Genomic DNA, 123,762 nt, shown 5'->3' on the forward strand with positions numbered 1-123,762 from the left:
CCATCCTGCCCCCTGGTTGGCTGCAAGAGCAGCCCAAGTGCCCTCCTGGCTTCTGGTCCATCCCCCTCAGTTTGTCCTCAGCCTGGTAGTCACAGGGATCCTATTCTTATTTTCTCCATTTCTTATTGGAGTGTTGTCTTTTCCTTATTGCTCTTGAGCAGTTCTTTACAGGGCTGCGTTATACACACATTGCAAATAGTCTTCTCAAAGGCTGTGGCTTGTCTTCCGTGGAAGTCCGTTAGCAACCTTCCAGCGGCTCTACAATTCCCTAGAGCATACGCCAACATCCTGAGCTACAAGGTGGTGCACGATTACCTTCTCTTCTCTCTCTAACATCAAGTCTTAAAACCCCCTCCATTTGTTCACTGTTGTCCTGGGACTGTGATTGACGTACTTACCTAATGGCCTTTGCACTAGCTGTTTCCTCTGCTGGAATATTTTTTCCAGAGAGCCACTAACTTAATCTCTTGCTTCCTTCACATCTTTCATTATTATTATTATTATTATTATTATTATTATTATTATTATTTTAAGATGCTCTTTATTTGAGAGAGTGAACAGAGAAGCGGGGGGAGGAGCAGAGAGGGAGTGACAAGCAGACTCCTCGTTGAGTGGGGAGCCCAACATGGGGCTCCATCCCCACATCTTGACTCATACCTCCCCCATTAGATCTTCTTTCTATCATATGCATAATTTTCAGAAGGCCTTCTGGCTCACAAGCACATATACTATCCTCTTTGCCTGACTTAGTTTTTCCCTTTCGCTCTTAGAGTTATCTAGCTTACTATATACTTAATTTACACGATTTTTATCTCCATCACTAGAATATAAGCCCCAAATGGGTAGTATTTTTGTTCATTTTGTTTCTTGATGAATCTCCACTACCTGGAACAGTACCTGCCACATAACCATGTAATAGATGTCCAGGATACATTGCCCAAATGAGTTTTAAAAAAATAGAAGTTAGGTACATTTATGTGCGAAGAAATCCTGTTTATGACTTTATAACCAACTAGAACTAAAGCTAAAGTTAACTTTATTTAAATTTTAGATCACAAAATCAATAAAATTGAGATTCTTGATACCACATTTATATGGGCAAATATGTAAATAATGTGTGTGTGTTAGCTCTGCACGTGCGTATGGACATGTCTGTGTGTGGTGTGTGTATGTGTGTGTGAAAAAGAAAGAGAATCTTGGGGTGCCTGAGTGGCTCAGTGGGTTAAGCTGCTGCCTTCAGCTCAGGTCATGATCCCAGGGTCCTGGGATAGAGTCCCACATCCGGCTCCTTGCTCAGCGGGAAGCTTGCTTCTCTCTGCCTCTCCCTGCCACTCTGCCTGCTTGTGCGTGCTCTCTCTCTCTCTGATAAATAAACAAATAAAATCTTAAAAAAAGAAAGAAAGAAAGAATCTTCCCCTGTGTTTAGTAGCTATCTTGGCTTTTTATAATCAAGGAGCTTTTCAGAGCCTTTAATATGCTAGTATATTTATCAAACCCCAAGAAAGAAATTTACAGATCAATTTCCATTATCCCAGCTTATTTACCAAATGAATTCATTGTTCTCAGAATATCAATTTTGGAGGAAAAAATGAGAGTTTGAGAGTTTCTCAAGAACTATCATCCTGAATATATACAGCTCCCCTTTTTCAAAATCATTTGACTCCCTATTGACTAGAATAAAGATTTCAAATACTAGACAAATGTAGAAACAGAATATCAGACATTGTTAATAATCATAGTCATCTTTCTTGCTTACTCTCAGATTTGGCCTCAGAATCCTGTACAACAGTAGTAGAACTTGATTAGACTTGGTAGGGAGATGAAACCAATTTGACATACCCCAAGACTTTCCCCACATATACACACCACAATGTCGCCTCAGTCTACATTTAGAACTTAATAACTTTATGTAACTAAACCACACTAATCAGGTTTTACCATATATATCCTGTTATTCTGAACCAACACACCATCAGGATACCGTATTGTGATTTCCAACCCAAATGCCCTTTCACACATCTCAGCATATGTAAATGGCTCCCATTCTTTGTAGATCATCCCAAGGGCCATAGTCAGCTATAACCAATGAGCTGAGTGTGATCTCTTTAGACTCTACATACTCGCTACTATATCCCTTATCCTATGTCTCATTTTGCAATCTTCCCAGAGTCCTGCACAATGCCTAGCATATTGAAGGTGCTTAATATTTCCTAAGTGGCTGTCAACTTAAAGTTTAACAAATAACTTCCTATTTGAATATTATATTTTAAATCCTTCCTTCTTTGAATTCCTATTACAAATCTGCAAAGCCATTCAAAACCAGTTCCCCGGAATACAAAGAGAGTTCCCAATGTGTACTTCAATGGGCCACTTTTATCATTTGCAATTTCTATGCTGTGCAGTTGAGAGTTCTGATTATAAAACATGCAATTTCCTTTTTCATCATTTTCTGCCCTACCTCCTGGAAGGAAAAAATAATACCACATTATCTCAAGTGTTCTCATTGATTTCTTCTGGTTACTTCATGTATGTAAAGCCTATCTCAGTTCAATTATAAATTCATGTCAAGGACAGGAACATTATTTTCCATGGAATTTCTATTTCCCACAATAGGAGGACAGATACTTCTTAAGAGCTCTTTGAGTGAGTGGGCGAATGAATTAATGGACAGATAAGACTGGATGGGCAATCATGCACAGAATTAGGCAAATTCTACTAAAATTCAAATGTGAAGACAGGTGAGACTATGAAAAACTTGAGCATACTACTTTAACATAGTCACACTGTGAAACCAGTTCTCAAGAAATCAAGAAACCACAGGACCTTTAGCAAAACTTTGACAATGTGGATATAGAATTTCTGATTTGCAAATTAAGGATATTGCAACATGGAACTCAAACATTAGTCGCCAGGGCCTTCTAGATCATACACACAGTACACATAGACATGAAGAGAGTTATTAACTTTATGCATCTCTGAACTTGCTCTGCCATAAACCAAAACATAGTAAAGATGTGAGAAACCACCGAGAAATCAGATCACTGCTTCTCTCTACCTTACTTCCATCAAACCCAGGAGGTAGGTCATACAAAGCAAATGTCTGCTCCACAATCCAGCTACTATCATCTAGAAGCCTTCAAAAAGGGCGCTTGGGTGACTCGGTTGGTTAAAGCCTCTGCCTTCACCTCAGGTCATGATCTCAGGGTCCGAAGATTGAGTCTGGCATTGGGCTCTCTGCTCAGCAGGGAGCCTGTTTTCCCCTCTCTCTGCCTGCCTCTCTGCCTCCTTGTGATCTCTGCCTGTCTGTCAAAAAAAAAAAAAAAAAAAAAAAAAGAAGCCTTCAAAAATCTCAATATAACATCGACCACTAAATTCTGAAATATTTCTCCATCCACAAAGAATCAGACTATAATAATTGAACATCATTATGTTCTCTAGTTGAGATAAACATTTTGCTATTTCTCCATGGAGAAGCAGAGTATTATCATCCAACCTTATTGACCAAACAGAATGTGAATATGCATAGTCCATCAGATGAGCACTTTTATAAAGTACTTGGGGTGACTGAGACCCAAGTGGTTCTTGTCAAGCCACTGCAGGAATTTATGTACAAAACTGAGCATAACTGATAAAAAAAAATCACATAAAGTTCTTTATATCTGCTTCCATGGATTCATCCAATTACGTTGAAGTATAAATGCACTAATGCCTTTCTAACAGAATAATATTGAGCCTTTTAAGTTTAATATTGGTAAGTTAAACAATTAAAGAAACATTAATAACTCATGATTTATAAAAACATACATATAAAATGTGAAACTCTAATTATATCTCATTTTATCTGGGAATCAGACTGTTTCCATCTAAATCAGATCCCTGAAAAGAATCTGTCTCTATGGTTTGATTAAAACCGATTGAAGAAACATGGAAAGTTCTGTTTACCAAGAGTAAAGAAAAATGTGTGTTTAAGCAGTCATATTTTAACTATTTTTCTGGCTCCAGCCCGGAGAAGTTTGCCTAGACAGAGGAGTCAGGATTTTCTAGAGTGAAGCAAATTTCCTCCTTTTCCCTCTGCTTTTTTTTTTCTTTTTTTCTTTTTTTAAGATTTTATTTATTTATTTGAGAGTGATAGAGCACAAGTAAGCAGAGCAGCAGGCAGAGGGAGAGGGAGAATCAGGTTCTCCACTGAGCAGGGAGCCCAATGTGGGGCTCAATCCCAGGACCCTGGGTTCATGACTTGAACCAAAGGCAGATGCTAAACTGACTGAGCCACCCAGGTGCCCCCCTCTGCTTTTCAAAGGTAAAATAATTGCTTTTTTAAAAAATGAGCATTTTGGAAAAGAGAAAATGAAACATAAAGATGCTACATAATTTCTTCCTGAAATAACCTCCAACGTTAACAGACTCACTGAGGTAGACTTTGGGTCTCCTAATGATGAAAAAGAACCATAATTATGAGTAAGTGTACTGTAAACATTTTGATGTTCTGTCCTTTTCCAATATTTTCTGTCTGTAAATATCTTGCTTACAAATCTCCTGTCTGCCTTACTATGAAGTCATTATGCCAAAATCTGCTGTTGTATCCAGACTCTACTTGAAAAATGCATTCGTAATGGTATGGAAATGATCATGATCAAACACTGATTTTCATAGTTACCTCACAGCTGCTTGATAATGATAAGCCGAAGGAGCTCCAAAATTCTGTGCAAAGAGAAGGCATCTCCATGGCTAAAATGAACTGAAATCCATTTCTGACTCATATATAATAATTTTGTATAACATTTACATTTTTTGCAAAAAACTTGAAGACATAATTCCAGGCATATGGTAGACATTAATAAAGTTTATTGAATTGACTTATTTACCAAGCCACTATTTGGTGCATTGCTGTTGTAGATATTTCCTAAGACCCAGATGTACACATAGATCACATGTAATCAAACTCAATGAGGTGAAGGTCATTATAACTGTGGTCACTTCCACCCATCTCTTCAATACTCAATGTAGGCAATACATCCAGTTCCGACAACATTGTCAATGAAGATTCTAGTTAATGCATAAAGGATTTCACAACAAATTATAACTGTGAAAGAAAGTCATCAGGAAGTTGCATTTGACTTCAGCAAGTAAATCATGGACAGGATATCCAAACTGTCATAGGTGCAAAACACTGCCCATGTTTCTATTATTGTAGTTTAGAGAAGTTCATGGAAGTAAAAGATCTCTTTTTTGCTGATGATGCTTGTCATAAAGTTAGTTCTAGCAATACAACCCTGGATTCTAGTTTAAATGTGTGACATTGCTGGGCACCTGGGTGGCTCAGTCAGTTAAGTGTCTGCCTTCTGTTCAGGTCATGATCCCAGCATCCTGGGATGGAATTCTGTATTCAAATCCCTGCTCAGTGGGAAGTCTGCTTCTCCCTCTACCCTTCCTCCCTGGTCATGGGCTCTCTGTCACTGTCTCTCCCTTTTTTTTTTTTTAAGATTTTTATATTTATTTATTTGACAGACAGAGATCACAAGTAGGCAAAGAGGCAGGCAGAGAGAGAGGAAGGGAAACAGGCTCCCTGCTGCAGAGGGCCGGATATGGGGCTTGATCCCAGGACCCTGGGACCATGACCTGAGCTGAAGGCAGAGATTTTCACCCACTGAGCCACCCAAACACCCCTACTATCTCTCTCTCTTTCAAATAAATAAATAAAATCTTTTTTAAAATTTAAAAAATTAAAAAATAAATGTGTGGCATTGCAAGGAGCCATCTTTGATAGAGTGGGCAGAGGAAACATGGAGTCTATTTGCATTCTTCTGGGACACAACAGATTCTGATATGCAGCAATGAGGGCCCAGGAAGAAGAAGCATCAGAAAAAATAAAGAATGCTTAAAAAAATAATGTTTTTTCTAATTGTGTTATTTATTCATTCAATCACAAATTCACCCGCTAAATCCTGAGTATATATGGAGGGCCAAATCTTGTTCGGAGCACTAGAGATAAAACAGGGTAAAGTCCAGGCAAAGCTCTCAAGATACTTTATTCAAGAAGGGGAGAAGGAGATAATAAACAAGTAAACAAATGCAAGTTGACTCAGATAGGGAAAAGTATATGGAAGAAAATAAAGCAAGGTGATGCAAGACAGAAGAACTCTGAGGAAGGTTACATTGAGTGGTTAGGTAAAGCCTGAGTAGGTGATGCCCTAACAGAGACCTGTAAGATATGAAGGAGCCTATTCTAAAGATCTGGGGGCAGAGGACTCCAGGCAGAGGACTCAAGTACTGTAAGCTAGACTTATTCAAGAAAGTAAAAGACATAGGCTAATATGGCAACACTACACATAGCTATGGTCTATGGGAGCATAGTATAAGACACGTAGGCTGGGACAAGATTATGTAGAACCTTCTGGGCAATGGTAAGGATTAGAGGTTGCATTTAAAGTAGAATGAAAACTTGGGGTGCCTGGGTAACTCCATTGTTAAGCATGTGTCTTCGGTTCAGGTCATGATTCCAGCATCCTGGGTTTGAGCCCTGCATCGAGCTCCACAGGAAGCCTGCTTCTCCCTCTCCCACTTCCCCAGCTTGTATTCCCTCTCTCACTGTCTCTCTCTCTCCTCAAATAACTAAATAAGATCTAAAAAAAAAAAAAAAAATTACAATGAAAACTCACTGGAGAGTTTTAAGCAGGCACATGACATGATGTGATTATGTTTTTAATTTTTTTTTTAAAGTGTATTCCACACTCAGCCTGGAGCCCAACACAGGGCTTGATCTCACAACCCTGAGATGGACACCTGAGCTGAAATCTAGAGTCGGACACCCAATGACTGAGCCACCCAGGCCCGCTGATGTAATTATGTTTTTTAAAAGATCACTCACCTGTCATTTAGAGAATGTGTTGTTTTGGGGTTGTGGAAGAGAGACTGACTGGTAGCTCTTAGGATAGTTCTTGCGAGAAGAGGTAGCTTAGGCTATGGTTATAGCAGTGGAGAGGGAAAGATATGGATGAACTAGGGATACATTGTGGAGGTTGAGACAAGGGGTCTTGCTAATTAATTAGATGTAGAGTTAAAAAAAAAGGAGACAAAACAAAGGTAACTTCTAAATTTTGACTAGAGTAGCTGGGTGGAACAACTGAAAGAGGAACAGGTTTGGAGGGGGTGGATATCTGCAGTTCTCTTTTGAGATGTCTGTTAAACATAATAATAGCATATACCTTGTAGAGAAAATAAGAAACATATGTAAAACATTTGGATTAGGACCTAACACTCAGTAATGACTCAATAAATATTAACCAGTATAATTATTCTTCAAATGGAGCCATAAAGGTTGTAGAAAACATAAAAGTGTTCCGTGAGATCAAAACTGAAGATATAAATCTGGGAGTGACACACAGTTTGAGGTTGGCCAAACCATAAAACCTAATTTCTTCAACATTTCTTTGCTTAAAAAAAAAAAAATAATAATAATTTTTTTTTTTTGGTATCATGGACCAATACTTCTATAAAATCCAACAAAAATGAATTACTTTACAAATAAAATGAGACATACAAGTGCAACTGACTAATGTGCTTGGATAGCAAGGCATGCTAGGGAAGTTTCTAAATGTTGCTCTCAATTTCTGTCCTTATCTCTCATTACAGACCTGGACGGAACAATTTACAGACCAACACCAGCCCAGGGGATAGGCGTTGAAGAACACTGGTACCCAAAGCCATGCCACAGCTAGAGAAAGAAGGCCCTGGAGCAAATTCTGAAACATCTATTTAACTCAAATAGAGAGGGGGCGGGGTGGGGGGAGGCCAGGAGGGTGTTCAGTCAGGGAGCCTGGCATAAGAGTAACACTGTTTGAAAGTAGGGGCGCACACAAGCTATGGAAAATCATATATATTTACAAGTAAACAATTTTAAGTACGTATAAGAAAAAAGCCTAATCATTCCAGCCAGGAACTCACTCCTCTTCCCACAGATGTCACATCTGAAGAGAGACACCAGCTTCCCTAATTCGCCCTCACAAACACTTCAATTTAATCACGGGAGATGCAATCTAGCGCTCATGATGCATTAAGCATCCAAAGCTTCTTCACCATCAAGCTGGGCTCCGCTAGCGAATGGAACAATTATCAGTCCTGAAAGCTACCGAGCTGTCCCCAAAGGATGCTCCAGGCCCCCAGCATCAACACCTCGGTTAGTAATTCACGGCTCTTGCCTTGTCGTCGACTTTTCTCGCTCAGAACTCTGGTCCCAGCGGTCCAGACGCCTGGGACGGAATACATGCCCCCAGACCTGATCCGAAATAATTCTTTAGGGTAAAGGGTCAGATTTCTGGGAGAGGACGTCAATAAAGTTAAGAACTCCTCCTACGGTCGAGTCCTTCGGGGAGCAAAACTTGCTCGAGTCCACAGTGTCCCGAAGCCCCACGCAGGGACGGCTTCCCCGGGGACCCCGCTTCTGCAGCTCCTCCCTCTCTAGGACGAGCCCCGGGTTTCCAGCCGCCTCCGCCGGAGCACGAGAAACCGCGCGGACTGCGGGCGGACGGGAAGTTGAAGGCGCCCAGGAGCCAGAGCCGCTCCGATCGGGGAAGGCTCCCGGGTCCCCGCGGCTCCCGCGGAGCTCCGCCGAGCCCCCCGCTCCGTGGGCGCCGAGCCGAGGCGGGCGCGCGGGGGCCCGGCCGCCGGGAGGGGCGGGGCCGTGACTCACGCGGCCGCGCGCCGGGGGCAGCCGCGGCACCTCGGGCCGAGCCGGGCGAGGGGCTGCGCCCGCCGCGGGGCGCATGCGCGCTGCCGAGCGGCTCCCGCTCGCTCCCCGCCCACCCTCCCTCCTCCCCTTCCCCTCTCCCCTCCATCCTCGCCTCTCTCGGTCTCTCCTCGCCCGCCGGGTGCTGAAGTTGGGCGGATGGCAGCAGACCCGCTCCGCTAGAGGACCGAGCAGCCGAGCCTCGCGCCCCCGGACCCCTCGGTGCGCTGCCCACACCTCCAGGCGACTGGGTAAGATGCTGCCTCTGAAACCGAGCGGTGCTAAGTAAATGACACCAAAATGTCTGCTTTGCACCGATGCATGAATTTTGAAAAGGTGGCGGCTGGGGGAGGTGAAGGAAAGAGGGGGCGGAGAGTGCCACTGCCGGAGCCCGAGCGAGGGCGGCTGCGGGCGCGGGGGGTCTCGGCGCCGGCGGGAGGGAGCGGGGTCCGCGCCGCAGGTTTGGGAAGTTGAATCCCGCGTTGCTGCCACCGCGCGGTCCGCTCGCCGCCCTCCAGCTACCGCGGAGGGGCTGGGCGAGTGTCCTGCCCGCCCGGGGAGCCCTCGGTCGGGTCCGCGGCGGCGAGCTGGGCGCCTTCGCGGAACCCGCAGAGAGGGCCGGGGGGCGGCGGGGGACCCCGCGGGGGCGCGAGGTCCTGCGGGGTTTTCGTGGTGGTTTGTTAGGAAACCGAATGTGAAATTCACGGTGCCCCGTCGACCGATCCCCTCGGGGTGGTGTTTTTTTTTTTTTTTTTTTTTTTTTTCTTTCTTTATCTTCAGGTGAATGCACTGAGCAGGTGGGGAAGGTGTAAGGCACAGGGGTTGCCGAAATGCACACCTAGAGCGTCGGTGAGCCGAGTGTGCGAGCGTGTGTGTGTGTGTGTGTGTGTGTGTGGATGTAGGGCGTGCGGGTCTCTTTTGTTCCTCCCCTCCCGCTAGTCGTTGGAAAGGGAGTTCTCGGGTGCTGGGTTTCGGGTAGATTCACAGCCTCGGGGGCACCAGCAGGAGGAACGCCCACCAAGCCCCCGAGCCGCTGCCCGGGTGGGTGTATCCGAGCCTCCCCGGCCGGGGGTGCCGAGGATTCTGCTGATGGTCGATGGAATCGGTTGAATCGCCGCCTCTTCGCTAGCCTCCTTCCTCCTCTTCGCTGCTCGTGCTGCGGCAGAGTCTGCCTGCAGACGTTCGGTCGTTTCCCCTTCTCCCTACCTCCCTGTCTCCGTGAAAAATGTCGGAGGACTGGAGGATGGCGGAGGGACCGAGCCGGCCTCGGAAGCCGCGGCCGGGGAGATGCTCCTCGCGAGCGGGAGGCTGTGGGCAGCGCGTCCCGGGCAGCCCGCGCCAGCCTCGGGTGTCGGGGGCTTCTGGAGACGGAGAGGGGGTCGCCTGGCCAAAAGGATGCCCGCCGTTCGGGGACCCGCCCTGCGTGCTCAGCCTCCATCCCGAGCCCGGGACGCTGCTCACCTGGGACAATCTCGGTCGCTCCGGGGAAGACGGACCCTGGCTCCTGGCATAGTTTTCCTAACCTCCCTGACCCTTCGATAAATGCCTCCTTCTTTAAAAGAGTCTCCGGAAGGTTTGTCCAGAGAACTTTGCAGGCTTCCCATAGTTTCTTCTTTCTTTCTTCCTTGTTAGATTATGTCACAGGGAGATTATTTCCACCATGGGAAGGCTATCGTCAATAATAGAGAGAAACCTTACAGTTTGGTTCCCATTTCGAATAAACATTTCTGAGCCTGGATGTCATCTGAATTTCTGGCGTTCATACATACTGGTTTTCGGAGTAATGAATCCTTCTGAAATCATTTAATTGGAGATACAAGAAACAGTTCTTATTGTTGTAGTGGAAAATAAAGTTTTCCTGCTAGTCGTCTATCTCCTAGACATTATGTATATTAAATAATTTTGAAAACTGAAACACTTTAAATTGTATTTGTTTCTAAAGCCTTTTGTAGCAATAATAGCAGGTACCCGTGAAATGTACATTATAGCCTTAATATTAAGTGCAAAGGTGATTTGTACTCATTACTTTAAATGAATGAGCAGTTTGACCTCCTCCAGTTCAGTTACTGTTATTAAGCCATTTCTTCTGTTAGCATGAACTAAAACAGTAATTAGCACACTCACAGGAGAGTAGATTTACTGAGTATTTTTATAATCTTAAAAAACTATTTAGAGAAACCATGGGAGGGTAGTATATGATTTTTGAAGATGACAAAACAAGTGTTCATTACTATGAAAAGATTGGATGGTATCGTTTATTAAATAAGATGAATCTCTGTGGCAGTGACGTCTGATCCCAGAACTAAGGGCACTCATCCTTCCTCCCAGATTTGTAGTCTGAAAGATAAAGAAAAGCACCTAGTTTACAAACAACTTAAGGTATCTGTTGTACATACTTAGATCTTTTTGGCTCTGGTTTCTCAGTGATTCCTTGGTGTTTAGTTCCCCTGGAAGTGAATTAACAAGGAGAGTTAATTTGCTGTCCATGTTCAATTCTAAGGCATCTCAGCTTTTCCTTCTCAAATAGGTAACCCTTTACTTTTAGGGATCTCCCTGCAAGATCCAAATTTATTTGAACTCAATATTGAAAGTCTAAGTCATTGTCATTCATATGGACTTCTTACAATTTTTCTTAAAAAGAATATTCTTAACATTTTTCTATCACTAGGGCCTGGGACTTTGTAGACAAGGAAAAATGTATACTTATTTATAATATATGTATTCTCACTTAGTTGATCTTATTAAAACAGCCAAGTAAAAGTAAATGATCTAGGTCTAAATTGATAAAAATTTTGGTTGACTCGTAAGTTAAAAAGTAAGAAAGCATTTACCTGTTAATCTATAGCTGTGAAGACAATAGCCTTCACGTTAGAAGACATTTGCTGAAAGACATGAGGTTTTCTGGAAAAGTGGAAGGTGGGCACAGACAAAGAGGTATGGAGCCAAGAAGAATGGAATTCCATCCAACTGCATTTTTGTTAAGAATCCTTGTTCTGATAGTCCAGTTCTGCTTACTTAACAATAAAAATATTGTACCACCCAGGAAGGCAAACATACAGCCTGTGCTGAGTGTAATACTATATGATGTGTAAAAAAGCATTTGAGTTCATCTGACTAGTATAATTAGAGTAAAATATGAATGCATTGTAGAGGCTTCAAATTGTATGACACTTACAGGGGGGTGTCCTGGATCCTCAGAAATATTATAAGTTTTTACGGAAATTAAAAAAAAAATTCCTTAGATGTATGTAGCCAGGACTTTCAGTGTTAGTCTGACAGTCTCATCTTCCCTCTCCACTTAACCCCCAAAGACTTTCCTAATATCCAAAGAAAGTATTTTAGACTGGTTCTCCTGCTGTTGTGCCAACACCTAGTACAATAGCTGGCAAAAGGCAGCTAAATAAGTATTTCCTAAATGAATAAATGTTGCAGAATTGACGTGGCTCATGAAAGCCTTTGGGATGACATTTATTAAAAGGAGTGCTCGTGCTCATTGCTAAGTACACTAGTGTAAGATCATAAAGATTCTGTTCATGGTCCAACATCATTGAAGAAAGCAATTTTTAGAATCATCACTTTGTGAATATGCTTACTTTAATATAACATTTATATTCTTGATTTGTTTACAAATTATAAAGGTACTAAATGTTTATTTTAGAACCTCTAGAGCCCATAAAAATATATGAAATGGAAAATTTTAAATTGCATGGGCAGACATGGATATGATAAATAGAAACTTTAGGTCAAGCTGACCTTAGCTTATGTCCTCGCTTTTCCATGAAAGAGCTTTCTCCGCGTGGTCAATTTACTTACCTGTTCTGTGTCTCGGTTTCTTCCACAAGGATAAAGACCCACCTCCTAAGATGTTTATAAGCATAACTGTAAGGCAGTGTATATAAGGTGCTGAACATGTGCTTGGCCTAGGCTAAGAACTTAGAATTATTTCAATGCCTAAGGAATTGCTATTGAAGTTACACATAACGCATACTATTTTTTAAAGAATTAGAATTATATTGTAGAATTTCATACTTGCTTTTTAAAAAAATAGCATTACTTTCTTGGTGTGTCCCAAAAAATTAAAACTGATATTTAATGCCAGTTTTGGTAGGTTTAATACAATTAGTGATTGGAAAATAATTCAATGTATGGATGTCTTAATTTACGTAGCCATTGTTTTATTTTTAGATTTTTATGTTATTCCCCATATTTTACTATTGTAACTGATGTACATTCTTATGCCTGGCTTTTGTCTGTATATCTGTTTAGCATGTGTGTGTGTGTGTGTGTGTGTGTGTGTGTGTGTAGGCTTGATGCTTGGCCAGAACCCCTGGTTCTCACCAACATAAGATCATCTTTTGAAAAATCTTCGCTAATTTGATAGACGAAAATGGTATTTTTCAAACTTTTATTTCTTTTGTTACTAAAAATGGTAATAACTTTTTTGACATGTACTTTTTGTTTTCCTTTTCCTCTTTAAGGAAGGATTATTCAAGTCTTTTGCCTATTTTTTTCTATTGGTATTCTGGTGTATTTTTCTTATTTATTTAAGGGCTAACGTGAATTTTTAAAAATGGCAGGAGCAAACAAAGAAAGGAAATGCTTAGTGACAGAGAGGACATGTGGCAGAGACTTCAGAGATCCTTGTGGCTCAACCAGACTCCAACTCAGCTGGAGAGAAGCAAACAGCAAAGTCTGGAGATGGATCAGCCACAGGATTAGGGCTGCTGTGCTGTCCAGAACATAGTGCCACCTCCTACTGTACCTGGGCTTTCCAAAGTGTCCAGTTCCTTCCAGAAGCCCAGGGTCACTTAATAGTTAGGGTCTGCTGTTTTTTTCTTTTGACACTGTGCACACATACAGTTACACCTTTCTATATGATCAGTTCCTGGGTTTTCATGGATGATTTCTGTCATTGCCAGTGCTGTAGGAGAATCTTTGGGTTTTCCTGAGATTTAAAAGGAAATATAGGAGTAGCTGGAGGACCTGCAGGGCATTCATTGCAGTTTCTCATCCGAATGCAATCAGTGAAGTTGAATTATAAAACCGTATCAGATTGGAATTGTGTCTTATCTGAAATTTTCAGCTGGATGTAAAATTAAATGGTAAAAATCTAATCTCTTAATGAATTCTATATCTATAGTGTTTCATGGGATTCAGCATTCTTATAAGCGCCTGGCTTTAACTTTTTAAATTCTATAACTTTTGACAAATTTGGTTTCAAAAGTTTGAATACTTAGCTGAAAAAAATTCTGCAGAGTCTCTTAGATAAGAAACTACCCAGAAAGGGTAAATTGTTATATGACTGCTGGTTCTGATTTATCAAATATAGTAAAACCTCAGTAATTCAGCATCAGTGAATTTGGAATTTATAATGAACAGAAGGCCCCAATAGGAAAAGCAGTAAGTTGTAGTGGAACAGGAAATCTTGTTTCAAAGAGAATCGGACTTGAATTCTTGCTCTACTCTTTACTAGATATGTGGGCTTTTTCTTTATATAAATGTTTCATACTTGAAATTCTGGCTTAAGTAATAAATATCTAAAAGCTCTTTGAATTTCATAAACTTTGTGCTTGAGATTGTTTTAAATCTGTGTCAAAAATATAATTTTATTATAGACAATGAGTGTGGTTCGCAAAGCAAATATTTACTTCCTTGTATTAGGTCACAGGCTTTTCATGTACTGCTGATTGTCTATTGAAATACAAAGGTTATAATTCAAGAGCTATGACATTACAATAAAACAGACACAACCCAAGGGAAATTATGACATAAATGAAATGAGCAGGTAAGTGTTTATTTCATTTCTTCAATTATCTCAGGTCTTCCCAATGGTATAGTGAGTTAAATCCAGTGGAAATTCTTTGTTAAAGTTGACAACACCATCTCTATTTACTTCTAGTCTCAGTGAAAGGCAGGGGCTCATTTTAGTGTATTATGAAAGGCTATCTAATCTAGCGATTTTCTGAGTCAGTTTTAGTTCTAGGAAGACAAACCCATGTCTCTACCCGATTTCTCTCACCTCTTCTACTTACTTATTCAGGCTTCAGCTAATCAAAATCAACAAATATTTGAAAGTCCACTATGTAAAAAGTGGCAATCTGTGTGATTTAATAAGAAAATGTGAAAAAAAAAGCATGTGGAAAATCACCCTTGAGAGAAAGGCGCTTTTTTAGGAGGACAAAAAAAATAAATCAATAAATCCTTTTAAAAATATGTTAAAATAAAAGGAAAGTTGGACCATCAATTTACATCTGATATATAAGGCTGAAGTATCTGGAGAACTTAATTAAATAAATATTGTGGAAAAGTAAAATTCAGATTTTCCACTTTTTCATGACAAAATATGTAAAGAAATCATTAACTATTGTTTTGAGCAAGTAAGTAAATGGAAATCTTGGGTAGCTGAGAAAAATGGGTGATGAGACATTTCTCTGTGGATTGTGGATATTTCTACATAATTTTTCACAAAATAAATATTTTGGCTCTGTGGGAAAAGATAATTGTACGGTAGCATCGGAAATCATGTACTTTGCTTCTTAGCCTAAAAGGCCTCCACCTAAAAACAAAAAAAAAGGAAGAAAGAAAGACACATTTTTAAAGCAAGGAATGTAATTCCATAGAATGAGCCCAGATTTGGGATTCAAATAACCAGAGATTTAGCCTTAACCTTGTTGAGACTTGGTATCATCATCTATAGAACTGAAGACTTGATAGTGTATACCTCAAAAATATACAAGGATTAAATGAAATTATGTCTGCAAAAATGCTTCAAATACTGACAGTCACTATGCAAGTGTTAGACACTTTATTAGGGTCAAGTAATTTAAATTAATCCAAGAAACATCATGTAGATGGTAGGTGCTTGAAGGGATTTTAATTTCTTGCCAGTATTTGTCTTCAATAGTGGTCTTTATTAATGTTGAAGTTATTTTCTGTGTGTTTGCTATCGTATCCTTTCCTGACCAGTTTGTGGAACCCACCAGTGAACCAAATATCCATTTACTCATAAACACTCCTGAGCACCTACTGCTTGTCAGACTCTCTGATAAGATTTTTGAATGCAAGAATTAAGTCAACATGGCCCCTTTGTGCAAGGACTTCACATTTAAATTCTTCAGTGTATTGTTTTGTTTCCATCTAGTGAGCACTGATCATCTGTTTATAAATCGTAACTAAATACCAGGGGAATGTCATGAGTAAGGATCTCTTTCGGATTTAGCAGTCTTCGGCAGATTGACCACAAAGTGTAGACTTCACTCCCCCAAATGAGAGCAGCCAAGCGGAGACTCAGATAAGGGGAAGGGACAGCAGGAAGGGGCTCCCCCTGGCAGATGACTTCACCACCCACCTCCACAGGCCCACAACAAAAGACTGGAGGCTTCCTGTTCTTTGGGAATCCATCCCAGCTCCCATGTCTCTCCTTAAAGTAAAGAAAATGCCTGTACACATCTGTACTGTGCCCTTTCCCCCACCCCTCACTTAAAAATGATCCTGGATGATCATTACAATGTAATTTAAGGTACATTAAAGTGTTGGGGGAGGAGTGAGCAATGGGAATCCGAGACAGGGATAGCTCCCACTTTCCTTAGGATTCACATTTCCTGTGTCACAAAAATATAAAATTTCATCCTGATTCTATTATAGTTCCTTCTTTGTTAGTACTTTTTTGTAATGTAGTATATTGACCAGAAATCCAGAATGCCCTTTTCAGATTTAAAAAAATAAAATTACATTTGATTTTGGAGAAAGAAAACCGTCTTGAGTACCTACTTGTTGAAATCATTAGGCTATTCTAGATGTATCCTGATCTAGGAAGATTTGAGACCATTTATAAAATCGGGGTAAAGACTTCAAATCCTCCCTAGAAAAATGCGAATGGATAGTTAATTTACCTACATGTAGTAATGAAAGACATTGACATTTTGAATGAAGTAACTTGAAGGTGAGCTACACCCTCATGTCAGCCACTAAATTTAACTTGCTTGTCATTAAGCCTTTAACTGGGCTGTTAATAAGTAACCATAGGTGATAATCTGAGATTTGAACTTATTTTTTTCTCAGTTTATTTCTACTCAGCACTACCAGACCATCCAGCATTTTCCTATGCCCTGTGAGTTTAGTACAATCAAGACTTACATGTGGGGCGCCTGGGTGGCTCAGTGGTTTAAGCCTCTGCCTTCGGCTCAGGTCATGATCTCAGGATCCTGGGATCGAGTCCTACATCGGGCTCTCTGCTCAGAGGGGAGCCTGCTTCCTTTCTCTCTCTCTGCCTGCCTCTCTGCCTACTTGTGATCCCTCTCTCTCTGTCAAATAAATACATTAAAAAAAAAAAAAAAGACTTACATGAAAACAACGGAGAAAGCAGTATCTTTTATGGGGGCACTAAGGCATAGACGTACTATAAAGCAATATAGTGACCTAGATAACTTACTTATGACTAACTGAATGCTGTAATTGGAGTATTAAAAACTCTAAATTAGAGTATTAAATATTCCATTGTGAATTGCAGTCTTCACCTACTGTGTGGGTGAAACTTGACGTTTGACCTTTTATCTCTTTGTATTATTATTAGTATGATTGGTAATATAAGTATTATTTCTAAATAGATAAATTGAAAAGGAAGGAGTAGCAATTCTTTTTGTATCTTTAACGTTTTACAGAAAATAGGTGTTTGTTATTTTATATAATTTTTAGAGTAGTTACGTAATTTTTGCCTGAAAATTAAAACATATCAAGACCTCAAATATTAAATCTATCAGGAAAAGAAAAGAAAACAAAACAACCCAGCTGTTTTATTCTCTTCTGGTAGTCAGGAATAAACGGACTTGATTTTCATATCTCTGTTAGTTCACGAGTAAATAGTATTGGCCATTTTGATTCAAGCTCTCAGAGTCCGTATTTCCCTAGTTTGCTCATGTCCAGTCTTCAGTTTTTGCTGTTGAAGAAGTATTTTCGACTAAATTATCTATAGTAAGATAATGCCTGTGCTTCATGACCCACCCATATTTATATAATATGGGTGGAATTATATAATATATATAGATATATAATATATAATTATATATAATATTATATAATATTTGGTGGAAGGATATATTTATGTATCATGTTTAATGCTAAAAACCAAAAGATAGAGAATCCTTATTCACTGGTATTGTCTTCAAAGTTTAATATTTTGAACAGGTAATTTTATGGGTCAATGCCTGAGAGTATGGGTGCATTTCCCCTTTTTGTTCATTGGTTGATAGTGAGAAACAGACCTGCCCCTGTGTAATCGTAGCCAAAGATGCATGCATTAGCGTACAAGAAGAAAAACCAATGAGATAAGAAGGAAAGTAAGTAAAAGGAAGACAGGGTCAGCAAACAAGACCATTAGCTAAAAACTCATTATATCTTCAAGTACAATATCATTCAATACATTATTATATAATTCTGCTATATTATGTAACCACTTCCAATTTCATGAATTCATGTGACCTAATCTTAAGAAGGTGATTTTTTTTCATTAATTCCGTAATTTCATTGACTGAACATCTGAGTAATGCAAGTGGTGTTTTATGATGTAGAATTTCATTAAAGAAATGTTAATTCCAGGAAGCAAAAAATGGGAAGCACTTTTCTTGACCTGGCATAAGTTAAGTTGAATAGTTAAAAATACTTATAGGTAATACCAAAATTTACTCACATCTATTAAAAATCTGCTCCAAATTTTTCTTTTTAAATATAACTACTCCAAAGTCCATCTTACATAAAATCACTGTTATTTTCATGATATAAAGAGACCTTTACTTTTTTTTGAGACCTTTACATTTTGACTTAAAATACCAGCAATGAATAAATGCATATGCTAAGATTTGTTTATTGAGCAGTGGGCAGTGCAGTGGCTTGGCGGTGAAACTGTTTATTAAGATTTTGGTTGGGGTGTGGGGAGTGACAAGTGTGCTCGGAGAAGATTATGTGCTCATTGTCATTGAGCTTGTTTTTAAGAAAATGTGCATTTATGGCTTAGTAGGATCTCTGAACAGAGTTACTCAGTGATGCTGCTGGTTACAACCAGAATCAGCTTTGGCATTTGGTGTGCTGACCTCTGACCCATAGCCCTGGGAGTTCTAGCCTGGTGGATTTCAGGGAAGAAGAAAGAGTTCATGTGCTGGAGGTAGAGCCCACAACCCAAAACATGAAATCAGAGGCAGGCAGAAATAAGAGAGAGAGAGAAATAACAGAGAGAGTGATCTTTTGGTGCATCTATAAATACTTTCTGATTTTCCAAGGATTTACATTAGACTGCCAAGTTTTCTTCAGGTTTAGCTTGTCATCAGTTTCACCTTTTTTGTTTCCTGGCTCCTTACTTGTAATTAATGCAACTAATTAGAGCCCTACTCTAGCTGGGAATAGTAAAATTAAATAAGCCAAAGCTAAGACGTAAGGGCCTAGAGACCCGCTGAAGAAAGAAATACGTATGTAGCTTGCTATCGCTCTTCTGTTCTAAGAGGGACACAAAGTGCTGTGAAAAGTCAGGCACTTTTAATTAATTTTTGATGGCCAAACCCAGGATCCGGCAAAAGTCTCATAGAGGTTGTGACATTTTTCTCAAGTTATTGAAAGGTAGATTTTTGACAGGCAAACAGGCAAACAAAGGCCTTCTCGGCTCAAAGACAATGTAAATAAAGGTGCAGAACCAGGAGCATTCGAAAAATGCTTTGTGGCACAGCTTTCCAGAAGCGTATAGTACATGCAGGGAGTCACAAGATGGTAAGGCCGGAAAGGAGGCAGGCTCTGGTGGGCGATGAGATCCGGGTGAGGAGCCAGCCAGGCACAGCGCGCCCGCCCGTAGCACCATGCAAGGAGCGAGTGCAGCCGTAGGACCTGTTTTCATCAGGCCTGTCCACGGTGGGGAGCTGGAGGGAAGCAGGAACAGGATTTTAGCTGTCCAGGTGAGAGAAGCGGAGTCCCCCGACTGGGAAACGGAGAAGGGGCTCAACCCACGGTCGCGGGCAATGACATTGTGGGACCACGTTCAACTCCGAGCCTAAGGACTTGGTCACCAATGAGATGTAGAAGATGGGAAAGGCACCTCAGAGCCGAGCTGGAGGGTCTGAGCCTGTGTCTGGGTAATTCAGACCCCACCGAGATGTGAAAACAACATGTTGAAGAAGCTGGGGAGGATGTAAGCTGAGTTTACTTCGAGAAATAATCTCACGTTCGCATCAGAGTTAAAAACCTTGCTGATGGCGTCGGAAGCAACAGGTCCGCCCTTGGGCTGTGTCCACAGAGGCACACGGTGTCTAGAGTGAAGCTGGGGACAGATCTGTTCTGCATATTCAAACCACAGCTGGACTGTTGTTATTTTGAATTTCTTTCCTCCTGAACAAGGTGGTTGAAGGTTTGCAATACACGTGGTAAAACTAACAGAATCCAGTAGCTCATGGAAGAAGTGATTGGAGGACTTTCTCCTTTCTGAACCTGGGATAGAGTGGTTCCTCTTAGAGAATACGTGTATTTCACCGTTTGGAGACGAGTCATGTGAATAATTAGATCAATTAAAAATTGCCCCAGTGATAGAAGGGGAATAATATAACCACCTGGCAGACTTGTAAAGACATAATTTGTGAAGAGGCCCTGGCACACGTTGGCATTCAGTGCATCTTAGCTCTTAATGTTACTCTTAAGAACAGCATTGGGGGCGCCCGGGTGGCTCCATTGATTAAGCGTCTGACTTGATTTCAGCTCAGGTCGTGATCTCAGGAGCTGAGATTGAGGCCTGCTTTGGGCTCCCTGCTCAGAGAGGCGTCTGCTTGAGATTCTGTCCCTCTGCCCCCTTCCTGTGCTCAAATAAATAAAGCTTTTTTTTTTTAAAAAAAAATAGCATTAGAGGGGCACCTAGGTAGCTCAGTGGGTTAAAGCCTCTGCCTTTGGCTCAGGTCATGATCCCAGGGTCCTGGGATCAAGCCCTGCATCGGGCTCTCTGCTCAGCAGGGAGCCTGCTTCCTCCTCTCTCTCTCTGCCTGCCTCTCTGCCTGCTTGTGGTCTCTGTCTGTCAGATAAATAAATAAAATCTTGGGGAAAAAATAACATTAGAACCGGGAGGCATGTGTCATAGAGATGGATTTTGCCATCCTATTGGAAAGAACTTTTTTAACAGTCAAAACCGGCTACTTAGATGGGCTGCTTTGAAAGGCAGTTTGCTATTGAATGCGTGGTGGACACGCACTTGGCAAAGACGTTATACAGAGGAGATTTAAGGATTGGGCGGGTCAGAGAACTGCAGGACTTCATTCTGACTCTGGTTCAAATGTTCCAGGGGATTTGGAACGTGAACTCGGGAGAGACGCCGCGGCTGGAAGTACAGTTCAAAAATCCTTTACTTAAAAGTGACCGTAGTAGGTGATCGCCAAGAACAGCAGTGTAGAGAGCGGTGAGAGCTGGGAGTAGAATCCTAAAGTCTGCCTGCATTGAACGGGCCAGAGGGGAAAGAAGGAAACTGAAACACACACGCGTGCACACTCGCACACTCACACGTAAGATGGTCAGGATGAAAAAAATAACATGTGAAAAGGAGAGCAAAGACACTGTAGTTGGCCATGAAACCAGGGAAGTGGAGTTGATTTTAACCAACTTGATTTGTATTTATAGTAGTCTTCCCAAAAGGTGTGGAAAAGGGAGACAGGTTGATGAAGGAGGAGCAGCTGAGTTATGTCATGGGGCCGAGAGGGTAAGACTGGGACCGAGGTAGCACGTGGGACTTTGCATGGAGGAAGTTGTTTGTGACTGTGCGGAAGGCACTTGTGATTAATGATTTATCCATCATCTATTTCCAAAAGGTCTGAGGCGGCTTAAATAAAAGCACTTTCACACAGGGCAACGAAAGCGAAACAAAATAGAGATAAGGGGTCGCAAAGAGAAATAAATGTGGGAGAAGGTAGACATCCCATAAAACATGGACAGGCTATTGTAACGGGAGCACTAGGTTTTACCTCTGGGGTTCCAGCAGCCAAAATGAAAGGGTTGCAGGACAGGTTACCTATAACTCATTGCTTAATGAAAGAAAAACAGTTTTCCAGAAGTTTTATCTCCTGGAGCTAAATTCCATGAAGAGTATATCCCATTGACTCTTTTTTTTTTTTTTTTTAAGATTTTATTTATTTACTTGACAAAGAAAGAGAGAGAGAGAGAGAGAAAAAGCAGGAAAGCACAGCAGGGGGGATCAGCAGGCAGAGGGAGAAGCAGGCTCCCCGCTGAGCAGGGAGCCCAGATGCAGGGCTCAATCCCAGGACCCTGGGATCATGACCTGAGCTGAAGGCAGTTGCTTAACCAACTGAGTCACCCAGGCACCCCACATTGATTCTTAAGGAAGGAAAAGTGACATATTAGACAATGAGATCAACGATGTTTCCGCTTGAAGATGCAGATTTGATTTGAATTGCTGTTTCTTTTTTAAACCCTTGAAGGTCAAGTATGTGGCATTAAGTCTGTGAAAGACTAGCTGGGCATCAGAAGACTCCTGAGTCTGAAAAATCAGCATTTAGGACCGCATTAAAGAGGAGGTCATCCGAGAAGGGAGAAAGCAGAGTAGTTCAGGGAACAGGAACATGAGGGAGGAAAGGCTCTAAGTGCCTTACAGCCTCCCTGCTCTCCGCATTTGCTACTTCCTCTGCCTAAGAAACTCCCCCCTGATCCTTCTCATCATTCAGATTTCAGTTCAAATGTCACTTCTTCCAAGAGACCCTTTCTGGACTCTCTGCCTCGTGTTGTTCCTAACAGCAATCTGCTTTGTCAAATTCATAGCGTTTACTGCTCTCTTAAATTCTGATCAGTCTCCTTCGTCCCGTAGGGCAGAATGTACACTAGCACAAGGAGCAATGCCAAGGGCAGAATAGGTGTGCAGTGCGTGAAAGGGATGGGTGCTTTGTGGATGGGGAACAGCTCAGCTCGCCTCGATGCCGTCGCTAAACGGAGGTAGTGCTGGAACAGTAAGTTCTCCCTAAAGCGGTAGCTGAGAAGAGAATACGGATTGTAATAATGACATAGTTGTACTGGGAATTTTAAGGACCCGGAGGTTTAAAAGAAGAGCACAGATGCTCGCTACATTTTCCTTTCTACTCACAAGCAGCCTTGGCACTAATAGGAATGGGAAGTTCATGAATAGTCGTTGATCATGTTTCTAAGGGGCAGAGTCTAGGAAAAGCACAAAGGACCCTACATGGCGGCAAATTCCCTTTCTCTCTCCTTCATTAAGATTATTTAATATCACCCATTTACATTTTGAAGAGTATCTTTCAAAAGTATCTTATGCTGTTTAAGCATAAATAATTTAGCAGGACTCTTTGTAAGACTGATTAGCTATGAGGTACATTTTCTTTTAGGATCCCTCCTGACAGCGAACAATAAAACCCCTACAGAGTTTAATGTGTGTGTGAGCACATGTGGGTAAGGAGTGCATGGTGTGTGTGGCAGAAAAGAATGCATCAAAACTGGGGCGCCAGGGTGGCTCATTGGGTTAAACCTCTGCCTTCCGCTCAGGTCATGATCTCAGGGTGCTGGGATTGAGCCCTGCATGGGGCTCTCTGCTCAGCAGGGAGCCTGCTTCCCCCTCTCTCTCTGCCTGCCTACTTGTGATGTGTCAAATAAATAAATAATCTTTTTAAAAAAAAAAAAAAAGGAATGCATCAAAATTGCCTAAAATGTAAATCAAGTCACTGACATACAAAGAGAAAAGCAGAGGTGCCAGATGAGGGAAGACCCTTAGTAATGAAGGACTAGGAAGCCGTTGAGAGACTGGACCCAGAATGGGAACCCAGCAGCAGAGATGAACTTTTTGAAAGAACTAAGGAGAGGACTTGACTGGAGAAGGGTAACAGCAGCCTCAGGTGGGGAGTAGAGTCGAGGAGGACCTTTTTTAAACATTTATTTTGGGTGTAGAGAGGACAACATTTTTTGGCAGTGAGAAGCAAAATTTATCAATGGAGAAGTTTTGGGGAAAATGCCATAGATTTATCCGGAGAACTCATTTTATTCATTCTTGAAAATTTTAAAATGTTTCTGTATCAAAATAAAAACAAATATATAATATTACTCATTCATTCATTCAAGGTCAGTCCTGGTACTTGGAAGAAATTTTGATTATTTAGCCCTATTTTGAGCTTTGCCTCCGGACTCCGGGGTAAAGTGAGCAGTTCCAAGGGAGTGGAATTTCCCCAAGGTTGTGGGCAGGCGAGGGATTTAGAACCATGGAGCATAATAAACTCAGAAGGCACCTTGAAACCATCTGAGTCCACGGAAATAATGGGTTCTTTTTCCCCTCCTCTCCTCATCACTAATATTTTAACTCATAGCCAGAAGAAAGATTCCTGGGACAACTATTACAAATTGGGTTTTCCCTAATGGCTTTACTGGAGGCCTCCAAAATGACAAGACGCATTTGCAGCTTCGAAGACAGAATAAATTCTCATTCTAGTTTTCCTTGCATGCTGAATGAGAAGCTTTAATCATAATATTAACTGTATTACTTAGTCAATTTTTTGATGAAGTGTTTGGTTGTTAAAACAAAGTAAACAGACTTTCCTAATTATAATTTGTTAAATCATTCCACATAGGGATGTCCGACCTAATGTTGCCTGTGTTTAATGAGCATAAGTAAATTACCATAGAGTCAACTGAGTAAGAATACAAGTTTAAAAAATGGAAATTAGCGTTAAAAAGAAAAGCAGTCACCTCACAGACTCACTGGGAAGGCAGTCTTTTGAATGCAAAGTGAAGTAAGGACCATTTTCATACGTGTTCATTCTTCTATTTGAAGACAGAACGGTGACCTGTCATTCAAACATAGGGGAATAAACAGGAAACTGAAGCTCGGATAATAACAATGAAAGGAAGAAATCAGTGTTTAACTGCAAATCTTGCAAGCTACGAAGCAGAAGTTATATTCATAATCTGTGATATTTTGTTGTTTCTAACACTGCACTGCATTTGGCTTTTATAGGAATAATCTGAGAATGAAGAATAAGTGATTTGGGGGAAAAGTTGTAAGTAAAATGGATTGTGATTGATCGAGAGACAGAATTTCTGTGCATCACTCATGCAGTAAAGTTTCTCTTTTAACAAATATGCAGGGTCCTGGGATGAGCCCCGCATCGGGCTCCTGGCTCAGCGGGAAGCCTGCTTCTCCCTCTCCCACTCCCCCTGCTTGTGTTCCCTCTCTCCATGTGTCTCTCTTTGTCAAATAAATAAATAAATTTTTAAAAAGTACTTATTGAGCATTTACTATGTTCCAGGCACTGTTCTGAGAGATTCAGATTTATTAGAGAACAAAATGCACAAAAATGCCTGCCTCCTTGAGCCATACTGTTAGATCTTTGATTTTTTTTTAGTAGATTCCTAGAGGGAATCATTTGTAAAACGCTTGGGATCCTTATAAAGCAGGACTATAAAAAAATGTATATTCTTTATATGTACGTTCTTTCACTCCTATACTAGGTGGGCAAGTAAGTGATGCTGAGTAGGCATGTACCAAAGACATGGTAGCTGTATCAGATTGGAATGTAATGGGAATTTTCTAGACCTTAATTCTTTTTTTAGAATTATTTATTTATTTGACAGAGAGAGAGAGAAAGGTAGCGAGAGAGGGAATCCAAGAGGGTACATAAGGGAAGTGGAAGGGGGAGAAGCTGGCTCCCCATTGAGCAGGACCCTGGGATCATGGCCTGAGCCAAAGGCAGAGACTTATTGACTGAGCCCCCCAGGCTCCTCTAGACCTTAATTATTTTAAAAATTGGCATGACCTGTATCCGTTCATTTCAAACCAATATGTTGAACTACTACTAATGTATTAATTGCAAGTCAGAAAATACTGGAACGCGAGGTCAGAGGAAGGAGACTGCATTCCCCTACCTTCTTTCATTCAAAGAAATATAAAGTTTTGGACACAAGGGGGAGAAGTGAGCTCATTTTTCTTAGGCTACAAATCTGACTTCCCTCCAGGATTTTCCCAGGAAGGAGCTTCCTGTTTTATCTTCATCCCTTAGCTGTTTCTTGCATTTGGCTGCCAAACTTGCTTAATAGTGTTCTGTGCTCTGAGGTACATTTCAGAGAATTTAGAGCATAATTAACTGAAGTAGAAGAATTCCGAGGTATATCAGAAAATACAGATCACATTTAACAGAGGTAGAAAACCGAAAGGAATAAGTTCCTGAAATGCGTATTTAGACGGTAAGATAGGAATGTGGTTTTATTGTGTCTCAGCTCTGGAAAAATTATGTATGGAAGTTGTGTAATGTGCAGAGCCAGCATGGGAGTGAAATGAATAAAAATGAATAAAGCTATAAAAGAGAAGAAGCAGAGGCAGCTTAAAAGTTACAAGGAAGGATATGGTGCTCCCCACTCCCCCCACTCCTTTGGACAGATGATTAGCAAATTGCCTTGTAACTGACATGTACTCATGTACATGAGTTTCCAATTATATTACAGGAGAAGCAATATTTCCTGGAAGAGCTGGTTTGGGGCAATCCGAGTGCCCCTTTTACCTGTGATTTGTCTCAGTTCGTAATGGCACATACAGAATCACAGGATGGCTTTGTTTTCAAGGATGGCACTGAAGCAAGAAATGACGAGTTATCAAGCGCTGTTAGGGATTTGATTGTTGCCAAGGGGAAATGAAGGAGAGACATCTGAATGTGTTCCTGGAAAAATAAGTAAGGGTAGCTATGCTTTGGTTGCTACTTTATTTGTGTTTCAATAATGGACTTAAGAACACATTACGAGTATTCTGCTACCACTTGCAGTAATTTAAGGCTAAACAGAGCAAGTGATATTTTTATAGCTGGGACTTTAACGTGTTTTTTTTTTTTCAAGTGATGTGTTGCTCAGGTGGAATTAAAATTTGATTATCCCCATGCGTATTGATAGAAAAGATAGTATAGACTTTAAGAGGCTTATTATGTAATTGTTGTATACAAATAGCATGAAAAATTCATCATGGAATTTATTTAGTTTAACTTTCAAGATCAATTAAAGGCTTCATGGAGAGATGAGATCAGCTCAAGTGAAGTGTTACATGTGTTTTTGACACTTCAGACATAACTATTATATTAGGTATTGGGAAAAAAACATGGCACCTGGGGCTAGGCTTACTGAACTGCCGAAATGTCTGTTTAATCTTGACGGATTCAGGAGGGTCAAGTTCTCACTCTAGCTGCAAAGAGGTCCAGTGAGCTCGTGAATCTTAGCAGGACAAAGAATTGTGATACTCAGATAGCATCACCATCAGTCTCACCAGGACATTTCTGGTGGCTTCCATTCATCATTTAGGATTGCTGATCCACAGTGGACCACGATGCCTCACTCAGCAGTGAATCCTCTCCCCGAGAAGGAAGATTCTGAAAGCAGACTCCATGTCAGTTGAGGACCAGCCTCTTCCTCCCTTTTCTTCTACCACTCTTCTTACCTGCAAAGACCAATCTTCCTGACCTGCAGAAAATGGTTTCTCTGCTGCTGCTTCCAAGCCTTTGCTCAGACTTTTTTCTGTCTGGAATGCTATACATGCTTGCCTTCACTTTTCTAAATCCTGACCATCTTTTAAGGTCTAAGCAAAAGTCCTAAGACCTTCATGACTTCCTGTTTGGGCGCCTCAGAGAGACCTGTCCCTCCACTGAAACTGCCTGCATCGCACAATGACACTTGCATTCTTGTCTTCTCCATGCGCAAACCCTTCTCCTTCCCACGTTCTTATGAGAGGTTGGCATCTATGCAGTCACTCATGCTGGAACACCAGGAGTTGACCTTGAGCTTCCTCTCACTCACATCCGGCTCCTAACTAATCGATCCCTAACCTAGGCTTTAATTTACCTCTCAAGTACTTCTTACCTCTGTCCCATTTCTCCATTTCTGTTCTCCCCAGTCACCATCATCATCTTGCCCGGACCACTGCAGTAGCCTCCTGCCCATGTTATCACATTGTTCCACCTGTTCGGCCCACTGGTGCCAGCATGACCAACATGTGACGTCTGTTGCTACTTTACACTCAGAAAACGTGCCATACCTCTCCATCACCTACAGATGAAATCCAAATGCTCTGCAGGGCCCTCTCCATGATTCCTCCCTGCCTAATTTTCTCCAGTTGCTGTTACTTTTCAGGTACCTTATGCCCCAGTCACACTGAATGAATGAATGGGTAGACGAATGGATGAATGAATGAATGAATCCTTAAGAAAATAAGCCATGCTGGTATAAGCCGCCTTGTTTTTCCTCATGCCGTTGCCTCTGGATGAAAGGTTTTAACCTGCCTTTATCCACTTAGAAAACCTCACCTTCCATATTACTTTCAATAAAACCGTCTCTCGCTACTCCTAGCCTAATTCCATGCTTGCTCTTTCACAAGCGAACACTCAGTACAGACTTTTGTGAACCCACCGCTAAGTGATAAGCTGATCAAAAGTGGGGACTGATTTGTGTTGGGGTTGGGGTGGCGGAGGTGAGGAGAACTTTTTTTTTTAAATGCCCAGCATAGATAATAGGTGTCTAATAAATATCTATTTATTAGCTATCCATACAGCTGAAATCTTGCCTGTCAGCATTCTCTGGAATAGGCAGTGCTTTATAACGTAAGGTAGAGACAGAGTGCCCTCTGCTTGCCAAGTAACCTGAGATTGAGTTGGACTGATGGAGTCGGATACCTCAGACAGATTCACTGAGGTTGACCAGATTTCAAATTCCTTGAGGCTCTTCTGCCTAAGGTTAATCATTTGCTCTGAGTAGAACCCCAAGTCCTTAAAATGCCCTACAGTATGCCCACGACCTCCACTCCACCTTCTCTCCTCCATACCCTTCGGAAGTCATCACCTCCACCCTCCCCTTGCTACTCTGCCCCAGCCACACAGCCTCTTAGCTGTTCGTGCAGTGGGCCAGAACATGCCTCACTCAAACCCTTTGTTCCTCCTGCCTGGAATGGTCTTCCCACAGATATCCACGTGGCTCACTCCCTTATCTCCTTTCTCTTTGTTCGGATGTCTTTTCTGGGACTCCTTCCTTGACCACTGTTTAAAATTGCAGGCTCCCCCAACCTTACTACCCTCCACCTTGCTTCTCTTTGTAGCACCTAGAAGTCCTATGTGATTTTTATGTCTTTTATTCATTTCTGTATTCCAGGTCCTAAAACAGAGCCTAGCTCAAAGTAGCCATTCAATAGATATTTGCTGAATAAATCAATACATCCATCTGACGTAGGCAACAACTCTTCTTGGATATTTCTCTTTGAATAATCTTTATGTCCATGAACTAATTTCAGGTCCGGCCGTTGGTTAATGTCTGATCTTAGTCAAACATGTTCTGGCTTAAGAGTCATTTATCTTAGGTTTCACTCTTGGCTCTGCCACTTACTAATTCTGTGACCTTGAGCGAGTCATTGCATCTTTCTGGGTCTGGTTGTTCTCATTGATAAAACAGGGCTAAGGATACCTAGTGAATTACCTAGTGAGTTAGTATGACAAATACTTCAACAAGCAAACATGCTGGTTGGTAACTATTTTTATTTATTATCTGTGCGAGGAACCAGAGAGAAAACATGGCATAATGAATAGTCAAATGGATGTGAATTTGATGTCTGTCTCCACTGCTTATTAGCTATGTGATTCTGAGAAACTTTACCTCCTTTCCTTGAAAAAAGATATTTTATCTCAGAATTGCTTAAAATACCAAAATAAGCAATATACCATGTTTCAACAATTCTATATACAGGTGGGTTTTTTTTTTTTCATATTTTAACATTTTCAGAACTCAGTTTGTACTTTTACTTTACAATCAGTGATGTCTTAGGTTCAGTGAAATGTGGCATCTGCTTCAAAACTTATATGTTAAACAGGATGGTAATTATAGTTTAGACTCTCTCAGGTCACTCTGACAATTGTAAAATATTTATCTCTCTTCCCTTATTGGGAAAAATTGGCTTTCAGTGAATAATGACAAAGAAGTGAATCTTACCTTATCATGTTTAATAGCCATTATTTTGCAGGTCTCTTGAAAATGTGTTTTTTTTTTTTTTTCTGATTTTACCCAAAAGAAAACAAAACATATATTTATCTAACTTACGAACCAGAAGGTACTTTGCTCAGCTTAGTTCCTGGTAATAAGAAGAGGGCTCTTTGTTTTTCTGGGTTCCTCTCCCTATATCTTCACCTCGAGTTTGGTTTACATTTTCTCCTCCCTTTGGTTTGGTCATGGAGAACAAGAATAGAAGAATATCCTGGCAACCTCAGCAACCGTACTTTAACATAATACGGTTGCTAGGAGAAGAGGGTAGTAGCCGCACTTGAGAAGACACGTGATTCTGCTGGCCTGGAGGAGCCAATGGGCTGTGGCAGAAACCACCAGCCAGAGCAGCCCTTCTCCACCATGCCTTCTGTAAGGCATGGAAATAGAACTCTCCTGCCGTGCCCTGGTCAGCGGGTGGTAATATTTTATGGCCTATTTTAAATAAAATATAAACACAAAGGAAATAAAAATGTGATTACTACTAATGATATCATCATAAAGAAATGGCATATTTCAGCCCATTAGTCCTAAAACCCTCTTCTGTTACACTGAAACTACTAATGCATTGTTAAAATCGACAGTAGGCCATTACTTCAATTTTGTATCCTCTTGTATGTTTTGTGGTTTGTCGTATAGTGCCCTGGTTTTTAGTTAACAGAATTGGAGAACAGTAACTGGCCAGGACTATGTGTGTGACTGCAAGAAATTCGACACTCATTAGCCATGCTCTTTGCTCACTGGACTATAACCATTCTGAGATGGATATATATTTCCATAATGATTTGCAGAGAGAGAGCTCATTGCACAGTTCATTTTATTCATTCGACAATTATGGCTGAGATTCTACCAAGTGCCAGCCGCGGAGTATCAGGGCCACAGCCAAAAATAAATATTTTAAGATAGCATGCATAAAGCAAGACCCATGCACAATGAAAGTAGAATGCCTAATGTTTGCATTGCACTGTTCCTTTAGTTGAGGAGGGCACCAAAATGTTTTGGGCTTAGCCCTTATTAGCATTTGAAAGGAAGCAATACTCAGACACATAAACATTTTTGGATCCGTCTACATAGGGCAGCCCTCAGTTGGCAACTGTGATTAGGATCCTTCCCATGCTCACGGGGCCTCAGGGAACCCTGAATGACCACCGCTGCCTGTTGGATTATTTTACAGCTGTAGGAGTTAGATAGGCCTGCAAAAGCCAATGAACGATCCCCTGATAATTTTAAGAAAACTCAAATATCATCTGATTCCTACCACTTTTCATTATCTGCTTGATGGGCCTTGGACAAAGTCTGACTCCAGGATACACCTATTACATTCCGTCGCTGTGTTTCTTAGACTAAGGAACGTGTGATTCCTTTCCTCCGATTGCAAGGCCTGTATCGTTCAGCTACCCTCCGTTTTCCTTTCTCTGAAGAACCAATTAACCAGAGAGCCCTGGAAGATATTCTTCGAACTCGTGAGCCTGTGGCAACTAATGCTTTGATTCTTTTTTCCCTTTGATCTAAAACATTAAAAAACGAGAACGTTGGCTTCCATTTGGGTATGCTTCAAGCCAAAATAAAAATGGATATAGGTTACAGAGCAATGAGGATATGACTTCAGTATAGAACTTAGAAACAGGTATTTTTTTTTCCTTTCAGAAAGACTGAAGATTTATATCCCAGAAAAAGTTCTAATACAAATTATAAATACTAAATTTATCTACTTCTCCGTCCCCAGTCACATTTTTGGGAATGTAACAACTCTAGAACTAGTCTTCCCGTATGTTCGCATATGTTTGTGTATATACACACGTATTATGATTTTACTTAACTTGAAAGATGCGTTTTACCAGTGTGCGTTTTACCAGTTTGATCCCTCAGGAAAAAAAATCAGAGACAAAGTATGGCTCTAGCAGGCTATGTTTCCTCTCCTCTCTCCGGGTGTCCCATGTCTATCTCCCATCCTGGACATCCATGGGGTCCCATCCTCTGGTGTCTCCTGGTAGGACTTATGGAAGGAGCCAGGTGATAAGGCTTATTACGTCCCTTAACAGAAGGCTGTGAAGAAGCAAAAATGCCTTCGAAGTACCAAGACAGGTCACTGGAATGCCAGGCAATGAGTCTGGTGTGTTGCTGGTAGGTAGCACTTCATACTCATCTAACATAGTCACCTGGGGTCAACTCTGTGGCCACTCCTTCCAGCCTTCGTGTTCCTTTGATGAAGAGATTCTGCTGTAGGTAGAAAAGATGTCTGCCATCACTTTCAAATCAATAGCATATCATATGGCCACTAATAGATTATGCAGCAGGAGAGTGGATGTGAACCTTGAAGTCTATCAGACTAGGTTCAAATCTTAATTCCAGTGCTTAGAGCATAGGCCGTTGCTTAAATTAATTAAAACTGGACTTTTCACTTGTAAAGTGGAGAGTATTTACTCATCAGAGTTATAAAGAATAAATTGGGCAAATTAAAACAGCTAGCAATCATGTCTAGAATCTCTTAGTACCTAAACGTCTGTTCCCAGAGTTCAGCAATCCTTTGGCCACGCAGAGACCTAAACTCCGTTAATGAACTGGCCTTCGTCCCCTTGATGTCCTCTGACTCCTGGATGCTAAAACTTTGGTAAACGTTTGTCTCTGGATTGCTATTGTCTAAGCGCTGCTGGGCACATAATAGTTGTTCAATAAATGCTGGATTAAAAGAAGAAGAAATGCATGTAATGAATGTTTGTCTTTTTTCCTTGCTTTTGCTCCTAAGACATACTTGACCATTTTCTCATGCAGTCACAATACATATTTTATCAAGAGTTACACATAATAGCTGACTAGTTCACTGCTTTTCCATTATTTGTCAAGGAACAAATAAGTCAAAGTGCCCATTAAGCTATTGCATTTCATTCTTAAGTTACAGTCCAACAAGACCCTGAATTGAAAGAACCACAAAACAAACAGGTTCTGCTATCACCAATGTTATTGTTAGAGGAAGAGGCCCTGTGACAAAGAAGGGCCGTCTCTACCTTTAGCCATGTTTTTCAGATGCTTCCTACCATCTTCCTAAAATCCTTCAAAAATATCCATTTATCTGAAATAAACATGAAAGTCAGAGATTTTCAGGTTCCAAGGAAACATTCAACCTAAAGATATGAAGGCCGGTGCCGTGACCCTTTTGTCCATCAAATTTGACAGCTCAAATTTTGAATTAGGACACTTTCCCTCTAGACACACAAAATACCCTATATTTCAGAGGTTAATGGGAGCTATTATTTACGTGGCCATGGCCACCATGGCCATAGAGCTATAACAGAATCATCTGTGAGCTGAAAGAGACTTGAGATTGTCATCTAGTTCCTCCTGTTAGGGGAAACGCAGGGGAAACCCAGTGAGATGAGGTGGCTGACTTCCTGTGATCAGGAAGTGAACCCAGCTCGACACCCACGATCTCTGTTTTGCAGCCGCTCTTGCTTACTGAGTGTTTAAGTGCAGAGCAAACACTTTGCTAGGCATGTTCACATGCATCACAAAATCCTCCCACTAAGGTAGTGCCATTTCTCTCCTTTCTTTCTTTCTTTCTTTCTTTCTTTCTTTCTTTCTTTCTTTCTTTCTTTTCAAATGAGGAAACAGCGTAGAGAGGCTAAGTAACATCTCTGTATTACACAGCAAGTCAGGGAGACTGTCTTCAGGCTCACTGAATGCATTTTTCTTTCAACAATTCATGTCCTTTCCTACCCTGTGCCTCTGTGTGTGAGGTCTCTCCTACCTGGCAGGCCCTCTTCCGTCATTCTTTTTTTTTTTTTCTTTTAAAGATTGTATTTATTTATGAGACACAGAGAGAGAGAGAGAGAGAAAGGGCAAGGAGGAGAGCAGAGGAAGAGGGACAAGCAGACTCCATGCTGAGCGCCGAGCCGGCAGAGGCTTCGATCCCAGGACCCTGAGATCATGACCTGAGCCCAGTCCAAGAGTTGGAGGCTTAACCAATGGAGACACCCAGGCACCTCCCACCCCCAACTTCCCTCATTCTTTTTTTTTTTTAAGATTTTATTTATTTATTTGACAGACAGAGATCACAAGTAGGCAGAGAGGCAGGCAGAGAGAGAGGAGGAAGCAGGCTCCCTGCTGAGCAGAGAGCCCCATGCGGGACTTGATCCCAGGACCCTGAGATCATGACCCGAGCCAAAGGCAGTGGCTTAACCCACTGAGCGACCCAGGCGCCCCCCTCATTCTTAACACCCGACTGAAATGTCACTGCGGTGGGAAGTCACTCCAGCCCTCTCCTCTGGATTCCACTTCGGGTCACACTTTGTTCATAACTCTGTCAAAGCCCGTATCTTGTGGCCTTATAAATCCTTTGCTTGCGTCTCTCTTTTCCACAAAACGGTTATCTGCCTGAAGACTCTTAACTTTTCACTTCCATTTCTTGGACTTAGCCTTCCTCTAGGACATAGAAGATGCCTAACGAGTGTTAGTTGGATGACTCTATTATAAGACAAACTCTGTGTTTTCAAGAACTGATACATTCAGATTTTCAGAGCCGGAAACAGTTTGGATCCTAAGTATTATTTGTAGTTATTTGCAAACCAAGCTGCAAATATTTCTTATAGACTAAATAATCAAATGCCTTCCCATATGGAGATTTATGCATCCCTTTTATGATTCAGCCAATATGAATAATATATAATTAGATCATTTTTTTCATAATCTGCCAAAAATTGGAGAAATGGCATTCTGGTAACCAACTTGACATCCTTCCTCTTAAAATACTTATTTGGGAATCATTTGGAGTAGTTTTAGAAATTGAATTCTGTATCTCTATAGAATAGCATATATAATTCAAAACCCTGCTGTACTACAAATTCAATTATTAAATGGATAGATTTTCCTAGAGTAAATACATCTGGTATTCAATTTCAAAATAATTTATCAAATTGCAGCATTTTACCAGAACACAAAGTAGAAATATTTAAAATCGTGAACATAACAATGCTGCTTCAGAAATGTTTCTCCTGTTTTATTCATGTTGTATTCTTTTTGCTGCTTTTGTTTTGTTTTTTTAAGATATCTATCACATGGTGGCCAAGATATACACCCCTTAAATTACTTTTAATAGACTCTCTTTAATTTCAAAGTACTCATTATGGAACATGCTGATTCTCTCTCTGCTACTGAGAATCGGAATGATTTGCCAGCAACTGAACAAATCTGAATTTCAAAAATATTGTGCATGTGCCCTCAGAGAATAAGTCACTTAAATTTGTATTTTCCACAAATTATTTGAATTTTTTTCTCAAAAAAAAAAAAAAAGAAAAGAAAAGAAAAAGAAAAAGAAAAAAGGATTACTAGTAGCCAGAATTACTGAGACAGAAAGTAGGATAATGGTTGTCAGGGTCAGGGTCTAGGCAGAAGGCAAGAAAGAGGAGTTACTATTTAATGGGTTTACAAGACAGATATAGTTCCAGAGGTAGATGATGATGAGGTAGCATATTCTGAACGTACTTAATACTACTGAACTGTATACCGAAAAGTGGTTTAGATGGTAAATTTTATGTTCCTATATTTTAACACGATAAAATTTTAGGGAAAAAAGTTAAAATAGTCAATTCAGAGTCTTGTTACTCTGGAAAAAAGTGCTAATGAGAAATGAGTTGGTTAGTGATATTTTACCAAAATTTTTTCAGAACTCCATTGAAAAGAACTTAAGAGCATGGTGCTCTGATTTCAACACTGGCATCATTAACTCAATATATTTATTGAATAATTGATCCAGCTTTCTGCCTAGATCTTCAGTGACAGCTTAATAAAAAAATCATACTATTAATCTCATTATTTTCACACTCCATGACAGGCATATTAATGCAAATGAAGGAATCTATACACAAAAATTAAAAGTATATCCATGATGGATTAATAACAATGATATGCATTTTCTAGAAATACATAATGACTCTCAGAAATTCCCACAAAAACATACCAAACAAATATTAAACTCTTAATGGACATGCCTGAGATTTCACGTTATTATTAAAATTATTTTTTGGAGATAAATGTTTATCTTATTTAATTGATAAAGATTATGTTAGCCACAACATTATATGTGAATGTGGTAACTATAAAAACTATCTGTTGAATAATTTAAAAAAACTATCTGTTGGTAATTTAAAAAAATGATTTATTAGACAGAGACCATGCGTGCACATGCCAGGGGGTGTGGGGTGCGGAGGAATAGCGGGGAAGGGAGAGGGACCAGCAGACTCCATGCGGAATGTGGGACTCATCTCATATCCCTGAGATCATGACCTGAGCTGAAACCAAGAATCAGATGTTTAACTGAGCTATTCTAAAAAAGATTGAAAATTTTTTAAATGGAACATCCTGACTCAAAAATGTTTTATGGAGATTTAGCTGACAACAATACTAGATATTCTATTTGGAAGAAGGTATGAATCCCCTGCACTGAAAAGATAGACCTGGAGATGGATGAGAAGGGGGAAAAGAAAGAAAAGGGACCGGAAAATTATGTTGAGACTTTTGCCCTTTTCCCACTGATTGCTCGTGCAATTTTCAATTTATTGATTCATTGAAAACATCTTAAAGAACTACAAAAGAAACAATCTGGTGAAGAATTTAAATTACTGGGGCACTTGGGGGGGCTCAGTCAGTTAAGCACCTGCCTTCAGCTCAGGTTATGATCTCAGAGTCCTGGAATCCAACCCTTTATCAGGGTCTCTGCTCACTGGGGAGTCTTCCTTTCTCTCGAACTCTCCAGCTGTGCTCTCTCTCTCCCCCCTCTCAAATAAATAAATAAAATCTTTAAAAAAATTAAAATTACTAAGTGAAAGCTCATCTATTTCCTACTGACACAGAGCCAGACTTCCTAAAGTTGCTCAGTGTTCTGAATTTTCTATATTTGATTTTCAAAGAGTAAGTGTCATGATGAAAACATAGAAATTAGGTGGAGAAAAGCAGAGGGCTAGAACTTGTTTTCAAGTAAAGGGGATTTTTTTTTCTCCAGTCACCAATTTTAAATGCATATCACTTGAATATTACAGTCCGCCTACCTTGAATCATGGATATGTGGAACATAGTCTAGAAGACTACATACAGAAAACCTCATCCCTTGATGATATCAAATAGAACATAAGCGTATGTATAGAATGCAGTTTCATACACACTTCAGTATTTGGGCTTGAGGACAACCGTGTAGGTATTAGAGGACTTTATCCCTATTTCACAGAGAAACAGAGGCTCAGTGAATTTAAGTCACTTGTTAACATTTACCCGGTGATTCAATATAGGTAGGGCTGAGGCACAAGTCTTCTGGCTACAAGATCAGTGATCCTTTTCCTAGATCACTTTAAGTTTCTCTCTAGGAAGATAAATGGAAATGTGTATTTATTTCCTTATCCACTTATCTACTAAACCAAGATTGTGTTGAGTAGGTGCCCTTCTAGGCCTCTCTCTATTCTCCCTACCTCTGTGTCCTCTGTAAAGTGTATGTACCATTTATCCTACCCTTTAATTATCTTACCCAGACATGTCGTTGTATCCCCACTTGTCCCCTTGCTTACTCCTCATCCTTGAAGAAAGGCGAGGAATGGTCATAATTAGGAGTTGGGTTCTTTGCACGGTAGTTAAGGGGTTTCTGGAAAATAAAGTGAGATTTCTCCTGGTGGAACAAAAAAAGATGAACCAAACCAATACTGAGGTCACATGTGTGTCATTGCCTTAAAAAATGGTCACCATATTGGGTGACTCACAACAGTGAGTTTCAGCGATTTAGAAAGAATCAGGTCAGATTACCCTAATAGTCCAAAATGGAATTCATCTGCCTGTAGATAGTAGGAATGTACCATGAAAAATATCCATGTTGAACAGCACCAGCCTAAAATCTGGAATCAAAGGAGACACCGCATGTGCGATATATGTATATATTTTTCATCTCAAATCCATAGTACCTGGTTGTAAGATGAATTAATTACTGTTGATAATAGCATTTCCTAAGTAACATCTTAATATTTCTTGGTTTCCTCAAGTTATCTGTAGACTTTGGTAGGACACTCTGCTATACAAGAGTGAAAATTTAGTATTCTGAAACTCTGATAATGTCAGGAGTTAGTCCATGTCCCCCCTTTTACTGGTTTCTAAATGAAAGCAAATCATAGAAGGAAATTGAAACCATAACTGCTTCTGTAACACTTTGTTCCTCAGGGGGCACTTGGACTAAAAGGAATGCACAACAGCAAAACACATTTAAGGTACAAGTTATATGAGTCATCAGATGCTGTTTGTATAATTCCAAAACATTCATAAGCTAAATTGTACTGGGATAATTTGTGAGCAATGTTCTGACCTCTAGCATTTCCAACTTTCCCTTGACTTTGTAGCTTGGAGGTTGTTTTTTTTTTTGTTTTTTGTTTTTTTTAAGTGGACTATGTCAGTTTAATTTTGTGATTCCCAAGCTCATTCTACTCCAAGCCATGTAAAATTGTACATTCTTTATTCAAAAGGCAGAATGAGTAAGGATGGAGTTGGAGGTGCGTGAAGACAAGAAACACTCTATGACAAAACAACCAAATTAATGTATATTAATTTTTAGAATATTGATACCAAAATACTGTGGGTTCTTAGGGAGATCTTAATAAAACATATTGGTAAAACTTTAGCGTTAAAAACCAAACAACAAGAACACTTTCGACTGTCCTAAAGAAACAAAGACCTAAGTCTTCAACTGTTGCCATGAAAATCGTGAAGTTAAAGTTGCACTTTAGTATATGTATGTATGTGTTCATTTATTTGAGAGGGGAGAGAGCACACAAGTGCTCACGCGCGCACACACACACACACACACACACACGTGGTGGGGGAGGGGCAGAAGAAGAGGATCTTAAGTAGGCTCCATGATGCCCAGCATGGAGCCCATAGCAGGGCTGATCTCATGACCCTGAGATCATGATCTGAGCCAAAATCAAGAATGGACACAAGCCAACTGAGCCACCAGGGTGCCCCATGCACCTCAGTACTTAGATAGATGAACAGATCAGCATTTTTTTCAGACAAAGAAGACTTTACCCAAAGTAGACAGTCATATACTTGTAAAATTTTAACATAGCCCTTAATCTAAGTGGGTTAAAAGATGAATTTTATCTACATTTTCTAAAAGAAAAGAATACAAAACAGTTCAGTAATGTTTTGAAAATTTTTTAATGATTTTTTTAAACAGTTGGCTTAAATTAAGATGTCTTGTAGCCATAAACATCAGTCTTAGGATATTTCCAGTCAAATCTGGACATCATATTTCCATCAGTTTCCCTAATGCACTCTTTCTTTTTCATGTAAGAAGCTCATGGTTTGATCTAAATATGTGTTTGCCAAATACTGATTGAAAATTGATTTTCCTTTTTTAAAATCCCGCAAATTTACAGATTATTATTCAATGAAAAAAGTATTTTGAACTCAAGTATTGGTACTAGAATCTTTATGCTTAAATTATGGATTTTAAATGTATTTTTGAATACTACATACCTCTGGGAACATTAGCCCAACAATCATTAATGACTATTTCTTTAAAAATATTCAAGGGCTTACACTTGACAAAATTATGAGACAGTCCCCAAAATAACTATATTTTTCAAGAGTGAAATTCAGTATCTCAGGACACCAGTGGAAGACATTTTTAAAATCAGTTGTGCTTTTGGACAATTGTATTGCTAGGCAGCCTCAACATGTCAATGTCATTTTCTAGTGAGATTAATTAATAGGAATCCATTCTAGATTCATGCTTTTTATAAACCAAGCTTTTTTTCCCATGTAACTTCCTGAACTATAGAATTAAGTAATTGTAAATACTAAAATTTCTTTAAGATACTTTAAAATGTTTAAATTATTTAGTCTTCATAAATATGTTAATCCTTGCCTAAATCTTGTATTTATTATTGTATTGATGGTTGTTAAATGATGTTATTGTAGGCGTTAGCAGCTAGGATGTGAAATGTATAGTTTTACCTCAGATTGTTGTAGAATATCCTTGATAATGAAGTGATATGCATCCCAACAGTTCCTTTTTCAGAAAAATTGATAATTTTTCTTTCTCTAAATTGATTTCTCTAACACTGTAGAGCAAATAACATCTGTGAAAAGGAAATTTTAAACTGGAAATAATAAGTGATTATTCTGGAAGCTTCATATACTGTTCAATCCTTAAGTCAATCAAAGAAAAGTAGGTCAACAGTAAGATGGTAGTGCCAAGAGATTCCTCTGTTACAGAGTATGTGGACTATATGTTGATGTCTGGAAAAGATTTATTAACACTTTATATTTTATCTGGAAAAAAGGTTTCATTACACATTTAATAAACTAAGCCTAGAGCAAAATATAAAAATTATAAAATTATGTAATTATAAGTTTTCTATATTTTTATTACATGTATAAAATACTAGGAGATTTTCTTTCTTTAGCAGATTGTAAAATGAGTGGATAGTGAAAGAAAAGCCAAATTTAAACAGATCATCAGTGTGGGTAATTGCCTTGAAAAAAAGATTGTGTAACCATATGTATCAATTTTTAGAATCACACTTTTTTATATACATCTACCCAAATTTTCTTAATATCACTTTTTTTTTTTTTAACACAAAAGTGCCATGCCTCTTTAATGTGTTGATGGCAGAAGCAGCATTCACCAAATGACTGGACCACTTCCAAACCATTCCTTTCAACCACTTAATCACCAGCATTACAGTTAGTTTAGAACCATGGTTTTCAGTTTTATTAAAAATGGACTTTCTGTTTCTAGTTGAAACATTTTTTTAGAGTTCTAATTTCAAGAATATAAATGTTTTTACTAATTGGATTCAGTTGGCAAGATGAACATATAAATCTATTTCTGCTTGCCCGAATCACTTAAGAAAGAAATATATGTGTATATAAGTATAAATAAGTGTTTTATGATATATCCTTAACAATAATGAAGGAGGAAAAAAGAGTACCATTGGCCGAATCCCTGATTTTGAGGCATTCCTGAAAGAAATAAGACAAGGGGAAACCATAGTCCAAAAAATGCTTAACAAAACTCTTCTAGAGGTGGAAACAGTTCTAGAGCTTCTGTAAACACATAGTCAGTGTACACAGGGTAGGATATGTTTCTGGGAGAATCATTAGATGAGCAATTGGAACTACATGTGGAACAGCTGAATTGCTACTCATTCTTTTTCCCCTTATAATAATCTGTGGGCAGCTGCAGTATTTATCACAGGCTAAAGCAGCAAGTATGGCTTAAAAAGCCATGGTATCATCCCAGATGGTTTATAATCTGAAAAATAAGTGAGTAAACCACATAGTCCAAAGATAAGCTACCTGCATTCACCTTACCCCGGGCACGGCACACTCTGCCTCCCACAGTCAACAGAAGCACTTGCAGATGGGCAGACAGATGGAAGTCTCCCGTACCACGATGAAGAGACGGCCAAGGAAGACCAAGAACACAAATATCATGAAGGAAATGAAGTAATGCCAACAAATTGAGAGACTAACGTCTGAGAAAACAAAAACTTTAAAAATAATGGTGTCCTCAGAGTTCATATAAAACATGAAATACCTCATTCATAAAATAAAAATAAAGTTCTAAAAAGGAAACAGACATTGGAAATAAAAAATACATATATTTGTAAACTTAGCAAGGATAATAGGTCAGGTTTAATGGATATGAAATGTTCAACGAAAATAATAAAGCATGGGTTCAGTTTGATATTATACTCCGCATCTGTATTAGTTATGCACTGTTACCTAAAGCTTGTCATCCCAAAACGTGGTAAATAGTGAAACCAACAAATACTATCTCTCAGTTTCTGTGGGTCAGGAGCTATTTCTGTGGGTTTTTCTGAGTGCTTCTGACATAAATGCTCTCACAAGGCTGCAAAGAGGGTGTCCCCTGGGGCTCCAGGCATCTCAAGGCTCAGCAGGGGACAGATCTTCCAAACTCAGTCACATGGTGTCAGGAGAAGTCTTCCAGCCAGTGCTCTCTGGCTGTTGGCTGGACACCTCAGTTCCTTACCACATGGGCTCTGCTACAAAACGGCAGAGTGAGGGATGAGAGAGAGGAGCCAAGACAAGCCACAGTCTTTTTATAACCTAATCTCAGAAGTGACATCTCCTCACTTTTGCCTTATTCTTAATTCCAGAAGAGAGAATTACACATCACTGGGAGCCATTTCAGGGTTCTCAGAAGTACCTTCTCACTACATCATTAGCTCAAGCTCAGACTCTCCTTTAAATCAGATCCAGATGTGGTGCCACATGGGCCTAGTTCCTTCATTCGAGCTTGCTGCGCACTCTGTAAGATGAAGAGACAGGCTACCTGTCTCCTGCACATCCGACATCCAAAGGTGTGAAGGCAAGGGAGAACCACTATAGACATTTCCCTTCAAGAATTGAGGGGGAGGGGATGGGGAACTCAAAAAAATTACTGTTCCATGGAAATTCTAGAAAATGTTAGGGAAGCTGGGAAAATGTTGGAAGTTCCAGGGCTAGGACTAATTCCCTGTGCCTCTCAGCTCTGCATCTGAGGTATCTTTCCTTTTCTTTGAAAGGTACAATGTGTTTGCAGTGGGGTAGTGTGTGCAAATGTTGGCATTGTGAAAGACCAGAGGCTATGTGTACGTGTGGACACACACACAGACACACATGCACACACACACATAGTGCAAGGTTGTTTCTAGGTTATAGAATATTTTTCATAATTGTATCTGTGTTTCTTAAATTGCGTGCAATAAACATCTTCAACTTTTGTAAAAGACACAAAACTTTTTTCTTTAAGAATGGAGGGAAATACACTTAATTCAATATCCAGAGGTAGTCTAATGAACTAATTTTTATTACCAGATCACAAGACACAAAATGTATACATCATATGGCCAGGTTATTTATATTAAGAAATATTATTGCTAGCATTCTTTCCCTATAGCATTAATTATATGAGAACGAGGTAAAAATGAGAAGATGGCTTGGTGAACACCAAATTCGAGCAAAGGATACAATGACCATGTAAGTTGACCAGTGTTTCCACTGTGGGAAAAGCGGTTCCACTGAGTCAGCCTGTTCAGTGATACATGGCCTTGAGCTGAGCTGACTTTGCCGTCCAAATCTGTGTCTGCTCTGTGAAGAGGTCCCTCTCTCGTTATTACAGTTTTCCTCACAGTAGCTTAGATTGATTTTACAATTCAGTAGCTTTAGAGTTCAGTCTTAAAATACACTTGCCTTTGTATCGTGGCACTTAATCCCAGCATTTACAAAAAAAAATCGGGAGGGTCATTCTTGCAAGTGACAAACACCTTTATTATTTGAATTCTTACTGATTTTACCCACAGAGTTCTGTTACATCTTTGTAAGATCTAACATACTAAGAACATACTAAGTTTCACATACTAAGAACACTCCAGATACACTTCCTAAATCACTTTTCATTATATATATAATATATATATTATATGTAATATATAATATATGTATAATAATAAATATATAAATATATATTTATATTTTCTGTTTTTTAAATTTTATTTTTATATATATAAATATATATATATAATAAAGATCTTATTTATTTGACAGAGAGACATCAGAAATAGGCAGAGCAACAGGCAGAGAGAGAGGGGGAAGCAGAGAGCCCAATGTGGGGCTCGATCCCAGGACCCTGAGATCATGACCTGAGCCGAAGGCAGAGGCTTAACCCACTGAGCCACCCAGGTGCCCCCTAAATTACTTTTTTAAGATTTAGCATCTTAGACATTGTTAGACTTTTCTTCCTCTAGAAACCTACCTACCACCTCAGTAATAGTGCCTACCTCTCAATTAAGTGATGTAATATATTTAGTGTGTTTAGAATATTGCCTGCTGGCATTAACCATGGTAATAATAATGCTTAAGCATTCTAAACGATCCTGGAAGGGACATTGTAAGAATTTGCATTTCCTTCAGGGCAGCTCTAAATATGTTATTCATCACAGTGAATGTGGCATTGCTTCTTCCCCCAGAGATCCTTAAAAACGGGATTTATAATTTCAGTATAATTGATGTGCTGGCTGATTTTTATAAAGTGAGAAAGAAAATCAATGACCACTGGTGTTCTATTTTACCCTGGTGATCCAAAGGTAATTTTTATCATGCTTAGAATTAACTTCCAGGTAGCCTGTGAATTATATATTTTTTTCATTTTATTTTATATCTTTTCAGTGTTCCAGAATTCACTGTTTATGCACCACATCCAGTGCTCCAAGCACTATATCCAAGTTTGTCATTAATTCTGAAAATCAATTCTCATTGAATATGATGATTCATGGCACCATGCTGTCATATATATATATATATATATATATATAGTCATTTTCTCCTTTGGGGCAATTGCCATGATGTGTTTTTTTATTTGATCCATAGAAGAATAATTGAAACCATTATTTTAGTTTAGTGGTCAGGAATGACTAAAGGCTGTGAGTTAGCAGGGATGGTTAAAGGTGGTTTCTCTTAGACCAAGACAGGAGAACATGGATCTCAAGAACTCTGCTGGATTATCAAACAGTACAACTGACCAGGCCAAAAGGACATCCTATCTCCTTTACAACTCCATCTTCATATGTGAATCCCTCTAAATTAAACCTTGTAAACCTGCACAGTAAATATATTATGCTCATATTTGTAGATTGGGTGTGTGTGCTTTTTTTCAAAAGCCAATGTCTTGCGGACTTATTTGATTTTGTTAAGGAAGAAAATGTAAGAACAATGAATAAATGTGGCTGTGAAACTCCAACATATTATTTACTAATGCCATTGATAGCTACAGAGAGAACCAGACATTCTGTGAGTCATTTTCCTTTCAATTAGAGCTGTGCTACTCAAAGCGTCATCTGGGGACTGAAGCTGGTATGTGAGCTGATTGCTACTGACCAGTCCCAGAATTTAAAGCAGGGCACTGTTTTCCTTGCTCATTTGAAAATGCCTGATCTCAGTGTGGACCAGTAATACCCATTTTAGACTAGAATTTTGAGAGGCACTGAGCTAGAGGATTATAGTTCCAATCAGTTCTGCTAGCCTGCTGTCCATGTTATGGCCTCAGGGTCTGGTCTTGACCTTGCAACTTATCTGCTCTGTGACCCTGATGAGATTTCCTCAGCTGTTTTGCATCTTGGCTTTCTCCCCCAAACGAAGGATGTGGCACTAATAATCGCTGAGCTCCTTGGCAGAGCTGTAATTCAAATGGATGTAATGACTGGCTTTAGGTATAGACAAAAGGCTGGGTAGATTATGGCAATTAAAAAATGATACTATTAACAGATGCCTATGGATACTATGTGAGATGGAAACATGATTTTAAGTGAAACAAACAGTATGCCCTATACCATCTGCAGAGACTGTATTTCAACTATGTAAAAATACATACGCAAAGAAGACTGAGCATACATTTTAAAAAACAATTTTAAAAGCACTGTAAAACTCTGAAGACTGTGCAGTGATTCTTTTCTTTTTCTGTTACTTAAATTTTTATAACATGGTTATATTCTTCACAAACATAAGTGAGGAGGTGGCATACAGAGGTGTTCAGTTAAATGGAATACACCTACGATTTTGACTCTTTTTCTATATTCCTTAATGAATGTAACTGCTCTGTTTTCAGTATTTGGGATATCCTGTGGCATTTCTCTGTTCCTTCTTCCTGTACCAAGTAAGGCTCTTCCAGAGCAAATACTGGTATTCTTTCAGTCTCTCTGGAGTCAAAGAAACTGTTCAGTGCACACTGAATACCTGTGTAACCTTCTATTACGTTAAAGGAGACACAGCTTCCAGCCAGGCTAGGGCAGCCTGCACCTGTCCTTTGTATCAAAGTCCACTCTTCTCAGAAACCTTAAATCTTTTCCATCTTTAAAAATTTAAAAAAAAAAAAAAATTGGGGGTTCCTGTGTGGCTCAATGGGTTAAAGCCTTTGTCTTCAGCTCAGGTCATGATCCCAGGGTCCTGGGATAGAGCCTCACATCGGGCTCTCTGCTCAGCGGGGAGCCTGCTTCCCCCACCCTCTGTCTCTGCCTGCCTCTCTGCCCACTTGTGATCTCTGTCTATCAAATAAATAAATAAAATCTTAAAATTAAAAACAATAAAAAATTAAAAATTTCCCGGGACACCTAGGTGGCTCAGTTGGTTGGGCATCTGCCTTTGGCTCGGGTCATGGTCTTGGGGTCCTAGGATCCAGCACCCCCCCCCCAGTGTGTCAGGCTCCCTGCTCAGCGGGGAGCCTGCTTCTCCCTCTTCCTCTGCTTCTCCTCCTCCACACGCCGGCCCCCCCACACTTGTGCTGTCTCCCTCGAAATAAATAAAAAGTCTTTTTTTAATTTTTAAAAAAATAAAATAGAAAATTTTCTCCTTTGACTCTGCATCCTTTTCCAACTATTCTCCATCATTCCTTTCCCCTTCACAGCCAAACGTTGGAAAGAGATGTTGAGGCCACTTGCCTCCTTTGCTTTGCCTCACCTTTGAACCTCAGCCTTTCCAATCAGTCTGATGCCTTAGACCATATATATGACCATTTTCTGATTGGCATTGACCCCCCAGTACTTAAATCCAATAAATTTTCTTGATTCCATTGTCTATCAGATAGAGACACCGCACTACAATAAAACAGAAAGCAAATCTGCTCAGGGCTTTGAAGTAGTTCACAGATTTCTAAGAGGGCCAATGAGAAGCTCTATAGTTAAGTGTCCAGGAGCAAGGCCCCGCTGGAGCATCTGCGGAGAAAGTACCTTTGCTACTTCTGTTCAGCATTGAGAAAGCTCAGGCTGGATGACAGGGACCTTGGTAGACGCGTCCTTGAATAGCCAGACCTTTCTACCACTTGACACCCCAGGAGACCAGTTCTCCGCAACGTGGCCATCTCTACCCTCTTCTAAAGAAAGAAATCAGTCACTCGTCTAAATTCCAAGGAGTTATTCATCACTACATTTTCACAACCCAAGGTCATACATCATGCCTAAATGTTCTACGTCAATACTGTCAACGTTCCTATTTTATTATAATGAGGTTTGCAATGATATTTTCAGTATTTGCTTCTGTGTGTACATGTGTCCAAAACATAACCACTTAATCTGAAAGCTATCGTACAGTTTCTGATATGGTAAAACTAACATTGTCTTCTCGAGGAAAGCATGCCATTTGGTAGGGTGCAGCATTAACAAATTCAAGCAATTTTAACTTCTGACCTGACAATTTTAGCTCAAAAATCTTTAGGTTTTTCTTTGTTAAAATGTGGCTCCTTGGATTTAAATGTATGTTGTAGCATTTCTTACAGTTTCAAGATCTAGCCCTGAAGTAATATTTACTGGTTTTGTTTCTTGTTTGTTTCTCCTTCTGTCCTCCCCACATCAGTATTGTCCAAGAATTAATGAGTTGTGTCCATCAAAGATTAGGACTAATGACCTTATTTCCATAAAAGCAGACTCACCACTCTGCCAGCTTTCTCTTCTGCAAGCTGGCCTGTAGGAATGATCCATTAGTTAAAAGTTTAAAAGAAACTAGATGTTTGTCTCCCATAAATCTGACTATGCCATTGACCTTAACCTGTTTCAGCATTTTAAAAAAGACACTTTTAAAAAATCTGTGATGAAAACTATAATAACTACTCTTTAATCTGTGCCCTAAAAACTGAAGAAGAAAACTAGCTTTCTTAGCTTCATGAGATATTCATTGATTTGTTGTGAATAAGACAAAATGTGTCCTCATTACCGGAATCCAGATAAAACATTTAATTAGCAATACAGTCTGATCTTGGAGGAGGTGGAGACTGGACTTTGTAGGGAAGGGTCTAGAGAGGAGGGAAGTTTTCAGATAAAAAACTGCAGAGACCTGCGTAGGGTCTTCTTGAGTTTTTGCTGGGTACTAGGCCATGAATGCATAAGGTAAAACTCCACAAAATCAAGTTAAGAAGGAGGCAAGAGTAGCAAGAAACAGCTCCCAAGGCTTAACGGTTAGGCAGGAGGCCACTCTGACTCCAACTAGCCAGAGTAGATGGACAGTCCCCAGTAATCAGCTGGTGCATCTAGCTGGGGACCCTGGCAGTGTCAGGCCTTAGTAGGAGAAGCTGAACTGTGTTTGGAGTCAGGGCTATTCTAGACTCACTAGCAAAGCTTGCAAAGGGGCCTTCAATAGATCATGCCTATCTGCAAGTAGCTTACTGGCCTGCCAGAACAAAGTCAAACTACGATTAAGAAAACAAAATTTCTTCTTTAAATATGTGAGTGGATTAAGCAACTATTTGAGCCTTATTTGGGGGAAAAGTTTTAAAGTTATGAATTCTCTGCTTTCATAATTACAGGAACATTTAGATTTTCTGTTTCTTGTTCTTATGTCTGTCAAGGAAATAGTGCATTTGACCAAGCTGTCCATCATTGGCATAAAGTTGTTGACGGAATTCCCTTATTTTAATATTTATAGGATCTGTCATGATATCCCTCTTTACAGTCTTGATATTGGCAATTTGTCTTCTCTCTTTCTTTAATAACTTGAATTATTTTAGTTAGCTAGCCCCCACATTTAGGGACATTTTGGTCATTTCCCATCTTTTATTACTGTAAATTACATTTTAATGCATAGTTATGTGTATGTGCAATTTCATATTTACAGAGATGAATCTTCTTGGTAGATTCCTGGAAGTGAGCTTGGCTAGATTAAAGGGCAAATACATATGTGCTTTTCTTCTGTATTGCCAAATTTCCCTCCATAATGGTTGAACCATTTTGTTTTCCCTCCAGTGGGAGGGAGTGGAAGTGTAAATAGTGGAAAGTCACTCTTTACAGCTTTTCTGACAGGATATGTGTCAAGCTTTTGATTTATACACCTGATATTTGAATAGTAGTATGTGCATGTAATATAGTTTGTATTTATTTATGTTTTCTTACATGAAAGAGCACTTATATACTTCTTTTCTAGTGAACCATCTATATACATCTTTTGTCCACTTTTTAGTAGGTTTTTGGTCTTTTCTTCTGTTTGAAAGAGCTCTTTAGATCAGCAAATTGTAACCATGCCCAGACCAAATTATCTCTGATAGTCCTCACACGTCTTGGTATTTGTTCCCTACGTATCCCGTTGTCCTAGTTGCTTCTTCCTGTGGAAATTAACCCTATAAGCTATAAATTAAAAGCAACAACAAATAAAAAACCTCTTCTAGTTTAGCATTTGTCTATTGATTGTGCTTATGGTTATGTTATTTTTGCTTCATTTCTTGCCATGCAAAGTCTTTTATTTCTTCTAAAATTTGATCGTGGCTTACAAGATTTTCCCTTCTCCCAGATTTTAAAGGTATTCACCCATGTTGTCTTGGAATACTTGTATATTTTCAATATTTGCATCTATGTCTGTAATATATTTAGAGTATATTCTGTGATATAGTTGGAAGATTCAGTGAACATTACCTCTTTCTTAAAAACGATGCATTTTTTTATAATGCCACTTAAAAAAAACCTTTCACTTTTATTCTGTACTTAATTTCCTTTTTGTGGCTATAAATAGTAGTATCAGTATTGAACTAGGTTTACCTGTGAATGACAAAGAAGGATGGAATTTTGCAAAACAAGGAATCAAATTATTTCTGGTTTATTTAAAGCTGGGTTACCTCATTTGAGCTATGTAAATGGTTTTTTGGCTTTGTTTTCTTGACCTATGCAAATAATTTTAAAATACAGCACAGAATAAAATGTATGAATTAATTTGTTTATATTGTTACTTATTCACCATTTTGTAAATTCATGTTGTTGACGTAATCAGCCCAGTTTTGCTCTCTATTCTGATCAGCAACCAGGGCAGGACAGCTCATGGTTTCATGCTGAATTGCACTAATACAAGAGTGGATGATGGCTTCTGCCTCCTCAAGCTTCTTCCCTCTTAATAGTGTAGCTCAAAAGGAAAACTCAAAGAATGGATTTTAGTTCCTTTCCCAAACTGAGGTTTCCATATGAAAGTCAAACAATTGATCAACCAATAAACAGTCTATCTTGGATACCAACCGTGGGCTGTTGTACATACCAAATCCTTTTTAAAATATCACCAACCCAGTTAATGGTGAGACCATAGATTGTAGACAACATCCAATTTACTAAGGCTAAGGAGGAATTTCTGACAAACTGTATTCTATTTGTAATATCTGTATACCTGGTTACTGGGAAGGCAGCCTTTTTCCTGCCAATTTTTATTTAAGGATATCCTTTTTTTTTTTTTTCCCCGTTTTACTCCATAGTCATTTCAATATGTTAACTAGAGAATTCCAGATATTTCTGACATCCATTATGCTTTGACAAGGACTTTGGTAGTGAGGAAGCTGTTGAGAGTGAATAGTGTTCTATATAACCTATTTTAGGTGACTAGTTAAAACAAGAGATGCAGAGCCAAACAAAATGAAGGGCATGGATTATTAGGAGGTATACTACTCAGGAGGAATTGAATTTGTCTGCCTGTTAAAACTCAGAAACCCTGACTTGGGATCAACAGACCACTGCTGACTTCGAGTTGTGCTGACTCGTGTGTCAGTGAACTGCAGTCAGTTGTTATCCAGTGAGCCACAGAAAACACTATTCGATTTGGAAATGGAAGATGGTATAAATCTGTATTCTAAATTAGGGATAGCTCTTTTCTTAGGAATAGTAAGGTGCAATTCCTCCTCAAGAATGTTTTTAAATGTTGGGAAAAAAGTTCCTTCTTTTTGTATGTTAAGAGTGACAAGAAATACTATCTTAATAGTCTTAAGATACATCTGAATTCTAACTCACCTCTTGAGGAAGGTCTGAGTTTCATTTCTGCCTTATTTTAGGTCTGGATGACAGACTTAGCAACATTCAGTAAGGATCATTGAACTGAACGCCTTGGGATACATTTCAGCATCAGTCAGTGACAACACAGAACACACGTGAACGTGGACCAACAGAGCAGCCATCAATGGTGGATTGGCACCATTGGTCCCTCTAAAGTATTCTCCTCCCTTCTCTACCCTCCTGTGTCCCAGGAGACTTATCAGTATGGCCTCAGTTGAAGAGTTTGGCTTATAGGGAGCATGGCAAGAGGTTAAAGGGAAGGCAGAGGTGATGGTTGGGATATTTACTATCTGCAAAGTCACCTCAACTGCCTGCTTCTCTTGATCTACCTCAGATCACAGCTTTGGTCAGAAGGCCTCTTCCCACATCACCCTTTTAGTCCCAGTCTCCTCATAACCATTTACTTTCCTTGCACCTATCTGAAGGAACCATAACATCACCTATATTACTTATACCTCTCACCTGTTCTCCAGAGTACTACCTTGTCCCTTAGGATCTCCCTATTTTTTCCCCACACCCTTTTAAAATAACCGGTTATTAAACATGTTTTAAACCTGACTGTGCCATCAGTTACCTTCTGGGACACTGTCTGCTAAACCCTCTCTGAAAATTTCACAGAATACCCACAGGCATGCCTGTGGCACTCAAGATAAGGCTGGAAAAGTAGCAGATGCTAATAACACTTTCTCAAGTGGAACAAGCCTGTTTGGATAAAGAGCCAGGAACTGTCTCTTCTGGACAGGACTTAAAGAGGAAGAAAACTGGAAGAGAGGGTTGAGCAGAATCAGTGGTGGCACAGGAAATGAGTGACACTTTTTTTATGGTAATTGTGAAAAATAACATTTATGTTGTTTCCTGAGTGACACCTTTCTTTATGGTAATTGTTGTGAAATAACATTTATGTTGTTTTCTGAAATGTTTTATTTTATTTATTATTATTTTTTAAAGATTTTATTTATTTATTTGACAGAGACATAGCAAGAGAAGGGAACACACCAAAGGGGGAATGGGAGAAGGGAAAGCAGGCATCCCTACAAATAGGGAGCCCGATGGGGGCTCAATCCCAGGATTCTGGGATCATGACCTGAGCCGAAGGCAGACATTTAATGACTGGGCTGCTCAGGTGCCCCTATTTTGACTTTTTAAAAGATTTTACTTATTTATTTGAGAGATAGAGAGCTTAAGCGAAGGTGAGGAGAAGAGCTAGTTGGAGAAGCAGGCTCCCCTCCTGAGCAGGGAGCCAGATGCTGGGCTGGGTCCTGGGACTCTAGGATCATGACATAGTCAAAGGCAGAAACTTTATGGACTGAGCCACCCAGTTGCCCTCAGAAATATTTTAGAAGCCCTTTGGGAGATGTATTTATGTTGAAGGGGATACCCTCTTATTGCAAACCAACCTAGAAACTCCCATGGCAAACCAACTTAATGAAAACAGATGGGTCATTAAATGAAGAACATGACGCCATTTTTAGACGAGATGAGTTGTACCTAGCATGTTCATTGATTTTCTGGATTTGTAAACCTTCAATTGCAAATCATGAACTTTACATTTTTAATTTTGTATCAGATATTTCACAGTTCATATGAAATCAAAACCAAGTATTATAAATTTATTTCTATAAGGAACAAGCATCTCCAACAGGTATTTAAATAAATGCTTACTTTTATAGGCTTCTTCACTGAATAAAATAATTGAACTCTGATAATTTCAAGTTACTGTGGAAAAAAACAAAAGTGTAGACAATCACGGAAGATTGACAAAATGATGCATCTTGGGTGGACTGAGCTTTCTCGCCTTCTGGAGCTTCTGGGATATGCCCATTGCCCAGCAGAGAGATTTACATGAGGGCTGTTACCTCAGGTTCCAGTCACTTCTTGGATCCTATCAGAGCTTTGCCCTAGAAATCTGTGCCAGAGGACATTGCTTAGGAATTATTAACAAAGAAAGAAGAATCATAGACTTTGGAGATAGGCAGGCTTAAGTTTAAACCTGTACTGGGCATTAGCTGGATACCAGGGACTAATCTCTCTGGTCTCAGTTGCCCTATATTTAAGTGGTAATACCTACCTCACAAGTTCGTTTTGAAGGCTGCATGAGAACCTATGTAAAAACTGCTCAAAAAAAAAAAAAAAAAGTGTGACAGAGTGTGTAATGGCACAGATACTTTGGAAGACAGTTTGACAAAACTAAACATATTCTTACCATATGATTCAGCAATCACACTCCTTGGTATCTACCCAAAAGAGTTGAAAATTTATATTGACATAAAAACCTACATACGATGTTTATAGTAGCTTTATTCATAGTTGTCAAAACTTGGAAGCAACTGATGTCCTTCAGTAGATGAATGTATAACTAACCCATGATACATCCAGACAATGGAATATTATTCAGCTTTAAAAAGAAATGAGCTATGGAGCCATGAAAAGACATGGAGGAACCTCAGATGCATATCACTCAGTGAAAGAAGCCTGTATGGTTTGCACTCTAAAACATTCTGCAAGAGGCAGAACTATGGGGACAATGAAAAGATGAATGGTTGCCAGACGTGGGGAGCAAGGGGAGGGATGAATGGGCAAAGCACAGAGGATTTCTGGGGTAATGAAAATTCTCTTAAAATATTACGGTGGATATATGTCATTACTCATTGTCCAAATCCATGAAATGGTCAACACTAAGAGTGAACCCTAAGGTAGGCAGTGGACTTTGGTGATTATGATGTGTCAGTGTAAGCTCACCGTTCTGGTGAATGATGACAGTGGGGAAGATAGGCATGTGTGGAGGGTATATGGGAAATCTCTGTACCTCCCTCTCAGTTCTGTTGTAGACCTAAAACTGCTCTCAAAACAATAGTCTAAATTTTTTAACAAAATTATCTGCATCCCACTTCTATTTAATTACATGATCCATTTCTCTGTAACTCAGTAACACAATATCAGAAGCCCTATTTCATGAGGCTGACTTTTGCTGAGACCATAATAACTGCAGAGTGTTTTATATTTTTTTTTGTATTCTAATGGTTTATGATTTATGTGGAATAGCGCAACGTAGTAGCGTTTTTTCCAACAACAACATATGAATTCTTTATACTTTCTCACTCTCCAAGTATACTAATATTTCCATTCCTATATGACAAATCATTACCATCAGCATTAACTGGGCAGCTAATGACTGTGGGGCACGGCCTTAGATGCTGAAAATACATATAGTAACTGGATAGTACCTTTCTCTTCAAAATATTTATGTAGAAAGGACAAAAGAATACAAATCAGTGTAATTACCATAAATTGAGAACTCATCCTGTGCCCAGCGCTGTGCTTATTACAGGGATCTTTTCATTTAATTTCACACATTTGGGTGAATTATTAGGTAATGTTACTATGCTGACTTCATAGTTGCATGCACTAGAGCTCAAAACGGTTAGGTAACTCGCTCACAGAGTAAGAGATAGAGCTTTAATTTGAATTTTCGACTACTTGCAATAGAGTATATTCTCCCTAACAGTGCTCGTCTGACATCAGGTACAGACAATTAAAAGTTAGGACATGGCTACTCAATGTGTGATCGCATGTGATTCCTGCGCTGATGTGCAAAACATTTGTTACTGGTCCATGACAAAGTAATAACGCAATGGTGAGTAAGCTTTTAAAAATGTTTAGAGCAAATTTGACAGAGTAATTATATGTCTCTTAAATCTAATAGTAAAAACTAATTGGTGCTTGATATTGCATTTTCCCCACTTTATGATTTGTTTTTATTGTATTTGACCAAAATATTGCTCCATGGCTGATTGGAAATTTAAAAACAAAAAACAAACCAGGGGCGCCTGGCTGTCTCGGTTGGTAGAGCATGCAACTGTTGGTCTTGGGGTTGTCAGCTCAAGCCGCACATGGAGCCTAGTGCGTACTTAATAGAAAGGAAAGGAAGGGGGTAGAAAGAAGGGAAGGTGGGAGAGGGAGGCAAGAGTAACCTCTGCTAACATTAAAAAGAACAAAACCAAACAAAAAACACCCTAGTTCTTCACTATGGATAAGTGAGAATCACTTTGCCAATCCAGAGGGTTAATGGGATGGCCGTGGGTCGGAGGTGAAGTAGGAATTAGGACCATGTTAGGACAGTGTGAATAGCTAACGATGATTGAGTACTTACTATATGCCCAAGACTGTGCTTCGTTTCTCTCTCTCTCTCTCCACATCTACGTAGACACACATACCATATAAACCACATGTATACCATACGTACAGTATAAGTATATACAGTATATACAGTATAAGTATATCCATGCGGTACCATATATATGTATATACACACATCTCTTTGTATAGAGTTATCATTTGATATCTTTACGACAACCCTAGAATTTTGAAATAGATATCTACTATGTCCATTTACCTGATTATATTCTGGATATTACTGCTAATCTTCACCCAGAGCTATTCTTTGCTAAAAACCAAACCAATGAAGTTCCGTTCATTACCAGTTCTCTTTTGTGGATATATGAGGATGGAGAATAATTGTGCTTCTCCACCACCCTCTCCACCAAAAAATAAAATAAAACCTGTCACTTTACTACTTGTCTTTTCTGTTATTCAGAGGGTACTTAGTGGGAGGCTGGGAACAGCTGTGTCAGGGGCTTCTGGGAGAGCCTTTCTCCCCTCATCATGCTTAGTTTTTCTAGTAACTGCTGCCCACTCTTCCTGGAATGAGTAAACATGTTTTGCTGTGTGAGTGAAGAGTGCTGACTGAATTGATTCCCTCGCTTGTGTACTTCCTGGAGTTTGGTGAATTCATTAAAAAAAACAAAACAAAGAAACTGAAGTGAGGTGGTATGAATTTTCTAACAGGACCGGTTTGCTGAACATGCCTGTGTGGAAGGCAGAGTGAAGGGAAGTAAGCGTCTTGATGAAAAAGTCCTAAAAAAGTGCTATAGGGAAAGGGGACCATGAATCCTCTTCAGGGGATTTTTACCTTGAGTAGAACACACACGGGCTTTTGAAAAAGTTTCCTGGTTACTGGATGGTGTCGTTAAATGTTCTTCTGTTTTTTTAATATATGTCTATTAGTGTAAGATAATATATATGGGACGCAGCTTTGGAAAGAATAGATAGTAGATGACCTCACTTGCTGAGTGACTCTGAGGAGGTGGCAGAGTGAAGCTGCTCTTCAATATAGGAAGTTTCAGGAAGTACCAGAGAGATCAGAGATAACTTACATTGTCTTGGTTGTAGAGAAAGAATTGAATGTATATAGGGATATTATGTGACGCACAAACATAAATGGGCTATAGTTTGTGTTTTAGTTTTCTTCTGGCGATGCTTCCACATAGTATTAATCTGTTTATCCCCATTTAATGTGTTTAGATAGACATTGATTGAATTTCCATAACAATTATCCCTGTTTGTGTTACCATCTTAAATAATTATATGAATAATTACTATTAGAAGAAACAGCCTCTGGCATACCCTTTTCAAATGTGATTTTGTTTTCTCTACTGATTTTTTTTTTCTGTTTACAGTTTTTTTTTTCCATATGTTATCTTGCTTATCTTTTTTTTTTTTTTAAGATTCTATTTATTCATCTGAAGGAGAGAGAGCATGCGGGGCGCCCTAGTGGGGGGAGGAGCAAAGGGAGAGGGAGAAGCCGACCTCAGGATGAGCAGGAAACTCAACACAGGGGCTCCATCCCGGGACCCCTGAGATCAGGACCTGAGCCCAAAGCAGAAGCTCAACCAACTAAACGACCCAGGCGCCCCTTTAACTTATCTTTTTTATGTGAATTGAAGTAATAAGCATGTCCACTCTCTGAAGAGCAATTCAGTGATTGCCAAAATGAGTATGTCACATAGGTGAAAGTGCTGTCAATTCTTCCCTAAGTTAACACGTGATGATTCCTTATTAATCAGTGGTGTTGTCTAGAATGGCACAAAGAAAGTACCGGCTGTGCTAAGGATTCTCTTTGTCACCGTGCAGTGTTTATGGCAAAGATTTTGTCCCATTTCTAAAACACTCACCTTAAGCTAATGCTACTATTCTAAACTAAAGCCAAGCCTGAATAAGTCAGGTTAAGAGAAGGTTTTTTTTTGTTTTTTTGTTTTTGTTTTAAGCTCTACTTCATCTGTATTGATATTTTAGACTTTCTACTATCGCCAAGTAATTGAATGACCTTCTTCTTCATATAAACTGAGAAGATCTAACTTCTGGGGGGGAACCTGTTTACACCCCTATGCTAGAAAGACACCTTCTCTTTATCTTGTTTCACTCCTTTAACACACATTGTCAGAGCTCGCTGGTTCTCAAGCTTATTCATATGTGATGAAGTTCCTGGAACATACAGTGCTTTTCACCACGATCATGTTGATGATGTTAACACTGAAATCACTGATTTTTAAATTTATGTGTAAAATTAAATACTGGCTTATATTAGATTCCAGAATATACAGACAGTAGTAGACACCAACATTTTAAGAAGAAAAAACATGGGAGAAAGTATATGAGAGACATTTTTCCTCTTTAAATTAACTTTTTTTTTTTTCTGACCAAAACAGAGAGAGAGAGATGGTTCTAGGTGGAATGAAATACTTGCTCCATCGCACAAAATTTCAGTCCTTGGTGGGAGCTTAATTGAGACACATAATTACTCCTTTATGTTATATCAAAATTATCAAGATGAATGACCCAGCCTCTGCCCTCAAAGAGCACATGCTCCTGTAGGAAAAGCTCACACATGGAAAAACTATAGAACAATATGAAATTGGAGATCAAGGTCAAGTGTTGCTAGGTGCTTTCCCATAGGCTGGTCTGGCCGAGACTGCCAGGAGAAAGAACCTCTGTGAGGTGCTAGTGATTCCACAAAAGAAAAAGTCTTTAGGATGTCAGAGTCCAGTAATGTAACAGGCTTGTGCACAAATTACAACTCATGTGCGAGGTGCGCAATACTGGGTCAACACTGAGAGGTCAGTACTTACTTCTGCCCAAATGGGTAGAAGGTAGAGGGCATGGTAAGTGAGATGAGCATGAAGGGGTAGTATTTCAAGAAGATTTTGTGATTTTTTTCCTCCCACTTTGTGTTTAACTAGAATATACCATGTCTTCCCTACTCGTGGATCTATCACCTTTACACACCAATCACAATCCCCTAAGTTCCCAACTTAGCGTGGCCTGAACCAGAGCTTTTGGGGCCTTACTGGTTACAAGGATCGTCAGGGAATCTTGTTAAAATGTAAAGTCAGATCTAGTAAATCTGAGATGGGGCTTGAGATCCTCATTTCTAACAACCTTCCGTGGGGAGGAGGGGTGTGATGCTGCTGATCTGGGGACCACACTGTGAATGGCAAAGGCCTGGTTTTTAACTCTGCATACGAGAACCTCGGCAATTACCAAGCCCATCCGTCACCCTTGCAGTTACATTTAAAAACCCATCATAAATTTTTCAAGAAAAATCTTCATGTAAACACGAAGACAAGTTGTCTAAGAGTAATAAGAACAAGTATTGTGGTTCTGATTCCAGATGAGTGAGTGCTGTTCCCTTGGCACACTGCTAAGGTTAGTGATCATAGTAGCAATAAATATGCTTTCCCTTCCTTACACCTACCGAGTGAAGTGTATACCATTCCCCCATTTTACAAACAATGGCAGAAGTTAAATAAAACATACTCACTGCCAGGACAAGGCCAGGACCAAGACAGACCCCTGGGATTCTAGTCCGGATCTCGCCTCCTCCAAGCCACTGCACTCTAGAAAGCATAGTCAAAAGAAGAAAATGGAAAGCTGATAGAAGAACAGAATCATTGGAGTAGAAATTGTGATGTTCTGTGGAAAAAAAATGGCTGAATGTTTTGAGCCTAGAAACTAGCATCAACTTTGTACAAGAGCCCTTACCAAATCGTCCTGTCAAATAACACTTTCAAATGTGTCCCATAGATGCATAGGAGCGAAAAGAAGAGGGAAGGACTCTGATCTGATTCTGTTCTTTAAAGGTTAAGGAGGACACAGCGGTGATTATATTTAATCTTATATATATTTATATACTTATAAATACATATGAAAATATTGTTATCATGGAGAGAGAATTGCAGACTCAACATAGTGTGATATTTTAGCAAGCTTTATATATATCACCTAAGAAAAGAAACACAGGGACATATTTACTGATGGAGCCAGACCTAACCCCCCGAAGTATTGACCAGAATCACATCCTGAGGTGTATTCACTCTGAGTACACAGAGGTGACTTCTTGAATTCCTCATAGTTTTAATGTAATCATAAAATGGTATTTTTGAAAACAGCACACACACACACACACAAGTCCTTTAAATACCCCCCAAAAGCAAAAACTAGTTTGGATACAAATCTTCTCAGATCAACATGTCATGAGATGGGAAATGACATTGAAAGCTCGCTCCGTCACATAGATAAATGCTGGCTTAGGTGAAGCAAAGTAGTTATCAGAAATTTTAAATCGAGGAGTAAATTGTTTTCCTTCATAGGGAAAACACATCACAACCGGGAATAAAAATCTGTACATAGTGAATTGCTTCCTTGTCCACCCTAGTGCTATAGAAGGCCTCACAAATTTGGCTTATTTAGCAAATACCTTTTTGGGGCTAAACACTAAATCAACAACTATATGGCAAAACCGAATGCTTTCACTAAACATGAGAAGATGCTGCAAGTATAATGAAGTTTGATTGTTGGATAAGGAGTTGATTGTGGGTACCATGAGTCACTTGAGACTCAGTTCATTTACATGTGTTAAAAATTACAGTGTTAGGGATGAAATGAAAAACCAAACTATTAGTCTTCTTTCTTCACTGAGTAAGCCTTTGTGTGGAGTCCTGAGATAGGAAGATGCTACCCAACGGATACAAAAACTCGACAACCCTGGGAGAAATGATCTCTCAGCAAGAAGACAGGGATGGGAATCTTCAACATCTGTAGCCTCAAAACATTGTACCACACCAGCTTTCTGGGAACATGAAGAACAGTTCTCTCCAGTGTTTTCCTGAGAGGGCTGCCACTTACTGAGTGCTTACTCCATGTATAAAAATTTGTTCCAAGCATTTTACATATTCAATCCATTTGACCTTTACCGTAATAATGATGGATTGAGGTTCTATTGTTATCAATCCCAAAAGGACACTTTGGGAAAGGTTAAAGAGCACTGTTCAAACTTGACAGTATGTCCTAGAGCTATAAGAGTTGTATGTAAAAATTTGAAGTCTCTGTCTTGGGAAAGTAGTTGTTTGTTTGTTTGTTTGTTTGTTTTTTAATAATCTGAGGAATCTGCCATATTCACTGTCACAATACTCCACATTTATTATGCATCTCTTGTTGGCAGAAATTACTGCTAGATTCCAGGAAAGCCAATAGATATGAGATACATTTGTTTCTTTCTCTGCTTCTTCTTAAGAATTTTACAGTTCTATTGGGAAACAATATATAAACAAAAAGAAATGAAGAATCATACTAGTCAATGCTCGAGAACGGGCAATATGATCGATAAAAGTGCAGAAACTGATAAAAACAGGGGTTCTCTTCTCCCTCCCAACTGTATTTTGAAGACACTAGTTAGCTTGGGTAGCCCATTTCTAGAACAGTATCCTCAGAACTAAGATATTTTCTCATTCTCAGGTGCCCAAGTGGTTCATTCGGTTAAGTGTCTTGACCCGTGATCTCAGCTCAGATTTTGTTCTCAAGACCGTGAGTTCAAGCCCCATGTTGGGCTGCATGCTGGACATGGAGCTTCCTTAAAAAAAAAAAAAAAAAAAGATATTTTCTCAGTCTATTCACCCATGTAAAATGGAGACCTCTGTACATCAGCCTCTTTCAAAGCGTTGCCAGGCCTCCATTAGAATGCTCAAAAATACTTGGCTTGACACCAAACTCGAAGGTAAGTGAAGGTCTCATCTAAGTATCAGACAGACTTTCCATACATGGAAGGAAGAGTCTTCATTGCTTCTATTCGTCAATCCTTCTTCTAACATTTGGGATCTTACAAAGCAGATCTATATTCTCTCCTATGTGACATCATTTCAAATATTAGAAAAGTATGATTTGGATTGTCTGTTTTTTCTTCATTAGAGCAAACACCTTTGTTCTAAAAGTAGTATTCTTATGAGATAATTTCGAGGTTTTTTTTTTAAATTCCTCTCCTAATCTTCTGAACATATTTTAATTTCTTTCTTAATTTGTGGTGACCAGAATTAACCAACCATTTAACCAGCCAAGAGAAGACCCATCGCCAGCTTTAGAAAACATGCTTCTATTAATGTGTTCTAAGTTTTCATGAACTATTTTGTTTACACTGTACTATTGATTGATACTGAATTTATTGTCCAGTAAATCACCTAGAATTTTTCATATGCTCCTTGTATGCCACGTTTCTCCCATCCCCATCTTACAGAGTTTTTCTTTTATCCAAGCTCATATCCCTATATTTATCTTTTTAAATTTCATCTTGTTTTTTTGTTCATTGCTCAAATTTTTCAGTTGAGATATAAATGACATATAACATTGTGTAAGTGTAAAGTGTACAAGTGTTGGTTTGATACATTTATATATTGCAACTTGATTGTAGCATTACCTAACTCCTCCATCATGTCACATAATTATCATTTCTTCTGTGCAGTGAAAATATTTAAGGTCTAGTCTCTTAGCAACTTTGAAGTATGTAATATGGTATTGTTAACTATAAGTCTAATGCTATGATCTCTAGAACTTCCTCATGTTCTAACTGCAAGTTTGTACCCTTTGACCAGCATCTCCCCAGTTCCTCCACCACCAGCTCCTGAACCACTGTTTGTACAAGTTCTGCTTTTTTAGATTCCACATAAAAGTGGCAGCAAACAATATTTGTCTTTCTCTGTCTGCCTTATCTCACTTAGCATGTTGCTCTCAAGGTTCATCCATGTTGTTACAAATGGCAAGATTTCCTTCTTTCTCGTGGCTGGATAATGTTTCATTTTACATACATATATACATATATGTATGGAATATATATGAGTGGAATATCATTATATTCTTTTTTACATACATAGACACACACACACACATACACTTTACATCTTTATCCATCATCCACTAACAAACACTTGGTTTGGTTTTCGTATCTTGGGTAGCATGAATAATGCAATTGCAGTGAACATGGAAGTTCGGGTATCTTTTCTGTATCCTGTTTTTATGTTATTTGGACATACACCCAGAAATGCGATTGCTGGATCAGATGGCAATTCTATTTTTAATTTTTTGAAGAACATCCATACTTCAAAAACTTCCATAGTGGCTAAATCAATTTATATTCCCACCAAGAGTGCATGACTATTCCCTTTTCTCCACATGCTCAACTTGTTTATTTCTTGACTTTTTGTTAATAGAGCATCTGACAGGTGTGAGGTACTATCTCCTTGTGGTTTAGATTTGCATTTCCCTGATAATTAGTGATGTTAAGTATCTTTCCTTGTACCTGCTGGACATTTGAGTGTCTTCTTTGGAAAAATGCCTATTCAGTGCCTCTGTCCGTTTTGTTTTGTTTTGTTTTACTGGATTTTGTTGTTGTTGTTGTTGATTCATGTGAGATCTTTATATATTTTGCAAATTAAGCCCTTTACCAGACACATGGTTGCAAATATTTTCTCCCATTCTGCAGGTTGCCTTTTCATTTTGGTGATGATTTCTGTAGCTATGCAGAAGTTTTTATAGTTGGATGTAGTCCCACTTGTTGATTTTTACTCTTGTTGTGCAAAGATGGTTTTGATGATTGTATGTGACCCTTGAAAAGGGAAAAAAGCAACATGGAATGAAAACTGTGATCAGGTGGAAATGAGATCACACATACTCCTTACTTCTTGGAAGATACAAATAATGCCCCCAAACAACAAATAAGCCCTCCCTCATCACTACCTCAGATTTATGGTTTTACCTTGCTAATAAATTTACCGAAGCTTTGAGGGGGGAAATGGTGATCCTCAAGGATTAATCTTTATTCATAAGAGCTTTCCCAACACCTCACTAGAGGAACTAAATGACATATTTTCCAAGGTGGCCAGTGTGAGAAGAGCAGTCTGGTATGCCACTATACATGCTCCCAGTTCTTCTGTGTCCCTGGGTCGTGGGCCCTTCCAAGGCCACAGAGCTCAGAGTCTGAAGTCCTAATTTCGCGCACAGGTATGTACTTCTCTGCACAGGAAAAACCAATTTCCCCTGCCTCATTCCCCTCTACCCTGTGAAATTAAATAGTTTCTTGACAGTCTGTCTCCCTAGGGAGTTTGACTGGAGGAAAGAAAAAGCTGGCCTCCACCTACTCAAAACTGTTTGAGTTTGAGTCCTTGGTTATGCACCCTTCTGCAAAACTTTTTTTTCCCCCTTTTTTCCTTTATGACATTAACAAAATCTGTTTTGCTTAAAACTAGAATCAGTTACCTCTAGAAATGAAAACTAGAAGAGTTATGCAGATTTTCCCTTCTGTATTTACAGATAAACCCCAGTGAATTATCATGAGCCCCACTGCTTAGAGGGACACACAAGAAGTAGATGCAAGTAAGGATTCCAGTATGTGAATAGCCACTATTCCCTATGCCTGTTCACCCAGAGAGAGGGTGGTCACTAAGTAGCTCTCTAAATAGCTTTTCCTCCCCTCTGTGTGTATAATTCTTTGGACAGTGCAACTATGTAGCCAAATATGACAACAGACTGTTTTTCTTAAACATAGCTTTATGTCAGGCAGCCCAGGAGAAGTGTAGACTCCAAACACAGTTGATATAATACCAAATATAAATACTGAACTGCTGGTATTCAGGGACACACACAGGTCGGTCAGAAAAACAGAGGCAACCTGCCCCAAATGGTATGGGTACTTACACAAGAGAAATCAGTGAGTAGTAGTTTTATTTTGTTTTGTTATTGACAGAAGGAAAATGTTTATGGCACAGCATACACAGTTACCTCAGAAAAAACACAAGGTATTTGCCTGTGATCTTTTTTTTTCTAATGAGCCAAAGGATTTAAAAAACAGTGAAAAGTCCTGAAAATTTCATATAGTATTTGAACTCCTTTTCAATGGCTTTAAACCACAACATTGCATGCAGCATAGCATTTCTCTATGAATTTTCCAAAATCGGATAGTTAGCAGTGAGATAATGAAGGTCTTCAATTCTCAAGAAGGTAATTGAATCATTCTGTAAACTTCCAGGATAAGATACAGATAAGGACCTCTGTCTGGTATAAAGCTTTTTGTATTTATGTATGTGTTGGAGGGGTTGCTCTGAAGAAAAAATATAGATAAGTACAAAAGATAATCAAATAAATACTCCTTTGTGCAATACTCCAATTAAAAATATTAATATTTTATTATTGTTGCAGGTCTTTGTAAAAGAAATGATCAGATAAAGTTAAAAATCCCTTCTTTTCCAATCACATTCCCATCATTATCCCCCAGAAGCATCCAAGGTCATGGATCAAGTTCATGTTTTTATCACTTTACTATACATATTATCTGGAAATTAATAAGAGATATTGTTTTGCATACTTATGAAGATTATGTTAATAATACAAGTTATATTTAATATTTTACAGCTATTTTCCCACTCAATGTCATTTTATGATCTCCTCCTTGAAATCTATAGATAAGTTATTCATTTTAAGTGTTGTTTCTATCTCATCATATAGTGAGATCTCCATTTTTATTCATTCCTAAAAAGAGGAAAATATGGATTGTTTTTCAGTTAAGTTATTAAAAATACTGTCTTTAATGCCTCCTCATACATTAGTGTATGCATATGTGAAAGTTTTCTCCAGTGTATAACTAGGAGAGTGAAATTTGTTAGCTACATTGTTAGGTAGCCAATAGTATTCTTCAAAATGATGGTTGAGAGCTTTTTGTTTACCCAGCTCTTCTCTCAAAATTGGTGCCCTGTGACTTTTTAACTGGGGGAAATTGGTTATGGAATAGTTGTTTTATTCAAATTTTTCTGAGTACAAGTTTTGAGCATTTATTAATCTAACTTGGGGCATTTCTATTTTCTCTTCTGTAAACTGCCCGCCCATCTCTGCCCGCTTGTCTATTAGGTAATTTGCATTTTTCAGCTGTGATATGTTACTTCTGTCTTACAGATAATAATCCTTTGTATCTTCTAGTCTGGTTTTCATTTTTCACTTTATTTTACTATTATTTAATAATATTTTCCTTTTTGACTTACTCTCGTAAGAAATCCTTTTCCTGCCCTGAAACTGTAAAAGCATTTTTCTATATCTTCTTGCCAGAGTTTTAGAATTGTTTGTAACATCTACCCCTAATTAGTCTGAAGTTTATTTGTTTGTGTGGTACAGCTTAGAGGTGTATGTAATTTTTTTCATGTATAAATCTAATTGTATCAACACCATGTATTGAATTTTTTTTCTAAGTGATAATGAAGTGCCCTCTAACTTAAACCATGATTGCATATATGCTTGAGTCTGTGTCTCAGCTCAATACAAATTCCTTCCACTGATCTATTTATGTATTCCCATTATCAATGACATACTGTCATAATTATGATCGTTTCATATTATTGATAAGATATCCCCACTTGTTCTTGTTTCCAGAAGTATCATGTTTATTTCTGTCCTTTTAGTCCTCCACATAAACTTTAGAATCTCTTTATAGATTTCCATGAATGATTCCATTAGAATTTTTATTGCAGTCATATTGAATTTATAGAATAATTTGGGACAATTATCATTTTGAAGATATCCCATGTTCCTGCTTGAGAACATCGCCTGTCTCTATCCGGGTTTATTTTGTGTTTTTGACACAGTTTTATAATATTTTCCAAAAGTTGGAAAGTTTTTAAGATAGTCTCCTAAAATTATTTTCTTGAGAATTTTTCATTTGACTACTAGCGCTTATTCAGTTTCTCTCTTTTTTTTTTTTTTAAGATTTTTAAATTTACTTATATGACAGAAAGACAGAGAGATCACAAGTAGGCAGAGAGAGAGAGGGAAGCAGGCTCCCCGCCGAGCAGAGAGCCCGATGCGGGACTCCATCCCAGGACCCTGAGATCATGACCCGAGCCGAAGGCAGAGGCTTTAACCCACTGAGCCACCCCGGCACCCTCAGTTTCTCTTTTTTTAATCTTCATTTATCTCCCATCCCAATTAAACTGTGCTCCCTTCAGCAGAGGCAATGTAGCTCTCTTTTAACTTTTCATACCTTCTGTTTTCTCTTTTCTCAGCCAGTTGGGTCCGAAAGAAGCTGAAATGCGGAAAAGACAGCAGACACAGAATGAAGGAGCACCTGCTGTGTCTCAAGGGCCCGGAAACCAGAGACCCAACAACACGTGTTGCTTCTGCTGGTGCTGTTGCTGTAGCTGCTCCTGGTATGTGGCTCTCTGGGTAGGACCCCACCCCTGCCCTAGCGGGGGCACTAACTAGAATGAATTTGCGGCTTTGTTCTTGGGATCCTGGAAACTTCTCAGTCCGTCTCCCTTTCCTCCCTTACAAGTAGGAATTATTGGAGACCGTCTCTGGAAATAGAATATTTCCCCAGAATCTACATTTAAATTGAGATTAAGGCAAACAGTGAAAACTCATTTTGTATCCTGTTTTTCTCCATCCACATTTCTTAAAGAGATGGGTAAAAATAAGATTATGATTAGAGACTTGTTTAACCCTAAACAAAATTCTCCAATGTTCCAGAAGGTACAAGAACATTAAGATAACATCTAGCAGTCCTGCACATCATAGTCGATGTTGTGTTTTAGCCATGTGCTGTTTCTCGGGATGCTGATCGTTCTGTCACAGAGTCACAAAACTGTGAATCAGAGTGGCATGCGCAGCCACGGACGCCTGATAAAGGACAGAGAAAGGAGTGCCACAAACTGTGTCCACAGGTCTAAAAGGCCAGGGGCTTTGACCGGTATGAAGGCCAAGTCAGTCAACTAAATCTCCAGATTGTAAGAGCCAGAGAAGCTGCTTTCCTTTGTGATTTTATTCCTGACAGGTTCTGTGACATCATCCAAAGTTTAAACTCTGCCTTTTGGCAAAATGATGAAGTTAGACAAGCTGACTCCTGTCTAGTACTAAATGTCCATGATTCAGGCACCTCAGAAAACCTGCTCCAGTTCCAAATTCCCCAAGTGCCTTCCAATAAGAAAATCAGCAAGACCAAGAGTCCTAAGATGAGATCTCCCAGGGGGATGCTACACTTAATGGAACTTCCCATAGAACCGTAAGTTTTGGGGTCCTTGAAGATCCAGTTCACAAGTGGATCTCCTGGATTAGTCGCGGTCTTCTGGATCTCCCTGACTTAGGTCAAAGCTTTGAAGAAAGGCCCAAATGCCTGAATCGCCTTCTTGTATATGATCTTTACACTCTTCCTGAGGTTATTGGTATGAGATGGTGGCATAATATTCTATCATTGCCAATATAGAGGAGACTTGTCATGCTCTAGTGGTAACCTTGGTCTTGAACAAGCTCTGTTCCTTCTAGGAAACTTCATTTCCAGAAAACCATCGGATATTTTAGTAATTTGGAAGGTTTAGTTTTTATACATATCAAAATTGCCTCTCAGATGATGATGTTTTGTTAAGGAAAATCACAAGGGACTATTTTTCTTTCCTTTGTAAGCCTTAACTATTTCAAATAGGGGAAATATGTCAATAAAATTATATATATATATATTTTCACTTATATATATACAGCTTAAGAGATCACCTACCTCTGGTCTGAATCCATGGAGTGAAGTGTAGCGACTTAATATGGTAGGTTGGAAGTCAGACTGCCTGAGCTCAAGTCTTGTCTTCCTCATCACTGTCTGACTTTCAACAAGTTACTTGATGTCCTCAAATTCCTCATATGTCAAAATACAGTAACAAGAATCCCTACTTCATAAGGTTGTTGTAAATAATAAATGAAATAAAACACATACAAGCTGAAAGCAGTGTCTGACACATAGTATGCATTTAAGAATTAGGTCACTGGGGGACACCTGGGTGGCACAGTCGGTTAAGTGTCCTACTCTTGGTTTTAGCTCAGGTCGTGATCTCGGGTCATGAGACTGAGCCCTGCATCAGGCTCTGCGCTCAGCATAGAGTCCACTTGGACTCGATCCCTGTCCCTCCGCACCCCCACCCCGCACCCCTTCCTTCCCATGCTCGCTCTCGCTCTCTCTCACATTAGCTCACTGGGTTATAGAACGCTTCATATAGGAAAAAAATATAATCTCCTTAAAGAGGAGCTGGCTTGAAAATATATATATATTATATATGTATGTATTTTTTTTAAAGATCTGCTTAGGGATATAACATAAAAACTAATCTTAGGAAAGCTATTTTATTTTAGATTTTTTTGTAAGACATCGCAAATATATTGTTACACAGTGTTGAAGATTATATTTCTATTTCTCATTTGCATTCTGCCATGTTCCAGAAATCAGTATATGATTTTATTTACCTGCCAAAATTTATTTCTGAATTGCTTCAGGATTATAACACCAAAACAGATAAGAGTACTGAAGTTTGGTTGCACTACATACATTCGCTGTCAAACAGCTATTTGGTGAATTTTGTTGTTGTTGTTGTTGTTGTTTTCCTCTCCTACATATATTTAGTGAGACCTGCTTTTATAAAGTGTACACTGAATAACAAAACATTCAACAGGAGCTCATGAACATCAAACGGTCACAGAACACGGACTATGGATGGAATCCAAAACAGATTTTGGAAGCTGCCTTAACTCTCTATACCTCTAAAGTGACACCAGTTTGAGCTCAGACATTTGGTGCATTGGACGAGGGCTCTGCTAGAGTCAAATGTCATTGTCAAGAATTGTGTTTATTAGCAATGATTCATGGATGCCTGAGTCTAAGCCATAAAACACACAGTCTATAAATTTTATAAGTCTTCCATAAATGATAAATCATAGGTAATTTCAAATATAAACAACAGGAACAAAATGAAAGTTCAGCTGCCTTAACTATGAATTCTAACTGTGTTATCTCATGGCAAATGAGAATCTCAATACATGCACTTTGAAAATATCATTGTTTTTATATTTTGAGTTTAAGAAAAATATTTTAAAGCCTTATGATAGTGGAAAAACAAAAGAAATAAATGTTCTTCAAATTTTCCAGGCTGGGTCAGAGGAGCAGAATGGAAAGAAACACTAAAAAATGTTAATTTGGGGACCAAAATAAAACTAGAAATCAAAATATGAAGTCACTGTCACTTGTGAAAATGAACAGTTGTCACGTAGCTGATTTCTCCTCCTTTTAAGGAAATAGAATGCTGAGCAAGTGAATTTCTATATCTAGTAATAAATACAAATGCCTCACCCTAACCTCACATCTTATAGGCTTTTTCAGCAACATAGTATTTCCCTCAAATTTAAATTTCACTTTCATATTTCAGCATCAGCTCTTCTCCCTTACATATTTAAACTTATTCCTGCCTTAATAAAATTACCACTGTGCTTTTTTCGGTGGGGGGCGGGGTGTATGATACAGAGATTATGAAACTGCTAAATATTTCCACAGTTTCCTTCCAACATCTTTATCCATAATGAATTGTTAAGCCCATCTGTTCTCTGTCCCTTTCAAGGAACCACTTCTGTCCCCAAATCAGTCTCTTTCCCTTCTCTCCCTACAGTCTTCCATTTCAATAGGAGAAAACATGGGAATGTGGTTTAGAGCATGTGAGCCGTGTAACAGAAATGAATCACAGAGGTCTGAGTTTGGGCCATAAAACGAACCAACGAACCATGTAGAAATCTGCGAGTCCTTCCGTACGTGGGACTAAGCTGTTCCTGATCAGGAGGATAGAGAATTTTGTCAAGAGACAAGAGAAACTTGTCTATAGGTTCAACATTGCCACTATGAAGATTTAATATCCCTTTGAATTCAAGATTCAAACAGAGGTAGTTAACTCACTTCTCTTTTCTTGATGAGATTGAAATTCTTGAACGATGAGGGCTCTCCACCAAACTCCACCTCCAGGATAGTAGGGGGCAGTGAGGCCATTCATACATGCACATTTGAGATGACACAGGGGATGGGCCATTGCAAAGTAGAAACTGCTGTTGCCTCCCGACAGCAAGGTGCCTCAAGAAGGAGATGGAAAGGTAGAGATTTCAAGATTTATGTCAAGCTTAGAGCTAGTTCCCAAATTGTCCCCCAAACCCTCTTGTAATATCAGAGTTTATGTTAAAATAACCCAGATTGTTTTCTTTCTCAAAGAAGTCTCTAGATGCTAATCTGTCCCTGTTTTAATTCCTTGTTGCTCCTGGTGGTGTCCTATCAAGCAAGACAGAGTTCCATGTTCAACCATAAAAAATTAGAACTCAAGAGACTTCAGTTCTCATCTTTCCAGAATGTTCCTATTGACGGGACAGATCTAAGTAAAGGTTCAGCACTTCATAAACATGCCCCCTCCTTCCATTCTTAACAAGTACCCCAGTTCTGGTCATTCAAAACAGTGCAAAAATCATGTCCTGTTTTATCCTCTGATGCTGTCACACTTTAGCTATCTGCCAGTGAAAATACTATGATGCATGCTTTAAACACCAGAGGTTATTTTTCAAAAGGGAAAACAAAATCCATGTCTGCTCCATGGTGAAGAAACCAGCCCCTGGAAATAAATCTGCTACCACATGCAAGGTGAATCATTTTTTTTTTTAAGATTTTATTTATTTATTTGACAGAAAGACACAGCAAGAGAGGGAACAGAAGCAGGGGAGTGGGAGAGGGAGAAGCAGGCTTCCTGCAAGGAGCCTGATGCGGAGTTTGAACCCAGGACCCTGGGATCATGACCTGAGCCAAAGGCAGATGCTTAATGATTGGGCCACCCAGGTGCCCCAAGGAGGCACCGGTGATAAACACTTTACCTGTCACGCTCAGAGACTTGATCATCTCACACGAGAGAGAGTAAGTTACATGCCTAGGACTTCCGAAGTCCTTGCAAACAGATCCTCATAGGTATCTCTTACAAACAAGTCTGTGGTTTCGACTCACCATGGCATAGGTGAATTTCCTCAATAGTTTCTATGACTTACGTAAACCTAAAACTCAGACAGTCAAAACCCACCTACTAAAACGAACCTCAGTTTCCCAGGTCATAGCCACAAGATCAGAAAGTGGACATGAGGACCACGAACCTTCTGTAAAGCCACACGTTTGTTAACTCTCTCATTTACAGTTTACTGAATGCCCCCTGTTATCTGGTACAGTTGTACTTCATTGGCTTTCACCAGATTCTCCCTGCCTCTGCATCAACAGAATAAATTCTCAATAAGCAGTTGAATCCAGAGAGGACACCCTCTAGAAAGCTTGGTATTCACACTGTCTCTGCCAAGTCCGTGTTATGTATGACCAGAGGGCTATCTACTGGAAACTGCCAGAATTGGAATGCCTTGATCCTTTTCCATCGAAGGCATGCCATTGGCACTCTTTTTGACTCTGTGTTTACTTTAAAGTTTTTTGAATATCCCGTGGTGGGTATTTAGATCCTCAATGGAAAAGATGGAAGTATACAGAACAAAATAATAGAGGAAAATGTTATGCTCAGACTCATTTAGAAGAATAGGAAGAAGGCGCCGGAGAAGGGCTGGAGAAAGAAAGTTAAAATTAATTTGAGTCAGAAGGAGACAAGGGGCAGTTTAGAAGAAAAGGCAGCTCACAGCCAGCTGATTCGGTAAGGAACCAAGGAAGTGTCCTGCTGGGTGCTGGGGGACCTGTGACATGATTCCCCTGAGGTGGGGGGTCTGTGGTTTGAGGAGGCTGGTAAGGAATCCCAAAGCTGTAAGAGAATACAGAGAGGCAGAGAGGGGGAAAGTCAGATGACATTAGCCTCACAGAATGTGGAAGAGGAACGCCAGCCCCGACCTTGCCCTGCCTGAGAGACGCCGTCAGAGAGCTGGGTGCCAGGCAGGGCCAGAGCGGGGATGTGGGCTACAGAAGGCTCAGAACACAGGAAGTGTGTTTGCCATGGAAAGGGAGTTCCAAAGAAACAAGGAGTATCCTCAGAGTGGGAGCCTGCCTCACTCTGGCAAAGAAGCCCAGAGGCTGATACTCGGAGGCAAGGTACTGTAGGTGTAAGGGTTGGGAGTTGTGCTGGGACAGGGCTCTGAATGAGGCCGGGTGTGGCAGATGGCTAAGACGACCTTGGCATTGAGCTAGTCTGTTCATGTGCACTGCCATGCCTCCCGCTGCCCTGGATAAAGCTGAAACGGGGGGGCGGGGCAGCTTGACACCCCAGTTCACGCTACTGGTTTTCATATTAGTGATTCTCTTTCTGTTTAACATGTGTTTTTTAAAGGGTTAATACCTTTAAAATTTTATTCCATGGATTTTATCGTTGAATTCATAAAAGTTCATATTGGTCACGGCACTGAACATTTCTGTAAACATATACTAAAGTTTTATACTTGAAAATAGCCAAAAATCAGTTGGCGTATAGCATATTATTTGGCACATAGTAGGTGCTTAACCAATGCTGTGGTGTTAAATGGATGACTGAATTTGGGTTTTCTATTTGAGTCCACTTTATAAAAATTCATGTCACAAAAATTATTTTTTAAAAAAATAACAGGCATATTCTCTCGGGTCTTTGTATAATGTTGTCGCACGTGATGCTAGTAGACACCAGATTTCTTCTTATGTGCCTTCTTCCTTCATCGTCCCGTGTGTGTGTGTGTGTGTGTGTGTGTTGGCAGGAACAGTAGTATACTGGTAGCACTAGCAGTGCTTAGTAGTAGAGAGGGACAAGTGTTCTGGGAGAGAGGCCTAGAATCCAGTGTTACTGGGATAGAAGAAGGACCGCATAGAAGGCTGAAGAGATAGGCAGTGCAGGCACTAAAATGCCTTTAGTGCCCAATTAAGGAGTTAGGGCTTCACACTGCTTTGGATATAAGAAGGGTTTGAAGATTATTATATAAGGAGGAGACAGAGCCCATTGTATGTTTAAGTCTACCCTTGTGGAGCCAGTGGAAAGTATGTGAGAGGACAAGGCAAAAAACAAGGCAAGTATCAGGAGATTCTGGAACAGCCTTGCTGAGAGATGTCGGGGGCCCCAAACAGAACAATGGTGAGAGCAGACATTCCTGATTCAAGAGCCGCTGGGTGTGCAGGCAAGAATTCGCAGTAGATGAGAAGCAGGATACCTCCTCGTCGCTTGCTCCCATGGCCAGGTTGATGGCGACCCCATCAAATGAGAGGACACGGCAACGGGAGGCTGTTTAGGGCTGGACAGGTTGTGAGCTGGACTTGCTCTGTTTAAGGTTAGCTGTGGAATGACCTGTGAACGAAGGACGACACCTCAGGAAATTCCAACTTGAGAGAGAAAGCCGTGCAAGTGCCTTACACATGGAAAGCAGAGGAGACAGTCTGGGAGGTAACGCAAAACACGCTCCTGGCCTGGCACAAGCCATGAGAGGAGCTTCCCGAAGAAGGGAATGACTGATGTCCCCATACCCAGTACACCAGGGAGGTCCACCATGATAAGAACATCTTGTAAAAACATCTTGTCACGTGGCCAGCTGAAGGCTTCTCACTGAGCTCCGTGAGAATCAAGCTTCTCTTTCAAGTGCACAAGGAGGAGTGCCTGGGTTGGTGCAGTCAACTGAGCGTCACCCAACTCTTGGTTTCGGCTCAGGTCATGATCTCAGCGTCGTGAGATCGAGCCCTACATTGGGCTCCACGCTTAGTGCACAGTCTGGTCGGGATCCTGTCTCTCCCTCTCCTTCTACCCCACCCCCCAAGTAAATAAACAAGTCTTAAATAAAGTGCACAAGAAAGAAGAATTTAGAGAAAAAAGCAACCCACAGAGAAAATAAGTGCACCTCTCCTCAAAGCTGTGAGGCACCCTGATCTTGGGTGAAGGTCCAATTTGAGGAAATCTGGGGTTATCTTCTTGATTTAATCAAAGCAAAATTATTCAATTTCTAAAACATTAAGAAATTCAGCCCTTTAAATTCTAGGCCAAATTTATTAACTTTCTGGACAATATTTAAGAACTTCCCTCCCATCCTCCCCAAATCAATAATGATATCAGGCATATGGTTATGACATTTTTGCTACCCCTACCCTATATTCAAAATGTAGTAGTTGTTACATCGGATTGAAATAGTATTAACTTTTAACTTTTTTCTTCTCATTAAAACTTTGCATTATTTCTTTTAGGACTGGCTTACTTTTTCAAGGTCAAGGTGCAATAGACGTATTGAAATATGCCTGCTATTTCAGGATATCACTCGGGTAGTACTTGTTCCTTATCAGATACAACAATGAAATCCAGTTCTTTCAAATATGAAATTTATTATGATATTATTAAGTGTGATAAGTCTGCTTCCTTGGGTTGTAGAAATATTATAATTTCCAATTTTAAAAAGATAAAATTTGTATCTTTGTTTCAGATGCCAATATACCACGTATCAGCCTACATCTGGGAGCATGGATTCCTAAGTAGAAAGCAAATTCCTGCTCTTGCTACTTTTTTCTGTGAAGCAACATAGATAATTTAAAAATACAGGATCATTTTAATCAACTCATTCCGAGTAATAGCAGAACAATAAATAATTCCATGTGTTTTATTCTAAACAGATCTCATTTTGCCATATTTAAAGACTATATACAAATTCTAACACATCTTCCTCATCTAAATAACCTACTCAAAAGAGACAGCATGGAGTAGGCAAGAAACAAACAGCGACTCTGGAATTAGGCCTGAATGAGTCCTTGCTCCATGACCTTCAACTATGAGACATTCGGCAAGTGACTCAATCTTTCTGAGCCTCAGGTTCGCCATCTGTAAGATGTAATTAATAATATACATAAGTCAGTGAGTTTAGGTTTCAGTACATCCTAGAGGTCCTGAGTAATCCTTTCTTGATAAATATTACTTCTGCCCCACAACCCCCCACAAGGCTCAGGCTGAAAGGAAACTATCAGATTTTGTAGGATTTGAGCACTGTAGGCTTCCATGTTGTCAGTGAATGCAGCAGAACCCATTCCTACATTCTCTGTCTCTGGCCCTCTCTCCCCAGCTGTCCCGTTCATCAGCACGGGGACAACTCAGCATTCCTGGAGCACGGATCACACCGCCACAGGATTCCCAGAGGGCTGTACATTCATTCTCTTCTGGGGCTCAATTTCTCCACAAATCCGGATTATTTCTTTCATCCTAATTGTTCTCAGGGGTGCTTCCTGCTTCATCCCATACATATTCACGCAGCCAGGAACTAGAATGTATAGATACAGTGGGAAGAATAAGTGACCCTACCAACTTTCAGATGTCTTTCTGAGTATCAACTGCTTGAGCTCCAATGTAACTGATGTATTTAAAGACTTAGATGACTACTTGCCATTTTAATAACAGTGTCTACTAACTAAATAGAAGTCCATTTGGACTTTTCACATCCTAGATATTTGCTTTCCCACAAAAGCATCAACTAACTTAATTATGGCTTACAGGAAAAATTACAGTGGGTTGAAGGACGAGCTTAAAATAGGATTTCAGTCAACCTGAGAACTGAAATAGGAGAGTCTGATGATTGGTGTATATTATATAAAGTACATCTAAATATTCAATCTTGTACTTAACTTTAAGGGCAGGGGTGCAGAAGAAACCTTGTTTATGCCAAATAAAAAACTTTGGTTATTGAACTAAAAATAAGCTTTACATAATGGATCCAGATTTTAACTATGTAATAACTTGTCAGCAGTTGGCCTTCTAAATCAAATTAAATGTGTCGATGAACTAAAATACATGACTTGAAGTTTGAAATAAAACTGTTATACCAATGGAAAAAGGGAATCTTTGAAACTCATCTTTTCCAACAGAAGCACGTGTAGAGAGAAATTGGTAGCAAAGAGAGGATGAATAGATAGAGACATTAGTCCTCAGTTTCCGTGCATCGGAAGACGAAACGATTGCTTACATATAACCCAAACTGAAATGAAAATCTTTTGGAAAATCTATTCTCGAAATGGCTCTTTTATTTTATTTTATTTTTTTCCCCATCTGTGGGATGCTTTTATTCAAAAATCATTCTTTTCTTTTGGGGTGTGCCATGACATAATGGAAAAAGCATAACTTCTGATAAAATCGTGCCTCCTCCATTTATTATAAGATACTGGACAAGCTTTTCTCATCTGTAAAGTGTCTCATTGTGAGAATCATGAAGATACTGTTAATATATATTGCAACACAAAGCCTGGGACCTAGTAAGCATTCAGTGTCTCTAAATCATTGCGGAAATGGAACCAAAGAGTTGAGAATTTGTTCTCTATTCATTATTATTATTATTATTATTTTATTACCATTTTTAAATTTCTTTTCAGCGTAACAGTATTCATAGTTTTTGCACCACACCCAGTGCTCCATACAATCCGTGCCCTCTCTAATACCCACCACCTGGTTCCCCCAACCTCCCACCCCCCGCCCTTTCAAAACCCTCAGACTGTTTTTCAGAGTCCACAGTCTCTCATGGTTCACCTCCCCTTCCAATTTCCCTCAACTCCCTTCTCCTCTCCATCTCCCCTTGTCCTCCATGCTATTTGTTATGCTCCACAAATAAGTGAAACCATATGATAATTGACTCTCTCTGCTTGACTTATTTCACTCAGCATCATCTCTTCCAGTCCCGTCCATGTTGCTACAGAAGTTGGGTATTCGTCCTTTCTGATGGAGGCATCATACTCCATAGTGTATATGGACCACATCTTCCTTATCCATTCGTCCGTTGAAGGGCATCTTGGTTCTTTCCACAGTTTGGCGACCGTGGCCATTGCTGCTATAAACATTGGGGTACAGACGGCCCTTCTTTTCACTACTTTTAAAGAATTCTCAATTAAAAAAAATTTTTTTCTTGTCTGTTACTAGATAGAAACCTTGTCAAATTAATCTGTTTTAAGAACGTATGACTTATGGGGTGCCTGGGTGGCTCAATCAGTTAAGCATCTGCCTTCGGCTCAGGTCATGATCCCAGGGTCCTGGGATTGAGCCCATCCTTGGGCTCCCTGCTTGGGAGCCTGCTTCTCCCTCTCCCCCTGACTACTGCTACCCCTGCTTGCGTCCTCTCTGTCTTTGCCAAATAAATAAATAAAATCTTTAAAAAAAAAAAAAGAAGGAGAAGGGACACCAGGGTGGCTCAGTGGGTTAAGCCTCTGTCCTCGGCTCAGGTCATGGCCTCAGGTCTCAGGGTCCTGGGATGGAGCTGGGCTTCAGGGGCTCTTCTCGGCAGGGAGCCTGCTTCCCCCGCCTCCCTCTGCCTGCCTCTCTGCCTACTTGTGATCTCTCTCTCTCTCTCTGTCAAATAAATAAATAAAATCTTTTAAAAAAAGAAAGAAAAAAGAGAATAATGTATGACTTAAGTTCCATATTATCCCAGCAAGAGACATCAGAGTTTCAAACAACTTATTAGAAAGGATAACTGAAATGTTAATAGGATAATGCTTGTCTTTTTTTTAAAGATTAAATATTCCTAAGTGAAATGACTTAGAGCTGGGGACTCTCAGAACATTCTCTCAATACCAAAAAGGAAAAATGGGTGCAATTATGTGCACCTCCCAAGATTAAAAGTATCCCCTTCAAGTTTATTTCACTCACAGAAAAACTGAATGACTCTTCTCCAAATCCTTAGAAAGACATAATTATCAAACCTCCACACACATAAGAATAGATATTTTTCCAAAAAGGGTAATTACTCCAAGAAACTTTTTCAGTTTTCTTTTATTCAGTTGATTAAAAAGGATATTTATAAAGGCAACACAGCCATCTAGTGGGCAGATTTTTAACAGCGGATTACTTTACTTTGGAGAGGTTTTAAGTTGATGAAATAAAAACTTGGGCCAAATAAAATACTTGTTTTACGACACATGATTTTATTTCTCACATGTCATACGATTATTACACATGATTATCAGGAGCAGGGGAAATATTATTAGGGACTTTTTTTTTTTTTTTTTTAGACAAGCACCGTATAACATTTCCAGACACAAATTTTTAGCCACCATTCCCATCCCCACATATACTATTCAAAACCAAGCCATTTTACCAAAATGTATACATAAAACTGATGATGTTGAAGTCAAAAGCTTGACTATAACTGATTTGTTTATGTGAGAAATCATGGATGGCATATGGTTACTGCCCCCACCTCTGGTGTCTCTTCTCTTCTGTGTGTCACCGTTTCTACGCAAAGCATCAGTGCTCTTCTCCCCTCTGCCCTCCCTTCTCAACGTTACTCTGCTGATGGGAGCAAGCTGTCTTGCCCAGGAGGCTTTGGGCGGTAGGAGCACCTGATCCGCAGTCATGAGTGGTATCTCTTCTTTTCTTCCTCTTTTAGGCTTTGCAGTCAAAACCATCTGTAACAGCTATTTCCTAGTCATCTCAAATTCCAGGGAATTGAGAAATTGTTTCTTGCCAGTATCTACCCTATATTCAGCTCCCGTAGCCTCATAGCCATGAGACAATGCCGAGAGAAAAGATATTTGCGTTCTGGTTTGTATTACAACTGGTTTGTCCTAAGAGGTTTCCCTCTTCCCAACATTGAAGAGCAATCAATCTTTGTAAATAACTAAAAAGGTTAAACAAAAAATAATTCTTTTATATAAAGAGAAGTGGCATTGAGTAGTGCAGATGAACATGAGACCAGAAGTCAGAAGATGTGAGTTCAAGGCCAGCCCTGATATGGCTTAGTTGTGGAAACGGTGTACAGCCACCTCAGGGACTGTTTCCTCTGAAATAAAATGGAAATGATGAATAACAAATCCCCTGCTTACCTTACAGGACTGTTGTGAGAAAGAAGTAGTAAGGTAATGTATGAGGAAGGGTTTTACAATAATGGCAGAGTGTAAGGCTTTATTTCTTCAAGATGAAATTAAAAGGTCTTTGGTAAATTTGGAATTGTCATTTCAATGTGCAACTAATTTGCTCTTACATTTAATTAAGCATGTGTAATAATTTACCTATTTGTCTCAAGTGTTTAGTCTTGCAACCTTGTGTAGTGGGTCTTAACATTATTCCCAGCAAGAGTGGAGGAAAATAAAGCAGTGAAAGGGAAGTCATCTTAAAGCAGGTGTATTCGACGTTTGGAGAGCACCTCATTGTCTTCTTGACCCGTTACATAAGCACACCTCACTTCCTATTCTAATTTATCACTCCCACCCAGAAACATCTGATTTACCCATTTTGACCTACATTTATATCATGCCTGTTTACTACTCCAAGCCTCTTCTTACATGTGACTTTCCCCCCTCTGCTTGGAATTCCCTTTGTCCTGGTCTCATCTGAAACACTTACTCTGGTTGTTCAGCTCAATTTCGTCATTACCTCCTCTGCAAAGCCCCTCTCAATTCCCTCCTGCAAAAGTGTAGACACTGTAACTACCTGAGAAGCACCATATGCACACCACTGTTTTACCCCTCATTTGCAGTGCCGTGTGATGCTTATTTACCTGTCAGAGCTTTTCAGTTTTGTAAGCTTTGTCGTATTCATCTTGACTTTCCAACCCAGGCAACATCGCATGGGCCAGGTGTCTCATACATATTTATAAATTGCTGTTGACTCCTAAATAAAGCTGTAATATTATTTTACCATGGTATTTTTACTGGGGGAAGAAATGAAACATTTAAAGAATAATGTACCAATTTTTTTTCAGAGCCTGAAGGATGTTGATTCCATTTTTGCACCGGAAAATTTGAGGTAGAAGCTGTTAGACAAAAAAAAAAAAAAAAAAGAAAAAAAAGAAAAGAAATGAAACACTGATATACTGTGAGAATTTTAAAATATTGAATAATATTTGTCTTTACCAATCACAGTGGATCTTTCTTGAGCCTTGATGTCACAGTAAATTGAATTCAAGGATCATACTGATTCTTTAGCGGAGATTTTGTGTAAATTTATGTGGTTTTGTGACCGGCCTCCATTCTAGAGTTACCATGGCTACTGCAAAGTTTTCATCTTATTTGCAACCATTGCTAGGGCTCTTCCTAAAAACCAGCTATTTTTCCTACAAAAGTAGACTGTCTTCCAAAATAGGCCCGCACACATCCACAAAGATGAATCCGTAGGTAAGCTCTGTAACGGGCAGCAGGTAATATTTTCCCCATCCCACTCGCCCAGCTGCCCTGTAAGCAAACAAAAAATTCACCCACACACAAAGAAGGCGTATTTCCTTATTTTCTGTATTTTCAAATGTATTTCTCCCTTTTCAAAGTCACCATTCTAGAAAATTTCTAATGGGATTTTAAATACTTATGTTAGTAGACTTATCCTAGATTATTGGCACTGTCTTCTGTAAAATACTCAAGCTTTGATCAAGACTCCCACAGTGAGCCTTGTACCTGCGTTCTGTTCTCTTTATGGCTTCAGTTGCTTAAAAAGCAGAAATGTTAATAATGTTATAAACATGGTAAAAGTAAAAAAGCAAAACAACAACAACAACAACAAAAATGTCTCTACATGACCCCTTGCGACTGTTAAGTTTGATTTACTTTTAGAGTTTTTCTCAAGCACATGAACTATGTATATGTTGATTTAGAGCAAATATTTCCTGTTGTTTATTACCTTAAAAAACAAACAAACAAACAAACTCCTGTGTATTACTGAGAGCAAGACCAGGTGAAACTGGAGACAGACCTTAGTCATTCCTAAAACATAGATGGCAAGCAGTTTCATACCAATTCCTTTATCATTTCTTCCATTTCTCTTCTTCATAAAGTGGAGTTATTAGCAGTTCTTGATAATTGAAACTTTGAAACCAATTTTTTTTTTCCAGAATGGTAGTTAAAGGAAAGTTAATCAAAAGGACACTTGACAATTGGTGAAGTCAATTTCTTTCTACAGGGCAGTATTGAATCCAATATTAGATCAAGAAATGGAGTAAACACTGAACATTAAGCAGTTATTGAATATCTATTATGAGCAGTTTTAGTACAAATGTGTGTCCATATTTTGCCATCTGTAGAAATGGAAGATATAAACAGAGCCCAGTATTTCTTGATGATCACTCTAATATGGTGGCATTTGGGATGTTTGTAAATATCACAGAAACAGATACAGGAGCCAGAATTCATGTTCAGAAACTTGTGAATCATGCATGTGGATTCCAGATTTGTTACTCTACATCAAGGACACAATGGAGAACAATTTTTTTTCCTTAAGATATTGCATAAAGTGAAATATAGCTGCGTTTGTGTGCACACTCTGTGGGACACTGTGGAAATGTAACAGAAATAAATTCTCAAGGGGTTTATTATTTAATCAGTAAAAACAAGCTCATTGTCTGGCCTTTTTATGGTCCCTTACTATGTGTGTGCACACATACACACACGAACTCTGTAAAGCATGGCAGAATGAGTATTAATTTCCTATTTAAATAGGAAAAGTCTTTCCAGAATTTACAAAAATTTTGCGTATTTTATAGATTTGGCATCATGAATTTCTCTCAGGAAATCTCACAGGATGTTGTCAATATGTGCTCTTACCTCCTCCCACACACTTTCCCGTAATTACTGGAAAGATACCAAATTCCAGAGAAGCACTGCTACTCAAAGATACTTTGAGAAGGTCATGGGCCTCCTCTTAAACACATCCCTGACCCAAGTGTGTTGCTACATGGAGGGCTGAGGGTTCTAGACTACCTCAAACTACAGCTGTATTCACAGTATCGTCACACAGAGACGTAAACAACGGTGCAGCCCTCTCTGGATCCACCTCACTGTTTTCCTCATGACCGCCTCACCCTGAAGGCTGTGAGGGTTCTAATCCTGGAGCTGCCGGCTCTCTGCAGAGCACCGGTCAGTTTGCTGGGTGTTTAACACTCAGCTCTGCTTCCCGGAATCCTTTGAGCCACACCACTTCTGCAGTTCCCATCGAGTTCCCTTTTCTCCAGGCAGTTCACTTTCCCAAGGAGATTTTCCTGTCTAATCTCAGGTGCAGGTGGGCTGCTCTTCCTTAGATGCTTCCAGCATTCTCTCTATCCTCACCCTTGCCCATGAGAATCAAAGAATGAATCGATGTTTGGATGCCTGGATGGCTCAGTCGCTTAACAAGTCCGACTCTCGATTTTGGCTCAGGTCATGATCTCATGACTCTCGATTTTGGCTCAGGTCATGATCTCATGACTGAGCTCGGTGTTGGGCTCTCACTCTGTGCAGAGCCTGCCTGAGGATTCTCTTCCTCTGCTACTCCCCCAACTCATTCCTTCTCTCTCTCTCTAATCTTAAAAAAAAAAAAAGAATGAATGAATGAGCCAATGTCTCTGCTTTTCAGATTAAGAACAATAGCTTGTTGTAATCCTTGTCCGGCTAATCCCCTTCCTTCTCCACAACCTTTCCTAGTGTCCCTTTTCTAAATTCACACAGTCTATTGCCTTGACGCCTTTCAGAGAGCATGGTTTTTAATGGATACTCAATAAAGATTACAGATTTGTGTGACAGAACTGGATTCACATTCCAACCATACAACATATTTAGTATGTGATGTTGGGCCAAACTGCTAGAAGCTCTGTGGCTCACTTTGCTCATCTATAAAATGGGGATAACAAAATTAGAGAGAAAAGGGGCACATAATAGGCACTAGGAAATAATGGCTCCATTTCCCCTTGTTGAATAAATGAACATCTGACAAATGAAAGACATGTTGTCTGGACTTTTGCTCTCTGACAGGCTCCCATGAAGCTTCTTGACTTCTAGACAGAGGGGTCAGTTTGCTAATTCAGTCGCTTGACTTTGCAAGGCTGCTGAGTCATCCCAACCACCCTGCTTCTTTTGTTTGTTTGTTTGTTTAAGATTTTATTTATTTATTTGACCGACAGAGATCACAAGTAGGCAGAGAGGCAGGTGGGGGCAGGGGTGGGGTGGGAAGCAGGCTCCCCACTGAGCAGAGACAGATGTGGGGCTCCATCCCAGGACCTTGGGATCATGACCTGAGCCGAAGGCAGAGGCTTTAACCCACTGAGCCACCCAGGTGCCCCAACCACCCTGCTTCTTAGTATCACCCATGACCTCCCTCGTTACATCTTGTTTATACCTAGAGCCTTGAGTGTTTCACTCTGTGGTGCTGCTGAGGGCCAGTTTCTCTGAATCAGACAATTCTTGTTGTGGAGCCCATGGGATTAGTCTAGCTCTTGTAGTCCTGCAGAACTTTACATCCTAGAGACAGACGCGCCTCTGATCCAGTGCTTCTACCCAGACCCTCACAGTGGCCGGCCTGTCTCTTCCAAGACATTGAAGACAGACTAAATGGGAGGAAAGGGCAAGGACAAGGTCAAATATAAATCTAGTAGTTCAGACTTGAGTGGATGGAGGAGCGATGGTTTCAGGGACAGGAACACCTAGGATGTAGAAAATGATGATGTGAATTTAGCGAATTTTGTTTCAGATTCTGAAACATGTTACCTTTTTAGCTATCAGTGGGAGAAAATAAATGGAAAGCAAACTGTGAATAGAACTACCCAAAATTCAAGATGACATTACTCCAAGGAGCAATATAATGTGCATATCAAATATTAAAGCACATAATCATGTGAAGTATCTTGGGAGATTTTAAGTAATTCAGATTATCTAAGGACCAAGTCAGAATGTATAACAGGTTCCATTTTGGAGATTATTTACTTCATTATTTCATTAAGTAACTATTTTCCTTTCTTTAGTGAACATCGGCTTCCCCATCCTTTTTAAATGGTTGTCACTCTTCGTGTACTTTATATATTCTCACATAGTTGAGAATAAAATTCTCCTGTGAAATAGTTTCCTGCATGCAATTTTTTTTCTTTTATTTAAATCGTTTTCCCTAGACAAAATAAAATGTTGTACTGCCTTACAGCCTCACCGTGAGGAATGAAGAAAGAGGGGAAAGTGCGGGAAGACCCACGCATACCACAAAAATGGAGAGCATCCAGGTCTTAGAGGAATGGTAAGTGTGCTTCCCCTCATAACTGCATCTGGCACTTGTGCACCACTTACATCTACGCAGTGCTGGGGCATTAGCCCTTGTGTCCTGGTGCTCCTCAGAATGGTTTTGTGAAATGAAAGCCTTCTCGGTCCGGGAGATCTTATTTTGTGACGGCAACTGCTTTTCATCAATTTTTTTATTAGCTATGTTAAGCTATCAGCTAAAACACTGCCTGAGTTTCTCTCTCTCTTTCAAAAAGTAATGACTGTTAAGATGAATTAGCCCCTGATTGCCCTGATTCTTCTCTTTCCGTGAATATTTTCTCTAAGCTTTTCTCTTCCTCAGGGAAGAGTCTGAAACACACAGAAAAAGATATGGAATTGCCTCAGTAAGTCAGAAAGGGCACCCAGCTGGTCCCTGATCCCATTCCCATCAGAACAGATTCTGCCCAGGTATTTTCTCCAAAATGAGAATCAAGTTTTCATTGCAGTATCTACAGAATGAAATTAAAATACAAGTCGATTGGTTGTATGATGATAGCTGCTTTCTTTTTCTGCTTCCCATGAGAAGGTTTTAATGTTGGTGCCTCATTGTAATTTTTCCATCTTTAAACTTTTTTAAGTGAAAGAGGAAGTTCAGACATTGTGGATCAGTGACAAATCTATTTAATATACGTGGTCAAAAAAAATAAGAAAAAATAAAATATAAGCACTTCTTGGACCAAATGTATTTTGGGTCAGAAAATTTTTTTTCTTTCCCTTTTAAAAAAAAAAAAATCCAGTTAACATACAGTATGATGTTAGTTTTAGGTGTAAATGCAGTGATTCAACGCTTCCATACAACACCCCGTGCTCATCAGGACAATCACATTCCTTAATCCCCATCATTTATTTCTCCCATCCCCCCACCACCTCCCTCTGGTAACCATCGGTTTGTTGTCCATAGTTAAGAGTCTTTCTTGCTTTGCTCCCCCCTTTTTTTCCCGCTTTGTTCATTTGTTTTGTTTTTTAAATTCCCTATATAAGTAAAATCATATCGTGTTTCTTTCTCAGACTTACTTCACTTACGTAATACACTCTAATTCCATCCACCTCATTGCTGAGTAATATTCCGTTGTATATATACACCATGTCTTCGTTACCCGTTCATCAAGTGATGGATACTTGTGTTTTTTTCCATAATTTGGCTATTGTAGATAATGCTGCTGTAAATATTGGGCTGCATGTACCCCTTGAATTAGTGCTCTTGTATTCTTTGGGTAAATACCTATGGTGCCATTGCTGGATCGTAGGGTAGTCCCCTTTTAATTGTTGGAGGAGGTTGAAAAATTCTTAAAGAAAGCGATGGATAGGAAAGCAGGATCGGGATCAATTTAACCATAAGAATCTCTAAGCTTCTCTTTCCATTTCTTTGAAGTATAACCAAAGGGAGTAACAACTCGTGGTTTCTGCATGAATATAGTCACTGAAAACTTAAATAGAAGTATCTAGAAAGTCCTCAGTGTCATTATAAGGGCCCTGAGACTTTTAGCTCTAATAATTCCATTCATGGGCAATACTCCATTCATAATACTTTAGTGGATTAATACTAGAACTTAGGAAAACATGCGACAAGTGCATACAATTTAGAACCAGTGACAAATGAAAAAGTACCTATCAGAGAGGAAAAGAGAAGCAGTACCTTATGGCTTTAAAGTTAAAATATACATCAAAAAATATAAATACTTAGATTAAAAGACGCAACAAAAAATTCAATTTGCCATTCAAATTAATGCATAGGGTGTCTGTCAATTTGCAATATATTGTTAAGTTTGAACATTTCCAGGCTTCATTATGAATTATGACGACCGTGAAAAATAGTGTGTATAACCCTTTGCTGTTTGAATGCTTTGCTCCCTAACACACATTTGTGACTAAGCGAATTTTTTTTAATACCCAGAAATAAGTAGCCCAGTCCTTGCAGATACTTGACAGATCAGAGGAAAAATAATTGCTAGTGACCACTAGATGGCAGCAAAGGGACAGCAATTTCTGTCTTTTCTCCCCTCTGCCGACCACTATTCTTGGATCAGTTGCCTTTGATGATGGCCCAATTCTGTCTTTGCAGCCAAAACCCCACTTCGGAGGAAGTCTTGTCCTGGTCTCAAAATTTTGACAAGATGATGAAGGCCCCAGCAGGAAGAAACCTTTTCAGAGAGTTTCTCCGAACAGAATACAGTGAAGAGAACCTACTTTTCTGGCTTGCCTGTGAAGACTTAAAGAAAGAGCAGAATAAAAAAGTAATCGAAGAAAAGGCCAGAATGATCTATGAAGATTACATTTCTATACTATCACCAAAAGAGGTAAAAATCTGGAAAATATTTATGGGCTTCCTAAGACCAAGGATGAACCCAAAGGGACCTCTGTCCACGTTGGGTAATGCATGGGGTGTGGACAGTCTAGAAGGCTTCCCTGGGGAGATAATTTCGATTTTACTCTGAGAACCTACCTGAACATACGTTGGAAGGCTAGGTTTCCCCACTGTGCTTTGATCATTTATCTCTCTCTGAACCATGGGGCTGGCTCCTTGCTTTTCAGAACTAACATTGCAAAGCCTCTTAAATACAGTTTGCTTAATACAGTGACTTACGCTAAAGAGGAAAAGAAGAATTTACTGTGGGGCAGTTTTTCTCTAAGTGTGGTCCCCAGATCTCCTGTCTAAGGATCACCAGGAGCATTTGTTTGAAAAGCAAATTCTAGAGGCCTATCCAGGACTTCTGAATCTGAATTTTTGGAAATAGAGCCCAGGAATCTAGACTTTTAACAAGCTTTCCATGTACACACTAGTTTGAAAACCTCTAATAGGAGCTTAAAAAAAAAAAAAACGCTACTATGTTTATTGATGTTCATAGTAGAATTTTTTATAAGATTAAAGAATGTGGGCCTTTATGACCCATTAATATTCTTAGGAGAGAGATGGGTAATAGCAATTCTTTTATTTATTTCGGTTATCCTGTTACTGAAAGTGCAAGCTTTTTTTTTTTTTTTTTTGCCATGGCTGAAACATGCCTAATTAATAAGGAACATTTCAAGGAAACAAATTAACACTTTTCCATCAACTTTTTAAAAAATAATTTGATCCTGAGTAATGCTCCAGCTGCCAGAGTGAAAAGGACTTGATGAGGGAGGAATTAGTAGGGTAGCCAGGCCTCTGCAGTGCTGAGAGACAGAGTCCCACTTCACACCACCCTCTTTTTGTCTTTCCTGTCTCTGTGCACTGAAATGTCCTGACCTGGCTCCTTTGGCTCCACACTCCTCTCTTGTGTGCCCATCTACAGTATTCCCTAGAAATTCCCTAGAAATATTCTCTGCTTATTGGGGCTTCCTCCAGTCCGGGATGTGGCCCCAAACTGTCCTACACCCCTCACCTTGAAATCTATAAAACGAATCCACATCTATGTTTGGAAGGCTATATAAACTATTTCACTTCTAATAAGGTGTACCTGAGTAAGTTTTAAAAATTTGTTAGTTAAGTTATAATTGCCATTGGTATTCCAGAGGACCCCAAGAGTATTGTCTCCACAAGATGAGAGACCTGGAATTGGATATACAAAGATTGTTGTATTTTTTTATTTCCCTCATTAATGTAGAGAAAGTATTCCTGGAAACAAGGTGCGCAGAATTTTTTCTGTAGCCTCGGTGCATTTCTTATAGATGCTACTTTGTGGTTCTAACCTCAGAACTACATGCTTCAGGTTTGTAGTCTATCTGGAAGCTCAGCACCTAGCCACTTCTTGGATTTTATTAGCAGATACATTTCATTCTCATTTTTAAGTTTGCATTACATGGCAAAGATATCAAACCATCCAAATGTGCCCAATGACGTGCTAATGTTGCACATAATTGTTGTTTAGGAAGATTATTTAGCCCGTTTCTCTCCCCAAAATATATATTATGTATCATGTGAAAATGGTAATTGCCTCGATTCTCTAGTCCATTCTTTGTACTATCTATGACGGATGTTCTACTTTAAAATAATGTTGGTAGAAAAAATATGCTCCATATGAAGTACATAGAATTCCTTTATTTCACAGTCTTCATTTACTAGTTTTTAGTTTTTATGGGAAACACTTTCCCATTGTCTTCAGACTCCCGATTTTCAGGTGTCACTGATTAATGGAGCTTTGTAAAATAAACAGTTTTCATAAAATTACTTCTTGGGGCCACAGTTTCAAGCTATCCTAGTTATTGATTACTGAACTAAAAACTATTGGATTTTCATTGTTTTGCAAAAGTAATGGAGTTTTGTTTTAGCCTAATTTATTTTGAATATGAGTTTCACCAAAAAGTCTTTAAAATATTATTTTCTGATCAAAAGCACTACCTTCCCTAAGTTAAATGGACTAATATTTAGTGTAACAGAAATATATCTTTTCTCTTTTGTGTATCTATATTTGGGCCATTACCCACTCTTTAATATCCTCAAAATACCACACACACACACACACACACACACACACAGAAGCAAAATGCACATTTTTATCATTTTGCTACTTGTGTACTGACTTGTAATTAACTCTTGACATAGAATCTAAATGATTGGACTGTACGAAGTGCCTTTTTTTTTCTAATTTAATTTTTTTTGTGTATGTGTGTGTTCCAAAATTCATTTTTTATGCACCACACCCAGTGTTCCATGCAAAACGTGCCCTCCTTAATACCCACCACTCCTCTCCAAAGCCCTCAGTTTGTTTCTCAGAGTCCACAGTCTCTCGGGTTTGTTTCCCCTCCCATTTCCCCCAACTCACTACGAGGTACCTTTGTTTACCCAAAGGATTGTTCTCCTGTCAACATAGTAATTGCATTTGATCATTTGATCATTGTTTATTAGCAAAAACAAATAAACCAAAAGTAGGTATTTGAAATTATAAAAGAAAATTGTTTATAAGTTATATTTTAAGCCAAGAGATAAATATATTTGTCTTGGACCATGACCTGACTCACTGAGACACTTACAAAATGGCATACACTTTCTGGCCACCCCAGAGTCCTTTCTAAACTGTTACATCTCACTGACCTCTCTGTGCAAAAAATCTCTGATCAGCCACAATACATTAATAACTGTCTGATGATACAGAGTTGTCACCCTTCCAATGTTGTTTGCCAACACTGGAGGGAATACATGTCACATCAAGAGAGCCCTGACTGTATAGTAGTAAGAGCACTGAACTCATCATTCAGATGCAGATGGGATTCTGGTTCTGGATCTGCTTCAGGCTGATCGTGTGGCCTGGGAAAAATTAGTCCACTTCTTTGATTTGTTGTTCAGTTGCTTTGTTTACCAAAATAAAGATAAAATGGGACACAGAGACTAGTCTACCAAATCCAGAATGACAACTGTAAGGCTCTTGTACTACTAGTCCATTCTCTCCAGCAAGTGATGTGGCTAATCTATCATGGTTTTTACTGCTATACCCAGATTCAACCAGAGAATTTCTCTCAACGCAGTATTCAAAGCAGCCAGGCCACAAACTGCTAGAGTTGGGATCGATTTCCCATTTGGGGACTAGATAATCTGGCCTTTCTAACTCTGAAATTCTGTAAACATTTCTGTTTACTTTGAATAGTTTTAAAGAACATGAAAATTTGAATCATTTATAAAATAAGGACTAAATAAAAATTATCAGGATTCCATGGTTAACTGGAACCTCATTTTTCTTCACTAGACTCATTTTATCTTAATTTGATAGAGTTATCATATTCCTCTTGGTTAAATGTAGAGAAAGTCTACATTCTTAAAATTATTTATATTTAGATAACTTATTTTTTTTCATGAAGCCATTGTGTTTGAAATTATATTTCATTACTTGAAGAGCATGTTTTATGCATTTTAAATAAGTTGAGCATTATGTTACAAAATAGATGTTTGTAATCTGGAGACAGTATAGCCTTCATTTTTTGGTATAGTGTATATTTCAAGAGGGAAAGGACAAATTTTCAATTTAAAAAAAAGAAAAACACATAAAGAACAGCATTTTTCAAAAGTAAATTTTTTTCTGTGATGTTCTCAAAGACAGAATGAATGGGGGTAGTAAAGAGGAATTTAAGATTGACAGTACTCTTACTGCAAATTGTAGATGCTGATGGCAGTTTATATTTATTAAATATTGAAAAGACAAACCCAGAAAAATGAATAACTTTAGTAAAAAGTCTGTTTGGGTTTCCTGGGCTCGCTCATGGAACTCGTGAACTCCTCTAAGTCTGAGCACCACATTGAGTGTAAAGATTAAAAAAAAGTCTATTTAAAAGCTATTACCTACCATAAACAGCATTGAGCTGTTGAATGAATAATTATAAATCTTGCAGCAAACGTAAGACATACCTGAAATGAAGAATACTGCTCAGCTTTCTACAAATCTCTTTAGTGATGGCATTTTCCTTAACGTGAGCTGTAATTCAGCTCTCCTGATGCTTACCATCCTTATGACACCGAGCAACTAACTTACTTTAGGGATCTCTGGCCTCAGTTTCCTCATTTTGCAGAATAATGGCATGGAGAAAGCTCAAAAACTCACTAAATCTCTAACTTTATGGCTCTCTCCCATGGTGATTTGAATACTGGTAGGGGTTGTTTGCTACTTTGATTGCATCCTGAATTTCCAGTTGTTATCTGGGAGAAAAAAAAAAAAAAGCAGTAAACCTATTTAAATTCCAAAATTCTCTAAAAATAATGCATGAGTGATAGATTCTGTGTTTGCAAGTATGTACCCCTTTAAGCAAAATTTAGCACTTTTGATGATATAAATTGTTTTTTCTAACCAGGACTCATTTGACTGTACTTTCCTAGATTCATTTATTTGTGCCTGCATATTTTTATTCAAAAAATATTTGATTATTTCCTATGAGCCAGATACTGGGTTAGATGTTGGGAATATGTTGGTGAACAAGAAAAACACTGGCCTATTATTTACAGATCTTACATTTCAGGAAGACAGACAAATCATCTCAAACGCAAGTAACCACAGAATACCCTCTAGTTCCATTCATGTTGTTGCAAATGGCAAGATTTCGTTTCTTTTGATGGCTGCATACTATCCCATTGTGTGTATGTGTGTGTGTGTCACATACACACACACAAACACACACACACCATGTCTTCTTTATCCATTCATCTGTTGATGGACATCTAGGTTCTTTCCATAGTTTGGCTATTGTGGACATTGCTGCTTTAAACAGCCAATCAAAGAAAGACCATTATCATATGATCTCTCTGATATGAGGAATTTGAGAGGGAGGGTGGGGGGTTGTGAGGAATAGGGAGGGAAAAAATGAAACAAGAGGGAGGAAGACAAACCATAAGAGACTCTTAATCTCACGAAACAAACTGAGGGTTGCCAGGGGTTAGGGAGGAAGAACAGGGTGCCTGGGTTATGGGCACTGGGGAGGGTCTGTGCTATGGTGAGTGCTGTGAATTGTGTAAGCCTGATGATTCACAGACCTGTACCCCGGGGCAAATAATACATTATATGTTAATAAAAATAAAATAAAAAATAAAAAAAAAGCAAGCGACTAAAAAAATGTGATGAATATAACGGGGATGGAGGTCAACAGTGGTATTTAGATGAGGTAAAGTCAGGTAGGGTCATTCTGCAAAGGGAAAATTCAAGTTGATAGAAAGTCTGAAGACACTGGTGTCATGATACTTAAGGCCTATTATTGTTATTATCATCATCATCACCTTATATTGGGCTTAAACTCTGTTATTGACAAAATGGTCTCACATATATTATCACAATATAAGTCTCACAAGAATCCTTTAGCCATTGGGAGACAGGGCACCATTTTACAGCAAAGGAAATAAATGGATTCTCAAAGAGGCAGAACAACTATTGTAGGCCATCCTAACTATATTACCTGGTAAAGAGAGGACAGAAGCCCAAGGTCTTCTCGTTCCAGATGTGGTGCCCTTTCAGTGTAATATGCTGACTAGTAATCCCACTGTCCAGTATTTTCTTCATGATACTTCCACAGATTTCTATAAACCCAACCTTAGAACTTGAGACAAAATGAGAAATAATGTTCATAACCACATGCCTGAACTCTCACTAGACAAGCAAGATAAACTTTCCCATCATTTGGGCACTGCCAGGAATATGGCTACTGTATTTTATCCAGTGATCTTTGTTCTAAGAAATCAATTCCAATGGTCTTACTGGCAATTTATAATTATTTTCAGCAGAAATAATTAACACAGAATAATATGACTAAAAGTACACATGATATAAATTTATTATAACCAATGGGGGAATCAGATATTCTTCACAAAATTTAACATGAGAAAACCAAGTTTAGTTAAAATTAAAAAGAATATCACTGGTAAAATTGAGTATGAACTTATAAAGGAAAAAGGAACAAAAATCAGAATTTTACTTCAAAAAGAATCCTAAATAAAGCAACTTTGGTAAAATTAAAGATAAAATGGGAAAAAATGGAGAAGAAAAACATAATCATGATACCTAAAAATTGTTTAAGGAAGTCACCTAATTAATTTGAGGAGGATCTCCACAAGGGAAAAAGACTTTCAGTAAAAATTCATCTTTTTCAGCATAATTCTGCCCCAAATGTCCACGAAGTCAAAATTCCCATTGCATCTTGATGGCTAGAACAGAAAGGCAGGGTCAACACATAGCATACAGCCCTCTGGTGACATTCACTCATCTGCGTGTTCTCCTCCACTGGGTGGGGAATGTAGCAAGATTAAGCAGGTGTGTCACCCAGTTGAGCCGGCTTTTCCCCAGCCACACTAGCAAGACCTGGGTCTTCATGGCCTCCGCTTTTGTCCCACACTCATGTGGAACCTTTGGCTCTCATGCCGTTCTTCTCCCAACTGGTTTGTGGAGTTACAGGCGGAACATATTTTTATGTTTGCAAGCCTCTTGCCTCTCTTCTTCCTCTGTCTCCTGCTCCTTGCGTGAGGGTATAGCTTCCCAGCTCCTCCCACAAAGTCCCCTAAGCCTTCTAAACACCACTTGCCACCTCTGCCAGCGTTCCCAGCACTGCTCTGGCTGCTGGGTGAACGCGGCCAAACTCAAAGGAGCCGTGCGGTGCCCCGTCCCACCCGAGAACTTCTTTTTCTGTTAATGCTGTGACTGGGAATGGTGCCTTCCCTTCCCCTACCTAGATGGGAGTCTGTGAGGACTGGTACTACCAGAGCCCTGTTGCGCAACGGTAGCTCGTCTTGTGCTTCTCAACTTTCTCTTCCCTTAGGATGACTTCTTTATGGGAAACTCCTCAGTCCCACAGGCACTGGACCCCAGATTAGATGGGATCATGAGCCATCCAGTTGTGCCTGAATCCTAGGGTGACTATGGCTCAGACCCGTGCTGGGATCCCCCCCACCCCCACTAACTTGTATTATAGATGTTCCACAGTCTGAAGCATAAAGATACCACCAGATGAAACTATAGATTTTTACACCCATGGGGTTTATCCTTGTTATTTGACCTCTCTACACTGCTTTTGACTGACAGCCTTTCCAAACAAGCAGAACTTAAGGTAAATATTTTCTTTTTTAAATAGAAATAGCAAATGAGTTTTGTTACAGGTTACTAAATGTCAGATGACTTTCTCTGTGATATTTCACTATGTTTTTAATTTGCACAAAAATAAAATAAAATTATACAGTGAGAACTCAAGACATTTAATAATTCAAGGTATTTTATTTGTCTTAAGATAACTAATATGGTTCTAACCACAAGCAATTATACTGTATTTAATTATGCTGTTATTTAAGAAATAAATGATCTTCTTTATCATTCATCTAACATTTCCTCCTCCGTTGAAATAAAAAGTTTCTCAAGTTTGAAAGTAGGAGCAAAAACATTTACAAAAACAGTTGAGTGTATTTGGTAAGATTTCACCTCACCATAATACCACTTTGCAGTGTGAGATCAGCTTGAACTTCAGTGTCAACACATTCCTATTGAATAGAAAGATAAATAATATTTTTAAATAAAAAGCTTAGAAAAAAATTCTGTATTTTTTATTACTTTGTATTTGATGACTTCAGATGGCTCAGATAACACAGAGAATAAAACCTTAAATGACCCATTTCCAGAACATTTTTTTAAAAAAAATTTATAGTTCAGCCATGAAACATTTAATTTTTTCCATAATGTGGTCTAGCTAAGCCATAGACATGTAGTCTGGATCACCATTTCCCTCATAGGACCCATCTCTGGGGTATAGCAATCGATCCAATTCTACATGGGGCACAGAGCTAGGGAATCTGGGGACACCGAGATGGAACATGAGCCACTTTAGTTATTAGGACTGTCTCAGACCCCAGGCTCAATCCGAACAATAGGTGGCAAAAGAAGTCATAACCAAAAGGCTTCTGCAAAATTCTTATGACAAAACATTTAGCTATAAAAATAAAACATTTGTATAGATGGAGTACATCATGAGACAGAAAATATGATCACAGTGCTCTAGTCCAGGCTCAATATTGAGGACTGAGGAAACCGATGAGGACAAGTTTGTGATGGCTGGCCTCTTAGGTTTTGCCAACGGGTCACTTCAGAGCAGAGCTCATTTCTGTTCCCGGAGTATGCGCTTATTCCTATTTATTTTTCCCCAGCTCCCTTTCCAGCAGTCCTGCCAGCTCCAACAGGACCAGCATTGAGTGAAGGAAAACAAAAGACAACAAAAAACTATCATTTGCAGGATTTATTTATGCTTTTATTTTTAAAGATTTTATTTATTTATTTGACAGAGAGAGGGGGGAAGCAGGTTCCCCCCTGAGCAGAAAGCCCAATGCAGGGCTCTATCCCAGAACCCTGAGATCAGAACCCATGCCAAAGGCAGAGGCTTAGCCCACTGAGCCACCCAGGCACCCCTTTATTTACGCTTTTTAATAACACTGTCCTGACTACTTGTTCAGGTATTCTGAATTCCTACTTATATTTCTCCTTTCAAAGACTCCACTTTAAGCAATTGTTCTCCTTAATCTCTCACACGGAGATCTTCAGATACATCTCGGTATAAGGACTATGTAGTTCTCTGTGCCTTGCCAAGGACCCCCAAGACATGGAGAATGCCTGCTCTGGTTTGCTCTACTACACCCTTCCAGATTCCTGGTTTCTTACTTTGACGCTACAGAATTTGTTGGTATATAAAACTATCAGGAATCAGCACTGGATATATCATGCTGACTTTTGCCGGAGAACTACTCCCTGCCATATTTTTACCTTGTCCCATCAAGAGAGTCACCCCAGCAGTCACCTAATAGGAGGAGATAAATTTGTCTTCTGGCTAGGGAATTCTCCAGTGCCTCAACGATGAATAGAAATGGTAAAAAACTCCTGAGTAAGTGCATAGAAAAGATAAATCCCAGTAAACCAGGATATCTGTGAACTAAACTTCTGGTTTAAAAGACAAGTTGTTTTTTGTTCGTTTTAGTTCAACTCTTAAGGTAGACAAGTATGCAAGGTTATATAGTCTTGGAAAAGGTAACCTCAAAAAAAAAAAAAAAGGTAACCTCAAGATTTTAGATAGTTGGATTTAACTCTTTGAAGTTTCTCTGAAATGTCACAAAACTATATTTACTTGAGATCTTTTGAAAAAAAAATTATTTAATGTACCTGTTCTTATTCCTTTTTAGGTCAGTCTCGATTCTCGAGTTAGAGAGGTGATCAACAGAAATCTGTTGGATCCTAATCCTCACATGTATGAAGATGCCCAACTTCAGATATATACCTTAATGCACAGAGATTCTTTTCCAAGGTTTTTGAACTCTCAAATTTATAAGTCCTTTGTTGAAAGTACTGCCAGCTCTACTTCTGAATCTTAATTTTCGTTAAAAAAAAAATCATTTTGGAGGGCTGGGTTGGGAAATAAAAGTAGTTAAATTACACCAGAAACTGAGTTCCTGGAGAACTACAGTTTAGTATTCCTCAGGCTACTGTGAAAATACAACCATATGGTCTTTGTCTCCATTTTTATCAAGGTTATCCTGGTTAAGTTTGGAGAAAACACCACACGAAAACAACGGATTGCCAAATTAAGTTTGTTTTATTCAACACTCATTCTACTTGCAAGCAAACTGTATTTGTAGTCCTATGAACAGTCTCCTAGTGTATCCCCAGAGACTGCATGTGCAAAGTAAAACTGCTTCATTTGCCACATAGCTGTTGTAATATTTAATCCAATGGCATAACTTATATCTGTATTTAAGGACTTTTGTGCAATATGGTCTTATAGAAATAACTGCAAAAAAAAATTGGCTGTGGTTTGCATTTTTAAATATAATCTAAGAGAGAAAAAGCCAATTTTTAAGTTGTAACAATGGTATTCAACATGTTATATACTGTGTTCAGTACACTCATTTTGAAGCCAATATTTCTGTACATGGAAAAAGAGCTATTTATCTCTGCTTGTTGGGAAATCCTAATGGGGGATTCCTCTGGTTGTTCACTGCCAAAACTGTGGCATTTTCTTTACAGAATAGTTTGTTATGTAAAAACAAAACAATAAGAAGAAGAAAAGAGAAAAAAAGCACAAAACAATTTGAAGATATTCTATCTCAATGACAAATCAAAGAGTGATAGTTGTTTTTAATTGTAATAGAGGAAAATCTATGTATATATCAGATGTCCAATACTGTAATTAATTTATTAAAGACTGGCTCTCCAGTTCTAAAACGGTTGTGTAAAGTATGTACTTTAGCAAGAAAAAAAATACTAAGCTCGATAACTTAGTTTTTGGAATATATATTTAAAAAAAGGATTTAATAAAGGAATGCCTAAATGTAGCATCATAAAACATTTTGATGAATAGCATCTGTCCTGTGGCATATTTTCCTTGAAAGCAAAATCCAATGAAAAGCTAAGTTTTTAACCAAGAGAAGTTTTGTAAGGGTTATGAAGAAGATAATTCTCTACTTCAGACCTTAACTGTTTTCATAGTATCTTCAGAATGACTTATTTTAAAAATGTTAAAACCAAACTATTAATACTCATCCATAATTGAAAGGCAGTACAGTGCTCAAATCTTCTAGCTGCCATATTATTTTTTATAAGTACCACTAAATCTTTAAGACAGAATACTTGCCTGATATTGGCATGTACTTTTGACACTCAAGAAAACAGTATCCTATCATGTGCACACACAGAAAAGTCAGTGTCATATTTATATCAAGGTGTTACATTTGAATATTAATATCCCCTGGAGGCTATTTTTTTAACTTAAACTTAATAAATATAGTAGTGAGTCACCTAAAGTGAAAGTTTTAAAAATATTTATATCCACTGATAATACTGGCCTTATATTAAGGATGATATTAAAATTATAGGTTTTGTCATTTTTTAACTACCTCTCATTTTTTAATTTATTAAACATTTTTAAAATAAACAAGTTTGGGGTTTTCTTTTTAAAATTTATTTTACTTGAAAGGTTGGCATCATAAGTTTTTTTTTCCATAAAACTTAAGACATTTCAAGGATTGTTTTTTTAAGTGAATTTGATTTTCTAATTTATATAGAATTCAGGAGATATGGTTAAAAGGGCTATTATCTATTCCCTATGCAAATATTTTAACTGTTGCAGTGTTTGACAAAATGGGATTAAAAAGTTTGCAGAGTAGAAAACAAAATGTTCTGTTTACACTGGCGTTGCTGACTATCCTACCATATTCAGCACTTTTAAATACATTATTTATGAAAATGTAGTTAGAATAGAAGATAGAAAATATTTATAATAATCATTTCTTTTAACAAATGCCTGTTTTTGTCTGAAAGTGTTAGTGTGTTAAAACCTACTTTATCCATGTCAATGAGATATTTACTATTTGAATAGTATTCCGTAATACGTTGGAAAAAAGATAGCTACGAAGATGTTTACAAAAAGTCCTATTTTTTTTTCCGAAAGAGTGAAGAAAAACCTATAAGAATCATCACTTCTATTGTGAAGTTCTGTTGTTCCTAAATTATTTAATTTTTTCTTGAGTAGAATTGAGTTTATAATGCTTCTATGATGTATTCAAATATATGTTGTAATATCATATTTGTTGCTATCTTTGAGGCACAATAAATTGGTGCACATGACCAGAAAATATGTAATATACTATGATACACCGCATGCATCCATCTTTTTACACATAGACTTTATATTCTTGTTGTTACTATATATGATGGTGACCTGCTAGCCATAAGTTATCTTTATAAGATACTTTGGACTATTAGATGAATTGTCTGTTTGACAATACCTTTAATATTTTACCAAATGTAAAAGATAAGGGCCCTTCTAAAGAGTCCTAATCTCTAACCTGGGCATTTGTAGAATACAGACTTTGAAATTAGTATATCCTTTTAAAACCTGATTAGGAAGTTGGGTTGAGAATGATTCGAGAGCAGATTTACACATCGGATGTTGGTAGCCATGTTATGTGAGCATTTCTGCACTAAATTCCTGTCGGGGGGGGGGGGGAGGTTTCTCATTTAATTTCAAAATGTCTGAAGTTTCTATCTACGAGTATATCTGTATATTTGCAACTCTACCAATTTTTAAAGTATGGTATAACTCCTTCTGTTTTAATTACAGAGCTATAATAAACAAACAAAAAGCCCTCAACTGGTGTCTATGCTACCATTCCAAGAGCACAATATTTGCTATGGTAGAATTTGATTTTTCCTAGTGAATATATTCCTCCCTGGGGACAAATTAGCACTTTAGAAGGTACATTTTGTGTTTTAGATTGTCAGGATTTCTTTGTGTATTGTTAGCATCTGCTAATGCACATGCTCTTTCTATAGTGCCTAAATTCAGATGTGTCTATCATGGAAAGAAAAGTGGAGGGTATAGATTATATATAAATACATATAACTAAATTGGAGAGCCAGATTTCTTCAGAGATGGATCTTGTACATAGATCACACTAATAATGGATGGCTGATGCTTCTTCTTCTTCACTCTGGATAATTGTTATTATGTTACCCAAAGGTAAAACAGATGTTCCAACAGTGTTATAGGGCAGCTCTAAGCACAATGGGTGCACTGGCATATGAACAACAATAGCAAAACACAATTTTGATATCCATGTTATGGAGTGCAAAAATCAAGGCCATAATGTGGTCTTAAAAAAAAAAAAATCTTGAAATATGTACATAGGATGACCAGTTCTGATATTTGGTCATGGTGCATGGGGCGTTTATTAGTATCCTTTAATGCTGCCTAGGTTCTTACTTACAGAATGAAATGCATATCATATATTTACCTGATAGTTCAGTTTTACAAAGGACTATAGAAATAGGTAAATAATGTCTATATATTAGGGGCAAAAATACATTTTCACCCCATTAAGCTGACTTAAAATAATACCTGATTCTTAATATTGAATGATCCATTTTTTTCTATACACTTTTAACATATTGAAAAAATGTCATTATCGGAACTGTGACAAGTTACATTTGCAAAAAATACAAAAATATCAGATGCTTTGAGGAATAAATATAGAAGGAAGAAATTTTAAATACAATCAGAAAATAGGAAAATAAGAACTCTTTCAAAAGCCACCTGAAACTTCTTAGGTCTAAATGTCTATAGATAGAACCCTATCAAACATAAATTTTTTAAAACTTTGCTCTGGATACAATGGCATATTATTTTGAAAGGTGATAAAGACAGTTTCAGAAAACTTTCTTGCCTGTGTATTTATATTTACCGCTTCTGACCCTAATTTTCAAAATATATTTTGCAAACATTTATATTTGCATGCTCTTTTCAGTTCTTTTTAAATTTCTGACCAATATAAAATGCTTGTTCTCCTGAGAAAACAGTATTAAATCTGTAAAAGTTTGAGTTATTCCTCACTTGTTACAACTGCAAGTATTTATCAATAAAACTGATACCAAAAACCTGGCTTCTGATCTTCCCTGCAACGTTCTTAATAGTATCTTTACAACACATGAGAGTGCGTAGATTGATACTATTGTTCCCAGATACCAGGCTTTACTTACAAATTTGCATTCAAGTTACATTTCTGTCTCATGGAACTTTGGGCAAATATTATATTGAACCTCTCTAAGCAAGCTTCCTCATCCTCAAATGGGGAATACTCTATTTACAGGGTGGCCATGATAATTAAAAAAAGTCAATATAGAAAGAATAAAGTGTTACATATATTATTATTACTTTATCAAAGTTCTCCAGCTCAGTTATTATTCCCATTTCAAGAACGTAAGAATTAAATGCCACTTTAATGTACTTTTCCTCTATTCTTTAGCAAACTATACTTTAAAAATCTGATTTAATTATTTATTAAACAAATACAATCATGCTTATTTTAAGATGGAGGATGGTATGAATCTGTTACTGCTTTGTTCAGGATGACTGAAATTCAGTTTTTAGTTCAAGAACATCACACTGACATACAACCAAGAAGTATGCTTCTTTCAATGACACACGTACACAGATATATGTATACAGATGTGTGTATGCGCATGTGTGTACACAGATATATGTATATAGATGTGTGTATGAATATGTGTGTATAATATTGTAGGCTTAAAATATAAATGTTTAAATAAGATAAATAAAATGAAATCATTTGAAAATTTTATTTCCAATGGAAATAAAAGAACATTCCCAAGGACAGCAAGAATAGAAACATCAAATAAGAATAGAAACATCCAAAAATTTGCCAAATAAGTATGTGCAAATAAAGCTAAAACTAAGTTATGAGAGACTGGCCATTAGAAAACACTGAAATTGGCATGGAATAGAAAGTATTCTGGTATGATTTTTTTAAAAAAATTTTACCACAAAAATATGAAAATAAAAGAATAAAAGGTGGTGTGTGTTCCTAAAATTTTTCATTAAATGTTAGAAAAGTTTTAGATGCACAGAAAAATTGCAAAGATACTAAAGAGGTTCTATATACTGCACACCCATTGTGACATTTGTCATACTAATGACCCAATATTGATGCATTAAGTCCGTGCTTTATTCAGATTTCCACAGCTTTCACCTAGTGTCTTTTTTCTGTTACAGGATTTCATTCAACATACACATAACATTTAGTCATCCTGTCTTCTCAAGTTCCTCTTAGTTGCAAGTTTCTCAAACATTTTTTGGTTTTGATGACCTTGACAGTATTGAAGAGTACTGGTCTAGTACTCTGTAAATGTCCCTTAATTGGAATTTGTCTGATTGTTTTCCCTACGATTAGACAGGCGTTACCAGTTTTGGGAAGACCACAGAAGTAAAGTGCCATTTATAGCACATCTTATCAGAGGTACATACCACCATTATGACTTCTCACTGTTAATACTGACCTTGATCATGTGGTTGAGGTAGAGTTTATTAGGTTTCACCACTGCAAAGCAATACATTATTAAGAGATCATATTAGAGGTAAATGTACTGGACATTAATGCTAAGGTAAAAAAATTCTGAGCAGATTCCTCAGCGCTGCTATTAGGTTCCATTAAATGACTGCTAACAAATACCATGAAAATACAATAAACTGGAAAGTGCAATGGGAAAATAAAACTCCAAAACCGTTAGCTTGAATATTCACTTAATGGAGGTGAAAGTGAATTTTCTCCCTTGAATTACCTTTACTTTATCCACTATATCGCTCGGAGAGTAAAGACTTCAGTTTGTTGTAAGAGGTAATTTTAATCAATGATCATTTTGCTGAGTGCTTTTCCATATTGCCCTCAACAGAACAATGAACACTGATTATTGAAATAATGTGAAAGACTTGATTTTCCACCTTTGCTTTAACCTATTTGTCATAAATACAGCTTCTTGTATATGATTTTAGGGTGTTTGCCAAATATTAAAAAAATTTCAGTGTTTGGTTCTGTAAAATTTATACCGAATGTGTCCAATTTTTTGCTACCATGTTCATTGTACTTAATGATCTCTATTTTGTAGTCCACTAATAATAGCGGACCATAAAGGAGTTTTGAATGCATGAATGCAGCTTGAGACACATGCTTGGTTATTTTGCAATGTAGGTACTTATAAATTGAATAGATAATCTAGATGATTTTTTCCTCCAATTTAAGTTGTTTTGGGTTTTTATTTCCCCGTCCTTGAATCTATTTTATCATTTTACCTGTGTACAAATAATAGATTTCCTGAAAATGCTAGAATCTTCAATATGTAATAATAGAATTTGAGCATGACAGTAATGTAAGGAAATTCAGAAGTCTCAAAGTATCTTTTTTTTGTTTGTTTTCAAAGTAAATCAAACTACAGTTGTTTTCATTTAACTATATTGTGGAAACCTATGGATATTATTGTAAAATGCACATGCATTACACTTTTAAAAAATGTTTTGAATTAATAAAGAATTCACCAATGTATCCTTAGACAAGTTACTGTTTCCTCATTGGTGTTAACACCATAGGAGTAAAAGGTACACTTATTTATATTACTTAAATTGCTTATGCATCTTAGGGAATATAATTTCTGGCTGGATTCTTCATAACATTCCATAAAGTTATTTTCTCACATTTTTTCACCTTTTATAAATAAACTATATTCTTGAGTTGACTTGAGAATTCAGCTGAGAGATTGATCATACTAATTTACGTGACTTCCCCTCATTTCTACGGTTAAGAAAAAAATTCAGAGTTAAGACTTGGCAACAGCTGATTCTAATAAAGATACAAACGACTTATCGGTCCTGTTCTATACTCGGATCAAAATTAAAATGGTTTCAACCACTATCTTAAAGAAAATACAATTTTTAAAGTAGTGTGGCTTGAATACACAAAGTGAAAGGAACAGTTGAGGTGATCAGTTGGAGCTCTTTAAGTTGCAAAACCTATTTTTGCTCTCTATAATTTGGAGAGTCCTCTCATTCCTCCACTTCACTTTTCATTTGTAAGGAAGGAATGCAGACAGTGCAAGCTCATCTTACAAGAATTTCATACCTAGCCTCAGTTGTCATTAGAGGACTCCAGGATGATTTAACCTGGCCGAGGGCTCCCGTAATTACCCCTTGATTTTTAAAATTCCAAGTTTTCAGCTCTCTCAACAGTGAAAACATGTAGCAGACGCTGCGCAAACTGGTTAAGTAGTGGGAGCTCCTGGACTGGGTCAACCCTTGCCTCCCAAGGACCGTCTTGGTTCTCCTTACACCCTCCTAGCCATCCCTCTGGTGGGCTGCCAAAAGCTCTGTTGAAAATGCAAAGCATTATACCAATCAACGTCAACATCCCCGGCACCAATCCGCTATTTCAGGATTGTTGGAGGGAGACGGAGGTGGGGCTACCGAAGGCAGGACTCGGTGAAGGTTTTGCTGCGCTCTGCTCTTCCGGAACTTGGAATCCCTCGATCTGTTTTAAAAGTACTAACCATCACTCGCAGTGAGGGGGGACGGGCAGGAGGCTCGGTGAGGCACGAAGTCGTTTGAAAGCAGGTCAACTTCGCGGCCCACCAAGGCTGGAAAGATTTGGGGAAATGACTCCCCCGGGCGCCTTCCTCAGGAACACGAGTCTTACCGTCGAAACGAGGAGAAGGGAAACCGGCTGTCGCCAGCCCCGCTAGCGGACTACCCCGCCCTCCACTGCCGCACTCGGGATCCTCATTGAGCGCTCGGGATGTAAAAACGCGACGTCAGAAATCCGAGCGACAACCTGCAGCGGCCCCGCCCCCCCCCGCCCTACACACCGCCCCCGCACGTTCAAAGAGGCGTTTCCGACCCGGCTTCTAAACGCCGATCACTTCCCGCTCCGCCCCCTTCCGGCCTCCGCGAATCATGCGGCGTTGAAATGCCTGCCGGAAGTTCCCACCGAGGCTTTCGGGAGGCCCTTTAAAACTGGCGCGTGCGCCCGGCTGGCCCCGGTCAGTTCTCGCCGGTTTTGAAACTCCGCGCGGTGTCGCGAGATTCGCTGTACGGAACTTCCGGCTCTGGTTGGGGGCGGTGTTTGCAGTTTAGCTATGCGGCCCCAGCTCCTGCGGGGTGCTGCTCGGTGTTTGTGGGCCCGCAAGATTGTCAGCCCGGCCCGCCGGCACCTCAACTGCGGTAGCCTGCCGCTGGAGGAGCTGTTCGCCCGCGGCGGGCCCTTGCGGACCTTTCTGGAGCGCCAGGCAGGGTCTGAAGCCCAGTTGCAGGTCAGGGGGTCTGAGCTGCTGGCGACGGCCAAACTGCTGAGCGAGAAGGAGCGGGAGCTGCAGGAGACCGAGCACTTGCTACACGGTGAGGGTCGGGCCCGGGGGAACGGGATTCAAAGCAGATTCTTGACTCTTTATTTGCTTTTCCTACTATGCCGCCGGTCAGGTGTTCACACCTCCCTTAGTTAGAAGTTGTTTACTCAGTTGCAACCCGGTTTGGTTTGGATCAGAGGTCAAGGTATGGTTGTGTGCATTCTCATCCCAATCTTTCGTGTTCGAGCCCTTATGCTCCCTTGGCACAATGCTTTGCCCCCTTTGACAGAATGTCAGTGTATTGATTGCCTGCTCTCTGGTGGATGATCTTAAGCTCACCAAGGACAAGCTGTTATGAGCTTGAGAGCAGTGTTTCTCCAAGAGTGGTAGAGACCACCTGCGACAGAGCCAAGAGAGGTGTATGCTAAAGCCAGACTTTGGACTCAGAATCTGAGACCTAGAAATTGGCGTTTTTAACAAGTTTCCTTAGTGATTTAGTGTGCATTTGAACATGGATGGGTCCTAAACTTCTGCATTTCTACAAGCTCTCATGGACCGCACTTTGGCTAGCATGGCTCTAGAGAGGGTCACAGTGTATTCAGGGAGACAAAGTTAATACTACAGCTGAAAGTGAGAATAGTACCTGAACAGACCCGTAGGGAAAGCAAGGAGAACTTGTTGGGAAGGCCTGGTGCAAACATAAAGATCCCTTCTTAGAGGATATTCAGAATAGTTTAACCTTTACTGATCTTTTACCGTACTCTAGGCTTTGCTTAAATATTTTTAAGTATTAACTCATCCAGTTGACATATCAAACTATGAAGTAGGTACTATTAGCCTCATGCATCAGAAGAGGAACATGAGGCATAAACCTAAAATAACTGCTCAGGCTAAACAGCTTCTAAGGAAAGGAGTTTGGATTGGACTCACTCCAAATCTTGGGCTTTTAATCACTGTACTCTTTGTTAACCAGGGAAAGGGAGAGGTTATGGACAGTGGCAGGTTGAGACATTTTATAAGGGTGGGGGTGTTAATTACTAATGTAAAAAGGTTGATTTTTTCCTGTTGGCAGAAGGGAGCCAGAGGAAGCTTTTAGACTGCGGGAGTGAATGACAGAAATGGCTTTCTTGCTTGATTTGTGGTAGTTCCAAGCCAGCCTGAAACAAGATTGCAGATGCCATGGAAAACAAGATTAATGCAATAGTCTAGGTGAGAGTTAAGAAGCATCTAATTTAAGTGATTTAAGAGAAAAAGTAGATGCCCCCCAAATGGCATGGTGGGGGGATTAATTAACCATATGGGGAAAAAATACTTCTGGGGGAAAATTAAATTGGTTTCATAGGTTAAGCCAAGCTTAAAAATCAAATGGATCTAAGGTTTAAATATATTAAAAATCAAGCTGTAGAGAAGAGAATGTTAGAAAATTGTTACTGGCAAGAATGGGAGAAGATATTTGCAAAGGACATATCAGATAAAGGGCTAGTGTCCAAAATCTATAAAGAGCTTAGCAGATTCAACACCCAAAGAACAAATAATCCAATCAAGAAATGGGCAGAGGACATGAACAGACATTTCTGCAAAGAAGACATCCAGATGGCCAACAGACACATGAAAAAGTGCTCCATATCACTTGGCATCAGGGAAGTACAAATTAAAACCACAATGTGATATCACCTCACACCAGTCAGAATGGCTAAAATTAAGTCAGGAAATGACAGATGCTGGCGAGGATGTGGAGAAAGGGGAACCCTCTTACACTGTTGGTGGGAATGCAAGCTGGTGCAACCACTCTGGAAAACAGCATGGAGGTTCCTCAAAATGTTGAAAATAGAACTACCTATGACCCAGCAATTGCACTACTGGGTATTTACCCTAAAGATACAAACGTAGTGATCTGAAAGGGCACATGCACCCAAATGTTTATAGCAGCAATGTCCACAATAGCCAAACTATGCAAAGAACCTAGATGTCCATCAACAGATGAATGGATCAAGAAGATGTGGTATATATACACAATGGAATACTATGCAGCCATCAAAAGAAATGAAATCTTGCCATTTGCGACGACGTGGATGGAACTAGAGGGTATCATGCTTAGCAAAATAAGTCAATCGGAGAAAGACAACTATCATATGATCTCCCTGATATGAGGAAGTGGAGATGCAACAGGGGGGGTTAAGGGGGTAGGAGAAGAATAAATGAAACAAGATGGGATTGGGAGGGAGACAAACTATAAGTGACTCTTAATCTCACAAAACAAACTGAGGGTTGCTGGGGGGAGGGGGGTTGGGGAAAGGGGGGTGGGGTTATGGACATTGGGGAGGGTATGTGCTTTGGTGAGTGCTGTGAAGTGTGTAAACCTGGTGATTCACATACCTGTACCCCGGGGGAAAAGATAAATGTTTATAAAAAATAAAAAATTAAAAAGAAAAAAAAAATTGTTACTGGCAAAACACAACTCACCTTTATATAACAATAGAAAATATCATTCAGCAACTCCTGAGTTTATGTCAGATACCACTAATTACCAAAATAATATGGAACTACTTTTTAGCTCACAGCCTAGTGAAAAAGAGAGATGTTTAAGAAGTAAAAATATAAGTGGGTTTTAATTTAATTTATAAATTGTTTTAATTTCTGCAGTCAACAGCAATGTTAAAAAAGCAAAAGGTGGCATTTAAATATATCTTGAAGAGAACACAGGAGGTTGCCAGACAGTGCAAAAGAAGGAGACTGAAGGCAGAAGTGACTTGCAAGAAGAAGGTACCAAATTGGAAGATTAGGATACAGCAGGATCACGGAGGACGTATGGGTGTCAACAGTGTAATAGAAACTTGAAACCAGAAAGACAGATGATAGCCCTTCCTGACCAAGAAAATGGATTTGTTCTTACAGACTGTGGGGAGTTAGCATATGTTTTTAAGCAGAGAAGTGACATCTTTTTTTAAAGATTAATGTTGGCCTCAGTGTTGAGAACGGATTGGGAATATTCTCCAGGGCCCCAGGTGGCTGACAGGCCAGTAAGGAGGCTGTTAAAACAGTCCGAGGAAGAGCTGGTGGTAGTCAGGGACCTCAACAAGACAGATCTGGCAGCTTATGTCCTGAGAAGAGTGAAGAACAGCCAGAACTCTAAGAAAAATGTTAAGCTTCTGGGTTCAGAACGTGAGTGGTAACTACTAATTAAGATGAGAATATAAAGGTTGGGTAAATTTTAGGAAAAAGATATTTTATGCTGAACGGGCAGCCATATTAAGGAGGACCCTAAGCACATTCAGATAAAGATCATAATATAGGTGAAAAAAAAAAACTGGCATACAAGAAAAACAATCTGAATATTCATGAGAACCTCTGCATACACTCGATAAAGTAAAGTTCTGAAGCAGATGAGAGTACTCATTTGTAGAGTACTGAATTTGTAGAGATAGAAATAAGATGCTAACAAAGACAGAAATACATAGTATTTGAGGAGCAGGCAGAGGAGGAAGCTATAAAAGATCCAGAAAGAATAGGCAGTTGGGTTATGGACATTGGGGAGGCTGTGTGCTATGATGAGTGCTGTAAAGTGTGTAAACCTGGCGATTCACAGACCTGTACCCCTGGAGCTAATAATACATTATATGTTAATAAAAAAAAAAATTTTAAGAGTAAAAAAAAGAAAGAATAGGAAGATCTTTGGGACCTTGAATAAGATAAATGAAGCCAAAAAAAATTAAAATTTCAAGTAAGGGATTGTTGATGCCTGATTTAAAAAGGGCTCACCTTTTCAGCTCACACTGAAATAGGTCTTTAGATTTGGCAATTTTGTAATGGGTGATTTTAATAAAAATGGTGTTATTAATATGATTATGAAATCCAGTTTAAGAACTTGAGAAGTAAATGAGAATTAACAAGAGAAGTAATAAACATGGTATTTAATCTCCAGAAGTTTGGGTAGGAAAAGGGCGGGGGGTGACAACAAGTGGGTAATTGAAAGGTTGAAGAGAAAAAGACCCTTAAACTTGTTGATTAATAATACTGAGAAAGAACTAGAATATTTCCATTGCCTGCGAATAACTATTCAGTTTAAACCCTCTAGAGCCAGTAGCCACATTTGGCTGATGAGCACCTGTAATGTAGTCTGGATTGAGATGTACTATAAGGATAAAATAACAGATTTTAAAGACCTACAAAAAAATAATTTGTAATATTTTTAAAGTACATGTTGAAATGATAATGTTTTAGGTATATGGGGTTAATAAAGTCATATTAAAATTAAAATTACTTGTAGACTTTAATTCCAATCTCCTTAGCCTTACAGAAGAACTGCATTTCAGAACTGAAAGGGACCTTGGAGTTCAACCAGCCCAGCTCCTTCATTTTTCTCAAGAGAAATTGTGTATGTTGGCCTAAGAGAACTTAGTGCTTGAACTAGGACTAGAATTCATTTTCCCTTTTTCTGCTTCAACACATTTGCCATTTCACCAGATTTCTTCCGTGCTAAATTCTTGCCAGAATTTCTTGCCTCCCCACCACTTCTCATCATGCCTAATTTCACTGTTTGTGTTGTTACCTTTTGTTAATGCTTCTTTCCGTTTTCTGCCCATCCCCAAAATAAACACAGAAACAATCTTTTAGTGTGCTACCATTTTAATATTTAATCACCTAGAGTTTTAGGTTGTTACTCTTTGTGAATTTTTCTCCCTAAAAAATATAAAGAAACTAAAATTATCTAAAACCCTGCCTTGAGAGCACATATTACATATTATTATCTCTAATTCCTAGCATAGTTAGATCTTCATTAATGAACAGACATAGAAACCGATACTCTGGAACAGTCCGACCTTTCACCAAAGTGAGCTCAACAAAGAGAGTTATGTGTAAGAGCTAAAAAAAATTTCTCTTCTCTCCTTTCTGTAGGTTGCATGTTGTCCTAGGATAGAGGGATGAGAAAGTATATTTTGTAAGGTAAAAGGAAAACTCAAAGATGAAGTAAGCAAGTAAAGCGAGTGGGGCAGGGAGTACTTCATGTAAATATGTGAACATGAGGCAGAATCTGAATGACTGGGTGGATATTTATTTTATATTAATGAAATATTTATTAAAGGGACAATAAATAACTTTCTGTTTTTTAATTCAGTTGTCGTTTAACTGATGTAACTTTCTGTTCCCCTTCTATTAGTGTATAGTCTAAGTTGGAAAACTAAAAGCATATTTGTTAATAGGAATATTTCATAGAGGTAGAATTATAGAATAGTTTAATAGCTTTTTTTTTGTAGATTCTTTTTTATTTTACTTACACTTCTGTAATCAGGAAAAATGTTTAAGTTACTAATAAAAATGAATGCATAAAATGCTACTTTTAATTAATGCAGTTTTTAAAAGGACAAGTTGGACATTTATTTTTCCTTCAGCTACAGTAATAATAAAATAACAACCTTGAATTCTGTTGGCAATTTGACATTAAGGAAAACTTAACCTACTGCTTTATTTTTGCAGATGAAAATGAAGACTTAAGGAAACTTGCAGAGAATGAAATATCCTCCTGCCAAAATGAAATAACTCAGTTGAAGCATAAGGTATGGGATCCTGCAAAGAATAAGCATTTGTGCTATTACTTCTAATGAACTTTATTAGAAGTTTATAAAAACAACTCAGGAACCGAGTAGCTTATTAGTATTTAGAATTATAAATTTTTTTAAAGTGGGAAAAAAGCATATTCCGTGTGGTCCTATTTTTATTATACCAAAAGGATTGGAGAGCTGTGGGAAAAAGGTGACTGTTACATCGATAGGATTTTTCAGAAAAGCAATGAAATAAGTAACACTATTATATCCCCCCCCCACCTTTAGGTTTTTTAAGAGAGGTGAGAGTGGGGGTAGATGATGCAAAGAAGAGATTATGAAGCAGTGCTATATGGTGAGCTCCTCGGCAGCAGGAATATTTCTTTACTGTTTGTCTCTGGCATTATTAGAGTGCCAGACCTAGAGTGGGCCCTTGGGCTTTTAGAACTAAACTATAGTGCTTCAGTCTTACATCTAGGAGAATCTATAGGCATTAGATCAAGAGTAATCATTATATTAAATTAGAACCACTCTTTGCTCATTCTGGAAATGAGCTTAAAGATTTATAGTAGTGGGACCCTGGGTGGCTAAGTCAGTTAAGCGCCTGCCTTCCGCTTGGGTCATGATCCCAGAGTCCTGGGATCAAGTTCCTCACTGGGCTCCCTGCTTAGTGCGAAGTCTGCTTCTCCCTCTCCCTCTGCTGCTCCCCCTGCTTTGTGTTCTCTCTCTCTGACAAATAAAATCCTTAAAAAAAAAAAAAAAAAAAGATTTACAGTAGTTATCTCTGAGGATATAAGTAAAAGGACATGGCAAGGTGAGGAAGGAGCCCAGAAAAGGGGGAGGTTAATTTAAAGATTCTGTCTTTTATCGAAATAAATATGGACTCATCAAAAGTTAATGTCTTTACTACCCATTCCAGAGACTACTTCTACTATGAAGTGTAAAAGCTTCATGTAACTTGCCTTCTACCCACTTTCTAATTGTTTTGTGAAATAAGACATATGTATTAAAGGTTTCTGTTCATTGACTAGTAATTAACAAACATAAATTCAATCATTTACTCAAGATTTGAATATTCATGTTGTATTGGCATAGGCTAGGGAGATGGAGAAGTAGTAACAACTATAAGTCCAACCAATATGAAGTGTGGTATTTCAAGATTCAGGAAGATCTGGGCCCAAGTTCTAGTTCTTCCACTTTCCAGTTCTATGTTTTTGGTAAACTGTATTATTCAACTAAACTAAGCTTAGTTAAACTTAGTTTTCACATCTTAGGTAGATCTGTTAATGCTATCTTCCCAGGATTGATTTAAGAATTAAAGTATTTAAAATGCTTAGCAGAGTACCTGTTCATATATTAAGGGACCAATAAAATGTTGGTAGCTTTTCTTACTCAATTCACCTAACCTAAGAAGCTTTTATTCTGTATTAGTACTTACTGAAGTCTGAAAGACATCCTAGCGGCAGGAGGAATGATCAGGGCAGGAGCATTTGAGTTCTCATGTCTGCTCTGCCAACACTTTTCCCTTTAGCAAGTCATTTAGTCTCTGTTAACCTCACTTTCCTTTACATTGAAAATAAGGGAAGTGGGCCAGATCATACATCATTTCTTACGGCCTTTTCAGTCCCAGTATTACAAATTTCTCTTCCAAATTAAAGAAGCTTAAAAAGATACAATTTCAAGTTTTATTTTTTCTTTTCTGCTGTACTAGTCTATAGATTTCAAAAAGATAAGAGTCAGAAACTTCTTTGCATTCTACACACAATATAGTGCCCTATCACAACAAACTCTTACTTATTAACTGAATAGAAGACTGACATAAATTATACATGCACACCAAAAAGAAACAAAACAAAGCAGTGCTGCAAGTTTCAGCTGGATTTTACAGCATTTGTAATATAGCTGTTACACTAATATTTTATAGAAGCTATACATTACTATATGGTTTTCATGTGCAAGATAGTTGAAAATCAATCAGCAGTACTCTTTGCTTAGAGAAACTTTAAGTAAATTGAATATTTAGCATCCTGCATCTAATGATTTAGTTTTATTTTTTAAGTTTTAAATAATTACTAATTATAGGAGGGGTGATATTTTTGTATTTACAGATTATTTTACTTTTGGTTCCCTCAGAAGAAACAGATGAAAGTGATTTGATCCTGGAGGTAACTGCAGGAGTTGGGGGTCAGGAGGCAATGTTGTTTACTTCAGAGAGATTTTGATATGTATCAGCAATACGCTGCATTTAAAAGGTGGCATTTTGAAATCCTGGAATATTTTCCAAGTGAAATAGGTCAGTAAACTGTTTATTTCATTTTGGGAATAGTACAGATTTAGTTTATCTACATGTGTCCTAGGATAAGTGTTGGAAAGACCATGACTAAGCTTTAGAATTTTTTGATAAGGAAGCTTACCTGATTTTATGCTCATCATTTACTTAATAATTTTGAATGCAAATATGCCAATTTTGAAGTGGCCTATAAAATGTTAATCATTCACTCTTCACCATTGAATGATTAGTGGTCTTTTAAAAGTGGTCTTTTAGGTGTGTCGTTGAATCAGTTCATTATAAATGAATAATATAATTTATGTTTAAATAAATTATAAACATAAATGCTTTATGTTTAGTGGTTATTAGCAGTCAAGGTATGAAGTGTTAAAACACTGAGTTTCATGGGCTTGCTAAAGTTTTTCAATATGCTTTACATTCTGTATGCTTATATGGTTTTATAGCTCTTTTAAATACATTCAAGATGGTGGAAGTGATGGCCAACTGCTTATAAATAGCAAGAATAATAATTCTGTTTTCCCAATATTTTCAAGGTGGCCTTAGACATGCATCTGCCAGCATCGGGGGTTTAGAAGCCTATAAGCACATGAAATTTGAAGGAGGTGTGCACAGAGTACAGAGAGTGCCGAAGACAGAGAAGCAAGGCCGCATCCATACTAGCACCATGACTGTAGCAATCTTACCCCAACCGACCGAGGTAAGGCATCACAATCTCCCCTTGGAATCCTGGGCCCAGCACAGTGCTTTGCCCCCAGAGTTATAACTCACTTTACTGAAGTGATATTCAGTACTAAATTCCTTTTCTTATCATTTGGCCTTCATCACATATTTTTGGGGGGAAAATCTCTTACCTCAATCCAAAAAGTATAATTTCACAATAGATGGTAACAATTAAAGATGTATAAAGGAAGGATGTAATCTTGTACTATTTATTAATTTTTCTCCACCACTAAGCTTAAAGGAGCTATTCTGCGAATATTTTTATTTATTTATTTATTTTTTATTTATTTGACAGACAGAGAGGCAGGCAGAGAGAGGAAGGGAAGCAGGCTCCCCGCTGAGCAGAGAGCCCGACGTGGGGCTCGATCCCAGGACCCTGGGATCATGACCCGAGCCGAAGGCAGGGGCTTTAACCCACTGAGCCAACCAGGCGCCCCCTGAGATCATCTTTATAGGAGAAACATTATTAAATAATTAAATTAGGGCATAATTAAAATAGGGCTTAATGCTGATTACTTTCATAACAATTTTTGCTTTATCTGGTTTTTCCAGAGTAGCAAGAATCCTGTTTTAACAAGGGTTAACTACTGAACAGAATTGCTGCTTCATAACCCAGTCACACTAAAATGTAAATCTCTTGTTACAGTGTTCATACAGGGCTTTTGTCCTGTGCCAGTTTTCGTGTGCCTCTCCTCTGCCTCGAAATATGTTTAAGCCCTTCTTTACTTAAAATTAAACAAAGTAAGCCTTCTCATAGTTCTTAAGCTAGCATTTTTTATGTTGTTTTTTAAACTCAGAAAGAATCCAAAAAAGCTCACATTATTAGTTCCTATGTTCCCATTTCGAATATTAACATATAACTAAGTTCTTCCGTTCATGTGGTAAGAAGAGGGTAATTTACAGAGAAGTCTAGTTTTTGAGGATTTGGAGGGTTTTTGTTTTGTATTATATTTTGATCCACCACTCTTAGGTGTTTTAAAAATGGTATCCTTCCAACTACTTTATATTCTTAAAATTAAACTTTCTTAATCTTCTATCAATTCTGTATGTGACATGTATTTATTTATAAATGGATAGAGTTCTTGCCTTTGAACAATTCATATACATGTGATATTTTTAAATCCTAATATTTCCTCTTGTGTGTAGATTAATCTGGTAATTAACCCAAAAGATTTGCGAATTGATACTAAGCGAGCCAGTGGAGCTGGAGGACAGCATGTAAATACTACAGACAGTGCTGTCCGGATAGTTCATCTTCCAACAGGTACGCACTTATCCCTGCAACATAAAACTTGGAAGAAAGAAATCAGATTCTGAATAACTTGACTAATTTTCCACTGTAATAGATCCTTAATTACCAGAATATATACTACTAAGGATTATTATTAAATACTTTATTTAGAATCCTTAGATGCAACTCTGCAAAGCCAGGAAGATGGAAGGATCTAAGCCCAACTGGTGACCATGAAGAAAAGGTGTGGATAGTCCTTCCAGGTAGCTTCTTGAAGCGTACACTTTATAAATATTGGAAAAAAAAAAAAATCCAGGGCACCTGGCTGGCTCAGTCAGGTAGAGCAATTGAGTTTTGATCTTAGGGTCATGAGTTCAATACCCAGGCTGGTGTGGAGCCTACTTAAAATAATAAAAATAAATAAAAGGAAATCCTCAGAATGAAGTCATTGTCATGGGTGGTTCTTTGTCAGAAAATGCTCTACATCACTAGTTCTTGGACTCCTTTGAGAAAATGAAAACTTGGAACTCACTACGCAGAAACATGCTCACCTGCAAATTACTACACTTAACTCCAGACCTACTTCTCCATTGAAGTCCACTCACAAACTTCCAGCAGTTCTGACTGTAGATAGGCAATGGAGCTATATCTAAATGTTTCTTTTTTTAAAAGATTTTATTTATTTATTTGACAGACAGACATCACAAGTAGGCAGAGAGAGAGGAATGGAAGCAGGCTCCGTGCTGAGCAGAGAGCCCGATGTGGGGCTCCATCCCAGGACCCCGGGATCATGACCTGAGCCAAAGGCAGACAGAGGCTTTAACCCACTGAGCCACCCAGGCGCCCCTATCTAAGTGTTTCTTAAGTCTTAAGTCTACTATCAGGAAGAACCAAATGTGCTTGACAGTCATTACTGCAGTGATTTACATGTGATAAAGCACATGGATAGCAAACCTCAGTTACCTAGAAAGAATACAAGAATCTATTGCAGTGACCAGTCTCAAATAGGCATAATTCTCATGGATCAGCAGTGGTTATAGGACTGGACTGATAGGTTTTTGACTTTTATGTTTATGAGGAACTCCTCAAGTTATACTTTAAGATGATGTCTATGTAATACATAGTATGTAAACAGGAATAGGAAAAAAAGTGGATGAAAATCCTCATAAAAATATGAATAGTGACTATCTTCAGTAGGATTAACTTATTTTTGTTATTACTTTAAAAAAATTATGGTGACTAGCTAAGGATATAGGAAAATAATCCATATTAAATGATAAGTGCTTATTGTTTCATATGTCTGCTTTCAATGAATATATTTTAAAGTGTAGCTTAAGCTTAAATTTTCAGTTTTCTGAGAACTCTATAAAAGTTATTTGTTAATAGTCTTCTTTTTTATTAGAGTTCTGTTTTTTCTCCTCATAAAGGAAGAAGAAAAAGAAAGAAAAAGAGTATTCCTTGATAATAAATGAAGAAGATTTTCCTACTATAACTCTTTAATAATTCTCATAACACTATTCAGGTGTTGTTTCTGAATGCCAACAAGAGAGATCTCAACTGAAAAACAGAGAGATGGCTATGAAAAAGCTACGTGCAAAACTGTACAGCATGTATCTAGAAGAAGAAACAAGGAAAAGATACAGTGCTAGAAAGATTCAGGTAAAACTGGATTTAGAAGATGCTCTGAAAGATAAAAATATTTTTAGATAACCCGGTTTTTATATATGTTAAAACTGTTTCAATGTATTTCTTAAAATAAGGAAATAATTCAAGTAGCTCAACCTAGGGGGTTTTATTTGTTTTATAGTAATTGTAATCTCTGCCCTAGTTTCTATATTCAAGGGCTTGTTTTTTCAGATTTTCAGTCAAAGTTACTAAAAGTATATGGAATCCCCATTTTTTAATACTTTGAAAATTATGGAAGAAAGTTGGAAAGCAAACTGAACTTTCTTCCTGTTTGGTATTTAATTCTATAATTACAGAGCCCTTTATTAATTTCCTCCTAAGGGAATTTACTGCTGTCTCATCACTAAAAATGATCAGATTAATTCACAGAAGTTTCATATATATATATAAGAGAGAGAGAGAGAGCACTGAAATGGCAGAGAGAAGATCAAATGCTATAAATCTGTTGGCCTTTAAAGCCAGTATTTAGTTTTTCTATTATGTTCCTGTGTTATTTGAGGATTCAAAATGTTTAAAACTTGGTTCTTACATTGTGTTTTAAATTATAAATCAAGAGCTTAATCTCCAGATAAGTTAAATTTATCAGTTTAGTTGCCTGAATCTAACTATCTCATATCTTTTTATATAGGTTGGAACTAAAGGAAGGTCAGAGAAAATAAGAACATATAATTTTCCACAGAACCGGGTCACAGATCACAGAATAAATAAGTCACTTCATGATCTTGAAACTTTTATGCAAGGGGGGTATCTACTGGATGAACTTGTACAGTCTTTGAAGGACTATGCTGATTATGAATCTTTAGTAGAAATTATTTCCAAAAAAGCCTGACTTATTAAAGACTTTTATAGCTTATGAAAATTCATAGCAAATTACATTGTGTGTTAAGTACTCACTAGTATTCTCTTAAAAAACACATGAGTTAACTCAGATACACATGCAGAAGTAATGTGTGTATTTTTAAGACAGATAATTTATATAAATCTTCTCTTAGTGTATTAGTAAAAAATATACAATACAAACATGACTCTGGTTATATATTTTGGACTTTTCCTATGAGAAGTAAACAAACAAAAACAGTACTTTATTTTATGTAAAACATTTAATAAGTGATCACAAATTTAATGAAAAACTTCAAACATAAAATAATATGGTAATAAATACTGTACTAGTCTAAGTCCGATTAAGAGGCAGAAACCATACCATGAATTTGAACAGGGATAATTTTGATACCAAAGACTTTTTAACTCGTTAAAGAATAAGCTATTAGGAGATAAGAGCAACTCTTATACTAGGAATGAGAAAGAGAACCCAAGGGAAGAACACCTTTCGAAGGGGCTCCCCAAAGGTAGAGTCAGACCTACTCGAGAGACCATGGCTCTAGCCCACTTAACAGCACAGTTCCCTGGGCCAGAGCTGGTCTGCAGGTGGAAATGGATCAGGCCTTGCAGACAAAACCTCAAACTCTCTGGAATGGTAAGCAAGCAGCCTCCCACCAGGGTGTCCGCAAAACTTGTTGGGAGGGTTAAGCATCCGTTTGTATCTTAATTAGTCAGGATCCTTGAGAGAAACCGAACCAATAGGATACATGAAACTTACTAGGAGGAATTGGCAGATAGAACTTGTGAAGGCTGACAAGTTCAAAATCTGCAATGTGAGCAAGCAGGCTGGAGAGAGCCAGGGGAACTCATGCTGCAGTTCCAGTCTCAAAGCAACCTGCTCGGAGAACTCTCTCACTCAGGGGAGGCTAGTCTTTTTTCAGGCCTTCAGCTGTTTGGATGAAGCCATCGACATTACGAAGGGCATTCATTCTGCTTTACTCAGAGGTCATAGATTTAAATGTTAATTTCATCCAGAAGCACCTTACAGAAACATCCAAAGTAATGTGGACTAAGTATCTTGGCGCCCTGTTGACACATGGTCCAAGAGCACCCTGGGCAGCTGTGCCCCTACATCAGAAACCAGAAGAGAAAGCCCTTCCTCCTGCATGTCCTACCACCCCTTACTGACAAAGGACACAGGTCCAGCTGCAGCATCACAGAGTAGGGCAATGATAGGTAATTTGTTGCCAAGGGCCAACAACTGGGTAACTGGCACAAACACCCATATGTGTTCCCTAATTTGAATAATGCTTCTGTATTTTCTTGGTGTTAGAAGTTACAAATATCATTAAAATATTTCCACTTGCATTGTTAAAAATAAGGATATTCTCCTTAACCATTTACTATCACACTAACAAAATTCACAGTTATTCCCTAATATCTTCAAGTACCCAATTGAAATGCCCTCAGTTCTTCCCAGATACCTTAACTGACTTCAGACCAGGATCCCACTAAGGATCACACATGAACTCTGGTGGTTACATTGCAGTCTAGAACAGCCCTTCCAACTGCCACCCCTTTTTTTCATGACATTGCACTGATGGTCATGTCAGATTAGGCTACTATGGTGTCATTTAACTTGGTCCTCAAGCACAGTATTACCTACAAACTGGAAGTTAGAGCTTAAGACTCCGCTCGTTTTGCACACTCCCTTTCCTCATTGAAATGTACACTAAAGTCAGCTTTGAAGGCACTGATGTGCTGAGACAAAAAAGATTCTCTAAAATACGTTGACAGATGAGACAAATGACTTCACCTTTGTGAAAGGAGAATTATTGTTTAAAGTGAGCTTAAAGCTGAATCGGCATGATCTTTATCAGCACTTTTTCTTCGGAAGATTTACAAGAAGTTCAGTGGCTCTTACTTGCCATGGGATTCCTGGTATGATTAGCTCCTCTGTGACAAGTCAGACCCCAGAGAAGTAAGGCCTAAAGCGGAAGGAAGCCTGTGACTGTCTGACCGAGGCAGCACAGCTATAAAGGACCTCTTGGTATTGAGGGGAACACTGAGTACTGTACTTGATCTATCAGAAGGAGACACCCCATTATCCTCCCAGGGTAAGAACTACTACAGACACAACAATGGGAGACACCCCATTGTTCTCCCAGGGGAAGAACTACTACAGACACAACAATGGGAGACACCCCATTGTTCTCCCAGGGTGAAAATTACTACTACAAGGAAGAGTCGTAAATTCAACTGGTTTACCTAGTGAAGAGAAGGGGACAGCGAAGGAAGAAAGAAAACTGTAGGAAAAGTCCGTTATTCCATAAAGGAGAGAGAGAAGGCGGAAATACTGACTCACGCTTTTGAAAATGTGAGATACACAAAGGACTACGATTACAAGAAGAGCTCTACCTGGTAGATAAGTGTTAAACTTAGAGTAGTTACAAGTAGGATGCCCAAAGGGGAAAAAATGATTTAATTATTAAGGCTATATGACTGAAGTGTTAAAGAATTACAAGAAATTCAGTTAACTTCCCCAATTGCATGCCTTTTTCTATTTGTTGGAATCTACAGTAGAATGAATCTTTGTAAGCATATATATATATATATACTACATAAATTTAAAACTTTTATTGTGGGCTAATGGGTTTCTTTTCATAAGTCAACCTGTATTAATTACCAAATTTTCTTTAGAGCCTTAACTTGTGCTAACTTTCAGAGTAATTTTCTCTTGCTAGTTTATTCTTGGGATTTTAAAGCTGGCCAAATATTATCAAATACATCAGAGAATTTTATTTTGAGAAAAATCCCTCTCCCTTGTAACATTCTGCTTATGAAAGGCACTCTATCTTCACCGGAACATTTGATGAAAATGGTTTTCGGTGACCTACACAACTTAAAAATACAGCAAGTCCCGTTCATTAGACCATATTCTGTTCTGCAAAAGGTCCATGCAACCCTGTGTCTCCTAGTTTGTTTCTTTTGGTTTTCTTTTTAAATGAAAAGGGCTTATCTACATGTTACTAAATATTACAATATATTATTACCGAACTTCGCTTGACCTAATAGTTAATAATTAGAAAAGATGGCTTGAGATTATGAAGGGTCTCAAATGTTAGACTTCATTTGTAAATAAGCTATTAAAAGTCTAGTTATTTCCCCTCTTACCTCTCTCCACTCCCTCATTCCCAGCCCCATGGGAAGGTATGAGAGCTGAACTAATGAAGTCAGAAAAGACCTTTTCATCAATTTTTAAACTTCCCATCCGTCAGAACATCACAGCTGGTTAGAAATCATCACAGTACCTACATAATTCTAACAATGTAAGTTAAAGATACGTAGGTGTTTTATGAACACATGCAGAGTAATTGGCAGATTCTGGTCTGTGAACTGACATTGGCTTCCACTTTACTCACTAATCTAAATTAGTTATTCCTAGATTAACAATGTAACTTTTGGAACCTAGGGAAAGATAAAAGTAGAGCAACACAGTTTTGGCATGTAGCCTATTGGAGCAAGAAGTCTAACGTTTTAAGGGCCATGGAATTTGCAGCTGTCTGCACAAACAATACATCTATATGGTTATCTTCATTAGCAGCCATGCCTTGTTGCTCCTATCTGCCTTTGCTTATGCTGCCCTCTCTGCCTAGAACAGACACTTGGCTTACCTCAGCCGACTTCAAGTTCCAACCTAAAGGGCACTTTAATCCCTCGGCAGAATTAACTGCCCTTCTTTGGTAATCCACAGTACTTTACCATACCAGATGACAACATTACAGCAAGGTAATAACCTCAGTTTACCCCAGTCTCAGGACTGTGTCTAATAAGGAAATGGGAAAGAGTGGGTCAGGGAATAGAATCAGCATGTATTCCCAGACTTCTCACATTGTCTCATTAATGGACAAAAAGTCGTTTTCTTCATTCTTGTTTCCTCAGGACCCAACATTATGCTATAATAGGCACTAAACAGATGTCTAAAAGGCAATTATATCTAAAGTATTTGTCTACAAAGCTGATGTTCAGAAAAAACAGAACTTAATTTGCAAGTGGCCTACAATAGCAGTTAATCAAAACTCATTCAGTTGGAATAGCAATTCTGAAGAAGCGTAAACAAAACAATCACTATACTTAAAATTTAACTTGTCATATTCCTCTAAAACCCATTTCTCACTGTGTAATCTCCGTTTCTTTAATGGCACTACCAATCTCCCTCTCTCTCAAATTTAAAATGTCCTCTTAAAAAAAAAAAAAGTTCTCTTTTCCACACATGCAGTTTATTGCTAAATCCTACTCTCTTAAACATTCTAATAATCCTCACTGATTCTATTATTACTACTCATCTAGAATTATTTCTCTCCAGGACTACTTTTATGGCTCCCTGACCTCTCCAGGTATCTTCTCTATATGCTAATACAGGTTACACACATGTAACTGCCAGATTCATTTTCCTAAAGATTTTTTGTCAGCCTTTCACTCGACAACTTAATAGGTTCCCACGTTCCAAATAAAATTCCAACTTGTAAGTGTGCATACAAAACACATCTATATCCATATCCAGCATCATTCTGTATCAGCCCATTTTACTCACTACCCCCTGTAAGATCAAATTCATTTTTTCTGATAACTGCACTTACCTTTAAACTTGCCCCTGTAAATTCCTTACACCATGCAATCCTCCTCCCCAGTCCCTCAAAAGCCATCTTCAACAGCAGGGATTTTCATCTACAGGTTTGCCCCTAGAGGCATCTGGCAAAGTCTGGGAGGGACATATCAATGTTTCCAGACAGTAGGAGTTAAACTCCTTACAATGCTGTTAACAATGCTGTTAAACTCCTTACAATGCACGGGACCGCCCCGCCCCTGACAACAAAACGTTATCTGACCCAAAATGTCAACAGTGCTGAAATTAAGAAACCCTGTCCAACAGATTACCTACGCCCTTATCCTGGAATATAAAAGTTAACTCCTCTGATCTCTAAAAATTCCCTATGTAACGTGATGTATTTGACTTTTCCAATGTTGTGTTATTGCTATCCCCCTTAGCTGCTTCCTTCTAAGCTCATGATGCTTTTATTCAAAGATTATTTATTGAGCATCTGCTATGTCTATCAGACAGCAGTCCCAGATAGTAAACACAAGGGCAGGTACCATCTCCCAATAATTTCCAAATACTCCACGATGTCTTGCATGCTGCAGGTCTGCAATAAGAATTTGCTAAAAGAGAGCATCTCTTACTGTGCTTCATTTTGCACCTAAAAATGCAAAAATTCTGATATTGATGTGCAGGAAGAAAGAGATACATAACATCTGTTGACATCTAGTAAAATTCAAAATAGGCCCAAGTTTCTCACTAAAAATGAAATTAAGAGACGGTCATCACTCCACTGAACAAGTTGCCAATTAAAAATATTTCATAATAGGGGCACCTGGGTGGCTCAGTGGGTTAAAGCCTTTGCCTTCGGCTCAGGTAATGATCCCAGGGGTTGTGGGATCAAGCCCCACATTGGGCTCTCTGCCCAGCAGAGTCTGCTTCCTTTCCTCTCTCTCTGTCTGCCTCTCTGCCTACTTGTGATCTCTGTCCGTCAAATAAATAAATAATATCTTAAAAATAAAAAGAGTCCTTTAAAAAAAATTCATAATAATTAAATTTGAGTAAATTGATTAATTAAATTTTTGATTGATTAAAGCTCTAACAGCTAAAATAAACATTACCCTGAAATACCCTGAAAAAGACCTTCATAAACTATTCTAGTATGCAATAAACTATGCTTAACTATGTGTATTAACTTCTATTGCTACAATAATCTTAATTTTTCCAATAATGTATCTTAGCCTTTTCCTGAAAAAAATAAATAACTGCCAGAGAATAGCTTTTAAGCAGCAGTTAAGAGCCAATATAGTGCAGGTGCTCAATTAAATGAAAACTGTTCTTCCCCTCAAATTTCATACATTTGCCTACATTTGAAAAGAAAAGAGGAGTAATGATCTCCAAGGTCAAAAGGGGAAGTAATGTGAAAATGTACTATAAACAGTCAGGCTTCCAGCAAATACTATCATTCCTCAGTATAACACAGAGGAAAGTACATGGACTTATGAAGCAGAATGGGACTGGAATTTCTGCTTAGTAACTGTGTAGTCCTGCAAGCATCAAACTACACTTTTACAATCAAAAATGAAAATAATGCCAAGGTTAGTGTGAGACTTAAAGGCTAACATTTGCAAAATACCTAGAAGACAAAAAGCTACTGTAGTTTTAACATTCATTCAACAAATCACTCCCTGGCTGAAATCCCTCCAATTACCACAGCAAGCAGAAGAAACTCAAAACTCCATGTAAACTTACAAAATCCTACAGGATCTGGCTTCTCTCTCTCTGACCTAACCTCCCAATCTTACACTTGCTCAATGCACTCTAGACATCCTTAGAGCTCTGGAACAAACCCTCCCAATAGTCAGATCTTAATTCAAAGCTCTTGACCAATGGAAGTCATTCCTCTATGCCCCTACTGCCCACCCTCTACCCCATTATTTTTCTATTGCTCTTTTCTGCACTGAATTGGTAACTGTCCTATATCTCTTCCCATAATATGTAAATCTGAAGGGTAAGACTTTTGTCTTTTCAACTCTCCACCTCCCAAGACCCAGCTCCAAGGCCAAGCTAAGACAAGCGAACGGGACGCTATCACTCAGGTGCAAAACTTAACGGGATGCCCAAATTTCAGTAATTCAGAAAAACACTAATTTAAGGCAACATCCTAAAAGATGAAAAGTAATGCTATACACCATGATGGACTCATTATCACAATTCTGCACCAAGCGGATCCACCCAGCACCTGGCAGAACTCACACCCTCTCAGCCCTGCCCCACCACACTTGCCGCCAATTTAACGGGACGCTTAGAGGTAAATCCAGTATTCAATCTCCCTCAGGCTGCAGAAAAGCAAGAGGGAGAGCCGCCAAAGACCGGGATTCGGAGTCTGGGGAGCTTAAACCCCGTGGTTTCCCTGGAGTGTAAGCTGAGCGCATGGGATGCACGGTCACCACTTAGTGCACACTCTGCAGAAGTTCAACATGACTAGTAACACGGTGCCAGTCGTCCTCGAAGACCTAAGAAATAATTCCACCCATTCCCCTGCCATCACTAAAAAATCCTTCCCTGGCCTTGAGGCCTCCAGCCCTCGGATGTGGGAACTGGAACTCTTACGTCAGGACGTTTTATAAACTTATTTTGGAGGACTACGGTCTCGTGCGCCTGGACCCTGGAGTAAACAAAAACCGAGGAAAGCGTAGATACAAATTTAATAAACTTAACGTCCGTACAAAGCGGTGGTGCCTGGAGAACTGTCGTTGAAAATACAAATAAATACGCTTACAAGACGGAAGTGACTGACTGTCCCACCATCGCCCCCGCGGAAAGGCCCTTGGGAGACGTGGCCCCACATCTCCAGCCAAACCAGCCGCTAGAGCAGCCGTGTGCGCCGGAAGCCGCGCGCATCCACCCTCCGCCGCCCGCTCCTCTGCCGGAGAGAAACGCGGGGGTCCCCAGCGCGCAAGCGCCACCCCGCCAACTCCGCAGCCTCGGCCCGCCACAGACGCCTGCGCAGACGCACAGGGCAGAGGGTGGGGCGAAACCGAGGGGGAGAGAGGAGCGCGCCTAAATCCTAGAGAGGCGGGCTAAGTAGGGCTGGGGGGTGGGCTTGTCTTCCGGAAAGTCTGGATTCCCGGACGACCGGAGTCGCCGCTCACCGAACACCCGCTTGTGTGCTGATGGAAGAAAGTCGGCTACCCTTTGTACCCACTGGAGATCTTCGGACAGAAGCCGGAGCTGCCTTCAGGATGAAATTAGGACTTGCAGAAAACCTCTTCCCGAGACGGAAGGAAGCTTGGCGGGTTCACGCATGCGTGGTAGGCTA

At 38.8% G+C, this 123,762-nt stretch overlaps 2 protein-coding genes and 1 long non-coding RNA gene across 3 annotated transcripts; 2 read left to right on the forward strand and 1 right to left on the reverse strand.

Annotated features, from left to right (window-relative positions):
- Positions 1–8,808: 8,808 nt before the first annotated feature.
- On the forward strand, positions 8,809–98,505 carry RGS17 (regulator of G protein signaling 17). Its single transcript, XM_004753585.2, has 5 exons — positions 8,809–8,976; positions 65,766–65,909; positions 83,352–83,441; positions 85,527–85,761; positions 95,061–98,505. The coding sequence occupies exons 2-5, from the start codon at positions 65,791–65,793 to the stop codon at positions 95,247–95,249; spliced, it is 633 nt and encodes a 210-aa protein (XP_004753642.1). The 5' UTR covers positions 8,809–8,976; positions 65,766–65,790; the 3' UTR covers positions 95,250–98,505.
- Positions 90,932–103,255, reverse strand: LOC106005898. The gene is made up of 4 exons (XR_006606803.1): positions 102,912–103,255; positions 100,729–100,769; positions 91,939–93,377; positions 90,932–91,453 (listed from the first exon to the last, which is right to left on the reverse strand). It is a non-coding gene; the product is annotated as an uncharacterized LOC106005898 (long non-coding RNA).
- Positions 103,256–103,289: 34 nt separating this feature from the next.
- Positions 103,290–115,897, forward strand: MTRF1L (mitochondrial translation release factor 1 like). The gene is given in 8 exon segments (XM_004753587.3): positions 103,290–103,609; positions 109,033–109,112; positions 111,206–111,310; positions 111,312–111,390; positions 111,921–112,084; positions 113,254–113,371; positions 114,861–114,997; positions 115,653–115,897. Coding segments are annotated over 8 exon segments (1,143 nt in total). The 5' UTR covers positions 103,290–103,350; the 3' UTR covers positions 115,854–115,897.
- Positions 115,898–123,762: the final 7,865 nt, after the last annotated feature.

Source organism: Mustela putorius, unplaced genomic scaffold (genome assembly GCF_011764305.1).
Source record: "Mustela putorius furo isolate JIRA1106 unplaced genomic scaffold, ASM1176430v1.1 tig00000450_pilon_pilon_pilon, whole genome shotgun sequence".
NCBI classification, from domain to species: domain Eukaryota; kingdom Metazoa; phylum Chordata; class Mammalia; order Carnivora; family Mustelidae; genus Mustela; species Mustela putorius.

What these genes read in the sequence shown, in the direction of transcription:
- RGS17 (XM_004753585.2), top strand. Translation starts at nt 65,791, where the DNA reads ATGCGGAAAAGACAGCAGACACAGAATGAAGGAGCACCTGCTGTGTCT. An exon ending in TGTTGCTGTAGCTGCTCCTG is followed by an intron (nt 65,910 to 83,351) that starts GTATGTGGCTCT and finishes ACTGCCTTACAG; the next exon opens with CCTCACCGTGAGGAATGAAG. An exon ending in CTATACTATCACCAAAAGAG is followed by an intron (nt 85,762 to 95,060) that starts GTAAAAATCTGG and finishes ATTCCTTTTTAG; the next exon opens with GTCAGTCTCGATTCTCGAGT.